Source organism: Pollicipes pollicipes, unplaced genomic scaffold (genome assembly GCF_011947565.3).
Source record: "Pollicipes pollicipes isolate AB1234 unplaced genomic scaffold, Ppol_2.1 Scaffold_4740;HRSCAF=5597_pilon_pilon_pilon, whole genome shotgun sequence".
Taxonomy (NCBI): Eukaryota; Metazoa; Arthropoda; class Thecostraca; order Pollicipedomorpha; family Pollicipedidae; genus Pollicipes; species Pollicipes pollicipes.
The window spans coordinates 41853745-41997444 of NW_023596545.1; the positions used below are offsets into that span (position 1 = coordinate 41853745).

A 143700-nucleotide genomic window follows, 5' to 3' on the forward strand; every position below is an offset into this window, starting at 1 on the left:
TTGCAGCAATATGTTACGCCCGGGTGCAACAAGATGTTACATCGTACGCAGAGTGCGTTTTTTTCCTCCAAGGCGCGTGGAAAGGCCTGTCACACATACCAACGATATTGTGCGTGAAGGAGTCCCGTACTATCATGGCATGATGGAAGTTCTCATGATGAGAACAGTTGGTTGCTATAAGACAGCCGTCAGGCTGCACCTGTTGCGTATTGCGCATTCAGCGATGAACCCGACGGAGCAAATGGCTGCGAATTAAACGACGTTGCATTGACGCATTAGACCCTGGTGCAGCAGCTATATGCGGCCACTAGTGCGGCCTAACGATTATTGGACGCTTGACTTGGACATTGCCACATAATGGACTGGTTCCAAGTGTTGATGCCATATCTAGCGCTTTTAGGTTGAGCTTAAGTCTTCTACGGAACTGCGAACAGGATAATCAACCTGCAGTTATGCGTCATTAGTCGTGACATTCCTTTTTTGCAAAGTGGCAGCTTCTGGGAAGTAAGGTACTTTCATATATGTGCCTCAATATTTGCAGATGCTAAATGTCACAACACAAAGCCAGCCGCTGTGATGCTTTGAACATTTACTGCAAGTATTTAAAGCTCGTGCTCAGGTAGAGGTCATGGATGTGGATAGTGCGGTGGTTAAACTGCGCGACTGGGAAAACAGACGTTCGGGGTTCGAATCCCTGCGGTTCCCGCCCTTCCTACCAGGACGAGAGGCAGGGGACTGCCGTGCAGCCTCAGCAGCTGAGTGCGTCGGAAACTCCCGATGACGACGACGACGACGACGACGACGACGACGACGAATGGTGTCAAACTGATCCCTCTCCAAGCGTTTACCCAAAACAAACTTTGAACGGTACTGTGTAGCCGCGTCAAACGTTGTTAGCGGTAGGCAATGGAATAGTCAATCTTTTCGTTTAAACAAATTATATATACCTTGTAAGATTGCTGATCTACGGCAGGTCAAAGTCGAACCATGCATGGCTGGCGGCGCAAACGATCCCTTGGGAATCGTCTGACTTGACCGCGACAGCAGAGTGTTAGACGAAGCCATGCATTTTTTAGACGGTTTCTCAGACAAACAGACGACTGAATTTAAGATTGTTACCAATTCCACTGACCTAGTGCCAAGAATAAAGATCAGACCGGGGTGTAAACTAAATCACATTGGTACTGGAAAATCTGCTGTCTAAATTAGTTTCTGACGTCAATTCTAAATGTCTTCATCTCAAGGACGTCATTAGCAAATGTCTTCTTTTGACTTCATAAAGGTCAGAAGGGTCAAATCTAAAATGATCCTGATCAATCTTTCTCTTTTAGGAACACAACGCTTGGCGTAGTTCTTTATTCTTATCTGAATTCAAATAACAGAACTATTTCGAGGGTTTTTGTTCCCCCTCACCTTTTGAGGGTTATTGACTTGGAATAAACATGAGTAACCTTTAGCTTGGGAGAGGCATCTAGGTGAAAGGTAGCTGCACGAGAAGGTTAAGGGCACTTCGGGCATTTTCAGAAATTTGACCTCGATTGACCTTATGTTATCCGAATGCCATGACCTACGGACCTGAAATTTTTACAAGTAAGGTTACATACAGGTCCACCTCTTCCTTAAACGTGGTATTTCTTGCTTATTTAGTCTTGAGATCTCTGTGGCTCAAATTGCCGCCAACCACCACCCCGAGTGCGTCACATTCAACCGACCACCCGGGCACGTGTGGACACCTCTGAACATTCACGCCAGACACGTCTCGTAATTCCAAGTATCACATCAACGATTCTGTTTCGTCGAAATTTCTCAAACTCGCCAAGCCATGGCAATGTAAACTGACCAGGATACGTACATGGCGGTTGATGTTCGGCCAACAAACTCAAAGCATGCTCAGTGACAGCATGGAAGTCAGTTCCTGACAGCATGGAAGTTAGTTAAAAAGGTCAGCAGTCAGGCAATGTCCGGTGATCTAGGGATCTGGCGACGGAAACCATACGCCTAGCACTCCAGAAGTGCTTCTGTCAGCAAGAAGTTAGCCAATGGTGCTTTGCGGTCAGCTCTGAGCACGTTCCACCGCGCGTGATGTCGTGTTTCCCGCTGCTGGCAGTTTCGAAGCACCAGAGTCTGACCCAGATGATGTGTCCAACGCTGGTCTGTATGACTATGAACTGCTCGTCTGAAGCTGCAGCCGCAGCTGCCGGCGGCGAGGTTGGCGCCCGGTGGTGCTCCGCTGGCGAGGGCGGGGGGGGGGGGTCGACCGGTCGCCGGTGGGTGTGGCCTCAGCACGTGGCGAGCGCCTGGTCGCATGACGCCATCGCGGCTCCTGGTGGTGCCTGCCTGGCGGCATGCGGGCTGGGCAGTCCTGAGCTGACACACCGCGGGCCGGGCAACCCTGAGCTGACACACCCCGGACCTGGCAGCCCTGACCTGACACACCACGGGCCGGGCAGCCCTGAGTGACAACACACGGTCGGGTTTCCTAAAAGCTCCGACACCACCCCGGGCGCGGGCTGGGCAACCCTGAGCTGACACACCCCGGGTCGGGTTTCCCTAAGCTGACACACCCCGGGCCTGGCACTCCTGGGCTGACACACCTTTTGCCGGGCGGCCCTGAGCTGACACACCGCGGGCCGGGCAACCCTGAGCTGACACACCCCGGACCTGGCAGCCCTGACCTGACACACCACGGGCCGGGCAGCCCTGAGCTGACACACCGCGGGCTGGGCAACCCTGAGCTGACACACCTCGGACCAGACAGCCCTGAGTTGACACACCGCGGGCCGGGCAGCCCTGAGCTGACACACCCCGGGCCTGCACCCCTAGCGTGGCCAATCAGCTAGGGCCTGGCTTACGGCTGTCCGCTTCAGTCCGCGTGTGAACACTTGAGGAGCTTGGCTCCAGAGCGTAAAGGCGCCGTCATGTGTTCTTGAACTGCTACGTCCGCGGCACGGCGTTGTCCAGTTAACTCATTTGTGTATATCTATGTCACGCTGGGTGTAACGCTGGATCTAAGGAGGGTGAGAACTTACCGTCTGACGCGTCCGTCTCGTAACTTAAGTTGTGCTGCTTTGATTGCATTTGCATTGCCCCTTTTATTGCCTTTTTTCGTCTTCAGCTCGGCAAAAGCTACAGCCAAACTACCCACTTTTCAACGTATTGATATTCTTTTGAATACTGCTACCAATGGCATGCCTCTTTACTGCTACCTTAGACGTTGATTATATTCGGCGGTCCTTCAGTTGTGTTCGTACGGAACCGAGAACTTTGTTTTCGATGGTGTTCTGGCAAAGGCGGCAATACAGTTGGGGTCCCGTCAAAACAAAACTTAATTTGAAGGCTTTAGATAAACGACACTCAATAACACGTGGCCGTCTCATGCCATGATTTTACTTTCTGCTGACATGACTGATGAAACAGCCTAACCAAATCGCTGAGTCTGAAAGGGACAGCCTTTAGTTCGGTTCATTATGACAGTTGGTGGCTGCGATCCCACGGTGATAAATGAAATCATGGATAGCATAAAGCACCATGAATGCAAGATAAATTGAAAACCTGTCAATGCATCAAAATTGTAATAAAAGATACAGCCGATAAACACAAAGCGATGAAGATAAAAAGTCAATGATAAAGCTGCCGTCATGGTGATTCTGCCACTCAAAAACGAAGGTTTTATTGGCCGCGGTTTCTGAGCCGTTCCAGATTAGCAGTTGGCAACCGTTTGTTTTCTTAATTCATTCTATTGATATGATCAGAACGTTAAGAGACCCTAGCTCAGTTGATCACGGTTCCAAAGGATGAGCGGGAAGGAGGCATGTTAAAGAAATTGTACGTGTGAAGCGTTAAGGTGATGTTCAGCTTCTTTTATCAGCACAAGTGTATTTTAATGCAATTACATTATGGGGTGGACAGTCACCACATTCACCCAAAAGCAATGAGGGGCTTTTACCTTATTAGGCAGTATTTTTTGTTTTTAGAAAGCTTGGAGATTAGGTATGATACCGTGTAAATCAAAACAATTGTTGAATGCGCGAAGGCCTCTTCAGAGGAATGCAGTGATTCGTCCGCGTAGATGAATGGATCAGGGTGATAAGAACAAACACAGAACGACCATGTGGTGGCGGTATTTTGCTGTGTTAGTAGACATCGATAAAATTACTTATAAGAGCACGTTGTTCTTATGCTATGAAAATATATTCACCCTGGTGAAAGTTTTTGTTGGTTAAGAAATATAAACATAAGTCGTTCTCGGCATTAGACATAAGTTCATGAAATGAGATATCCTTAAGAGTCAAAAATACATTATGCTGATTTTGATTTTTCACTAATATTCGGCGCGAAAAGAAGTGTAAGAATATATGTAGTCTGTTACAGTCACTTCAAGAAGTCTTTGAATAATATACCTACCATCGGGGGTGCGATGGGAGGAGGCAGGCCGTGTGTTTGCGAGAGCTTGCTCCCCATTTGTTGCTTGCAGATACCGCCCTTGCATATTTATGTTCTTAAAGCCACATCGTTAGCAAAAACAGAAACAAATCGTTCGAGGTCTTTTAGACAATTTTAGACACACTTTGAGATATTACTGGCCTGAAAATGTTTTGTATCATTGCTGACATCCGAGATTCGTATATGAACAGGGATGCACTCACTTAATCTCCCTTGCATGGAAGAGCTATATTCGAATGCCTTTTGCAGCCTTGAAGCATGCACGTAAATCACCGTTAGGCTCTGGACGACAATGACCGGAGAAACGTCACTATCTCGACCTGAGATTATTTTCGAGGTCGGATATGCCATCATAATGGAACTCGACACGAACATGAATGTACCTCCCACATGCATTATTCGCATGATCGTGACCAAAGGCGGAACGTCGTGACCATCTCGCCCCTGTGCCCTGCATGATTCCATGGTCAGTCATCCAGTTCTTCGATCTGGCTTTGCAAGAGTACCCCCCGTGACTACGTCATCGCTATCACCGTCGCCGCCGGATGTGCCTAAGCCATCCGACGACGGGGGCGAGGTCATGTCACGCCTGACGTCACAGTTTGACATCAGCCTGACACCCAGTGTCAGAACAATGATCCGCTCCCCAGCAGGACTCCCTGGATACTAGACACGATTGCTGCTAGTCTGCAGGAATTATGGCCGTGAGCTTTTCTTTTGCGTGAAGCTGCCGTCATTTCCAGATAATGACGTCACGGCAGGTGGAGACGTCATCGAAAGCTACAATCTCACACCAGCGTGGATGTGGCTATGTTCCCTTCCCATTATCTTTGCAGAACTTCTCGCTAGATTCTAGCCATCCTCAGACCATCAGAGCTTATTTTGAATCCCGAACCCAATCGGTGGCTTTGCCTTGCACGTGTGTGCCTCTCACACCGCCCATCGCTGTTGTACGCCGTTCGACTAACATCGAAACGTCCTTCGTGGCCCGCCACCCCTTTTCCCCATCCCCCGCGCGTGGAGTCGAGTTACCGTCAACACAGTGCCGCTGTTTCACACGTGAGACGCTGCGCCGTTCCCGGCTACAGCCACGGCGTTAGATGACGGAGAGGGAAGTGTTCTGTCCCCCGCGTGACCCGATGCCCCTCCCCGCTGTGACCATGAAGCCGGCTGACGAGCAACAAAGAGCTGCAGCCCTCCATCCGAGCGGCCCCATGCCCCTCCCGTCGGCGGCGCGGGACCGGCCGAATTATACAAGGCACAGGTGGCATTCTGCTGACAAATTGCAGTAAACCGTAGATGACGGCGGCCAAATCCGTATAAAACCCATGGCTGACGACCGCGGCTGAAGGGAGCGGTGGCGAACGCCTCCATTGCACTGCTGAAATGCCCAAGCGTCGCCGTAAACTTTGCATAATTCTTTTGATGGCTTCAGAAATGACCGTCATCAAATTCTGCACGGTGTTGTACGGAACATCAATATTGTATTGGGATCAAGTGGTCTGGAATGCGGCAATCGCGCACATTGACGCACCAGGCCGCATTTAGGTACTGACCAAGGACTATGCAACGGCTCATTTCGTGTCAGCTACAACGTTAAGCGCGCGACATTAATAAGTGCGAGGTGAAGGTGAATACCTACCGCTTACAGCAGTATGAGGTGTATACGCTGGAAGAACGGATATTGAGCTAATATCCATTATTCAGCGAATGGCTCCGGTAAGCTATTTCATGATTAAGCTTTTTGCAATGCCCTAAAGCCCCTGCCATTCTCGCCGGCAAGATGGCAGCCTATAGCACCGGGCAGAGGTCTGAGCCGAGCCTCAATCACTCATCGAGTCTTTATCTAAATCATGACATCGATGCTGAGTCCGAGTCCGAATTGACGTTTTCCAAATTACATGAATCCGAATCCAAGTAACGCCGTGGTGTACTGATTATGGGCCAAGTATAGGTCAACGAGTCTTGGATCACGTGGGCCCGAGTCACAGTTTGACTCCTGGCACCTTAAATGGGTGGTCAGCTAACCTGATTGATGGCTTGAAGGCACGATTTCTACATTCGATAACTGTCCCATCTTGTGCCAAGGTTCGGGCCTTGCAACCGCTAGCCGTGTTTATATCAAATTTATGAGTAAAACACTGGGTCTGGTGTTATCTCTCCAGGCTCTGTCGAAGATATCTCTCAAACTGTTGGGTGAATCGTTTCCACAATTTAGATAGAAGAATTGAAAACGTGCAAACACCTGGCCTTGAAATCGCATTTCTCTTACCTGAATTGCGACGTTGACGTTAAATGAACAAAACATCAATATCATGAAAAAAGTGTTTTATTATATGAACAAGATGAAGCTTTGGTTTTACTGAAGCATTTATGGCAGGATGAATCGGCTGCGGACAACAGGGTCAAAATAATGTAAAAGATGATCGTCGAAAATGTAAAACATCTTCTCGCTGCTGGACGTTTCCCGTTGGCTATGCAACGGTCCCATGTCATGGTTAGGCAGTTGCGATGACAACCCACAGTCCCCGCGCAACGTGGGGCTGGATGCATTGATCACCAAGTGCAAGCCCGGGTCATCACCAACGATTTTTGTTGTCGATTCTTGGCCCGAGTGCGATTCATTTGCGAAGTGAACATTGTCTTCTAAGGCCGAGTCACGAAAGGTCTGGGCTCGATTTGGAGTCGCAAAAGATCTGGACTCGTTTCGAGTAACACAAGGTCTGAGCTCGACTCCGAGCAACAACAGGTCTGGACTCGATTCCGGTTTACAACAGGTCTGGACTCGATTCCGACTCACAACAGATCTGGACCCGATTCCAAGTCACGACAGGTCTGGACTCGATTCCGACTCACAACAGGTCTGGACTCGATTCCGACTCACAACAGGTCTGGACTTGATTCCAAGTCGCAACAGGCCTGGACTCGATTCTAAGTCACAACAGGTCTGGACTCGATTCCAAGTCACAACAGGTCTGGACTCGACTCCGGGTTTGGCTGGGCTCGGATGCGCCGGCTGCAGAGCGGCGAGGTCGGCAGTGGCAGCCGGGGTCGGCGCAGCCGCCTGTTGAGCAAAGCCCCGGCGCCGGGATGGGTACATGGCGAGGCGGCGCCGGTCGGACAGCGGCCCCATTTGCGACCATTTGGAACGCCCCCGGCGGCGTACGACAGCCCGCCACGGCCGGAGGCCAGCGGCAGTTATCATGCCTGATGGCCGCATCCATCATCTCCGTTTTCACAGCCTGACAGTTTATATCTTCGCTATATATCTGAGATCCGACGTTCAGCAAAGAAGAGCCTGTTCTGACACAATTTATCGGGTATATTTATGGCATGTGTTTCTGAAATTTCCCAGTCGGCCCGGGCGGTAGCAGCTTGTTGAATCCGGCCCTCGCCTATGTGGTTATGACACCCGACAATGCTGAATCCGGCGCCAGCCTGTGGATATGAGACTCTCAGCTCTCATTATGGGTCTCGTCTCTGCCACTGTATTGTGAGACTCAGGCGCATCGATTCAGTCACTTATTAAGGAAGCAGGTCCACGTTATCTTATTTTAAAGACGTACAGCAATGATGCCTTTTTGTGATTTTACTGCCCCCGGAGGCGGTCAGATGGGTACAGAATTGTCCAAAAGGTACCGCCAGCTGCAAATGGAACCCAGCGGTCCAGAAAAATACGCAGAGATACGACGTCACGTTTAATTTCATCCCACAGCCAACAAGGATAGACAACCGGGGTGTAGTTGTACACATAGAAAACATGGAAAACGTTAGGGGTGTTTGAAATAGCGCACTGAACCACAACGAAGAACTGAGCGCCAGGGAACGAATGTTTTGTTTTTGACTGCTTGTGAAATTCGGGTTGAGCGCTTTACTTATAATGTCCAAATGCTGCGGTATCCGTGCGGCGGCCTCTGTTGCACCCTCGCTGAATGTGTTGCGAGTGTTCGGATGATCACGTGTAAATAAGCACAAGCATACATGTTCAGATGCGCTCAGCTGATTACAGATGTGCTTGAAAAGCATGCGCTCAACACGACTCCCGCTGAAGATCGATTACTTGTAAGGATGCTTGTGATATGGACCTGGATTAAATGCATGCTTAAAATTAGGTTGGCGTGCAACTTTGTTTGGATCGCTTTTGATGCAGCTAGACCTCCGCTATCACAGCTCGTGTGTTTTATGCGTCACACATTTACGGTGTAATGCTGTTTCAAATGGAATCGAAGCTGGCGTGGGTGTTTTGCTATTTTTAAAGCGTGGCATTGAGCACTTGATCAAGCAAATACACGTGTCAAACTTTTTGAGCAAAGTACGGTTTTCCCAGAATGTCTAATATTTACAGACGCGCGTCGGTCATGCATTTTTACATTTTAAAACATTGAGATATAGCCTCACAAATGGTTGGATATTGTGGAGAAACTTGCACTGCAATGATTACAGTTTGGACGAGTAACAGTATGAAGGCATGTTAGAGGTTTCTTCATAAATTGAAACATGAATAATCCAAAGTGTGAATTAAAGTACAAGCCTGGCTTTCAGCTTGATACGCTTCGGTAATACACTCAAAGGGCAGAGTAAAAGAACGCGCGACGTTTGCATTGGAAGTATTCGTTACTTTGCCTGATTTTGAACCAGCTTTTCCTTCGATGTACATTTGGATACACGGACAACTCGTCTCCTTTAGACGTAAGCAAAAGCGCTACAAAACTTCAGCCGCCGCTTAATCTCCCTTTTCCTCCACCAAAACTTATCTAGGGGCGCGCTAGTTCATCAGCAAGCAACGCCTGAATAAATAACTGCGACAGTGACGTCGCATTTATCGCATTCGCCGTCAGGGAAGCACTTGAATTTGTCTAGCTAGAAACTTGCGGCGACGATATTGATATGGTCGCCGTCTGGAGCCAAACGGATGTACATCGCGGCACCGGCCCTGGATAAACTTCAGCTCGTTAATTTTGTTTGTTCGTGGATGAATTACGAAAGGCTGACTGGCCGGCTGTTGTTCGATGATCAATGCAGAAGATGGTAGTCATCGCTGGAGATCTCCTAAGTGGAGTCTTTCTGGGGGCAAGTTTATTTACGAAGCGACGCACATTTGGCGCTAATATTTGAGAATATAGGGATGTTCGAACGCCGAACCTTTAACGCCTCGAGCACTGATCATATCAGGTGTTCCTAACTAAAAACTGGTCCTTTCTGGGCAATGCCCGGCTGTTAGCAAGCTCTAGCCTGATCATGTAGATGCCTTCACCACCAGAGACGCAGCAAGTGTGAGGAAGCAGAGGACTTCAAATTTGTTTTGATGTCACCTAAGAATATAAAAGTGGCGGTGTCTTAAGCCCGCTATCCATGCGCGGAAGCCTTATTTTAACAGCAATAGAAGCACAAATATTACAACTCCGTTTTCAGACGATGGAAAAGAGATGACAGGTATACAAGAGAGAAGGCTGAAAATTGTATTTCAGAATATGTTCATGTTAGAGGAGTTAATAAATCACAGGCGAAAATAGATGGCCCATGATGACCGAGGGTGATGGCTTTGGGTTCGCCTGTGGGGGCCCGGGTTTGGATCCGGTTGAACCATGGTCCCTGGGCCCTGACATCAATAACAAAGTCGTTGGTGCTCATGAGGAGGACGGCGATGACGAGCTCCGAAAACACTAACTAAGTTAAAAGTGGCATGTCCACGCTTGGCAAGTGACCGCCCTTTGTCCATCCCCCTGCTACATCACCCCCGCCGGTGCTCGTGCTGATTGAGACTTTATGCTGGCGAGGAGGTAGTCTGGTTCATGTAGAGCTATTACCTGGTTTTGCCGCTGGGACAAACCAGTCAACTACAAGCTTCCTGCCCTAGCCGTTATTTTTGGATGTTTAAGTCGCACAAAATCTTGTCGTCTCACCGGGCATTTAACGGAGCAATTTGCGCACATCTCCTGTTGAATATTTAGCGCCAATGTAATGTCGCCACATTTGCATCAGCATCTAAATAGTGCAGTATGCAAATCATCGACATGATGCCGGGCGACAGCAGCGCAGACGAAGCGGTGAAGAAAGCTCCGTTGTCTCCGCACCTTCCCGGCTAGCATGTCACGGCCTGGTACCCTCCAGGTCATCACCGTAATGGGCAAATGGCAGGCGGTTCTTCTGCACTGGAACTCTGATGAAATGGCGGCCCGACCATTTCCTGTTCGTGTCGTGAGCATGCACCTTTCAGCGCCTTTAAAGAGCAGTGGCTGCAAAACAGTCCATGGAGCTGATGTGTCGCAGCTTCAAAACAGCCCATGGAGTTGATGCGTCGCAGCTTCAAAACAATCCATGGAGTTGATGCGTCGCAGCTTCAAAACAATCCATGGAGTTGATGCGTCGCAGCTTCAAAACAGCCTATGGAGTTGATGCGTTGCAGCTTAAAAACAGCCTATGGAATTGATATGTCGAAGCTTCATTACTCGAGGGAAGGAATCGTTACAGCTGTGGGCTATGCGGATTTTCGATCAGTCAATCAGCCTTTGCCGTCTTTCAGCGATGTAGGGATTGTGTAGTTATCAAAATTATCAGCTTTGCTGTATACGCATACATGTAAGCATATCTCAGTTGAGCACGTTCTTCGTCAAAATGCACGTTCTCCCCAAATGATTGTGAATAGCCCGGTGTTTCCCATTGACAGCTCAGCAGATTATTTAACTCTGGCAATGCCTTTTGCACTCGGATTGTCACCAGTCTAATTTAGCAGCCATTGTTCAATTTCACCCATCACTTCGCTCTGCTATGCTCACTTCTTGCATTGTTTTGCCCGAGCTATGTAGATTGCCTACGAAACTTAGCAGCTCTGTTGTTGACAGAATAACTTCATATGAACTAAGAGGCTTTCCGTAGCAAACCACTTCCAAATGCTCTCTGATCCTGGATTTAGAGCTGAATAATTAAATTGCTTTCAAGTCACGCCTGAGTAAGGTTAATTTTTATTTGTCCGGATGTATGATTCACGTCCAAATATGCACATTAGCAACTTTAGAGGCACAAGCTACAAACTTACAGGTTTTTGTTTCAGTGCAATCTCGGCGATTAGCCATTGTGTAAGGCTGAGTGGCGGTGCAAGGCTGTGAGATTGAGGCCAGAAATGCCCTAAACATCCGTAGCTAATGAGGGTAGGGAGCTGCTTCGTAACTATAACGAACATTGCTAGAGGAAACGAAAAAAACAGTTTGCGGTTGAAACCTTCAGCCCCATGTGAGTTGAAGGTTTCGGAGACTCAAAAACGACTCAAAGACACAATTTCTGGCGTCGTCTTCGTCGGAAGATCGCTGCAGGAGACAAGAGTGATCCGGTCCCGGCGGCGACGCCGGCGCGCCTGTCCGCCTAACCCCGTCCCTAGTCGGTGTGCGTTTTGGGCTCCGTCCAGAGCTCATCCCAGTCCCCGTGCACGGAGGCGAGCGCCGAGAACATGGCCTTCTCCTGGCCATGCTGCTCATCCGACCGATACGTGACGGCGTACGACGTGAAAAAGTCCTCGGCGAACTGCGTCACGTCCTGTGGCTTCCACAGCAGCACCGCCTGCAGGAAGTCGGCCAGCAGACGGCGCACGTCCGGCTGCTCCCGCAGGTATCGCTCGAACAGCGCGCGCAGCTCCAGCTTGCGGTCGGTGAATGCGGAGACCAGCTGCAGGTCCAGCTCCCACTGCAGCGGCGGCCGCTCGCGCGTCAAGTGCAGCGCCTCCGTGCGCACCGGCCACGCATGCACGGCACGCGCTACCAGCCTGCCATCTCTCGTCAGGTGGATGAAGCTCTCGCTCGTCGCGCCGCCGCGAGAGAACGTCTTGACGAGGCGGACGCAGCGGTCGGCGCCGGTGGCTTCGTCGAGGGGCACCCAGCCGCGGCTTTGCAACGAAAACGGGTACAGCCGGCCGGTGATCTCGACTGCTGTACCGTGCACAACCAGCTGGTAGTCCAGCAGTGCAACCAGTCGCTCCAGCACGACCAGCGCGCCTTCTGAGTACAGGAAGCGCATCTTGACGCGGTTGAGCCGGTAGAGCCGCTCCAAGGGCTCGTGGCCGGCGGAACCCTGGCGCACCTGCAGTGCGAACTGATGCCGCTCGCGCACGAGGTGCAGGTGACGCCAGCGCTGGCCGCCGTCCGGCCAGCTGGCGGTCTGCTTCCAGTGCTGCTGCACCGTCTGCAGGTCGCGGTCGACGGTCGCCATGAGCTCGGTCTTGACTTCGGCCTCCTCCAGCCGATAGTTGCGGTGCACGAGCACGCAGAGCGTGGCCGCGCCGTCCGTTTCGGTCTCCTCGACGGAGGTCATCTGGAAGCCGAGCGGCGCGGTGCCCGGCGGCGGTCGGCAGAGGCCGTGTACCGCCAGTCGCTCCTGGAAGCAGACCCGACCCCAGTCGATCAGGTCGGGCCGCTCCAGAAAGCCTACTGGAGCCGCTGCCAGGTTCATGACGCCGCGACGAGCTGGCTCGATCTCGGAATCACGGCAGAGGCAGCGGTGGTGAGGCGGTGCTGGTGGAAGGAGACGCTAATGCTGGGCTGATGCCGCACAGATGGTCCCACGGATGAAGGTGCATTGCAGAGTTTTGCACAGGCTTAGGCAGAGGAGAAAGACACTTTGCTGTTTTCATTTGTGTCGATCAAGAGTGCATGTTACGTTAAACAAAGAACAGAAATTGGATTATTTATTTAGGGAAATCGTGATTTGTATACCTTGCCACCTCTGCCCTTCGGATACAAGACGAAACTGTTCTTAAATCGCTCTTCGTCTTAAAGGTTATATGGCTGCGTCTTCACATCTAGCGAAAATAGCATTAAAACTGTGATGGCAGCACTACTTAATGCTAATGAACATTTAAAGAATGTATCCACGTATCCGGACTTCAATAATGACCGCAACACTATTTTCTCCACGGCATATCGTAGAACCGTTCGTTATTGTAGCGACGTGCTGCCGTATTCGCCCCCGTGTCCGGTAACGCACCGTCTCCTCCGCAGACTACCTGCGCGGCCTGCTGATGCCGGAGCCGGCGGCCGACTCGTGCACCGAGGTGTGCGGCCACGATGGCGGCATCCCGATAGTGCGTGTGCGCAGCGCCGAGGAGACGGAGGCGGCGCACGACCTGCTCCAGCTGGCCATGTCGGCGCCGGCGCCGGCGCACAGTCCCCGCCGCGAGCAGACGTACGTCATCTACACCGGCGCGCCCGCCTTCTCCGACTACGGGTGCGGCGGCGAACCGGACTCTCGCGGCGAGGAGGACTCCGCCAGCAGCAGCGGCGACAGTGTGGGCGTCGGAGGCGGCGGCGGCGGTGGCGGCGGCGGGGCGGGCCGCTCGCGCCGGCCGCCCAGGCACACCTGCTGCGAATGCGGCAAGACGTACGCCACGTCGTCCAACCTGTCGCGGCACAAGCAGACGCACCGCAGCATCGACTCGCAGGGCGCCAAGAAGTGCCCCACCTGCGGCAAGGCGTACGTCAGCATGCCGGCGCTGGCGATGCACGTGTTGACGCACCAGCTGTCGCACAAGTGCCATGTCTGCGGCAAGACGTTCTCCCGGCCGTGGCTGCTGCAGGGCCACCTGCGCTCGCACACGGGCGAGAAGCCGTACGGCTGCGCGCACTGCGGCAAGTCCTTCGCCGACCGCTCCAACCTCAGGGCTCACGTCCAAACACACTCGTCCATGAAGACCTTCGTCTGTCGTCATTGCAATAAGTCGTTCGCGCTTAAGTCCTACCTAAACAAGCACTGCGAGTCCTCGTGCACTCGCCGGTAAGCGGTCGCCTGCCGGGCCACCAGGCTCAAACTGCGCTGACGGTGGCGTTATCGCATCCGCACCTTTGCTCCATCAACGACTCCGCGGGGAGCGAGAGAGTCGCGCGGCAAACAACACTCCTGCGAGAGCCATCGCTCCGAACTGCCGGCGGACCCGAGGGAGGGGACATCACAGCGTCAGTTCTTGGATGCCCGGCTCTTGACCACTTTCGGAACCCCGTGCGCGTGGAGCCAATACTCAAGCCGAGTCCAGGCACCAAAGCATCAAGTACTTAGTCTCCTAGGCTAGTGCTGAAGATGTAGGTTTGCCTTAGCACTGTCCGCGCTTTACTCTGGTCTCAAGTGAGTCGGAGCTTGCTTTTCTAGATTCAAAGTATTTTTCATATCTGCAACATTTTTAGAGTGTTCAAATAGCAAGTAAGCAATGCCCAGCTATATCTTTGTCCGTGTGTTTCCTTTGGGAAATCTTATCAGCTGACAGAACGTTATCGAAGTCTAGTCACTACGAACGCGCAATACTTAGCGCAAGCATTGCACGTCCGCGAGGCCCGCTAGAAGGTTCGGACCCGTTAGTTCCTGGTCGAGGCAAAACGGATGCTATAATAGTCAGCAATAATCAATGTGGAATCAACAGTGCGACTAGCTCAATTGATGTATAGATATAGGTATTTTTATATGGCAAGTTTTGTTCGGTGTATTTTGATGCTTTATCAATACTCGAAATTGATGTAATATGTGTCCTTATGAGTACCATAAGTTGTTATAGGCGGTTCATGTCATGCATGCTACATGCTACATGTGGTTTTCTAGAAACGATTGTCGTAAAATTGGTCGATTAAGAGCGGAACTGTGTTCTTCCTTTTGAATTTCAGCGTGGTCCATATGAACTTGACGACATTCTAGGCACGCTGTTCAAACTATCTACATTATGTGATAGCTACCAAAGGCTTCTGAGCTCTGCTTAGCACCAGCGATAACATTTGCATAGGTTAAAGGGGTTTCAGATAAAATAAGGAATCATTGTTTGCTGTCACTAAAATTTCAAAGTAGAGCAATGCATCATGTTGAATCAACCACAGATGCACGGGTGGTGCTCTCAATGATACGCCATTATGAATGGGAATGGCCCTTTTATTTATTAATTGCCGGTTAAGTAATGTCAACTTTGATGACACCACGTCATTGATGACGAATGGGTCTAGAAAGTAGAAAACTGTACAAACTCGGCCCAAATAAGCTCGGTTATCTATAGCTGGTTGTATTCTGCGAGGTTAAGGCAATGCATTTGCACGTGCAACCAGTTGTTGAAATTTTTGTCTGGCTGACCCCGTCGAGGCGCATGAGAGCCAAGTCCATGATTGTACATAACTCACCAGTTTCGAACACACGTCTAGCACTCATGAGATGCCGACTAAAGATTGATAAGATTTCCAGCATATAGCTTAAGAAATGAATACAAAAATCTTGCAAAAATTTAAGGGCTTTTTATCTAAAATTCATCATTGTATGTACCGTGAACATTATCGACCTGACATAGCGCTGAATGTTCTCATTTCTCTGCGTCCATAAACATGCATCACGAGCAACGAAATGCGGTGGTCAGAAGATAGCAATGAAACAAATCATCTAGTTTTGCAAACGTCCATTATCATCGTGCGGTTTTAAGGTATGCACGTTTTACTTTGCCGGCCGTACGGACAAGCGTTTTCTTTTGGCCAGGCTGATGAGTGCTCTGACATGCATCTTTGACTTTTATGTGATGATGTAATAGGTATGCGCTAACACAAGCTCTAAATCACGTTACCTTGCTTTCCTGAACGTTCATACGAAACGACCATTACTGTCCCAGGGGATTTCATATATCGCTTTCATTGTGTGTACCGTGTAGGTAAAGTACACTACATTCCGTGCCGGTTTTTGCTGTGTATATGAATGATCGAAAAACAAGCTGCCCTTTCTGCTTAAGGCGTTATCGTTGCTGATCTCTAAGATGCATGTTGTCTTTGCGTCTGTATTTGTGTGAAAATTAGTTATAAAACTTAACAAGCCTTTATGGAAGTTGTCTCGTAAAAATATTTGCCGGGGCATTCACACGACATTTCTGGCCATCTGGAATCAACCCATTGTTGATTTATATCGAATGAGTCATATCGAGTCACGCGTGTTCATTAACTTCATGCTTGGCATTGAGTCCGTTCTCAGTGGCAGGACGTGACACTGTGTTAGTGTTTAATATCGAAAGCTTTCTTTGGAGTAATCTCCTAGCTGTCCTTTTTCGCCGTGCCATGTTTTGCTGTCTTTTCTGCGTGCAAATGCAAGTCCATCTTTTGCCTGGTATGCTTTATTTCCAAATCAATGATGCATAAATGACTAACTAATGCATCGGTAAGTATACATGTGTCTCAGAGAATAACAGATTATACTACTGACTGAATTCCAACAGCATACTTGCAAGTATCACCTGACGGACAATTATAACAGCAGTTCGGACTTAAAAGATTATGGCTAACACCTTCAGTCATAGACATCAGTTCCAATTAGTTTTTTGTCTAATCATTATTGCTTGCAAGGTATATATTGCTACTTTTTATCTGCTGTTGAAAAGTTACGCTATTCTAAAAATACTGCTTGCACTGGTTCAGTACTGCCCCATTATAACTTGGGGCTTCGTGTGTCGTAACCAACCTCTATTCACTAAAAGCGGGTTCTAATTTTACACCGCAACTTATTCGCTCATGTTTTAAGCATAGTAAAGAGGATGTGTCTCTGGTCCAAGTGTGCATCCTACGCTGTGTTTTCTGAGTACTGCGAACGATGCATTTGTTCTGAATTGGGCAAACGTATATGATTCGCATAGGATACCGTGATTTCTTAAGAAACTGACTGACACCGGCGGGTTAAGTGCGGTTGATGCCTTAGAAAATGCTACGTCTTTTTCGATAGTCCATTGCAAATTCTAATGGTCTCTGCCCATTGCACTGTTCCATCTTTGTGTGAGACTGTACGTCACGACGTCACGTTTCATGAATGCGTTACTGGCGTGGCGCACATTCTAGTTTTGACATCCTGAAGTTGTTTGCGTCTCTTCGTATTCCGTGTGCCATCGAAATGAGAACTGAGGTGATACAATGTGCATTCTATGCGTTTGATTAACCGTATAATGGGAGCAGACTTCATTGGGCAAAGCTACACCCATCTGACAAGCGTGCCGTGTTTTCTTTGGTGACGTGACTTCGTGTTGGAATATGTCTCTCACAACGTTATGAATAAAAATTGTTTTTTGCCGTTTGCATCTCGCACAGAATCAGGAAAGAAAGGAGAGTGCAGACTCATGTTGTGCAACGGTACGAAGATATCGGCGAAGTGTGTGTCCGAAGCGTCTATGCCGTTAGGTCTGGCGTAACTCATAGCGAAGGGCTTATAACTCTATAGAGCAAAGATTACTGAAAAACAAATCAAACATTAAGACGCTGTGCTTTGGAAGCTTTTTTCAGAATGATGTTACGAAAAAAACGTAGTTTTCTCCAGAAGCGTGCAAGCAGCTTGATCTGTCTTTCTTCATTTTGTGGTTTTGGAAGGTGGTGGTTTTGTGGTTTTGGAAGGTGGTGGTTTTGTGGTTTTGGAAGGTGGTGGTTTTGTGGTTTTGGATGGTGGTGGTTTTGGAAGGTGGTGGTTTTGTGGTTTTGGAAGGTGGTGGTTTTGTGGGTCTTTCACGAGGAAACTCGCCGGAAAGCCGGAAATGATCCACTAGGTGGTCTTAAAACTCGCGAAGACGACTATACGTTTCATTTCATACGATACCGAGAAATCCCAAAACATGGTGTCATAACGTTACAAGTTCCTGTCTCAAGCAGTAAAAGATCACAAAACCAGGGGCGGATCTTGTGGGGGCCACAGGATCATGCCCCCTCCCCCGGGCCTCTAAGGGGCCAGGGGGGCATGGATTCGAAGGGGCTATAGGTTCCGAAGGAGCTCAAAGTCGGCCGAACAGGTGCAGTTTTTTAACACAAAGCGCAACAAAATTGGACGTCTTTAGGCTGGCAGGTGACCAAGAACAGCCGCAAGTGAAAGTGAAGGACCCACAAGAAGACAGATTGCTTCCAACGATCGAAGTTGTTAATTGGGAACTTAAAACCTCCTCACGCTATCCAGGGACCCTGTGCTGTTTCTGGGGGACCCATATACTCACATCCAGGGTCATTCCGATCGTTAAAGAGACCTCCTCGCTGCCCTTGACTTCTTTGCATTTGATCGGAAGGCCCCGCGCTGTTGCTGGGTCCTTCCTGCTGGCGTGCCGGGGCGCTCTTGTCAACCAGGAGCCTTCCGTGGATTCTTTACATTCGCCAGACAGGCTCTGTAAGCTACAGCCGGGGTCCCATATGTTAACCTGCCGGATATTCCCGGTTGCTTGGGGGCCCTTTATGTTGGTCTAAGTTCTCCTACCAACACACTCGCGATATGCTCATGGGCCCCCTACATTGGTCCTGGGCGCTTCCAATTTTCTATCGCTTGCTTAGGACCCTACGCTCTTGTCGGGGACCCATCTGCTAACCTGCTTGGGCACACCCAGTCATTCGGGGCCCTTCAAATTGGGTCTTGATATTTAAATGGAGGGCTCTTCACAGCTGTCGGGCCCCATCTGTTAACCTGCTCGGGCACACTGGATTGGCCCTACGGTCCTATCGAGGACCACCTGATTGCCTGCTCGGGTGCACTTGATCTTTCGGGGGCCGTCCACTGTGGGTCATAGGTATTTTATTTGAATCGGCCACTACGCTTTGCCGGGGGTCTGTCTGATAACCTGCTCGGGAACACTCGCTTGTTCGAGGGCCCTTTACATTGTGTCTTGGGTACTTCCTCTTTGAGTTGAAGGCCTTGAACACTTGTCGGAGCCCCTCTGCTCGCCTCTTTGGTCATGCTGGATTGTTCCGGGGCCCTGTGCATTGGGTGTTGGAGTTTGAATTTAAGGCCCAACGCTCCTGTCGGGAGCCATCTTGCGCTCTTGACGGGGCCTTACTTTTTCGCCTGCTCGGGCAAACTTGATTATTCCGGGCCCTCTATGCTGTGTCTTGGGTACCTCGTATTTGAATGGATGGCCCTATGTTCTTGGTGAGCCCCATCTATTAAGCTGCTCGGGCCGGTAGCGGATACAGAGGGGAAGGCGCAGGACCATGCCCTCATGGAACATGCCGAGGGGACCCATAGGCTCCTAAACGGCCCATAACCGACTGAACGGACGCAAATTTCTCCCACACCAAAGAAAAACAACATAAAATTGGACATTTTTGGGCCCACAGATTTCTAAGAACGGTTGCAAGCAAAAGAAAAGTTAATAACCAGACAAAGTTAATCCTTCTCTGACTGAGAGGGTGTTGATTGGAGGGAAAATTTGGGGCCCATCACGCTGTCCAGAGGCCCTGTGCTACTGCCTCGGCCCCATATGTTCACTTGCCGGGTAAATCTAATCGCTACCAACGCTGTTGTTGGGACACTATCTGCTGTTGGGACATTATCTGCTGTTGGGAAACCATCTGCTCACATGCCTGGTCACTCTCGATCGACCAGGTTTAACTCCACGCTTTCTTCTCATGCGCCCGAAAGGCTCTATACGCCTTTTCCGGGGCCCCATATTCCAGGGTACACTCAGTTGTGCAGGGGCCCTTCATATTAGTCTCGGGTTCTTTTCACTTGCTGGGGGGGCCTTGCGCCATTGCTAGGGCTCATATAAGGTAAGGCATCGAGACACTCGAGACTTTTCATTCCTACTGGGCTCTTTCTGTTAACCTGCCCGGGCACTCTGCATCGCGCAGGTGTATTAATTCACGGTCAATTCTTAATTCTTGGATAGTTCGTCTTTGCTCAGAGGATCCTATGCTCTGGCCAGAGCCTTATATGTCAGCCTGTCGGGGCGCCACCGGTGGTTCAGCGGCCCACCACGTCGGTCTTGGGTTCTTTGCGCCTGCTCTGGGGCCCTATGCTTGTTGACGGGATTCCCCTTGCTGGCCATATGCGGCACCCACGACCGCTCAGTTCACGTCCTTATTGGCCTTAGTGCCTTAGCCTCAGAGCAGCAGTCGGAAATGCACCGATGAATTTTTTACGCGTAACAGGCGAACGTAATTGTACGTGTCACCGGCGTCGTATGTGTCATTTCCTTGGCTATTGAGTGTGTGACACTTATTATGCTCGTGCATCACGTTGTTGATACATTTTTAATGTCAGCATATTTTGCACTCCTTTGCAACGAAGGAAAATTCTGCGTCACCAGCGATCGGCTGATTACTTTGTTCAGCCGGCTAGCCGCAAGCAAGCTAGGAACCAGGTTCCGGCTCGGTTTTGGTGGTAGTTAGCTGTCAACTCGAGTTAATTCTGCTGATTTTTCCGAGCCATTTAGCCTACAGATTCATAGGACTTAGCATGACATGGAGACAATGAATGAGCTCCATGTATGTGCATACATAGCACGCCTAGCTTTATAGGACTGGGCACAGTAACATGACCACCCGTATTTGCTATATATTTACACACTGTTAATCTCAAAATCCAATGGCCGGAATGCGGGCATATATTTTGTGGAGAGGCCCTAAACTCTAGAGGGTCCCACAATGTTGCATGCCCTCCTTGATGAAATCCTGAATCCGCCCCTGCACAAAATCCAACATGGTTTGACTGTCATTGCGCCGTTGCAATCAAACCCCGTGCCTCTGACTTCTCACGCGCGCAGCATAACCACTGCACCATTGGTACCTAGCATTGTCTGCTTTATGTAGGTGTGCAAGTGTGAAAACTTGACGCGTCGCGTGTTTGAGTAAAACGCATCTAACCCACACGGGTCAGCCCCCCCCCCCCCCCCCATAGGATTCCAGCCAGTGCTCTGCACTGCTGTCTGTTGCCCGCGCTGAAACCGCGATATGAGTCCTCCGGATGGTGATTATTGATGTTCAGCAGACATGTCATACAGCACAAACTGTCACATCATTTGCGAGCGGAACATTGGTAGCACATTTCTCATTGGTCTGAAATGCTGCCAAGTGGCTAAAAAGACGGTTTGAAATCCCCGATGCTTTTCTTCAAAATACGTCCCCCGACATGAACTTCACGAGGCATCACCCATGCTGGCAACCTGCCAGCGGTGTTGCGTGTTGAGCTCCCTGCGCCCTTCCCTGCCAAGGGCGCATCTCGCCCTCGCCGGGGTGGCCTCTCGTCGGCGCCGACGCCGCCCGGCCGCCGCCTCGCTGGAAGTCGACGCACCGTCGATGGCTCCCAGCACCGGAAGCGGGACGTCCCGGACCCGGCCGGCGGCTGCAACAGATCCGCGCCAGCGACGTCCGGGCCCCGCACAATGGCCGGCGGAAGGCTAGAGGCCCGTCAGATATCCGCCAGAGGCCCGCCAGATAACCACCAGAGGCTCGCTAGATTGCTGCCAGAAGCCCGCCAGATGTCCGCCAGAGGCCCGCCAGATAGTTTCCAGAGACCCGCCAGATTGCCGCCAGAGACCAGCCAGGTAGCCACTAGATACCCGCCAGTCACCAGAGACCCGCCAAATGGTTACCAGAGACCCGCCAGATAGTTACCAGAGATCCACCACACAGCCACCATAGACCCGCCAGATAGCCACCAGAGACCCGCCAATTAGCCACTAGATACCCACCAGATATCACCAGAGACCTGTCAGAAGTTACCAGAGGCCCGCCAGACATTGCCCAGGGGCCCACCAGATGGTCAGCAGAGGGCCGCCGGATAGTCACCAGAGGTCCGTCGGATGGTCACCAGATGCTCGCCAGATAGTTACCTGGGGCCCACCAGAAGCCACCAGAGACCCGCCCCATATCTGCGACACATCCACCAGATCGCAGATTACATTCCAGCCAGAATCCGGCGAGAGGGGTGCTAGAGGACGCAAGAGGTCAGCTCAGGGGCCTGCCAGAGCCCGGTAGGGATCTGTAGCAGGTTTTTTTGCTGTTAGAAGCAGCAGGCCCGATGAAGGTCCACTCTGGAGGTACGCTGGCCATCTGGTGTGGAGGCGGTCAGTCATCCCACCAGCGTCGGTGCGATTGGCGGGGCTTGATTGATTAGGTTTGATCTCCCCGTTCACACTCGAGCCGTACCCACACTCGTCGCTTTCGATCCGTGCTTTGGAGGAGAGGGTGGGACGTGACGTACTGCAGCTGCCAGCCCACGATAGTTAATAGCCAGCTCACGTTAGTTAGTAGCCTGCCCACGTTAGTTAGTAGCCTGCCCACGCTAGTTAGTAGCCAGACCACTTTAGTTATTGGCCAGCCGACGTTAGTAGCCATCGCATGTTAGTTAGAAGCTAGCCCACGTACGTTAGTAGCCAGCTCGCACTTTTAAGCAGTGAACCCACGTCAGTTATCGAACCCGGTGCTTGTTAGCGGGCTTGCATGATACCCCTGAGTCGTGCGGCACCACCAGTCGTGTTGCAGGGCCGGACCCATGCCTCACCCTGTGTGGGGTAGGCGCCTGAGGCTGTCCAGCGTTGTCTCTGACGGGTAGACTGGTGAAGTCCGGCTGGACCAACGGCACGCCTCTGTGTAGTGGCAAGCATGTGCTTATACCCGCGCCAGCGACGTAGAGTTCTTGAAGAAGAAGGTGCATGAAGAAGACCTCTACATAATGTAGAGGTCTTGCATGAGGAAGGCCTCTACATAACGTACAGGTCGTCTTCATGCACTGCTCGAGCACCAGGTGTGTTTTCTTCGAGCGTCAATATTCATGGCACAAGCTTCATGCACAGTAAAAAGCAGCACGGACGCTTGGGTCGAGGTCGAGCGACGATCAAGCAGCATCCATCTCATCCAACAGCATGCTGGCATCGGCGATCGGACGCGGCCGGGCGCCGACGCCAGCAGATCGCAGAGTCGGTTATGAGGAACGGACGCACGGCGTGAAGGTGAGCGCGGGTGGCGGTGGAGTAAGAGTGCGCGTCGCGTGGACGGACGCAATGTGTAGATATGAAACGGGTAGCCTAGATTGGACGGATGTACCGACTGATGGAGTGATGATAGGACGGGATAGGCTGTTTGCTACGACCAATCAACACTCAACATTGAAGGTTCAATTGATCCGAGGCTTTGACAACAGACGTGCAACAGGTCGTGGGGTCACGTCTTGTTTTGTGACTTTTACTCATGGCTGATTGGACATCAATCATATGTGTCATTTAAGCAGCCATGTTGATAAAGTTAAGTTGATGCAAAAGGGAGATAGAGAGAGAGAGAGAGAGAGAGAGAGAGAGAGAGAGAGAGAGAGAGAGAGAGAGAGAGAGAGAGAGAGAGAGAGAGAGAAGAGAGAGGAGAGAGAGAGAGAGAGAGAGAGAGGAGAGAGAGAGAGAGAGAGAGGAGAGAGAGAGAGAGAGAGAAGAGAGAGAGAGAGGAGAGAGGAGAGAAGGAGAGAGAGAGAAGAGAGAGAGAGAAGACGAGAGAGAGAGAGAGACAAGTTAGGGGTTGTAAATCTCGTGACGGTAATATCGGTTAAGAGGAGCAACGGTCACAGAAAGAGCCAGTGAAGAAGACTGATATGAGGGAGGCAAATGGGCGAGTGGACAAAGGCCAAAGAGAGCAGAGCTTGTAACAAATACCTGAACGAGATTCTCAGCACAACGCAAAGGAGTGCTACAATCCATAGGAGATCGCAACGTGAAGTCTGAACACGAAGCGGCGCCACATCACGCAGTCAGCGTCGGTCAGTCCACCGGGGCCCGTCCTGCCCCGCCCCGTCAGCCGATGACGTCAGTCTCCCCTCCCCCTCCGGATGACGCACGTCTGACGGTGGGGCGCCGACCCCGCCGCCGGCCCGACGCCGCAGCTGCAGCGGGGGCAGCGCCGGGGGGCCGGCCCCGAACGGCCGCAGTAAACCATCGGTTAAGGCGCCGTTGACGAAGCAACAGATCTCCACGGGAGCAGCGCTGCCGCCGGCCGCCGAACGAGGGGGCGGTGCCCGGAACAGGCGCCGCGGTCCCAGGAACGGCTGCCGCTGAGCGATGGCGTCATCCAGCCGGCGGAGTTCTGAGCCCCCCCCCCCCCCCTCCCCCCGGGCGCGACCGGACGCCAACGCCAGCAGACTGCAGAGTCAGCGAGCGGGCGCCATGGGCTGAGGAGGCGATGGTGCCGGAACTGGACAGATGCGTTGGGTTTGCTTTCTTATCTGCGCGTTTCGTATCTCGCTCTCTCATCTCGATCCCGCGCCTCGAGATGATCCTGACTGCGATATGACTGTTTAGGCACCTTACGCATGCTGGTGCGACGACAGCGTGCTTTAACTTTGAACAAAGTAAATAATGCGTTCACCAAACCTGATATAAGCATGCCTTTGAGTTATTCATTATTTCGTTGCGTCGCTCGCCCATAATAACGTAATAAGATACGTGGCAAAGACATCTGATTTCACATAAACACATGTATGCCAACGCGTTTCCATGCACTTGTTTCACGCGGACAACGCAAGATAAAAAATTGCATCGATGCCTTGCATACATGTGTCCAAGTTTCGCAAGCAGTTGGCAACGTCGACCAGCCATGGTCGTGCTCTTGGCTACGCCAAGGCCGACCGATGTGCGCCGCAATTGTCCTTCGATGCTGCGGCATGGTGTGCCACTGTCCTGGTGGCTAAACGAACCGTGGGTGAAACTGGGCGAATCCACAACACTTGGTATGCATTCAGCAGGCGTATCTGCTTCATCTAGGTTACGTATTCTGCAGATAAGTTCTGGGTTACAGGAGACGGGTTCGGCGACAAGGTGTTTTGGATTTCGCGGACATTGGCGCGTGTTTTGACTCCAATGCCGGGTCTCTTTCCATTCAATCCAAGCAGAACCTGTTGGGTGGCGTTTGTTACTTGAGCATGACATGAGCACTTGGCCCTATCAGCTTTGTCAGGCATTGTGTTTTCATGATGTGCTTTGTATTTTATTAAGTGTTTAGCCTTAATTGCCATTGGATGTACCATGGCAGATTTATTTATGAAAGAGTATGCCTGGCGCCTGGGAAACCTAAACATCAAATGTGCCGCTTCCTCGTTGCTGGCTTTTCAAGCCGGCATGTTGCGGGCCTGCGGACTCAAAAGTGGCACCTCTTTTGCGCGCGGGTGACGGGCACGACACATGTGACAGAAACATGCATGTAGGCATGCGGTACCTCAGATAAGCCATTTGTGATACACATATATACGGCAAAAAAATCGACGCTGATATAGTGGTCAGCAGCAGTTTAGCACGGCGGTGAGGGAAGCGATTTGATAATTCGTGATCAGTACAGAAGCCAGAATCATCTGTGCTGGTGCGCGATGTGCCCACAGCTCGGCTAGGGTCCGCGCCTCTGTGAAGACTAGGTCGCACGTGCAGACTCGGGGCACTGGGAGTAACCTGATATCACTGTGCCCCTACTGTGCGCTAGTGTGATGGCGTAGCTGCGTCAAAACTAGCGATGAACCTTCAGCAAGTTTTACTTTTTATTATTTGAGGTATATTTGAGGTCCTCTTCATGCACGGTTCGGGCACCAGATGTGCTTCATTTGAGTGTCAATATTTATGCAACAAACTTTTTTAAAGATTTAATCCGAACCCTTTGGATGCATGGATTTCGGGGATCTGAGCTCACGCTAAGCAATGCTTGTTGTGTGTAACCCCTACCACCCGATCGCTCAGTTGCATGTCAACGGCAGAATTTGGTGGCGAAAGCTCAGCGTGCCGCTATGCCCGGCACGGTCCGTCCTGCCTTCTGACATCAGCTGACCTTCAGCGCGACCGCTGCCACCGGCCGCAGGCCACACTCGTCAAGGGAGCCTGCGCCCTGAGCGGGCACGTTAAAGCGACTCGAACCCAACCCTCCACGGGTGGGTGGATCGGAAGGGAGGCGCTCTAACCAACTGAGCCACCGGGATGGGCATCAACAGCATCAACAACTTCATGCAAATCATGAAGCAACACGGACGCTTTTAGTCGAGGTCGAGCGACAATCAAACAGCATTGGTCTGCTAGATATTGCCTTTCTCCCTCCCTCCCCCCCCCCCCCCCAAAGTGAGACAAGTCCTAACAGGGTGTGTCAGTGGACTCGCGCTGCTGTTGTTGGTGGAGGGTGAGCAATGCGGGGTCAAGTGAAAATCAAATGTCACAATAAATGCCGTTCGACAATGTAGCACGTGAGGAGGTCCCGCTGTTCGAAAGGCTCAGAAACCGCACCGTTTCTGATCAGACTTGGACTCTGAACTGCGGCGGGCCGAACTTCGCCGTTAGCTTCACCTCCACCTTCACCGCTCCACCTCCACCCCCACCAAACTCCAACGTTAGCCCCACCCCCACCTCCAACGCTCCACCCCCACCGAATGCTACCGCTGGCTCAACCTCCACCTCCACCGCTCCACCTGCACCTCCACTCCCCCACCCCCGCCACCACCACCTCCATCGCTCCACCTCCACCTCCACCGCTCCACTTCCACCGAACTCCATCGCAGCCCACAGCGAGTGCCAGAAGTGATCCTAAGCCCGTGGGTGCCAGTGTTCATGTGAATTGGGTCTGGTTTCAGCTCCGGGCTCCCGCTGTCGAACCTAGTCTTTCGCTTCGGGACACACGCTCCAGTGACCGGCAAGCAGCGATGTTATGAACGTGCTTCAAGCCCTCCCTCCCCCCTCCCCATCTCAATCATGAGCCCAATCAACCCAGCTGTTTGACAATTCCTATCAGCTTTGGACATGAAATAACTCAAATCCGCAGCGCTGGGTTTCTATGTAACTTTTCTGGAAATCATTGAACATGGAACTCCTGCTCAGCCTCCTCGACTGATAAGCTAGTACTGCAGGCATGCGAACTTCGGCGACTGGGGCGGCCGGAACATGCTTCGTGATCACTAAATGACGACCGCACAAATAGTTCGTCGCAGGATTACCACACATCACAGTTCACCTGTTCACACATCACAGTCACATCACGCGTTCATCTCATCCTCAGAGGTTCTTCAGCCGCCTCCCACCAGTCGAGCCCCTCCAACTTTTGTATCGGAGCGACCACCCCCAGTGAGCGATCACCCGCTCCTCCCCCTCCCCTCTCAGGTCGATTGTCGGCAAACGTGGCGCTCGCCGAGCGCAGCACTTCCGCAGGCGAATAAACAATGCCCCGCATCGGGTGATGGGCTACCCATCGCGCCCGGCGGTGAATTTTTCATGCCGTGGCCGAGGCGGCCGTGGCAGCGGCGGCCGCCGCCGCTTCTTCCGCCGTCGGTCGCTGTTTTTCCAGCGACGGCGCCATTAATACGGTGGCGGCGCGGCATGTCATGCATACAGTTTTACTTTCCTCGATTTCACGAGCGACCAAGTGAAATGATTGTGTCGGCTGTTTACCGGCGCTGAGGGAGGCGCCGGTGCACGGAAGACGGCTGCCTCTCAGGGGCCGAAGGTGCCGACGGGGCTCAAGGGCCGACAGGGCTCCGGGGCATCCAGTCGCGACGGACGAGAACAGGCGTCGAGCGAAAAAGTACTTTGCGGTACCAACTAAAAATGCCTTGTCGCAAACGGCTCATCTAAAGCTGAAAAATGAACTCACATCTGATGGCATGCATCGGGCGGGCCGACCGCAGTCTGGGGTGCAGTTAGGAGCCGGACTGGTGTGACTGGCCGGCCGAGTGCAGTCTGGGGTGCGGTGAGAGGCCGGACCACAGTCTGGGGTGCGGTGAGGAGCCGGACCGCAGTCTGGGCTGCGGTTAGGAGTCAGACCGGTGTGAATGGCCGGCAGAGTGCAGTCTGGGGTGCGGTGAGGAGCCGGACCGGTGTGATTGGCCGGCCGACTGCAGTTTGGGGTGCGGTGAGGAGCCGGACCGCAGTCTGGGCTGCGGTTGGGAGCCGGACCGGTGTGACTGACCGGCCGAGTGCAGTCTGGGGTGCGATGAGGAGCCGGATCGCAGTCTGGGTTGTAGTTCGGAGCCGGACCGGTGTGACTGGCCGGCCGAGTGCAGTCTGGGTGCAGTGAGGATCCGGACCGGTGTGACTGCATGTGCATGGCAGGCCGAGTGTACTGCTCGCACTCGGAATCACCATCTCATTATTGTAATGACGGTTCAGCGGACACATTCTGCCTTGGCCTCTTGTCAAAATAGCACGAAAGGACCTTTACCTTGCCATGCATTGCACGAATCTCGGCAACCACGTGCCCTGGCTGACACAGTCAAGCCAGTGGCCAAGCGGCCCTCTTTGGCAAGCCATATGTGAACACTTGCTCTGGAAGGTGAAACTTCGACCACCCGTTTCGCTAGGTCACGAATGTGGTCTGTATAACTCAAGCGTTCTACCAAGGTTGGGGCTCAGCAATGACGGTTGGTGTGTCTTTGCAGCAATACAGTTTTTGCGAGCGTCGCGGCCAACGGGTTCGTAGAAATGCGATGTCTCTCAAGTACCACATGACAATGTTGTCCAAACATATCCCCTGTGACCTAGAAACCACCTATGCATATTGAAACTCGGCTAAATGCATGCTATCATTAATAATAACGTTGGTACTGCATAAACGCATATCTACACATGCACTTGCACTACATTTGTTGGGAAAAAATACGGGAAGAACGGAGTTTCATGTGGAATCTTGTGGCCATTATATTTCAACATGATGAGCCGTGTTCTCGTACCATTTCCTGGGAATTCGTCGATTCGGGCTTAAATCAAACATTTAGGCCGCATGGGAGAAGTGCATCGGCGTGTATACCAGAAAATGTTTCCATTTAACAATGCGCGGCCTTACTTATCTAAGTTAAACTTGATTTGCAGGCTAGATTGCCAATACATTGCGATGCCGAGATGAATGTACCCAACACGAAATTAAAATCGACACGCATATCAACAACCTATGCCCCGGAAGCGCAACAATTTATCACGCGCGCGGGTGGCCGGTGGAATGCAATGCACTCGGTGGGAAGGACAAATTCGACCCTTGAGCCTAAAAAAGAAGAAAACCGGAAGCAACAACTTCTCAATACGGCGTGGCCTGTGTGTGAATTAGCTTGGTTACAAATTTTAAAAAAACACCTTAACCATAGATACCTGTTCCAAGCCAAAGGTCACAGGTGACCATTTCCGGTCAGTGACCTCATTCTTTATACCGTTACCCAAGAACAGGTAACCACGAGTGCCTCTCCCTTTATCCCAGTGACGCAATGAACTTTACGTTGATACCAGAAAACCTGAAATAAAGTCGCGGCACTCGCAGCTAAGAAGAATAAACAAACATTAAGAGGCAAACAAAGAGGTGGTGCAGACCCGGCAGGAATCGTGCTTTGTAATAGGCAAGGGCAAATCATTCACGGAAAGGCTTAAAGCAGTAATAACCAAAGTCAGCTAATAACAGCCCGCTAGAACCACCCAACAAACGACTACCGCTTACTGACAGTGTTGGTAAGGATTATCAGTCTTACAGGTCGGAGGGCAATTACCTGGTTATTTTTATGCAGGTTTTGAGCAGGATCTGCAGAGAGTACACCCAGCTAAGCGGAGCTGGTTGCTGAGAAAACTCCTGAACAACCAGAATCAGTGCCATGAATTTCGGTATAAGTCTATGAATATCGCTATATCAGAATGTGATTATGGACCATGAAGGAGGTTGAGTATGGAGTGAGCTGCGTACCTACCGGACAAAAAATTGCGATGCCTTCAAAACATGTTGGTTACATGTAGGTGTGTTCCCAAATGCCTGCTGAAAAAATATGTTCCTAACGATGGTTCTGTGATCCAGGCATATCAGCTATTCTTGGGAAATATGAAGTAATTATATTGTTCCACGGCTTAGGGCCAAAGCAATGTGCTGTAAATAACCTATAATTGCGATCAGAGAATAGTTGATCTAAATGTTTTACTTGCCTCAAACGCATTTCATTGATTCGTCAAGTTTTATATTGCGTCAAATCACACGGGAAGCTGTGAAGTTAGACGTTTGTGCCCCACAATTACCAGTTGGGAAGTGACAATATCCGATAGTGGTAAAGAGCAGTTGTGCCGTTGTTTCATCAATGAAGCGTTTAATCATTATCCCAAAATTTTCATTTGGTATGGTTTAAACGAAATTAATGTGAGGCGTAAATCTAAGAGATTTGTCAACCAGCACACCAAGGCATTTGATTTTCTTTCCCTTGAATAGGTGAATCGTTAATTTGCACATTTAGCTGTAACTGCGACGAAAGGGTAACGTAATACTGTGTTAATGTTTTTGATACATAGAGTGAGCAAAATTGGCACTAAACCAGGAAGTCATTAGAAGCAAAGGTGCATTTATGTCTTAAAGATTCATAATATTTTCATTTTTTATAATAATTGCGGTGTCATCGGCGTACGCAAGGCGCATCATGTCGCTGCGTAATTTGGACAAGACATTTATGTGCGTTATGAACAGTATTTATCCCAGAATTGATAACTGGGGACCACTCATTGTTACGTTTTTTAACGATGATAGATAGTTCCTGATTTTGGGATATTGAGCTCGGCCAGAGAAATGGTAAAAAAGGATTTCATAAGATGTTTGTCGAATAACATATTTGTGAGTTTTACGTAAAAGGCTTATGTTAGCAATATCAAATGCTTTTTGCAAATCTAAATGCAAACTCAGCACATATTCTCCGTTTTCAAAAGCCTTACCGATACCACCCTGAGGAAGAAGAATTGGCACGTAGGTACTTTTGCTGTTCTGAAAACCAAACTGATTTCGGTGAATTGGGTGAACTGGGCTTAGATGAAAAATGAGTCTATTATATCTAAGTTTCTCGAGAATTTTGGAAATAGACGGCAGAACAGAAATGGGTCTATAATTATTTATAAGTCGAAAGTCCACAATTTTAAATACTGGTTTGATCACAGCTTTTTTGAAAAGTTCTGGAAATACTCCCGATAAGCAGCTGTAAGAAAGATCTATAATTCCTTGCAGCATTACCCAATAAAAGAACGTGAATATTTTTTTAAATATTCATATTGTTAAATCCAGCTCCGAACTTCTTTATGTGAGGAACTAATTCCCCTTCACTCGTAGGTGACAGATCCATTTCATTTTTCACATTTGGGATGAGCTAGAGTGAATGAAATGATGGTTAAAGAATCTTGTTTTTTTAAGTTTTCTCAAATATGCCCTCACTTTAAACGCATGCAGCCATGGTTAGGTACGAGTAGAAGCCATCGACAATACCGCTGCTGTGCTGCTGTAGGTACCGTCCGGATCTTTTAGACTAGCACGGCACTTGTTCTTAACCTGGCGATCAGGCTCCTCAGCGACACACCATTGACCGGAAGGTGCAGGTTTGCCCCCCCCCCCCCCCCAAAGCTTATCTCAAGAATGGCTGGGCTGAATATTTAAAAAATCCTATTGCAATCAATAGCGCCGTTTCGTGCGGTTTCAGGCCTCACGACAAACTTAGGTGTTGTGTGTCTTAAGGTCACAGGTCAAAAACAAATTACAAAAGCGCCTGATCAAGGGTGTTACAAGGGACGGTATCCACTGTGACGCGTGCTGTACCAGGCCTGGAGCCAAGGTCACGTGCCGTGCAAATGAGACCGAAGCCTTGGTGTATATGTCTTTTGTTCTATTAATGTATGTCTTATTTGAACCATCTAAACGAGAAGTGGAAGAGCTTAGCCATAATTACGGGTGCCAGACACGTGAGCAACAGCTGTCAATTGTTCATAGACCGTCTAAGGCTAAGGTCAGATGAATGGCCTCGGTCGCTAATAAGCGGTTGGATCGATTTTTGCGTTGTTTTCGACGGTTTAGTCCTGCCGACAACGCAAGCCGATACCCTTCAACACCGCCACCAGTCACGTGTTCGTCGGTTGGCGTGTTGAACTGATAAACGGCTTCCGCCACCCCGTCTCTGCGCCGCTGCGGCAGACCTGCGCCCCGCCGCCCGCTACCCGCCGCCGCGGGCTCGGGTCCATTTGAGCACGGGCAACATGCGCTGTGATACGTTTCAAGCCATAACTCAGTCATTGTTCCAGATAATTGCTTGAAACATGGTACAGGCATTTTCCAAATGTTAAGTTTACTTTTTATCTATATTTGTGTTATTTGGTATGCCCAGATTTCGTCGTGCAATATTGAAGCAACGTAGTGACAAGGCCTATGAATAATGGGCTAGTTGGCTCACATGTCCCGTGAACAGATATAAATTGCGTTCGTTCGTTCGGCTTCTGCGTCAATTTGTCTACGGCCATGCGCTCCCGCAAAAACTGCAAATATGGCAGCACTCTGACATTTATCACGCCTGATCTATCATGGTCTCACAGCTGCAATTTTAGCACAACGTGTACAACCTATGACGTGGCCGCTACTAAGAATTTCGCAGCGATTTTTAATTATCGTGACTTATGGACAGCGGGCAAATGTACCCCCCCCCCCCCCCGGTGAATGCCGTGTTTAAGGGCGCCTTATAGTATATTTCAAAACATACTCTAGTGAAACCTCGGGACTAGTTGCGTCCAATAAACCACTGGGTAGTGCCACTGCAGCATCGTTAAGACGTCGTGAGGATAGCAGTTGTACGTAGTTTCGAGCCTACGCTTGGTAACAGCACTACGCTTCTTACATGCAGTTGCCACCAACGTTTTCGTCACATTTAACGTGTGCGCCTCTATTAATGCAAATAAAACGACGTTTGCCATTGGCCCAGCGGCCAAGGGCCTGTTACCGAGAAGGTCATTGGCCGAAGTTTGAACCAGTGCGTCACGCGGACCTTGTGATAGTCCCATTTCTAAAGCCAAAGTGCGCCTCGAAAAAGGCAGTGTGGTACACGCCGTGTAGAAATGTACAGGGTACATGTACAGGGTAGAAATGAAAGCCATTTTTGTTGTTTGTTGAATGTTCCGTTGAATTCGTATGATAATAGCTCCACCTTTGCATGCGTTTTTGTCTGAACAGGTTGTTTTAAGCTTTCGTACCATTTTTTACATAAACGTTTTGACACATTACGGTGGTGCAAACACTGCAGAACACACACGTTTGAAAAGCAAGGAAATTAGGTGTATTACTTTCAAAGTGGTAAGCAGCGAGTCAAATGGGCTTTCTCCCGCAGGGTCGGCTACTCCAATTCGAAATTCTGAGCTTTTCAGCAGGATTTGGAGCAAACTGGTATTGTTGATCAAATTGTACGCGTCTGACGTACAAAAAGTGACAAGTACAAAATAAGGCGGGATTTTCCCTTGAACGCGATTGGCTCACTTCCACGCCCTACGGATATCTTACACATGTAAAGGGCGCAGCGATCTTTGATCTCAGGCAAACCTGTCTCCTGAGCCCGGCAAGCCTCTGGGGTCTGCTGGCCAGCGATTCATAGAGCCCTGGAAATTTTAAGCACCTTTTGCAGGCTATGTAACTTTTTCACTGTTTCGGGTTGAAGTCATCACTGACGGATACCAGCCTTTCTCCACCATGCTTGCAGCTCAGTATGCTGATTGTTTAATATGCCCCGTCAGGAAATTCTTCGGAAAGTATCCGATCAGCCTGTGCTGCCATCTATATACTGTGGTACGCACACGACCCCGCCGCCTGTGCAGTTCCCTAAGGTGTTTGATGGGCTGACCTCATTATGCTCGTTTTTGCTTCATAATTCGTTAGATAAGCTGCTACCTTGCTTTGATTGATAATTCAAACTGATTTTCAGATAAACGTAGTTAATTGCTAAAATCGCTTCGCATTGTGAAACGGCATGTCGTTCATGTTGTCCTATTCAGTGTTGATTTTCCTGCAGTGATGTTTGTGAAGGAGCGTTCAAACGCCAGCCATTGACATATTCGGTTCCCACCTCATGATCCACTGGATACTCTATGTCACTATTCCATTTTTTATATTTTTTTAATAACCTGCGTTAGCATTCTTCCATGCACCTAGAAGTTTAGTGCTTTTGGTACAGTGTTCTAGTTGGAGTGCAGACCAGGCTGGTCAAGGTACGTCGCGTTTGGCAGTGACTGCATGGAATGCACTGGACTAAAGCCAGCCTTTTTAATCTATCATTCCATCCGTTCACTGGCTCTGAGAGAGAGGCGTCAATACGCTGCAGTTGCACGCATGTCACCACATGCACACAGAAACGGCATCAGACAGCCCTATTGAACAAAGAATGACCTGGCAGCGCACTTTAAACTTGTCCGATCCAGTCGTCTCACATCCACCTGCAGCTGGTTCAGGACTCGGAAGACAGCCCGCTCGGTAAGCGAGGGACTGCCGTCCTGCCGCCGCGCACCACCAGGTGGCGCAGTTCTAACCCCCGCAGGCGGAACGGTGGCGGTTCCGCGCGTCGGCGTGTGTTTGAATAAACAGGCAATATCAGCAGCACCACCTCACTCACCGGCTTTATGTGCAGCGGCAGCCATTTGCGCTTCATTCGCTTGGCGAGGCGTGGTGACGTGCGGGTCAAACCGCGCGGGAGGCACGTGGCCACACTTTCGGAGACTAGCCACGGCTCTGGCGGTGGAGTGAACTAATTTCAGCCGTTTTGTCACTATCAGCAGACCCCTGGCCATGAACTGAGACGCAGTTTCTCATGCACGAGATGACTTGACCCTGCACAATAATCAGTACCACCCGTTGTGGAAGGAAATCGTAGCAGTGTTGCCGGTTGGTTGCTGGTTGCCTGCTGGCTCTTTAGTGGTCGTGCGCCTATGCGCGCAACCTGGGTGCTCGATAGGCTAACCCATGCGCAGTCAGCCCATCTGCCCCCGTATGGCACTGACATGAACGTACTTTGAATGTCTCGTTCACGTTGGGCGAAAAGTACGTTCCTAGCGCATATCTGCACAGTGTCCGCTGTGCCCACAATAGTGATACAGTAAAGCACATTTAGTATAACTAGCGATTGCACTGCTGGACACACGAGGCTTTCAGCTCCAGATGGCGGTGATGTAATAGCGCATCTAGAATCCCTTTGCGCTTATTTGCGATCGCGTGAATGTGAGATGGAGAATCTGGATCAAATGAACACAAACGGAGATTCTCCTTGGATGGTCATCGGAGAGGCGAGAGGCTAGAGGCTAGGCAGGAGATTCGGCGGACTCCTCAAATTGGCCTGAAGCTTTGCACACAAGTGCAGTTTAATCTCCTGAGCACAATGAGCACAAAACATCGGCCGGTGCGCCCTTTTACTGGAGATCAATATTTACTGGAGGTCAATAAGAAGGATCACAATACAAAAGGCGGACTGCTTCAATTATTTCTAAACTCCGTGTGCTGGTAGATGTTGACCTCCTGATAACAATAAACACAAAGTCTTGAACCGCTACGCTGTATCAAAAAACTTACAGCTTTTCAAATGCCAAGGCTGATAAGTTACAGTATATATGGGGCATGGATCACATTTTCTTCATCCTTGACTCGGCTTCATATTCGATACCCAGCGAGCTCTTTAGACTGAAATTTTCCAGACTCCCAGACTGAAACTTTCCGAATGCATGTAGCGTGTTTTCCTGAGCATAATGAGCATAAAATCTTGGACCGGTATGTCCTATTACCGGAGATAGACCAAAATGAAAAAAACAATAAAAATGGCGGAATTCTTCAATTATTTCCAAACTCCGCATACTAATATTGATCTCTCGATTACGATCAACACAAAAACTTGGACCAGCACGCTGTATCACACAAGTTACAGACCTTACCAACGTCGAGGTCGCCAGGACAAGATTTACGGTGTTTTCTTTAATGTTGAACGTTGGTTGAGGGCCACATTCATTCGGTTCGGCGTACTCTGTGGGTTATTATCGCTGGTATTACCGCGGTCGCTGTGGGTGCGATGTTCTGGGATATATCTTATTGCTGGGAACCCCCAGCTACATTAAGCTCACATTCCCTGTTCCCTGACAGGCTAGACCTATACCTTAATTGGTTGTTGCCTGGTGCGGTCTTGTGTTGCTTTGTTTTCCAGATGTAAAGGAGGCAGACCTGCGGACGTGCAGAGGTTTCCAAAGCTCCCGCTGTTTTCGGCAGGTTAATGATCTGTTACCTGTCTTGTTGTTATGATATACATACCTCAAATGCACCCCTGCCCTGGGACCTAGCACTTGGAATGTCTAGCCACTGCTATGTGAGATGCCTTGGTGGGACCTCAACTATAATCTTACCATGCCATCTGCCCTGTGATGTGGTTCATCACCATCCACCACTGGTAGCCCGACTTTGTGATGTGGGTTATGGGCATCAACATCCCCCAATGGTAGCCTGGCCTTGTGATGTGGTTTATGAGCGTCACCATCCGCCAGTGGTGGCCTCACCCTGTGACCTGTTATGTCATTGTGCCTTGAGTTTCAGCTGTCATCTACCGATGACCATACATGGTGCAATGTCATGTAGCAGAGGGTCCCCACCTCAAGCTGTGCTCTACTGGTGACCATGCTCCATCACCTATTCTGCTACTGTGCTATTGTGTACCGCGACCCAGAGTTTGGTGTGTTTTCCATCAGTTATGTGGCCAGTGACCTGTTTTGTGACTGTTTCGTCTTGAGCTTAGCCTGTCCTCCAAAAGTGGCATTACTCCATAACCTGGCCTGTTTTGTTGGGTACGAAGCTTGAGCTGTCCCCCAGAAGAGATCATACCTTCTACTTATTCTGACACCGGAGTGTCAGGAGCTCCAGCTGTCTCCCATCACTAACCTGACTGACATCCTGTCACTATGGTATCTGGACCATAGTGACAGTGTGTACAAGGGCAGGCCAGGGCATTAGAGAAATAGAGGAGGTTTAAAATACCCTTTACTACACCTAGCAAGCCATTTTCTGGAATATGAGGCCACCTTTGTGAGTATAGTAGCCCATGCTCTCATCAGAATGTGCAATGTTGTGTTAAGGAGGATTTTTGCTGACTCCTGAGGCCCTGTTATACACAAGGAGGCCCTTTGCTGGTTTGGGGTGCACCCTCTATGTTCAGTAGACACATTTTGTGAATGGAAGATCTCTTTCCTGCATCATATGGGATGCCCTGTTTTCTGAATCAAGATGCCCTGTTCTCTGGATCAAGATGCTGTGTTTAGCTATAACAAGACCTTTGACGTAGATTTGGAGGCCTCTTCTTGAATTAAACACATTCTGCTCTGGATAAGGAGGCCCCTTTAGGCATCAGGGGCCCAATTTGAGATAAGCAAAATCCTTTGCTGGATAGTGAGAAGGCCCCATCTCATTTTGATGAAGGAGTACATGCCCTCAGTACCCCTTTTCCTGCATATGCGGCTTAGAATGCTCTATAGAAATCCTATTTACCCTGAGACTTGTGGCACACCACTGTATGACTCCCCACTGCTTCCCCCAGAGGACTTGATCCCATGGTTTGCCTTTTTACTGTGGAAGCCCGAGCTCCAGCCAGTTGTTCTCAGTCGCCTTCACTAAGCGACTGCAGACGAACACGTTGGAGCACGCATCGGTCCCTTTTTGTGCATAGAGCAGTAGTTCCTCCTCCCTTACCCTCCCACCCTCCCACATATACACGCACAATGTGCTGCCTCGGGCTAGTCATTGTACCAACGGGTCGGAAGTCCCTGACGTCTGACTGAGAATGCCAACAAAATAGGACAATGGAACAGGTTTATTTTCAACATCGGACTTCGTCTATCACGGAACGTAACATTCAGAGATTGAGTAAACATCGTGTCGATGACGAGCGCATTCGCTATCGCATAACGGAAAAACTGCAGCGGCGATCCTCGCTGCTTCTATCGTCGCTTTAGTGGCTAGGGCATAGGTATCGCGGCAGTTGGCGTGCCGGTGCTCTGCCTTCTGAGAACGCAATTATTTCACGTTGACAACACCAGATAAATCTCAGGAGGCAAACCTTTGTCGTTTCCTACGTTGCATTATGACCATCATTAAGCATGCGGTAACAGACATTAAGCTACTAATCTGACGAAATTACTAATTAGTACAACACACTGCAGACAAATGCAAACAACGTGCACAGTGATATCAACGGAGATTAAATGTATCCGTAAGCACAACTACAGTCACGGGTGGTTTCATTGTCGGAGCTGTTTCCTCAGTAAAAAAAAAAAAAAAAAACATGCAAATTACTATCTCAGGCCAGTTGGCCAGCGAGTTATGGTCATCAGCAGAGGACAGCTGGACCTCCTGACACAACACTGGCGGGACAGGCACTGGTCAAAGCACCCGCCCAGGACAGATAGAATTTCAGGCGCGTTTGCAACATGCCAGGTTACAAGGCCGGGTTGCAGATCACGGTACGGGTGCAGACCACGAAGTTAAGATGCAGGCTGCTGGGTCAGGTTGCGCGTCAATGTGTTGATTGCAGGTCAATTAAATGGGTTGCCATAGGATCAGGTTGCAGGCTGCTGGGTCACAATGCAGGTCACTGCGTCAGATTACGTGCCACCAGATCATATTGCGGGACATGAGCACGGGTTGCAGGATTTCGAGGCAGGGTGCAAATCACGGGGCGAGGTCGAAGGTCACGGCGGCAAGTTACAGGTCATGAGGGGCAGGTTGCAAGTCAAGGGGCAAGGTTGCAGGTCACGGGGGTAGGTAACAGGCCACGGGGGCAGGCTGCAGGTCACGAGGCAGGTTGCAGGCAAGCGGGCATGTTTCAGGTCACGGAGGCAGGTTACATGTTAAGCGAGAAGGTTAGAAGACACGGGGGCAGGTTACAGGTTACAAGGCTGGTTGCCGGACGTGGGGACAGTTTGCAGGTCATGGGGGGAGGTTGAAGGTCACGAAGCAGACTGCAGATGAAGGACATCTGCAGCCCAGGAATAGGGCTGCAGATGTCCTTGGGATATAGGATATATGATATAGTTAATATGATACAATAATTGGTGGAGACAGCTTGAACTCTGGGTACTGCCGTAAAAGGCCAGGTCGCAGCGTAAGGTCACCAACGGAAGGCGATTCCGCTGTAGACACCGCAGAGACGGGGAATTCACGCGGTCAGATCAACAGTGGCCACGTAGGCTTTGTTATCAGACAGCTCGAGCTCCCGACGTCAGTGATAAGAGGCCACGGGCGAGGCCAGGTGCGTAGGAATAGAGGACACATGAAACTTCGGTCATTGCTGCAGCCCACACACAGTCAGAGGTGGGCAACAGCGGGAATTCCGGAAAAACGTGTGCCTGGGCAGATCAGGGCTAACAGACCATTGTTAGCAGACAGCTCGAGCTCCCGACGTCAGCGATAAGAGGCCACGGGCGAGGCCAGTTGTGTTGGAATGAAGGACACATGAAACTTCGGTCACTGTTGGAGGCCACGCACAGTCAGCGGTGGGTGACAGCGGGAATTCCGGAAAAACGTATGCCGGGGCAGGTCAGGGTTAGCGGACCATCGTTAGCAGACGGCTCGGGCTGCGGACGTCAGTGACAGCAGGCTGCGAGAGAAGCTAGTGATGGGGGACTGGAGGACAGTTGGAGCTCTGGTCATTGCTGCAACAAGGTGGGTCGCGCGGTCAGGTGGCTGGTGTACGGTAGCTTAAGCTCCGGACACCACTCCGACAAGACAGGCCATGCCGTTCAGCCACTTGTGGACACCTGGGGCTCCCAATATCCCAGCGACGGGGGGGGGGGGGGGGACAGGCGGCCAGTTTGGGCAGATGGGGCACCGAGTGCAACTGTCGCAGGTTGGGTCACGTGGTCAGGCCAACAGTGGGAGACGGGTGAAGCTCCGGAAACCAATGTAACAGGCATTTCATCACGTCCCTGGTGGAGGACACGTGGAACACCAGACACCGTAGTTACAGGTCACGCGGTCAGAAAAGTAACTGGAAGAGAGCGGTTAAGAACGCGGCAAGCAGCTGCACTCCAAAACCATGCCCGCCGGCATGTGGCCCCGCATGGACCACCCGACCACCGCGGAACGCAGCTGCTAGATTGCACACACTCTCCTCACACAGTAGCAGGCCCAGGCCCTCCGTGCGGCGGCGTCATTCACCCGGGCAGGTCTCAACCGGACAGGTCAGGGGTCAGACCACTCCTAACAGACAGCTCGAGCTCCAGACGCCAGTGATAGCAGATCACTGGACAAAGACAGTAGTGGAGCGCTGAAGGATAAGTAGAACTGCCGTCTTTGTTGCAAGAGAATGGGCAGTGCGGTCAGGCGACTGGAATTAATGGAAAACTAACTAATGGAAAACACACCAGACTCTGGATCATAATACATCATAACACAGTATCAGAATAGATGATGGAGCACGGTGACCAGTAGAGGACAGCTTGAGGTGGGGACACTACATGACATTGCACCATGTATGGTCCTTGGTAGGTGACAGCTGAAACTCAAGGCGCAATAACTAGCAGGTCACAGGGTGAGGCTACCATTGGTGGAGGTTGATGCTAATAACCCCCATCGCAAAGTCGGGCTACCAATGGTGGATGGTGATGAGCCACATCACAAGGCAGACGGCATGGTAAGATTATTAGTGGTGGTCCCATCAAGGCCTCTCACATAACAGTGGCCAGACATTCCAAGGGCTATATCCCAGGGCAGGGGTGCATTCGAGGTATGTACATCACAGCAACAAGACAGGTAACATCATAAACCGGCCGAAAACAGCGGGAGCTTTGGAAACCTGTGGACGTCCGCAGGTCTGGCTCCTTTACCTTTGGAAAACAAAGCAACACAATACCACACCAGGCAACAGCTAATTAAAATATAGGTCTAGCCTGTAAGGGAACGCAGAATGTGAGCTTAACGTAGCTGGCGGCTGCCCATAATAAGACATATCCCAGAACATCCCACCTCTCCAGCAGTCGTGGATGTGTCTTGAAATATCGGTAAAACATGTACAAAGAGTGAGAAGCATGGCGACATGAAAATACGTTACGGCGAGGTGCAAACAATATAAACTACCGCCTGCCACTATGGTTGGATTACGGATTACGTGCAGCACGGGCGTCGATATATATATATATATATATATATATATATATATATATATATATATTGTTTTTGGTGTGTCCCCATATGGTTCCCCATATCCAACTTACCCTCCTCCTCTCCAACGGAAAATTTGCCGCCACCAAACTCGGGAGCAAAAACGCATGCAGGCATTCCAAATCGGAAATCGAAGTTACGGGACTCATGGAAATGAAAACTGCGGTGTGTTCAGTTGACTGCAGGTGACTGAATTAGTCACGATATAGAAGCTTCATGTTCGTGCCGTGTTTGCTTGAGAATTTCCTGTCGTTTATTTTGCACGTTGCATGCTTTTAACTACACAACTGATGTCTTCTCGACTCAGATATAGTTGTGTGCTATTGTCTGAGCGTATTGGCATTATTCAGTGATGTTTCAAGATGTACAGGCTGCAGCAGGTTACGTTATTTTGCCGTGATACGAAACGATGTCTCATCGCAAATTGAAAACAAGCCTGTCCAATGTTGACTCTTAGAAAGCATGAGCAACTTGTAAATCCCAACGTCGCAAAGAACTTTTGAACTGTGTCGACCTCCAATCCGACGCGAGTGAATATTCCATAGAATAGTCAGGAACACTTGAACGGTTGACACCAGCCGACTAAACCGATTGAGGCAGTCGTCCGAAAATGGCCACCAAAACAGCCCTAGCCGTGCCGGACATGACACGCGAGTGCTGCGCTGCAGCCTGCAGCCCGCCTTCGGGATACCAGCGGGAGTCCCGCGCATCAAGTTACCTCTTCAATTCCGAAGCCGTACGCGTCTAACGACGTCGGAAGCCACATCACATCGACCCTGCGTCGGTCATCGAAACCGGGTCTCGACGATCGCCGCCAAACAAAATGATAATGATACCCAACGACATCGTCGGATGGCCGAGCCAGGGCGAGGAAACGTAGTAAAGCAGTGCTGTAGCTTGCTATTGTATTAAATGGGAATCCAACTCAATTACATTGAGAGGAAAGTGACCCAGATCCGGGAAAAAAACATTTCTGTGTATCTAAGGCTAGGGTTTGCCTTCTCAGCCTCCCTAGCTTGTCTCTCTCACTGGGACTTTACGACGCACTCAGCTGCTGAGGCTATATGGTGTCGCCCGCTTCTCACCCTGGCAGGAAGGGCGGGCACGGCGGCGAATCGAACCCCGTACCCCTGGCTCCCCAGACGCTCAGTGGTTTACGCGGACGCGTTAACCACTGCGTTAACCACTACACTACCGGCAGCCTCCCTAGCCTGTAGGCGCCGCCAGACATTCTACGTTCTGGGCATCCAATCACGTCCAAGGCGCAGACGCAACGCGAGCTGAAGGTGGCCTGAACTGCAGAGGCCAAAGAGGCGTTCGACCGCTGCAAGACGACGCCCGCAGACTCGGTGCTGTTCCTTCGCACAGTGCCTGACACGCCATCAGCCTCCAATTGGATACCTCGGATCAGGGCGTCGGTGCATTGCTGCAACAGCACGTCACTAGAGGCCGCTCAGCAGATGAACGACAAGCTCGTCCGGTTCTGCGTCTCCGACCGCGGCTTACAGCTGCGCAACATCCGCCTGCCCAGTAGTCGGACGCTCGTGGTGGATGGCTCCACCGCCATAACGAGCTCGCGGATCCCAGACCCGCAGCGCCGTGCCTACTTTCGGGACGTGCACAACCTGCCGCAACCGGGGAGCGAGCCACCGTCCAGCTCGTCACCAGCCGCCTCACCTGGCCCTCTCCCAGGGGGAGAGAGACGGGCGGAAGTGAATCCGAACCTGCCAGACATGCCAGCATGCGAAGGTGCAACGACACACACGCTCACCTGTGGGCTGGTACGCCCCGCCCGGCGACAGATTCGCCCACGTGTGCGTAGGCATCGTGGGATCTGTGGCGCCCAGCAACGGTCACGCCTTCCTGTTGGAAATCGTCGACCGGCTCACCCACCATCAGCTCACCCACCACTCCCACACTCAATAGAACGGGCTCGGCGAGCGGATGTGCAGGCAGCTCAAGACGGCCATGCTCTGCACGGCAACGCCCGGTGGATGGCCCCGCGGCTGGTGCTCCTCGTCATCCGGTCAGCGCTCAGGGCTGGCCTCCAGTGCAGCGCTGCCAACTACGTCCACGGCTCGTTGCTCTGCCTGCCGGAGGAGTTTTTGGACTCAGCAGGCACCAGCCCCGGCGTCGTGTGCTGCCCAGCTGCACTGCACCATACAGGCACTGCGGCCGACGGCGACCGAGCGAGCGACCGACGCGCGCAGTTACGCCCCACGCGTGCCCGCAAACGCATCGCACGTGTTCGTTCGGCACGACGTTGCTCGGCCGCCGCTGTCGTGCCCCTACGGCGGTCCGTTCCTGGTTGTGAGCCCCACGGAGAAGACCGTCACCGTCGACCGCGGCGCTCGCCAGAACACCGTGTCCGTCGACCGCGTGAAGCCGGCCTTCGTGGAAGATCGCCCTGCACCACTGGCCAACAGACGCCTCCAGTCTCTCGGTGTTAGCGCCGCGGCCGGCTCCCAATGACGGACCGCTGCTGGTGGCCGACCGCGCGAGCGCCCCACCGGCCTGCGAGTCCAACCGACTGCTCCCCGTCCCTGAGTGCGCGCGGCCGTCCCACATGCCAGCGCGCTTGCCACGTCGCCTTCCATCCTCTGCCCGCTCTCGGGACGCGCGGTTCACCCGCCAGCACGGTACCGCCACGTCCACTTCGTGGGCGTGTCTAGGGGAGCACTGTAGGTAGCGCCACCTCTAGGTGCTACCACTGTGGTGGCGCCTTCGGCATCACAGGCGGCGCCCGTGCGAATGCGTCTGCCTCTGGCTTGGCTAGGTGGCACCGTACTTTGTGCGGTGTATGATTTCATTACGAATTGATCATGTCAGCTTCGCCAGCTGTACCTGCAGTAAGTCCCCATTGTCTAATATATTTATTCACAACGAAAAAGTCACATAACATAACGCCCTTCATTTGGTGAATTCTTCCATGTCTTGCATGGCTTCCCTCGACGGTTGATGACCAGCTCTGCGCCCTTTCGCCGCAGCGCGCGCCCACGACAGCAAAACGACGCGCTGCTCAACGGCCAAGGTTCCACTATTACAGCCAATACATCTGCACAAGGAGACTTGTTTAGTGTTAGTGCCCTACGCACAGCATGTCGGGCCCCAGGAAACAACGTAAGGTCTCTGGACAGCATAATGAGCCTTAAAATGTTTTCATCCCCACCCTCTCAACGAATGACGAATCATGTTTATGTATTCGTAGGACCTTCACTTGCACTTGACTGTTCCTGGTTACTTTGAAGCCCAAAGACGCCCAATTTTGTTGCGTTTTGTGTCTCAAATATGCGTCTATTTGGCCGGCTATGGGCGCCTTCGGGGCCCGAGGTCAGGTTATGGCTCGGGCCCTCCCCCCCCCCCCTCTTCTGGATCCGCCCTCCCCCCCCCCCCCCGGCCATTGGCCGCAGATCATTTAAGTCGGAAGTCAAATAGCGGGCGCACATAAACGCAGCCAAGAAAGAAAACGCAGATGCCCCCCCCCCCCCCCCCCCACAAACATACCCTACGACCTGCGTGATGAATTTTCACTGAGTTGCACCCCGGCCCTCCCTAGTTTTGTTATCTTGGCTGTGCCCCTGTGAACGCGTACATAGCGACTTGCCCCCCCCCCCCCCCTCTCCCCACGCCATCACTGGCGCGCCGGGATTCTCAGGAGCAATTAAGCTAGAGGGCGACAACCTGTACTTTTAGTTTCCATTTCATTTATGTTGGTGATTGTTCATGCCCTTTCATTCCTAATCGGACGTTTTACCCCTGATTTATGGTTTGGCCATACATCATACCATATTCTGACAGGCACCATTGGTGATTTATTAGCCTTTCTGATGATAAACTAGTTGTTGCGGCTTGCAGATTCAGCTGGTGACCAGGATGTGTATCTTGTTGGTGGAAGTAGCCACTCTGGTCGCCCAATTTATTTTGACCCATTTTCAGCCGCCATAACTCAGCCGATGTGTCAATATGCGGGGCGGGAGTATCCGTCGATCACGTGCTTTGCACGGGCAAGGTGCAACCAAAACATAAAGCACAACTGGTTGCATGGATGTGGCCACGTCTCTGAGATTGGGGAGCTGGGTGATAAATCAGGAGTGAGGGGCAAACTGGAACCTGGGGAGGCGACGATTGAGCCTAACGTCATTGCGAATGACAGCTTGTGAGCAACGAACGTACATTTGACACGAAAAATCAGAGGGACTGCAATCCATTTTTGGCAAATTTGGGAGGCAGGGGAGGCGTCCACTTCCCATGCTCCTGCGGTGATTACACCCACGGCGGGATGTAGCTTCGGTCAGACGGAACAGATTATTAGAACGCCTCCCTTCTGACCCACCCACCCGTGGCGGGTATGCCCGATCCCCTTCAGGCGCTCACCAACACTTGGCCGGGGTAGCTGGCGCCTGTGGCAGCGGCTGCGCTGAAGGTCAGGCGACGGCAGAAGTAAGGGCCGTCCGTGGCAATAATCCCGGTACTCTGCCGTTGGCCCGGGATTTCCCGATCGGGTGGTGAGGTCAGGGCTCACGAAACAAACGCCTGCCCGTGAAGTGGTTTATGCGGCAACTAACTGAGCATCCGCATCCCGCCGGAGGATCCGCTGCTTCTTGCGAACGAGCGAAGAAACAATGCGTCAAAAACTCACCCCCGCAGCACGCTACGCAGGAATATATTGCGACGTATCAGTCAGCAAATGCGAGCAGAATGCTCACCAGCTGCTGCAGCCGGCTGGCATATACGAGTGGCTCCACCACACTCGTCAGCAGCCAGATTACATTGATGTGGCACGATCAAGTCCATCGCAAGGACTTTATATTGTGTAGAGAATGTTAAGCTGTAGAATCGTCCGCACGGAACGCCCGTCAACAGGACCGTCATCAGAGTCTACGTCACCAAAACAAAGCTTCCGTCTCGCTATGCCCGATCCACAGTCGTCCTCGGGTCACACACATCACAATGTCCAAATACATCCACATCTCACGAGCGCACGTCGGGTCCCCGCACCCTACTGCAGCAATGATCCTCACTGTCATCCGCACACTCCGCCCCTTCCCCGCGTACTCGTCCCGCTCCCGCGTGCTCCAGCCCGGCCAAACGGGCGTGCCCCTTCCAGTCAGCAGCAGCCAGGCCGGACGGCGGGCCCACACGGAAGCGCCTGCCGCGTGCCGGCGGTTTGTCGCCGGGGTACGGCACAAACCAGCGGATCCGCCGCAGCAAAGCTGCACCAGTGGCGCAGCTGGAGCAGCACGTCTCCGAAGGCCACGTCGGGCCAACACTCAACGCTGTCAGGTCGACCGGGTCACGTCAGGTCAGCAGTGGCGCAGCTCGAGCAGCACGTCTCCGTCGGCCGCGTCGGGGCACCACTCAACGCTGTCAGGTCGTCCAGGTCACGTCAGGTCAGCAATGGCGCAGCTGCAGCAGCACGTCTCTGACGGCCGCGTCGGGGCACCACTCAACGCCGTCAGGTCGCCCAGGTCACGTCGGGTCAGCAGTGGCGCAGCTGCAGCAGCACGTCCCCGACGGCCGCGTCCGGGAACCACTCAACGCTGTCAGGTCGCCCAGGTCACGTCGGGTCAGCAGTGACGTAGCTGCAGCAGCGCGTCTCCGTCGGCCGTGGTCGTGACGGCGGCGCGCTCTGCCCAGCGCTCCGTCCAGACGTCGCCTAGCGTCCGCAGTCTCTCCAGGCCGCCGGTGGGCAGCGTGAGCCGCTGCAGCGGCGCCGGGCCGGCCAGCGAGCGGCGCAGCGGCGTCAGCAGCGGCTCGGTCGGCAGGTCGGCGCCCGGCGGTCGACAGCCGGCCATCAGGAGCTGCGTCAGCGGGCAGGCGGCAGCCAGCGCGGCCGCCAGCAGTGCCGCCTGAGCCTCGGCCGACAGCTGGCCGTTGTGGGAGGCATCCAGCCGGGCTAGGTGGGGCGTGTGCGTGAACGCGCTGCCGGGCAGGGGTCGGGTTATGACAAGCAGTCCTGAGGTCACCGGTCAGGTCAAAACATGCCGCCGGGCAAAGGGAGCTAGGCCAGTATGGGATCAGGTCATACCATGGCAGCAGTAGGGGCCACGCCGCACCAGAGTTGTGCACACGTGCTGAGTGCAGACCAACACGCCACTTGCTAGACATGGCCGCCGCTGGGTGACGCAATGTTCATGACGTCACTCGGCGCGTCCCGACAAATCGCAGACAGCTGAGCGCGACACCGACCTGGCCAGCTGGTCGGCCTGCTCGTCGGTGAGCCCGCTGCGGCTCAGGTCGAGCTCCTGGAGGGAGCAGTCGCGGCCGCGGGCGACGAAGCGGCGCAGCGAGCCGGGCAGGCCGCGCCAGCCGGCCGCCGCCAGCCGCAGCAGCCAGTCGGGCCGCAGCCAGCGCAACAGCAGTTCGCCGCCGGCCGGCGACACGGCGTTGTGCGACAGCCGCAGCTCCGACAGGCTGCTCCCTGCAGGCGGGCAAGAGAAAGGGGCGTTAGATGCTGGCAAGCTGGACTGCTCCTCCCGTGGAGCGAGACGACTCCACTTCACCACTTGATGGCAAAATCCTGTATCATTACCTCGCATCGAGGTGTATTTACTCACCAGCCAGGGCGAGCGCCAACGTGTCCTGGTGGGCCGACAGGTGGTGCTCGGTCAGCTGACACGAGGTCAGGTCGAGGCAGGTCAGTCGGGTCAGGCCGGCCAGCAGCGTGGCCAGGTGGGCCCCAGACGAGCTGTCCGCCAGCAAGTTGTAGCCAAGACGCAGGGTCTTGCAGGCCTGGCAACACACGGCGGTAAGTGTTGGGCGCGATAAGAGCAGGGGACAGGTCATTCGACATGATTATGGTAATTATCGAGGATACCACGCGGTGTGTTGACATGTAACGACATCACGGGACGACTCAAGCCAGTTACAATGAAGGGAAGTCAAGCACGACCGTAGTAGTAAAGTTGCATCAACCTGCTAATGTACGATGAGATCATAATATACATCTTGTAACCGTAACAACACATTTTGTTACACGACGTGCATTTCATTTACAAGATGAATTTGTTAAATATGATATGACACCTTTTCGCTAATACTGAGCTTGTTACCCTATCTTCTCAACTGAATATGCTCAGGCCACCATACCGTTGCGCTGCTCGCAGTCAGGACAATTGGTGCCAATGGGGAAGGTCTGCGCGCCGCCGTGACAAGGCTCATCTGCGATTTGCCAGCCACAGAAAAACAATCGCCAGCAGCCTCCCATTGTCGCTGTTGGCGCAGGCACGGTACACACAAAGTGTTCCGTCCAGCTGACCATACCTGGAGAGCACCGACCCGGTGTTCCGTCCAGCTGACCGTACCTGAAGAGCACCGGCCCGGTGTTCCGTCCAGCTGACTGTACCCGAAGAGCACCGGCCCGGTGTTCCGTCCAGCTGACTGTACCTGAAGAACACCGGCCCGGTGTTCCGTCCAGCTGACTGTACCCGGAGAGCACCGGCCCGATGTTCCGTCCAGCTGACTGTACCTGAAGAACACCGGCCCAGTGTTTCGTCCAGCTGACCGTACTTCAAGAGTACCGGCCCGGTGTTCCGTCTAGCTGACTGTACCTGAAGAGCACCGGCCCAGTGTTTCGTCCAGCTGACTGTACCTGAAGAACACCGGCCCGGTGTTCCGTCCAGCTGACTGTACCTGAAGAGCAGCGGCCTCGCCGACCGCGGCCGCTACGTGACCGAGGCCGGCTGACGTCATCTTGACACAGGTCAGGTCAAGAGTGTCGAGACCGGTCAGGTGGGGCAGAGCTGAGCTGAGTTCCTGCGGCCGTGCAGAGAGCGCGTAGGTCAGGTGGGGGAATGGCGGCGAGCACACTGAACATGAAGGGAAGTGCAGAACTGAACTACTGTGGTCATGAAGAACTCACACCAGTGAAGTGAAGGGTGAGCATATCGAGCAACTGGACAAAACATCGCTCAGTCACCCAGCTGATGTCACGGTCACACCAAGGTTCATCAAAATGCCCTTCGAACAAAAAAGGACACATCAAATCCACCTGCATCCAGTGCAAAATGACGATTGCGCTGCAAAACATCGACAAGCACTTCCAATTCCCCCCTCGTGCCTCTGATTCTTTTGTCAAAGACTTCACCGAGCAGCGCCACCAGTGCCGCTACTCCACCCACCTGTACGCCCTCATCGCCGAGCGGATTGCCGGCGAGGTCGAGCTGCGTGATACAGTTGTAGCGCTGGGTGGCGCGTAGAACAGGCCGCAGCCTCGCCGGCGTCAGGCGGACGTCAGCCAAGTCCAGACGGCCAGAGCCCTGGCAGAGGGCGAGGCGAGAGGCCACAGTGCCGATGGCGCCTGTCCAGAGGTCATATAGAGGTTACACAGGGTCGAAAGAGGTCAGCCGGGCCCAGTTGGGAGTAGCCGACGTCCAGAGCAGACCTGTCCAGATGTCAGAAAAGGGTGAGGTCCAGATCCGGTAATCCGTTCCGGCTCTGGCGCCAGAACAACCTGTCACGATCCAGACAACGCGTCTGCAGAAGTCCAAGGAAGGTCAGACGGGTCATGATAATGGTCATGTGTAGCTCACGCCGGCCGCGACATGCTAACACGACCCCGAGTCAGCAGAAACCACACCAGCCAACACCTGCAACAACTACCACGCCTAACGATCCCGCTTCCCTCCCTCCGCCTGCCTCCCCACAGGCGCGGCTCACGTGCGTTCAGCAGCCCGCAGGCCGCACTGTAGCGCTCGGTCAGCGGCGGCCGCTCCCAGCTGATGACGCGGCTGCTGATGACGTCATCCTGGCCGCGGACCAGTCCGCTGACGGCGTCGTCCAGCGTGAGCAGAGCGCCGTCCTTCAGCAGCTCCAGAGAGGGACGCAGCAGAAACTGCCTGTGCGCGGATGTACGTCGGTCGCAGGCAGCGTGGCAGACACGGGAGGGCGGGAGCAGTGTCGTCGGACTCGATTGTGAAAGCGAGCGAACAGGGCGCGCATGCGAACGCCGTGCCGTGGCGATGAGCCGTGAAAGCCGGCAGTCAGAGGCGCACGAGGACACGACTCATTTGCAGGAAAATGGAACAGAAGCTAAGTGGCGCTGTTGATGGTGCATCCATCTAGCTAATCAACCAGTTCAAGTTACACAACTATTGTAAATAGGGCGACAGGCCTATCCCGGCGAGTCTTTGGAGTAGCCAGCGATGCACCACATACTATCTGCGTTATCACGTATCAGTTGACGACGCAGCGATTACTATCTTAAGACTAGAGCAGCATAGCCCCAGCCCTCCGCCTATCCTCAACAACAGAGCGGTGGCCAGTGTCACCCGAGGCGGACCTTGCTTCATGACTCGGCCGCGTCGGCGCGCGCGCCAGCCAACTCGCCTGTAGTATCTGTCGGCGGCCTGCCGGGCGAGCCAGGCGACGGTGGGCGGCGGCTCGTCGCCGACCGGCGCCGGCAAGGGCACCAGCAGACGGTCCCGCTCCACCTCCACGATTACACGCACGCTGGGCGTCGGCCACCCCTGCCGGCCGCCAACGGAGGCGGGTCAGATCACAGCGACAGACACGCAGCGGGGCGGGATTGACCGAAGCCGGGGGGGGGGGGGGGCACAAGTTACCATCAGCCGGCGGGGCAGGAGTGACCGCCGGCCGGAGGGACAGGAGTGACCGCCCGCCGGAGAGGCCACGGAGCAGCCCAGCCAGATCGAAGACCCGCAGGGTTGACCTGCGGACCTGCGGGATCTGCAGCGCTGGCCGTGGCAGCTGTGTGGGGCCACACGGAGCCAGGGGGTCAGCGGTCAGGGGCCAATGCGGGCGCGCTGGGTGCGACGGTGCGACGAGGGGAGCTGCACCGGAGCCAGGGGCGCCTGGCGTCTGTGACCGTCGTATGCCGTGCGCCGCATATGTCTCCTCGCGGCCCGCACCAATGTCCGCTGCCGGACTAGTCGCCCCGCGACCGGACCCAGCAGAAGACAGCGCTGCGCGTCCCGGCGGAGGAGCACGGAACAACATCAACCGCCCACAAAATTTACACTTGTTTATATGCATACATAACTTAGCTACACCTGGCCAGGCGGCAAAAACCTGAATGTTTACAGCACATTGAGCGTTTTGTCAAACTTCGGTAGCTTACGCGCGTCAAATAGTTCGACGAACTTTTGTGGCGCGCGGCGTATCTATTTGCCGCGGGAAACACGCTGTCTTCCCCAATGTGCGAGTATGGTTTTTGTTTGCTACGTTTGGCCCGGGCGCTCGTTCCGGACATCCGCGCAAGACGATAAGTAGAGGGCGGCCCATCACACACGCCAACCCCGTCGGAGTAAGGGCACATTCAGACAGTACAGTGACAGTAACAGTCGGCTGTCGGAGTGACAGTGAGGCGGACACGGTGTTGGGAAAGCATGTCGACGTGGCATGCCGACGGCCGGGCGCCCGGCGCCTTCACCTCGGCGAAGTGTAATCCCGGTGGAAGAATCGCCCACCCTTCAGCGATTATTCGAGATCCTCGGCCCTTTCTATGTTTGATGGCCTCGCGTTGTATAAATACACATTAAAGAAGGGAACGTTTTGTGATGATGAACTTACGTACTGGCACATTATTTCCGATCCGTTACATGTCGCGCAAGTCTTCCGTGCTTGCATGGTATCATAGTAATTAGCATATGTAACACAAATATGTCGCTAATGTGTTTCGTCAAATGGCGTCTGACCTGTGGGAATCTCGTGACTGCCATTTGGCGTCGGTGAGAAATCCGTCGGGTGAGCATGACGGTATCGCTGAGAAATGGGGAGCCGGTACTCCTAGTTACGCAGACGGCCTGTACGGCAGATGCCGCCTAAGCCGCCCGTAACACTCCTTTAAGGTAGTAGCTTATTATCACCCGCCACATGTCAGACGCCAACAACAGTCATGACCGCCCAGTCTCAACAGCCGACCTACACCTAGAGAGCAACACGCAGCTGACGCGAGAGGCGGGCCGGGCTGGACGCGCGCGCCTGACCTTGCCGCCGGCGCCGCCAGTGCGGTGCACCTTGGAGGGCAGGGTCGGCGACGGACTGCCGGACGGCGAGCGGTCCGGCGAGGGACCGGCCTCGGCCGGCCGCTGGCTGCGCTGCCGACACAGACAGAGGTCACCACAGGTCAGACGCAGTCGCAGTGCACCAGCCATAGCCTTGTGTTCTGGAGAACGAGCCACGAGTAGTGCGGGTGGGCATGCAACAAAGCAGGGCTTACACCACAGCAGCCCCAAGTACAACGCACGACACGGGACATACACGAACACAGTCAGTAGATTAACATAAGACAAGCTGGCAGATGTCGAACAACAGCGCCGCATTAAGCATGGTATTGCAACCCTTCAATGGCACACAAGTTGAGCACTGCACAGATATACTACCAAACGCCATGCAGATAAAACAGCGTGGCTGTGGGACGCGTTGACTTTCCGTGAATAAACATCACGATCATCAGACACACACGCACAATGTGTGAACTGCGAGTCTACATTACAAACTCTCCGCGACCGGTTGGCGGGGCCGTACCGTGCCAGCGGCCGCCACCGCCCACAGCCTGCCGGCTGCGTCCAAGCGGCGCCGGCCGTCGCTCACCATAACCAGTGGCGTTAGCCGGCTCTGTCGGGAGCGCCTCCGCTTTCGCGGCGGCCGCGGCGGCCGCGGCGCCGGCGGCACGTCGGCAGCGTCGTCGCTGGTCGGCTCCTCGATTACCACCTCCGGCTCGGGCGGCGGCGGTGAGTCGGGCCCGCTGCTGCCTGGGCGGCCGTCGACCGGTGGCGGCGGCAGCAGTGGCGACCGGGGCGCCGCCGCTGCGCCGCCGCCGGCCAGCAGCGGCGATACGGGTCGCGTGCGGCCGCGACCGGAGGAGAAAACAGGCGAGCGGCGGCGGCGGCGGCGACGGCGGTCAGACGTCGCCGCTACGTCCTCCTCCAGCCACTGGTAGGCAGCCTCGTCCACCAGGCTGGCGCGCGGCCCGGCGGGCCTCGAGCGCCGGCCGCCGCGCTGCCGACGGCGCCGGCCGTCAGGTGAAGATCGAGCAAGACCATCGTGCGCTGCACGATGCGCTAGAGGTCACTGGGTAAAGCCTGGTCACGGGGGAGACCGGCACAACAGACAGAAACCAGCCATGAAAATATCAGGGTGGTTACAATAACTCCGAAAATGGCAATGCGAGCACAATTAATGGGAATGCACCATGTTTTTTCAAGATATTTTTATCCGACAAATCAGGCGCACGTAAGAGACAGGCTGCTGCACTTGCCCACACGCATATATATTCACTTAGCCAAGCGAATTAGTCGAACCGAAACTTAAACCGAGTCACATTTGTTACAACGGTGACTGCAGAAACGGACCCACAACTGGTCAGCCATCCGGGCATCTCCCGCGGCCGGCACGGCGCACGCAGCCCGGCCGGCCGCGCCGAGGGCACGCGTGGGGCCTCACCCGGCCTGGTGAGGGAGCGGTGACGGCCGAGCGTCCGACACCGCGGATGGCGCGCCGGTAGGCGACCGTCGGGTCCTCCTCCTTCTCTTCCCCGTCCGAGACCACCACTGCTGCAGGGCTGCCCGGGGATGCTGGCGTGCAGCAGGCGAGGCGTCACTAAGCCGACAGCGACACGCCAGCACGGATCACGGCATCGGACATGGCAGCACGTCGGCACGGACCACGGCGTCTGCACAGTGGCGGGCACTGAGATGGCAGCGACGTGTCAGCACGGACCACGGCGTCCGCGCAGCGGCCGGGACTAAGCCGGCAGCGGGCGTGCACAGACGAAGAGATGGCAACAATCCATGCTGGCGCCGTCCGATGCTATAAAGTCACAAACCAAACGCGCACCCATCGCCGCGTCGTGAGAGATACAGACGGAGGCACGCGCACAAGCAAGGTACCGACGCTACACGCCTTATCGCTCACCTCACCTTACAAAACTGCCCCAGCAATGTTTCGCAGAGGCCGCTCCCATTCCCGAGGTCAGGCTACCCCCCCCCCCCCCCTACCTCCCCCAACAAAGTTCCCAGGTCTCCACATATGACGTGTGCTTAAAAAAAGAGCACGGAGCACGCCATCGCACACCCTTGTATGGAGCGCAAGCAACTGCACAGGCCATGTTGGCGTTCATGGGACGCAGCCCGTCACGCACCGGACCTACCGGGTCGTCGGTTGGGCCGGAGGTGCCGGACGTGCGCACCGACGGCGAGCTCTGCAGGCGGCGGCTGGGAGAGGTCGGCACCGGTTGACCCGCTGCGCGGCGGTACAGGCTTATCAGTCACAGCCACGCTCTCACCCGCGCCTCACTGACCAGGGTGGCGCGACAGGGGGACAAGGCATCAGGCCCCATGCTTCACACGGGAGGGACGCGCTGCTGGGAAGAACGAAGCACTGCACCGAAATGGCACTGAGTGGAACAGTAGATGCTGCAATGCAATTAGCTACGCCCGCGGTCCGTGGTGTCAGGCCACCGAACACCGACGGCAGCAACAGCTCGCTTGAGTGAATTGCATGAATCTCTTCAACGCCGTTTGAGTGCTGTGCCAGACAGGACACTGGGCGGCAGCTTACCCGTGTGTGTCATTGGGCTTTACAACGCACTCAGCTGCTGAGGCTATTGGCGTCGCCTGCCGCTCACCCTGGCAGGAAGGGCAGGCACCGCGGGGAATCGAACCCCGTACCTCTGGTTTCCCAGATGTGCGGTGGTTAACGCAGACGCGTTAACCGCTACACTACCGGCGCCCCCGGCAGCTTACCCTTTCTCAGAGCTTCCTTCATCTCGTCCTCCAGCTGTCTGATGTCCGCCAGTTCATCCGGCGTTAGCCTGACATCCAGGTTGGCACGGTAGGCCATGAGGTACTCCAGAGGCGTTTCGCCCTGTCATGACGATACACGACTTTGACCACATTTGAGAGGTGCGGGTAAGCGACGGAGACAGGACAAAGACCACCTCCAAGCACGAAGGGTGAACAGCCCTTTTGTACACTCCGGCAGACTGAACTACACGATGCGCGTAGATGTGCCAGCTGTAAGAAAAATTCCCTGTTTGAGTTGCATCCTTCAATAGCCACGAGATAAACTTCATACAGTGAGGCTATGGCAGTAGTCATGACCACAACAGTGCTGGATTACACATGCTGCGGCGTTGTTTTCCCACAAGTTGTTCACCTTTGATCAGTGTAAGAGTGGATAAGGGCATTGCGCGATGCGATTCCACAAAGGCTGAGTATCAGCTTGCCACTACTACTCCTTGCGCACTTCCTACCAGTAATGCTTCCGATTTTTTCCCGCGTCCCTCGGGCAGATAGCAACGCCATTGACCAACAGAACTAACCACACCAAAATAACCCGAACATGTTTCTGACGGATAATGTCAAGGCATGCCCTTCTTGGAGTCCGCATCCCAAACAAGCTGGAGCACGCCAAAACGCTGCCAAATAGGTTTCCTCCCGCCTTCCACCTTCCAAGCGCACGCGTCACGACGGTATCGCATTCACGGTGGCATTCACCAGCGTCAGAGACTGGACCCCAAACGACCCTGGCGACCGCCGCGCCATGACAGATACCCTGCAGCTGGCACGCCGCGCAGCCCACCTGCTGGTTGGTGGCCGCCGGGCTGGCGCCAGCTTCCATCAACAGGCGCGCCACCTCCAGGTGTCCGTTGCCAGCAGCGTCGTGCAGCGGAGTGGTGCCGCCGCAGTGCTGGCCGCCCGGGTCGCCGACGCGCGCGCCGTGCTGTAGCAGTAGGCGCACCACTTCCAGGTGGCCGAAGTTGGCCGCCTCGTGCAGCGGCAACCAGCCGGAGTGGTCCCGCGCGTTCACCGGGTGACCCTGGGGACGGGAGAGTCATCAGACCGACAGCAGGCCATCGGCCGGCCCTGACGACGGGGAGGGGGGGGGGGGGGAGGCGCTCAGGCCGGGTGTCGCAGGGAAGAGGATCGGGAGGATCGCAGGTAAACCTGAGGGGAGCACCAGACCTGATGATTTAAACAACAGAGGAAGACCGGGTGAGCCGCTGCAAACCAAGTACCGCCAACTGGAGCTTCAAGCGATCTTCAGCAGACACACATCACCAAACACAAGTCCCCAGTCAGCTCCTCCGGCGGCACGCCGACGTACGAATCGTGCGACGAACGAACCGCCAGCAGACTGGCGGCAGGACCTAGCTCTACCCGCAGGCCGGCGGGAGCCACCTACCAACTGCAGCAGCCAGGACACCCAAAGACTGAAGACTGAAGCAGCTGGGACACTCAGCAAATGCAGCGGCTCGGACACCCACAAACTGTGGCAGCCGGGACACCCACTGATTGCATCAGCCGGGACACCCAACGACTGTATCAGCCGGAATACCCACCGACTGCAGCGGCCGGAACACCCACAGACTGCAGCAGCCGGGATACCCACAGACTGAAACAGCCGGGACACTCACCAGCTGCAGCAGCCAGGACACCCAAAGACTGTAGCAGCCGGGACAATCACCAACTGTAGCAGTCGGGACACCTACCAGCTGCAGCAGCTGGGACACCCACCAGCTGCAGCAACCAGGACACCCACCGACTGCAGCAGCCAGGACACCCGCCGACTGCAGCAGCCGGGACACCCACCGACTGCAGCAGCCGGGACACCCACCAACTGCAGCAGCCGGGACACCCACCGACTGCAGCAGCCGGGACACCCACCGACTGCAGCAGCCGGGCCGCCTGCTTCAGCTTGCCCTGCATGCAGGCCACGTGCAGGTGCGTCTCGCCCTTGTTGTTGCGCCAGAGGTTGCGCGCCGGGCGTGCTCGCCGCGGTCGCTCCGGGTCCGCGTCCTCCGAGTCGGAGCTCAGGCCTGCCGTCAGATGGCGCCGTCAGAGGGCGCTGCGGCTCCAGGCGCCGCGTCACATGAGCGCCTGGCAGGTCAAAACTCCCAGGCCGCAGCTGCAGCACGTTGGCAATAACTCGCAGCACACGGGTGTCACACACCCGCAGGGTGGGCAGTTATTTGTCATCGCTATCATGGAACACCATATCATGGTTCGAAGCAATCACACAATGCAAAACGCTCAAAACTTGCTTTACGTGATGACAAACATGTCGGCGCATGTGAGCCTGCGATAAAGCGCCCTCTTCTGTTGCATGTCAGAAATGTCATGCAGGTCAACGGCAAGGAAAGCCCGGTTCACCTCATGCTATCCCTTTGGGGCCAGTTCTTTATCCGCGAGCTAGTTAGCTGAAGGCCACTACTTCTGACGTCACAGGCAGTTGCGTCACAAAAGGTCCTACACGGAGATCCCGTAGTTCGTGTGTGATGTGTGATTGGCGACCCCACCACAAATCAGTAGTGCGTAAAAAGCTATGGCCAAGGTAACCGGTGCAGGCCAGCAGAACCAACAGCCGAGGCCGCGCTCTAACCTTCCAGGTGGTCTAGGTCGATGGACTCGCCCTCGCTGCCCGAGCCGTCGTCCTCCGGCTCGGAGGAGTCCTCCTGACTGTCGTGCCTCCCGTCGAAGTCCTCGGGCAGGCGGTCACAGCGCAGCGCCAGCGCCAGGTCGCGGCGCACGCGCGCTGAGGGTCGGACGGGGAGCCGCGGTCAGGCGCCCGACCACGACGCCGCGTCCGCGGACACGCCGCTGTCGGCCGGCCACATGATAACGGCTGGACGGGCTGTGCACTGTTTATATGTTGGTTATGGTGGATGGGAGGGAAGGAGCGGCGAACACAGCGTCGTGGCTAACATGAGATGAACAACTGCGCAGCCGCGCTCTGCTATTTAGATCAGTCACAAGAGCATTACCAACAAGCTGAACGAATGTCAATGTCTCGCCAACATAAGGAGAGCGATAATTTTTTCGGGTTTCAAAGTTGCGTCGCCCACGTTATATGGATGGAACCCATATGGAGCAAGGGGTGTATTGTCAAGACCTGACTAAGCTAAGCGATCGCTCCCTCCACACGAAATGCTCCCTACTATTGGGGACAGACCTTCGTCCTCCAGCAGACCATGTTCGCGGTACGTCTCAGCCATGTCCTGCAGCGCAGACGCCCGTAGTCGGGGCAGGCCGGCCAGGCATGCCTCGTCCGCCGCCTGGCGGTAAAACTCGCAAATAGAGCCGACGTCGCCGCCCATAGAGAGCTCTAGGCTCGCCAGGTTCAACAGCGTCTTGCATACCTGCCGAGTCATGGGACTGTTAAATCAGAGCATGAAAGTTCATCCAATTACAACGCTTTTTCGTATCGCACACGATAAAGAACAGCGGTGAATGAATATAAGTAAGTTGGGGGGGGGGGGGGGGGAAGTCGGTATTCATTTTAGCTTTCTCCGTGAAATGTCACACCGTGTAAGGCAGTGTTCCACCCTGGGGTACATTTCAAAACCATACTCTAGTGAAACCTCAGGACTAGTTGCATCATCAATGGTACTGGGTAATGCCATTGCAGCGCCGAAAGGACCTCATTCTCACTCATAAGGATATTAATTTGAATTACTTTTGAGTCCAAATTACACTGTCAACGCTCTGTAACAGCACCACACTTCCTACAGTCGCGGCCACCGTTGCTATGACAACCACCGTGTGCACTTCTACTGGTGCGAATAAAAGGACGTTTGTGAGCGGCCCAGCAGGCAGCAAGGGTCTGCTACCGAGGAGAGCAGTGGTCGAAGTTTGAATCAGTACGTCACATGGATCATGTGATGCTCCCATTCCCAAAGTCAAAATGCGCCTTGAAGAGAGCCACTGTGGTAAACGTCACAGGGGAGAAATCAAAGCCATCTTTAAACGTTTCGTTAAATCCGCGGAATAATAGCTTCATGTTTGCATGTTTTTTGTTGTTTTTTTTTGTCTACGCAATACTTCCGGACCTCACAGCATATATTACACAAACATTTTGAAACATTTACGTGTTGTTAATATTCCAGCGCAAACACGTTGGAAAAAGTAAGGCAAATTAAATGATTATTTTCGCAGTGATGAGCGGGGAGTAAAGTGAGACTTCTCCCGCAGAGTTGGCCAATCTAAATCAAAATTCTGAGGTTTTCAGAAAAAATCAAGAAAGCTGACATTACTAAACAAATCGCACGCATCTAATGTGCCAACGAGTGAAAAACAGAAAAAATCAGATACTCCTTCAAGTGCCAAAAATTTATCACAGTTTGGTGTAGAGGCACTGCCCTCTTCACCCTGTCTGCTAAAGGCTGACTCCTAAGGCCGCAATATTTGCGAGGAGTTGAAATCCAGACATTTCAACAGCTCTGTTAAAAGGCATTTCAAGAGGCAAAACACGGTTTTGTTAGTAAAATGCCACCAAACTGTCGTGCCCCTTTTATAGCATAAATTTCGCACAACACGTATCACAAGTATGCTTGCACATAATAGTACCTACCAGCGTAGTGGAACAAACAGCAATTACGATGACAGACAACGTGAGTTTTTCTGGCCATCACGTGAGTATGCGCCGCATACACGGGGTACAGTAGACACCAGCTCCAAGACTGCACGCACGGCGGAGTGACAAGCACGCGGCGGGTGTCGTCCGACCCAGTGTCCCATGTCAGGGCCTCGTCTCAGCGGTGACCGCCAGTCAGTCTCACCTCCTTGCTGTTGCCCCGTCGGGCCTCCAGCTCGCGCAGAAACCACCGCTTGGCCTCAGCGTGCTGACGCAGGTCCTTGTGCGTCTCGGCCAGCGAGGCGTAGATGGCGGCCTTGACCGCCTCTGGGCGTCCCAGCGCCTCGGAACACTGCGCAGCCAACGGGCACCATACAGTTACCACCCAAGGCGAATGACAACAACGTGGGGCAGTTACTCGGACCGGTACACACAGATCGTCCATAAAAAACCTGTAAGTTCCAAACTTTCTGTACCGTCAGGACCTTTATACTGAACTATACACAAAGATACCAACGTGATATAATTTCAACACATTAATTGAGCATGACCGTGCAAACGCAAGCACCCATCGGACACGCTTCGTCCAATGCTCCGCCGACCAAAACTCGCCCACACAAACTAGACTGATCACAGTTTTTCGTGCAGACTGCTCGAACGACTTTGACGCGGCCCGACGTAAGGGAGGTGGAGCGGAGCACCTGCAGCTGCGCCCGATAGTGCTCCAGCGCCGACGCGTACGCCGACAACTGGCAGAACCAGTCGCCGAGCTTCTCGTGGCGATCGTGGCGCCCCTGGTGGTCGTCCCGGTCCAGCAGCATCAACTGGTCGTCGGCGCGGCAGATTCGCACCGCTGCCGGGCCGTCAGAAGGTCAGCCCTCAGGGTCAGGTCAAGCTCGGGTGACACTGCGCCAAAGCGGTTCGCGAAGTTGCGGTTAGCACGTACACGCTGAAACGCTGCGAGTATCAACGAGCAGCTGTTTGTCCCGGTCGTCTACTCCCTCTTCCGCCACCTAGCATGCCTATAAGTCGCAGACTGGTTATACAAGACACGCATCAATGGATAATCCGTAACAGCACACTCAAGACACAGAAAGCCTTCAATCTCGGGAACAATTAATGTCAGCACCAACAGTCAAACTGATTCGATGCTACCCTAAGAGAATTGTAAGGTGCCCTCCAGCCCCTCGTACCTCTCAGCTCTTCTCCCTCCTTGCCAGGCGGCACTTACGTTAACCTCATCAACGTTAGCATGACTACACTCGGCCCACTGCAAGGCCCGTTGCCTGTCACGTGATATTACTGATCGCTTCCTGTCCTAGTCCGCGAGAAGATTGGCACGAGTCGTCCCCATCATCAGGGCAGTCCCTGCGGGCGTTGCCGCCAAACGCTCAGCGCAGCGGTCACCGCCGGACGGACGCCGTTGGTGACGTACCTCCCATAGCACAGAGATACAAACACAGGGTCCCACCGCATCGCAGGCAGCGGGAGTGTCTCTCGTGTTCCGCCGGCTTTGGCGAGCGCAGCTTGTAGGCCTTGTACCAGGAGCGGCTGGCGGCCTCTGTGTCCCCCATCAGCAGGAGCACCTGACGCACACGGCATTACTGTCAGCGGCGTCAACGTCATCACCCGTCTGGCGTAAAACCGAGACCAGGGGAGTTCACACTCCTGAACTACGCACGAGGACCTGCGTCACAACACTAACAGCTCACTCGTAGTGTCGGGGGCTAGCTTTAGCTGGTACTGCATCGGTACCGTCGGTACACGAACAGTGACAGGGCTGGTATGTACTCGTGCCTTTCCGACATTTATCTGAATTCAGTGAAAGCTGGGAGCAGCCAAACAATACCAGCTCTCGACCGGTACCCAGACACCCAGTCCGGTGGTGGTGCCGCGCTCTAGACCACATCTGTACAGCCGGCGTCGGTCGTGTATCGGAGCTCGCACCGTGGCGCGGCTGTGGAGGACATCCGCGCGGCCGGCCCGATCCTGCAGTCGCTCGGCCAGCCGCAGTGACACCTGCAGGTGGTGCAGCGCCTGGCCGTACTCGGCCGTCGACTGCAGACTCAGGGCCAGGCTGTCGTGCACGCGGCGGCCGTCCTCCAGCAGGCCGTGCTGCTCCGTCACTGCCGCAGCCTGGGGCGGGGACCATGTCAGAATCACAGGACCTCAGCAGGCCGTGCTGCTCCGTCACGGCTGCCGCCCGGGGCGGGGACCATTTCAGACAGTGCACATCACAGTCCCTCAGCCGACTCCTGCTCCGTCATGGCCGTCGCCCGGGGCGGGGACCATTTCAGACAGTGCACATCACTGTCCCTCAGCCGACTCCTGCTCCGTCATGGCCGTCGCCCGGGGCGGGGACCATTTCAGACAGTGCACATCACTGTCCCTCAGCCGACTCCTGCTCCGTCACGGCCGTCGCCCGGGGCGGGGACCATTTCAGACAGTGCACATCACTGTCTCTCGGCCGACTCCTGCTCCGTCATGGCCGTCGCCCGGGGCGGGGACCATTTCAGACAGTGCACATCACCGTCTCTCGGCCGACTCCTGCTCCGTCATGGCCGTCGCCCGGGGCGGGGACCATTTCAGACAGTGCACATCACAGTCCCTCAGCCGACTCCTGCTCCGTCACGGCCGTCGCCCGGGGCGGGGACCATGTCAGACAGTGTACATCACTGTCCCTCAGCAGGCCGTGCTGCTCCGTCATTGCTGCCGCCTGGAGCGGGGACCATGTCAGACAGTGTACATCACAGTCCCTCAGCCGACTCCTGCTCCGTCATGGCCGTCGCCCGGGGCGGGGACCATTTCAGACAGTGCACATCACAGTCCCTCAGCCGACTCCTGCTCCGTCACGGCCGTCGCCCGGGGCGGGGACCATGTCAGACAGTGTACATCACTGTCCCTCAGCAGGCCGTGCTGCTCCGTCATTGCTGCCGCCTGGAGCGGGGACCATGTCAGACAGTGTACATCACAGTCCCTCAGCCGACTCCTGCTCCGTCATGGCCGTCGCCCGGGGCGGGGACCATTTCAGACAGTGCACATCACAGTCCCTCAGCCGACTCCTGCTCCGTCATGGCCGTCGCCCGGGGCGGGGACCATTTCAGACAGTGCACATCACTGTCCCTCAGCCGACTCCTGCTCCGTCATGGCCGTCGCCCGGGGCGGGGACCATGTCAGACAGTGTACATCACTGGCCCTCAGTAGGCCGTGCTGCTCCGCCACGGCCGTCGCCCAGGGCGGGGACCATGTCAGACAGTGCACATCACAGTCCCTCAACCGACTCCTGCTCCGTCATCGCCGCCGCCTGTGCGGGGGCGACTGACAGACCAATGAACCAGCCTGCAACGTCATACAGTGTACTCAAGTCCAGACTTCTAACAATGGGGGAAGGAAAATGAGCCGGCCCCCCATTTGACAATGCAAATGATGATAATACAACCCGGGCATATTACAACTGATCTGTGACACTCCTACTTCGTCGGAATGATTTAATACTGCGCAATACATACAGATGTTGTTCAAGGAAATGGGGACATTTTTCAGTCCGCTTTTTCCCGCGCCGACCTCGGCCTAGGCCGTACCTTCCTATACGCGACGCGGGCCTCCTCGGTCTTGCCGTTCGACTCGGCCACAATGCCCAGGTTCAGGTGAAGACGGGCAGTCATCTCAGCCCTCTCCCGGCCAGACACGCCCATAACACTGCAAAGGTCACAGACAAACAAAGGTCAGACCAGCAGGTCTCACTTCAGAGAGTCGCAGACAAGCACGGGTCAGCCGTGCAGGCCACAGAGCGACAAGCCCTGGCTACCTGGTGGCCAGGCGTGCCAGCCGCACTGCTTCAGGTCATACCACGATAAAATCCCTTCCGAGCGTTTCATAAAATATTTCACCGCACAAAACATTGTGTTGTTTTCAAGAAATTCCTTCAAAGCACAGGCTACGAATTTCCGTCTTGCTACCATAGCGTGAAAGGACCTAGAGTATCGCTCATTGCAAGTGTTCTGTGAGAACTGAGAATAATCTTGTATTGTAGCTTACCTCGGAACGACACGAAGGCTTTTTTGGAAATACTCCTGCGCCAGTTTCAGGTTGGCTTCTTTGGCTTCTTCCTGACTTGGGGTCAAATTATCCGCCTATGAAAAGGGCACATCCACCATTCACTCGCGATGTACGAACAAATGAAAAACCGCAATGAAACACCATGAGTTACAACCAAGAATTTTCCATAATATGCACAAACACATGCAACTGCTGCTCGGATGATTTCTCCTTCATACCACGCAACACACAGGCGTAACACGAACGTGCATGACATGACCGCCTCCTCGAACCTGCGGGTCCTTGCTCGTGTGATGTCGAGAGCGGACCGTCCCTGAACGCGCCCCATCGACGCAACGGCCTCGACGCGTCCACAATCGACAAGTGCGAACCACAGGACTCCACACCGCGGAGGGGGGGGGGGGGGGTTCCACTGCGGCCGTTTCCATTGCCGGGGTTTTCTTGATCCCCTGATGGAATTCTTTCGTTTTCTCGGTGACGTCTCAAAATGACCAGGCCTACCCGGCATCCGCGCCTGGGCCTCAGGCCGTCTGCTGACCCGGCGCGTCACACCCCAGCGACGCCCCGCCCTCACCATGAGCAGGTAGGTGCGGCCGAGGGTGGCGGCGGCGCGCTGGATCTCGAGTCGGTCCTGCTGACGCTCGGCCGCCTCCAGGAAGCGCGTGTGGTGCTGCAGCGCCTCCTCGTACCGCGCCAGCTCGCACAGCACTTCGCCCGTTTTACGATGAGCCACGGCCACACCTGCGGCCGCGCGCACAACTGAGCCGGCCGGCTGGCAGCGCGCTCAGCCCGCGAGGTGGGGCACCAGGCCGGCCACGTGCAACTGCATTCACTGTGTGTGTGATGATGGTGTGCTAAAAGTATGTGTTCAGCCAGATGACTGGTCTGGCTATTCATACCCTGTTGGGGTGAGGTTAGCTGGCTGGTCTGGCTATTCATACCCTGTTGGGGTGAGGCCAGCTGACTGGTCTCGCTGGTCATACACTGTCTGGATCAAACATGTAGTCACATGTTGCAAACAAATGAGCTTCCTTAATCAGCATGTCTAAATTCTACACAGTGGTGTGAATGCTAGGGACATGTCAGACTTCAGAAACACGCATGCACCTCCAGGGCTTTGCGAAAAAACACGGCACAAGCCTTGGAGATCCAGACCACACCAACAACATCCATACCCATACTGTCGCCCAGGGCTTCACAGAGCGCGAGCTCTTCCTGGTGCTCATCCAGGGCTTCATCAAACTGGCCGGCGTTGAAGAGCAGTGTTCCGATGGCATTGCAGTAGTCGGCCTGCTCCTTGCACTGGTTTTTGCTCTCTGCCACCCGCTTCTCTCGCCTCAGCTCTGAGGTGCGGCAATGGAATTTTGATGAATGGCTGGCCATTGTCAGTTCTAAACCTAAGATGGGCTACCTTTCAAACACGGACATGCTTTTTAACCTTGTCAGGTGATAGGGGCACAGGGACACTCCCAAATGATGCTTCAATGACAATGAAAACATCATGATAAACCTCATAGAATTTGATGCAGCATGATGTCTGATCAGTGCTGCTATCCTTCCAAAAATGGCAAAACTTAAGTCTGATAATAGCTTATGCCAGTGTATGAAAGTGTACAAAAAATCAGGTAAAATGTGCTGTTTGGCAGTTCAATGACAACAAACAGTACACTATGGCTAAAACAATTTAGAATCAGTATAACAGAATTCCTAAACTAACACATATGTTTAAAGCTGTGAATGACCCTTTCAAGGCTGTACAAGGTTGAAGCATTATCTTTAAATCTTTATGGACAATGCTATGGTCAGAAAGCATTACCTCTTTGATGGATATAGAAAAGGGTGAAGCTATCCAGAACTGCTTGTGGCCCTACCGCAATCAGGGGCAAAATGTAGGAGGGATAGATAGATAGATAGACATATAGATAGATAGATAGATAGATAGATATAGATGGGCATATAAAAGGGCATATATATATATATATATATATATATATATATATATATATATATATATGTATATATGTGTATATATATATGTATATATATATATATATACATATATATATATATATATGCATGTATATATGCCCTTTGTTCCTGACATATGAGCAACAAATGCAGTCTGGCAGCAGTTAAATACATTGGTAACAGCTATCAGCAACAAGTTGGGAACCATGATCAAAGACAAAATGGAATGACAAGTTATGCAACAACTTCCAGACCACAGGGGATGAGACTACAGAAGAAAATCCATATACATGATAGCATAATTTCAGCAATCGACTTACTTGAAAGTTCCTTGAAGTCTGCACCTTCCACCATATTGAATTTAGAATCAGGTCTGGAACAAGTCAAGTAGATAATGATGCATCCATCAGCGGAAATCAAGACATGGATTTGAATGGCATTCAGATGAATGCCAATTCCCACCTGTCTTCTAACCTTCAAGATATAGCAGAGTGTGCTTGTATAAGCAGCTGCATAACAATATGAAGACCTGAACATTGTCATGAACCTCAACACGCTGATATCCTGTAACCAGAGTTTGCACCAGGAGGACTGAGGGCCATGAACTGCTGCTTCCTGGCTGCCAATTACTACTTCAACATTTTTTAACAGCAAAGTTATGTGAATAGTAGGCAGAGAAAGGAAAGGTACATTGGTCTAAAAAAAATTACTAGCCCCTACTTTCATATTTTGCAAGACTGGAACCATGGAATACATCATTCAATGCTCTATTATCCATCAGGAGGCACCAGTTTCTCACAAACTGGTTGGCACTTGCAACAAGTATGTAAAGCAAAAGTTTAATGGAATCAGGTTAATCAAAAAACATTAGTTGCAGATCAAAATATTGATTCTGAAAAGAAGCAATCTTGCAAGACCATCAAATTTTGAATGTAAAAATATTGCCACTACTGGACTTTGCTTTCAGTCTGAATACTATATGCCAAAGTGCTGGTGCAATACAGGCACCCCTGGGATATGCTTACTTTCTTTTTGGCCTATTAGCACCAAGACTTTGCAAAATGATAGCATCATAAAGGAATTGTGCATGGGAAAAGGAAAACATCATGTACCTCCACAGAGCACAATATAGCATATGACATATGAAGAAGCATATAAAAAAGGTGTGCCAAAACCAATTAGAAGTTCATTTTTGCCCTGGATCCCAATGGGGCTAATGTTCAGCTTGTCAGAGTGGAAGTGTTATGGCAGCTTCCTAACCCACTGCAAAAGGACATGCATCAAATTCAAGTGCAATTTCCAAGTAGGCCTTTCTTGGCATAGCTGGCAGAAAAGAAGAGCTGGACTAATATACTGACTCAAGACTAGCATAAGACTGTGTGCTATGTGGTATTTACATAGCTGGCAGGACATGTGCTACAGGATGGTAAACTGATATAAAAATTATGTAACAAATTCTGTGCACATTTCAGCATACATCAAGACCTTTGCAGATTGTGTTGACATTTATAACAGATCAGTCTTGACATATCAAACAGTTAAAGCACAACATTAATTTGAAGACACCAAGCAATGGATAATTAGATGCTTTCCTAAAATATCTACAATTCAAAAACAGCAAGGCATACTAACAGGTGTATCTAATGCTGGTAGTCCCATTCTCAACCTATGACGATCTTAATCATCACCTTTTCCACAACTACCGCGTAATGCTCGGGGGCCACGAAACGTGCCCCTTCACGTACTAGACTGTAACAAAACTCCCGCGTTTGTCGCTACGATGTTTTTCTTTTATTCGAAATCCTCACAATGCCGAGACAACACATCTTCGAGAATATTTAGTACGAATTCTTGCCAAGAGGGAACGGTGTTTAGTACCGATTTGTACTAAAAGTGGCGGCTTTTGGTGCCTATAGATACTAAACAGAGCAGCCCGGTAACCCAAGGCCGACCAGGGACAATAAGGCTGTGTGGAGGTTAACGTCGTGAATGTCTTTCTGTACGATGGGAGTAGAAAACCTTCACCATTTTGGGATCCCAATTCCCATTTGAATGCGAGTTGCTCTTAGTGCGCGGTAAGGTCGGTCGGTTGGTGGTCAGTGGGCAGCATGGTGGAAGTGGGTGGGAAACGTGCCTGGAGAAACTCTTGCGCGTCATTTATAGAAGAGTATTATCTACCGGTTGAGTATGATAATGATATATAACACTATATATACCACATGCATTAACATATACATAGCCAGAGATACGTAACACAAAATGAATAGCACATACAGCCAGAGCCAGAGCCTGATATTTGATTTTGCAATCTGCATGAGTCATGGGTCAAGGGCTTCAATGTCCAATAGTCTGAACTTAGTCAAATGAAAAATTGAACAGCTGGGTCACAAGCTGAGTCATATTCCACAATCTGTGAGCCAGTCCGGAGCTGGTTCAAGACATTTGAGTCAAACCCAAGTCTGCTGAAATGCTAACCACATTTCGAGGTTAGTATCCCATTCCTTGCACTACCCAGATGACAATCTCTTTCTCAATGCCCTGTAGTCCAGGACGTATCATTATCATACTCAGCCGGTAGATGGCACTCTTCTGTAAATACGCGCAAGGGTTTCTCCAGGCACGTTTCCCAACCACTTCCACCATGCTCCCCACTGACCACCAACCGAGCGACCTTGTCGCGCACTAGGAGCAACGCGCATTCAAATGGGAATTGATATCCCAAAATGGTGAACGTTTTCTTATCCCAGAGATGAAAGAAAGAAAAGAAATGCACGACGAGAATATTCCTATCCCTATCCCTAATATTCTTATCCCAGAAAGAAAAGAAATGCACGACGTTCGCCTCTAGACAGCCTGATTTGGTCCGCCTTGGGTTACCGGGCTGTTCTGTTTAGTAGCTGTAGACACTAAATTTCGCCACTTTCGGTAAGAATCGGTACTAGACACATTTTCCCCTCTTAGTAAGAGTTCGTACTATATATTCTCAAGGATGTGTTGCTCGCGTTGTGTTTTCAAATTGTAATGCTACGTTCACAGCGCACTAGACGAGGTGGGCAGGCGAAGGGGGCGGTCGGTTCCGTGCCGGAAATTGGAGCAGATAAATACTTGGCGTCGGTTGATAGCTGACGAAATAGCATTTTATGAAAAGGCATAGAAACACACATAACCTAAGGTTCGTTGCCTGAAGTCGTTTCGGTTCTGTGTCTCAGCATAGGACAAAGGTGCATGTGTGGCTTTAGTCCAGTGGAATCGGTCGAAAAGTAGCATGGTTTGTGCACTAAAAAACGGTACGGTGGCAGGCGGGTTTGGTCATAGTCCCAATATGTACGTGCACACAAATGCACATTACAGTCATGGACAACATTGCAAAGTTGTTTGTTGTGGGACATTCATGATTATTGTTTTGATGTGTGCAAGATGGTTGCTGTGACTGGCATGCTTTTAAGCACCAATTAACAACACGTCTATTACTTTCCATAAGTTTTAAATACTGTCCACAATTGTGTACAAACTGCATGGGTCAAAGGAAAATACTTTGTGTTAATTGTCACCATGGGGCACCCTTTCTTTTTGGACTTGGCAAGTGCAGCAGTGCCACAAAGTTAATGCATGGAACGAATGAAATATTTTTAGCAAGTAGTTAAGAAGGATATGTTAATACCAGTTTCATGAATAATATTCATTTTATTGAATCATGATGATTGATTAGATTTATATGTGTTACATTTGCCTTGCACTGGGCACTTCAAAATGTGGCCTTGTACCAGGGCACTTAAGTGCCAATAGGGTAAATATGGTGACAGGTGCTCCATATAAGGAGCCTAGTGATATGTCTTGTGTGTTCCTTTCTTATAAATGATACCATGCCTGGAGGTGTTTATGCAGGATATGTGATGCAATACAAATGTTTGTCCATGTGACCACTGATCACATTTATGATAGTCAAACATACGCATAAGTGCTGGAGCCATGAACAAAAGTTTTTGATGCACAATTTCAGTGTGTTATTAGTTTGTATTATCCTGGGATGCTATCTGCATGGCTGCCTAGCATTAGAGAAATGCTAGCTTTGTAGTGCATGTGACATACTCCCATTTGTGATCTAGGAAGCTCAAAATTGAAATTCTGGCATGTGTTACATATGAACAGACAGCACCCAGAAAAATTGCATTGCTCTTGCTGCTAATGTACCTGCCATGTAATGGAAAATTTTCTTTCTTTGTGTATTGATAGGGAAAACAATCTGTTAAGCATTTGTATACTTATGTTATATGCCTGCATGGTGGCACAATTTATGATAAGAAATATGATTAGATGTGTTGTGTTTTGATGTCCTAATGTTATGTAAGTATTCCATTAATGTAGGCACTGAAAACAATAATAAATCAGCTAGGAAGATGAAGTACTGGAAGTATTGCCAAGTTGAGGAAGTTCTTATGAAACAGCCCGCATTTAAGGTCGGGCGATCCGGCCTCACTCTTGATTTTTGCTACATGTTGTTAAAACTTTGTTGGCAATGTTGTGGGTACTGTTTAAGATGTGAGCCTCTTGAAAGCATTTTTTGTTGGTGCTGGGTTGCTGAACCCACAGCCTTTCTGTTCAGTTGAGCTAAGACCAACTCTGCCTGCCCTTCAAAATAAGCTGAGCTAATGATGAAGGCAAGCATGTAAACATGTGTTATATAAAGCATGTGTTATAGCCTTTTTGGTACTTCAGATTGGTGTAAAGTTCTAAACTGCATTAATAATCATTGATCAGAACTTGGTGTGGAAGTCATGTGCTGATACAAAATGGACCAGCTTTTAGTCTCAGCTTGCTGATTGGTGAGGAACATTGAGGTTCTTTTATTCACTAGAGTGGATGTTGTATTTGCATATGACTATGCATGTGACTACGCATATGTCTGTCTACTATGGTACAAACAGCTCAGTCCACCCGTCATGTCTGTTGTAGACAGAGCAGTGTTAACTGGAGGTTTTCATACCATTACAGGTTTCTCTGCATGGTCTGAAGACCATGGAGTCGGCAATGGACACTGAGGATGCTGTCGGCGGCCATGCGCCATCTATTGATCCTGACAGTGCTGGTTGGGGTCGGATCGACCTGAACACACTCAGCCTGTCTCCAGCTGAGAGCCAGCCGCCGAGGCGCAGGTCGCGGCGTCTCTCGGGCGTCATGCCCTGGTCCGCGCACGGCATGACGCTGCGGCGCCGTGGCGCCCCGGCCGCCCTCTCGCCGGTGGAGCGTTCTCTCGGCGCGCTGCAGCTCGCCGCCGCCGCCGACCAGCCCGGCTCGCCGCGCTCGGCGGGATCACCAGCCAAGGAGGCCGCGGAGCTGCTGACTGCGCCCGCCTCCTCCCGCCACTCTCTGGCCCAGCTGAACACGCTCCCGGCGACGGCCGTCGCACCGCGGAAGTCGCGCCGCCGCTCCTTTGGCGGTGTGCCGGCCGCGGCCGTCTTCGACGCGGACCCGCCGCCGCAGCCGGGAAAGGAGAACAGCTGCGCTCCGGCCGTGGGCGTGAGCGCAGCGTTGGGCGGAGACGCCGCCGCCGAGCTTCCGCCCCCTGGTGCTCCCAGCTCGGACGCCACGCGCCGCACCGCCAGCAAGAGGGGCCGACGGAGGTCCGTCGGCGGTGCGGAGGTGGACGCCGGCCGCAGCGGCGCGTGCTCGGAGACGTCGGGCGACCCCTCGGACTCAGCACCGGACAAGACCCGCCGCAAAGGCAGCAACAAGTGCCGACGGCGGTCTGCCGGCGCCGGTGAGGCGCCGGCGAGTTGCGGCATCGCGCGCCTGGAAGACATCGCCCCCCTTGAGTCCAGCGCTCCCATGGAGTCCAGCGCTTTCGTTGAGTTCGGTGCGCCGCTGGAGTCCATCGCGTCCTCGGAGTCCAGCGTGCGCACTGGGTCGGCTGAGTGGTCACCACCGGACCGAGCGGTACCCGCCGAGCCCGTGCCGTGCGCCGAGAGCGCGCCGATGTGTCGCACTCCGGCCGTCCTGCCGCTAGAGCTGGTCGAGTACTACCGCAACCAGAACTACGTGGCGCCGTCGGATCGGCCGCTGACGACGATCGAGGAGGTGGCGTCGCACTTACCGCCGCCGCGCGGCCTGCGCCGACCCGGCAGGGGACGGGGCAAGGTGCGCCAGTGCGTGTTCGACGTGACGCCGGCCAAGGAACGGCTGCGGCACCTGAAGGCCTTGAGGGTCAATCGGCACATGAAGCGGCGCGCGCCGGCAGCGCGGCCCAAACAAGCCAGCAAGCTGCTGGACGCTAGACTGAAAGAGCTTGACTCGTTTCACCGGGACTGGGATGCACGGAATGCTTTCCATACGTCGTCTCCCGATGTATCTGCGCCTGCTGTAGCCGGCGTGACGCCTGCAGCCGGTGTGACGAGAACAAACACGTCACGTCCCACCTCAACTCCGCCGGCAGCGCCACCTGGCGCTGACGCTGACGCGCCATCCGCGCCATTTCCGTTTCACCTGCCGGCGTCGATGTCCGGTGCCAGCGCTGTGTCGTCCGCGTCGCTACTGCCGCCGGCCGAGTGCATGGAGGCCGAGGTGGCGGTGGCGGGCCCGGCGGCGGCCGCCTGGCTGCAGTGGGAGGGTGAGGCGCGCCCGTCGCCGCCACACTCGACGTGGCAGGGTCCGCCGGAGCCGAGCACGCCGGCGCGCGCCTTCCAGCCACCCGGCGACGAGCTGGACGTCAGCGTCAGCAGCGGCCTCTGGGCGCGGCTCGAGATGACCGAGACGAGCGTCGAGTCGCTCGACTCGAACGAGTCGGCGCCGCGAGACGAGTCGCCCGTCATCAGCGGCGGCGGCGCGCTGCCGCGGGCGGTGACGGACGAGGACGAGCCGGAAACGCCGCGGCTGAACGGTCCGCTCGACGACGCCCTGCTGGGTTCGCCCAGCGTGACGGACCTGGCGCTGCCCTGCGCTGATGTACAGCAGTGCGTGTGATTGGCGGGGTGGTCCGCTGCTGGCGTGTGGTGGTCCGCTGCTGGTGTGTGGTGGCCCGCTGCCTGTGTGGCGCCGAAGCCAGCGTCGGGGCGCGTGCAGCCCGCGGTGCGTGCGTATCGCGGCCCGCTACCCGAGCAGGGCGGACGCGCTCGAGACGAGACGCAATCTCGGGCTCTTTTGACAGTGCATCGGGAGACGGCGAACTGGTCTTCTTTATCTCTCGGTCGATGATGCGCAGGGATGTAGAGACTTGTAGCAAGTACGGGGTGTCATTGTGAGTGTGCAAAGGCAGATGTCGGCATACCGTATGCATGTTATTTGTGTTTTTCAGCTTTTACTTTCGCTCGTGGACACTCACTTTGCTGTCTGTTTGTACCTCCGTGGATATGAAGCCACGCGACATCTGGACATTATGTGGACGTTTTCCACGTGTTATGACTCGTCCACGAATTTGGCAAAGTTTTTCGCTGGCGGCACCCCACAGGCATTGGAATCGCTGGAAGTCGGCCATGTATTCCTTTGGTCTGCGATTCGGTGTCTGTTATGGTTCTCCAAGACAATGTCCATGCTGTATCATTATTTTGCATTTCTGCGGGGATCCTTCCCCAATGTGGGCTTAACATAACAGATACGTTTCTTTTCCCAGTGGGGCCGATAGGTGTGCGAACCAGACGCCAGCTATGGCTGCGTGTGCTTCAGTGACTTCTAGACCCTTGAACCCTAACATGTTCCGCGCTGTGAGAGTCGCGAATAAAGCAGTTTGTCTGCGTGAGAAGTCCCGCAATGCTATCCTTCACTTGGCTGGACTGTACAGGTCAGAGTGTGAATGGCTCTGCCAAGAACAAAAATTGCTGCTCCTGACAATACTGTGCCCATTTGCTATTTCGGGGGACCGATCTCAGTCCTGAGTCAGGGATGGGGGCTGTCGATAAAGGGCGTAGTGCATGATGGTTAGATGGGGAGTATTGATCGGGTGTGAATGGAGCGTGACAGTGTCCGGACAGGTAGACGCGCTCAGGTGTATATCGCGCTGCAGCACTGGGGGGATGCGGCATAACGAGGGGAGGGAGATAACCAGGCCAGCGCGAACTCGGAGGGCCAAAAATGCGTGACGTGATTTATGGACGGTCCCTGGTGGTTACAGCTGCCTGCAGATCCACAGATGAAGGGGGACTGGATAGGTTTTGTTGATCTCGAATGCATGCTCGGCGACTGTCAACGGGTGTTTCCTATCCGGTCTGGGGGAAGCAGCTCCTAAATGTGGGAAGAAAGCGAGCCAAACGAGGGGAGTTCCGTAGGTGGACTATTTTGCGGGTAGGTTTCGTCGTTTTTCACTTTTCATCTCCAACTTATTTTGCAAAACTATGCTCGTAGGCCGGTGTTAGAGGCGGGAACACAAAGTCGGTGAGTCGCACGTTGCCATTGCCATGAGATCAATTGTTTCTCAGCCAACAGTCTATCTGGCGTGTGCTGGCTTCTCGTCGTTGTCCGGCCACTGCGTTATCTTTGAACCTCTTCTCCAGGTACCTCCGCCTCTCTTTGGAGGCGGATAATCCCAAAAGCCCTCCTTGGGTACGCCACTGCTGGTGAAGCTAGCGGCTGAACGGATCCGTATAATCATAATTATGTGGATCCGTTTGTCACTAATTGTATTACATCATATGGATTCAATCAGGTTCCAGGTGGTCCCGGGGGCCCATAGGGCAGAAACCCTGGCGCTTTTTCGATGTTGAAGACGCCCGAAGCCCGTTGGGTTTCTGTCACAAAAAAAACGGCCTTTAAGGCATCGCAACAAAATCAAGCGTCTCCGAAAATAATAAAGGTACGCGAATATAACGGGACCCTATAGCGACGAAGGGGCCTCCCTGGCTGAAACGTTCTATGCCCAGAGCCTTCACGCAGGGTCTCGGAAATTAAGCAAACCATAGCCGAGGGTAACACGGCATTGGAATGCTCTCGCCATGCTGCATCAGATGGGGCCGAACATCGGTGAAGGTGGTATTTGACAGGTCGGTCAGGCCATAGGGGTCAAATTAGTGCATTATAGTTCCCTCAGCTCGTAACCTAACGCATAAGAGGGCGTCTTATGAGTTTGGGAAAGGTTTACTAGGTGAACAAAAGTGAACATCAGATGGCACCCGTGATGTCATCGTCATCACTGCCCCTTTACAACGTACTCTGATGTTGAGACCATGGCGTCGCCTGCCTCCCATCCTTGCAGGAAGGCCGACTAGCGCAGGTTATCCAACCCCGTACCTCCGCTTTCCTACAGGCGCAAATCTACACTATTGGTACCCCTACGATATGGCATGCCAGGTCAAAACGGTGAAGGTTTTTGTTGCATTGGCCCGCCCAGCGATATAAGGAAACTTTCAGAGATGTAAGACCATTTAAGCTTACATCGTAAGGCCCTTAAAAAGCAAATGTGTTCACCAAGATCACAGTCCGACCAGAATTGACCCAGGATGGCCATAAATAACAAAAGAAACCAGAACGACATAAATGCACCTTGGCGATATTCATTGCTCTGCAAGGATCATAGGTCATTTCAAGGACAACAAGCTTGACACCCGCACCAGCACACAGGCAGTGTCACCTAGCTCGCTGGCTATTCAGCCCCTTAAAAATTACCGTTTACATGGGTGTTCGAAGGTACTTCCAATTTAGGCTGGAAGGATAATCCGACCGTGGACCCCTCATCAAGGTGTTAACATTGAGAAAATCAGCCTTACGTCGACTGATCAGCCTTACGAATCAGAATCAGCCTTACGCCTGGCCCGCACTTGGATAATTCGAATCGAGGTACATGTTATGTGAATGAAGCGCGTTATGAGACGAACAGTCGCAGTGCTGCAGCTACCCAGCAGACGACAGCTGGGGAGCGTCAGGGTTTGTGCGAGAATTGTGGCCAGAGAAATAAGTGAAAGGGAATGTAAAATAAGGAGCAATATGGACCTCATCGAATTACCGGCCAAGCGGTATCGAATTGTATATGCTTTGTGTCGATTGGCCCCATAGGATTGGAGCATGGGACTAACTGAAAACGTGCTGCTGGCGGCCTCAGGGGTTTTGAAGGTCTTTGATCTGATATGTCATCGTGCTCTGGAAAGATTAGGTCGTCGGCTATGGCACACCAATTGATAATGGTCTTCCGCCGATCAGTCCCATAGCCTTGGGGTAAAGCTAACATGTCTGCAGGCTAACTTTTCATGGCTTTGGGGCATTTTTGGAAATCTTCTACCTGACCCAAGGCCACCATCTTCCAGGGAAAACATGCTATTGAATCAACGGCATCAAATGGTGAATGATGTCTTCCGGTCCCATAGGCTCGGAACATGGGGTTACTTGTGTGACGTGCGGCGTATTTATCCGCCGCGAGCCACATGCTGGTTTTCAGTGCAATTAGGATATTCTTGCTGCGTGTGTATTTTTGCAATTCCGGAGACGGGATGGAATAGCTTGGCTTCAAATATGGCGCGCGGTGCGTTTATCGGTTTTTTCCATGTGCGAGTGCGGTTTTTGTTTACTGCGTTTGGCCCGAGTGCTCGATCCGGACATGCACGACAGGGAGATCAATAGGGAGTGGTCCCTGAAAAACACCGGCCTCGTCAGAGTATGGGGGCACGTTGCAACAGTACATGGGAACGTTCAGACGCTGAGACGGGCAAGGTGTGGGAGCCCTATCGACCTGGCGCGGCGACGGCTGGACGCTTGGCGCCTCCACCTCTCCACCACGTGAGCCCGGCGGAGGAATCGCCGACCCTTGGGCGACGCTGAGATCCCGGCCTTTTTCTCTTTTTAGATAATTAAGAATACGCGTTCTGTAGGTCTTGAGATTTTGTGCTCTCACATTTATTCTGATCTGTAATATGGCATGCACTCTTTTCGTGCTTACATCGTTTCGCAGTAATTAACATTTCTTACACAGAAACACGTCACTACTGTGTGTTGTTTTTTGGTGTACTGACCCCTGCCGGTATTTTCTTTGCGCTTCAATGAACAGTCTGTAAGAAAGTAGCGGATCGATGAATAACGTGCGATCTTAATTTTGTGCCATGAGAGAGGACACGTCTTGTTCAGGTCCATGTTTATAAGTCAAATCAATTATCTTGCATAGCTTGTATGCTGTGCATACCTTGAGGTGGCTGTGCGTTTTCCACGAGTGTAATGAAAGGATTGCTGTCACCCGTCACAGATGCTTTGCGTTATGACTCCTCGCGAGGAGTGATGGAGGACATCCTACACAGTACGTAGGTAGGTGTTTAGCCGTGGGTTGAAAGGTTCCTCTCCCCGGATAAATTAGTGAATTGGCTGTTGGTCGATCTCCCCGCGACTCACAGATGAGGTGGAACGTTTTGCGCGTCGCTGGCCGCTCGTGTAAGTAGCAGCTGCACGTGTAGGGCACCGTTGATGGATTCGCGACTCGCAGAACGTGAGACTCGCTTTTCATCTGCCTCCTTGCAACTCTCAGAAGGTGGAAATCGAGAAGGCAGAAGGTGGAAGTGGGCGATGGACTGTCGAAAAAGTTGGCTGATTTTTTCCGTTGGTGGATTGGCACGCAGTCACAGAAAGAGGTTTGCTGGCAGTGGATTCGGCTACTGAAGGCACCTTTGTCAGAATAATTACAGCGACTCCAGAAAGCAAGGTTCGCATAAATAAGCCGATGAGGGATTCCGGCGTGCCGAACTGTGATTACGGTGACAGAATATTAGCAGCGGATGAGGGGTTCCGGCGTGCCGATGAGGATTCCGGCGACTGAGGATAGTGAGCCGATGTGGGATTCCAGCGTGCCGATGACGTATTCCGGCATTACTCTGTGACGAGAGAAGGTGGGGGCTACGTGGTGATGCCACGGTGAGCCTTACAGCAAGTGCCTGCTATTTACTGTGGATACACTCCGAGGTAGGCGTGGTGTATGGCTGTATGGCTCCGCTCGTAATTGAGGGGGTCTGACCGTTGCACATAACCTGCACAGACTGTGTGTAGCGATTACACTATAGACCTTGCTTTATCATGACCGGTGACAAGCATGCACCAGATGGTGTGAATGTATGAATGCTAGCTGCGGAATTTCAGTGTTTTGTCACGTTTGCTGCCCATTTTAGGACGAAAGCATCTGTTTCGTAAAAGCCCATGTAATGTCGGTGCGCCAATGTTTTCACCACCACATGCAGTCGCCCCAGTTAGTTGGCTTATTACGGGGAATTGCCTCCACGATAATTACCTGTGGATCATTGCAATAGGTAATGTAGTCAACAGCCGTCATTAGCAGTGAGATGCTTAACCGATCTAAGCAAATATGATTATTACGCGTAGACGTATTACTCCCACGGGGCCTTTTTCCTTTCGTGAGGTTGATAATTAGTAAGTACAAACACTATCTTTAGGAAGGTATTGATAACATTATGTATTAGACAACGTTATGTGCGAGCACGTAACTCCAAAAACTAAACAGGAACTTCATCTAAATCAGACACGGCGCTTGTTGTTTTTAAGCAAGCTGGGCTTTGGAGTCACGTGACTGCCGTATGGTGTCGGTGCAAAATCCGTCGGGTGAGCATGACAATATTTGCTGGACCAAAAATGAGGAGCCAGTACTCCTAGTTACGCGGATGCTAAAAAAAGGAATCAAGTTGAGGAAACCTAACGACGACATAGCATGAAAAACCCGCATGACACTTGCAAACTTACTTTTCGTGGTTTAGGGCATTCCTGGTGACCTTTGACCTGACCCAGGGTCACAATCTTTTAAACAGGATAGGTTATCGTCCATGGTGCATCTGTTTGTAAAGGGTGTGCCGATCGGTCCCATGGGCTCGGGACGTAGAGTTATCTACAGCCAAGCTCGGTGGTTGGGGCGTTTTTGGTGACATTTGACCTCGCTCACGGTCACCGTCTTCTTAAAAGGACATGGCGGACAGGAAGGGCTGACGTACAGAAAAAGCAGGTAGAAGGGAGAGCGCAGGGGGCACGAGCACACCGTTCCCTTCCCTTCTAAGGTTCCGAGGGACCAGGAGGGCCCACCGGGCCGACCGTCAAGGACCCGATTGGAGGGCCCAAGGGTACGAAGGGCTGGTCGGAGTCTTCCTCCTCTGCTGCCCGACCTGCGGAGACGGACCTTGAGATGACAGCCAGAGGGTCCTTTGCGCCGTTCAGGGACCCCTGGGTCGATAAGGGCCTGCATGTCGGTCAGGCACCACCAGTACCGTACAGTCGACTCTGTGCTGATATGGGTCTGAGGGCTCACTTCCGCAACAACGACCAAGCTGGGGCCAGCGATTTACACCAGTCGGGGCCCCGCATCTGCCAGGGGCCCACAGTGCCTACTGCAGGGTCCTGTGTTGGCAAGGGGTCCCGGGTCGACCAAGAGCAGTGTTCAGTGAGGCCCGAAGAACAGCCCACGGACTCACCGCAACCGACGATCAAGAACCTGATTGAAGGGCAAAAGTGCCCGAAGGGCTAACTGTGCGTCACACGAGGGATTTCGGCCCGCAGGGCCGTGACCTGAAATATCACACGGAGAGTCCCTTCCACTGATTGAGGACCCCCAATATAGGTATCTATGCTGGCAAGAGACCGCCAACAAATTATCCAAACAGTTATCTCCGTGTCGATCTGAACCCTGCGATCCCATTTTCCGAGCAAGGGCAATGCCGGAGCCTACCATTTGGGTCTGGCCTGGGTCTCTGAAACAGTGACTGTCGATCACGGGCCCATGGCACCTAACAGGGGGTCATGGGTCGGCAAGTGGCCCCGATTCCATTACGGGCTGTGTTTGAGGAGGCCCGAAGAAGAGCCAAAGGACCCCTCGGAACCAAAGATCATGGGCCCGATTGGAAGGCTGAAGAGGCGGAATGGTCTGAGGGACTGGTTGCAGGTCACCATAAGGACGCCTCCTACCCGTTGGACCGTGACCTCAAAGGTCAGTTAGAGGGCTTCTTGCATCGATTGGGGCTCCGTTGGACAGTGAGGGCCTCTATTTCGGCCAGAGACCATCAACACCGAACAGTCAGCTCCGTGTCGTTTTTAGCCCAAGCACACCTTGTCGTTCTTAGCCCAAGCACACGCAGGGCCGGGCCCGCGATTTGCATCGGTCGGGGTCTCTGTAATGGAGTACCTGTCAACGGTCCACAGTTCCGAACAGTGTGTCTTGTGTCGGCAAGGAACCCCGAGTCGGCCAGGGGAGCATTTCCTGAGCAGGGAGAGAGGCGGGAGCCCGAATGCCAGAGGGTCTTTGCGTTGGTTGAGGCAACAACATAACATTTCTTCGGCTTCCACTTAGTCTTATTTTGGGTCACCTCAGTAAGCCCAGATGTTTTTGAATTTTCACTCCAATCTATGGTAGTTCAGTTCTCAAGTAAACAGTGTGGCTGGAGGAGTCCACATTGGAAGGGAATGGGCTTGACTACCCTTCTGGCGCAAGTGCTGGGTATTTGACAAATACGTTGGTGGAAACAGGTATACACTGTTCGGGTCACTAACTGCCAGACATCACGTGCCGTGCGTTTTTCACTGCTGAGGCCTTCGTCATCCTCAGGCCTGAATTTATCACCGGCATGCGAGCAAGCCCGTCCGACTTTCGGCGATTGAAGTCGCATACCCAGCACCGAATTAAGCGTCTAAACTGGCGTCGAGGATCGCCGATCGTCGCTCGCTGCGCCAGGTGTGCCAGCTCCTGTGGAATGCTCGGAACGTGCAGTACGTGCAGACTGAGGGCATCTTCAGCCAACAGCAACTCAGTCACTCAACTTAGCAACTAAGCTAGCATTGACTGGCCAAAGGTCGATGGAGCGATGAGATGTCGCCAATACTGTCGCACTACGCCTCATCAGCCGGAAGGCTAGTATGTATTCATATGCATTTTTTTATTATATTTTTCATGCATTCATATGTACAGCCACTCCATCAGTGTGTATTCGTCCAGCATGTCATGGACGTCCCCCGCCTCCAAGTCGCACGCTGGCAAGGTGGATGCGTGGTTTCCAAGTTCCAGCTGGATGCTGGTATAATCCACGCGGCACTCCGAATGTTGAGGCTGGCGGTGAAGACCTTGGACCTGCTGAGCGCATCTGATCCTGCTTCTGCTTTGACGAGATGACATTGCATGGCCTACAGTCGTATAACTAAAGCCCTTGTCAAACAAAGAATACCGCTGTTAATTGATCCGCTGCATTTCATATGAACAACCGAAAGCTCATGGACGTGGATTGTGGTGCACTCTTAGACCCCATTTGGTTCAAGGCTCGAGGAAGTGTCGCGCGCAGCGTATCCATCCGCCGCGGGCCACATGCTGTGCGAGTACGGTTTTTGTTTCGCACGTTTGGCTCGGGCGCTCGGTCCGGCCTAGTGCGCCGGGACGATCAATAAAGAGCGGCCCGCTAAAACATCAAACTCGTCAGAGGCAAAAACAGTATAAAAACAGTCACAGAAGCAATGGTGGGGGAGTCACAATCATGGAGACAGTCGACTGTCGGAGGGACAGTGAGACAGACAACAGAGATGGGGGTCTTATCGTTCTGGCGCGTCGACGGCTGGGCGCACGGCACCGATGCCTCTACCAAATGTAAGCCCGGCGGGGTAATCGCTCACCCTTTGGCGGCTCCCAGAGATCCCCGGCCCCTTTACGTTTTATAACCTGATGTGACATTAATGCATATATATATATATATATATATATATATATATATATATATATATATATAGCTACGCTATATATACGCTCTGTAGGAATGTCGAGGTTACGTACTCGCACATTACTTATGATTCTTTATGTGTCGTGCACTCCTTTCGTGTTTGTATGGTATCCTAGTAAATAGCATATCTAACATATAAATATGTCACGAGCCTGTGGTGTTAAATCCCGTGCTGACCCCTGCCCTGTATTGCTCTACGCGTTTCAATTAACAGTCTGCAGGGAAATAGCCGATCGAGGGATACTGTGCAGCCTGAATGTTGTTACAAGAGGCAGGACGCGCCATAGCTAGGCCCATGTTCGACGCCAGTGCCTCTTCCCTGCATAGTTCATGTATTTCGTAAAGCTCGGGGGTGGCCGCCAATTTTTCGCGAGTTCAATCGAATGTTCTTTTGACATGACGGGTTAAATGGGTCGCGGAAGCTTGCCTCAATGACTCATCGCAGGTAACGACGGAGGGCTCCTCGCAAGTAGCGAGGAGTGTCGTGAGCTCATGAGAAATTCAGCGGGCCGACAGGTGATATCGGCACAGCTCACCAGCGACAGAGGTTGGGAGCTGCGGGTTAATGTTGCGGTGAACCTTAGACCAGGTGGGGACGGGGGAGAAATTTCGATTTCCCAAAGAGCTTTTTCTTTCGTGGGGTTGACTATTAGTGAGCAAAGTAACTATCTTTTGACTGTTGTGGGCCTGCAGTGGCCGCCATTGGTGCTAGGATGATAGGCAGGCGATCCCATATAGTCTGAGCAGCTGATCGTGTCGCGAATCCCCAATGACAGGATCATTTCGATACATAGCCGGGGGTGAAGTGCCACCGATAATCTTCACACACGCGGCTAGCTAAAACAGCTAAATTAACACATTTGATAAACGTGGTTCTTCCGATGAAGCGGTCCTAGTACCTCGGTGACTGGTATTTGTAAATGTATTAAAAACATTATGCACTACACAACGCCACGTGCGAGTGCGTAACTTCAAAAACCATTCAGGAACTCCATCTAAATTATTGATTCAGCCACGGCGCTTGTTGCTTTTATGCAAGCTGGGGTTTGGGAGTATCGTGATTGCAGTTTTGTGTCGGTGAGAAATCCGTCGGGTCATCGCGACAATATTGCTTAAAAATGAGGAGCACCGACTAGTAGTTACGCATGGGCGATACCGCCCAATACTTAAGCAATGGAGATCATCAAGAATCTGAACCTAATACACTCTCGAAAAATCTGAGTAGCATGGTGGTGGCTAGTATGGAATAGGCCGCCTAAAAGTTCAGCAAAAGAGATTGTGGTATGATTGTGCGGGGTGTGCACCCTCGCCTTCGCTGTCTTCCGAGTTCTACATCTGACTGGGTGCCGGGGGGCGTCACGTGACCGCGGGTCTCCCGATTCGCCGGGGGTCAAGGGTCGGCCGCTGAGGCGGCGCCAGGGACCCGACGCTCACAGGTGCCAGTTGGTTGTCGGACCAGTCCTGGCGAAAACACGCTACGTTCTCTTACAGAAATCATGAACAATCTCAAGTGAAAATGGGAGCTCAAGGGAGCTCAAGGGAGCTCGTAGTGTGGGCTGACGCGAGCGCCATCGCGAACGTGGTAGTCCTGGAGGATACGGAGGGCTGCGTTCTCGAGGGTGCCGCGTGGCTCCGGTCAGAGTCCAAGGCGGCGGACCACATCAACATGGCCGAGTTGGACGCGGCGATGGGTGGCGTGAACATGGCCCTGGAATGGGGCGTTAAGCGCTTCAGCTTACGCACGGACTCGGCCACCAGTGTTCAAGTGTTGAGTAGCACCTTGAGCGGACGCTCTTGTCTTAGAACAAAGGCGCGGGGGGACATGCTGATCCGACGCAGGATTGGATTCATGTGGCAGTTGGTCGACGAGCTCCAGCTCTTGGTGACCGTCCAGCTGGTGCGGTCACAAGACAATCCTGCCGACGCGCTCACCCGAGTTCCCTAGACCTGGCTGCGAGCAGAGCCTCGAGATGCGACTTCAGCCGCAGCAGCCACCGCGCCAAAATGTTTCGCGGCACCCCCGCGAGATGCGACTTTGGTCTCCACGACTGTCGGGCCGGAAGAAGTCGCGGCGCCCCCGGCGGACCAAGAAGCCGCTCACGAGCCCGCGGCAAGCGACGTTCGTGCCCGGATTAAAAGCATACACGGACGGACGGGGCACCAGGGGATCCGCCGGTTCCTGTGGTACGCCAGACGGGACCTCGGCGGAGACGTCGCACTGGCCGACGTGCGAGCCGTCGTCAGCCAGTGCGATGTGTGCCGTTCGACTGACCCGGTGCCGAGTCGCTGGCGGTCCGGCTCACTCGGCGTCCTGACACCATGGCCCCGACTCGCGATCAACGTGACCCATTGCCAAGGCCGCCTCTACCTCACGATTGTAGACTTCGGTCCGTCCCGGTACAGCATATGGAGCGTACCGCGACGGTCTGACGCGGCAGAAGTGACGGATCATCTGCATCGAGTGTTCCTAGAACGCGGCGCGCCGGCTGAGCTTCTGCTGAACAATGCCACTGAATTCAGGAGCCGGCGAATGACTGCATTCGCCGCGAAGTGGCGGGTTCGGCTGAGGTTTTACGCGACGCACGAGGCCGGCGGCAACGGAATCGTGGAGCGCCACCACCGAACTATAAAGGTGATGGTGGCCCGCCAACGGTGCTCCGTCAGTGAAGCGGTGCATCGGTACAGTGCGACTCCGCGGACTCGCTCAGCGCGCCGATGGCGCAGGTATTCCGCGCAGCCGGGACCGACCTGTCGACCGGCCAGCGCGCAGCCGAGCCCGCATCGCCGCTGATGCAAGAACCAGTTTCATCTTCGTTTTGCGTCAGCGATGCGGTGTGGATGCGGCGCCAGGGGCCCGCCACGCGGTGTACCGATGTGTCGCGCCAGGGCGTAGTTACGCGGGTCGTGTCGGACTAGGTGGTTGAGGTCGGCGGCGCGCCCTGGCACGTGCGGTGCCTGTGGCGCCGGAACCTGTAGAGAGGCTCAGACGGGAGCCGAATGCCCAACGCGAGTGAGGAGTTTGGGGACGACACAGGTACGCTGCCGATGACGAACATTGTGTCGAATTATGAGTCCACGAGGGGCGGTTCAGATCCGCCTGCCGTGCCATCAAGCCCGTTGGTCGCGGACCCTGCTGAGAGCCCATCGCTATCACGGAACGATCGCGATGAAGTGTCGAGCACCAGTACGAATTCTCAGTCATTGTGCTTTGGTGAGCATGCAGTGGACGAGTGCGGTGTGCGTAAAGATGACTCGTTCGTGTCCAGCAACGGTGCGGCGCTACCACCGCCTTGGCCGGATCCTCCACAGGGAGAGAGACAGAGTCGCGGGAACCGCGGACGAGCGGTCGCGCTCGCCGGCAACCAGTCGAGTTGTACGGATTCAGTGTCCCCACCGATCCCATTGACGATTATGAGTGTTTGTAGATTGGTAGAGTGGCATGATTGCTTACAGCAAGGTAGAGGTGTGGCGTGATTATGCGGAGTGTGCACCCTCGCCCTCGCTGTCTTCCGAGCTCTACATCTGACTGGGTGCCGGGGGCGTCACGTGACCGTGGGTCTCCCGATCCGCCGGGTGTCAAGGCTCGGCCGCTGAGGCGGCGGCAGGGACCCGACGCTCACAGGTGCCAGTTGGTTGCCGGACCAGTCCTGGTGAAAACACGCTACGTTCTCTTACGGAAATCATGAACAATCTCAAGTGAAAATCTACCTAACACGTCTTTTCCGATATTTGTTGGGCGAAGGTGGAACATACCAGCGGTGCCCTTTACATCATGATACTAGCAGTCGTCAGGGCCCAGCTCAGGTGGATGTCTAGGCTTCGGTGAGCATTGACTGGGCCGTTTCCGTTAATGTGTTGGAATTGCTTCCAGTACCGTTCCCCTGTCCGTAAAGCCTTTTCCTTACCCTTAAGCTGTGGGTGGTTTGACGCGCAGCGGGTTTCTGGTAAAAGCGTTGGTACACGACGTAGGTATTTTTATAGCAGCAAGGACTGTTGAAAAGGATTGGTAGCGCATCCACAAAAGGGGCAAAACGTGGCACTCACAAACGCCCATACTATAAAACCAACACCTGAACAGTGGCGTTCGTACAGGGAGAGCGAGCAGTCACTACCTAACACTGTCCCTCGGGAGCTACATTGCATCCCGGCTAGTCCGCGATGAAATGCGTAAGTCCTTACATGTTTGAAACACGCGGTTGTCACTTCAGCAGCACGGGCAGCGAGTCGCGTCTTCAGTCCCGGCGAGAGAGTACGAGATAATTCCTAAGAACTAGGCCTTTTACACCACCGGAAAAGTGGTCGGAAGTGGGTAAGGTAAGCCGGCCCGATGCTGACAAATCGCTAGGTCCCTGCATTTCCTCCGAAGTCGACGTGGAGCCGATGATCGTTCGCCAGGCGTGCCACAACGCGGTTGCCACGCCGGGCTACCGGTTTCGCGGCGACGCCTGGCTCCTGCACCCGCGGTCGCGTGGCCTCGGACGCTGTTCCATTCAGGAGCGTGGAGATACGCCCGCACTTTAGGCCGTCCTAGGTCACATCGATGTGACTATTTTATCCTGTCGGTTATCTGCCAGACTTAGCTCCAATCTAAATGCCAACTGAGGCCCAGAATTTCCATGGATTTACTCGGGGTACGTTCCCCGGAGGGCGGCAATTGTGCCGCTAAAAAACAACTGGTAACTCGGGATGCAGTTCTGAGTACATCTGGTACTTCCGAAGTCATGATGCGACGGATCGTCCTCGTATGTCTTGCTTCCTGGGTCCTTTGGACAGGGGCGGATCCAGGATTTTGTCAAGGGGGCACGCAACATTGTGGGGCCCCCTAGAGTTTGGCGCCCCCCTCCGAAAAACATCCTTGCCTTTCGGTCATTACGTTTTAAGGAAGTCGTATGATACATATATATATATATATATATATATATATATATATATATATATACATATATGTACACATACTAGATCTAGATATATGTATATATGTGTACATATACATGCACATATATATATATAATACAGATATATGCATGTATGTATAAATGGGTACATCTATATTTGTATATGCATATTTACTTATTCTGTATTTGTATACGTACATTTATTTATTCATTTATCTAATAAATACGGAAACCCATCTTACTGCGCACAGTCTTATAAAGCTAGGCGTGCTACGCATACATACACATAAAGCTCACTCATTTTCTACAGGTCATTTTGAATGCTGTGATTTTGAGGCTGAGTGTTTCGGAACAACAAGCAAAATAAACTTGAGTTGCCTGCTAACAACCATCAAAACCAAGCATGGGCTTAATTCCTAGTTTATGTATTTACGGCCAGCCGGCTGTGCGATGTAGTCAGCTGATGGCTGATGACTAATGCATAGTTTTTCCTTTGCTATAAAAGAGTTCAACATATGCTAACATTCAAAATATGTTAAGAGCATGATGCACGAGAACATGATGCACTAGTATAGTAAGTGTAACACACCCAATAACCAATGGATATGACACATATGAAGCCGGAGACACGCAAGGTTACGTTCGGCAAATGCGCGTAAAATTTATCAGCGCATATTCGACTGCTGTTCTAAGGCGAAAGCACCAAGGCGAGAAGGGACGGAACATGAACAATTATGGGTGCCACAGGAGGGCAAAAAAGTGGCTCTCGTCAACAAGTATCGGGTCCTTAGAGCAAGCAAAAAGAACCCAAGACCAACATGGTAGGCCCCTAAACGACCGGTAGTGCCTCGACAGGCTGACATATATGGCCCCGGCCATAGCACAGGATCCGCTGAGCAAATGGGAATATCCCAGACCATGAATTAATACCCCCGTGCGACCAAGAGTGCACGGGCTGGTTAACAACATTAGCCACGATTGGAGTGAAGAGTCCTCCGCAAATGAGACCAAAGCGAGAGAGACCTCCATCAAAGTAGCGGGCCCCTGAGCATCGAGTGTCTCCGTACGTCAACTTATAAGAGCCTTAGCCACAGCACAAGGTCCTCCAAGTAAGTAGAAAGAATCCGGGACTTTTATGAAGGGCCCCTGAGCAACTGAGTGTGCCCTGGCATATGGGGCCCTCAAAAAAGTGTATGGAGCCTTTCGGGCGAATGGGAAGAATTCGCGAAGGAAAACCTGATCAGTGAACGGTGCTCAGACATGGAGGCGGATAGTGCCCCAACAGCCCATGGGGCTCTACAAGAAAATGCAGAGATCAAGGGCAACGTGGAAAGCTCCTCAGCGATCAGATTGACCCGGCAAGTGGACATATAGGGCCAGGCAACCAAAAGCGCAATGTCTCTAGGCAGCGTAATGAGCCCCAAATTCCCCCCCCCCCCCACACAACACTGTTCAACCAGCGAAGAATACACTTTCTTTGCTTGTGAACTCTTTAGTTTTGCTAACAATAATTCTTGGTCGTCTGTAGGCTCAAAGGCATCCAATTTTGTTGTTTTTGTTGTAAGAAAACTGCGTCCGTCCGTCCGGTTATGGGCCCCTTCGGAGCCTTTGAGCCATCTCGGCATGGTCCATGGGGAATGGTCCCGTGCCTCCCCCCCCCCCCCCCCCCCCAGACCCTATGCATCCGCCGCCGGCCCGAGCAACTGAATAGATGGGGCTCCTCGCCAAAAACATAGCGCCATCCATTCATATAAGAAATACTCACGACGCAATGTGTAGGGCTCTGAACGGTCGAGTGCGTCCGAGCAGGTTGACATATAGGGCCCCCGTCAAAAACGTAGGGCCTCCATTCAAATAGAAAGTACCCAAGACCGAATGTAGAGGGCTCCCGAATGATCGAGCGCGCCCGAACAGGTTAACAGATAAGGTTCCCAAAGAGTGTGGGGCCCTCCATCCAAATAGGAAGTATTCAGTGTCTAATGCAAAGGACAACCGAATGATTCAGTGCGTCAGAGCAGGTTAACATATAGCGTCCCCGTCAAGAGCGCAGTGCCCTCCATTCAGAGAGGAAGTACCCGAGACCCAGTGTAGAGGGCCCCCCAGTGATCGAGTGAGCCCGAGCAGGTTGAGAAATAGGGCTACCAACAAGAGTGTAGAGCTCTCCATTCGAATGGGAAGCACCGAAGACCCTATGCAGATGGCCCCAGAATGATGGAATGTCCCCGAGCAGGTTTTCGGAAATGGCCTGGCAAGAGCGTAGGGCTCTCCATTGAAATCAGAAGTACCCAAAACCCGGTGCAGAGGGCCCCCGAAAAATGGTTTATACCCGAGCAGATTATCAGGTGGCCCAAACAGGAGTGTAGGGCCCCAAATTAAAATGCCCAAACCCAAAATATAGGGCCCCCGAACAATCCAGTGTGGCCGAAGCGGTGAACAGATAGGGTCCCGACAAGTGCGTAAGGCCCTCCATTGAGATGGGAAGTAACCAAGACACAATGTGGAGGGCCCCGGGATATTCGAGTGGGCCCGAGCAGGTTAACTGTTGGGGCCCCGGCAAGAGCGTGGGGCCTTGCGTTCAAATATGAAATACTCACGACACGATGTGGAGGGCCCCAAATAATCAAGTGCCCCAGAGCAGGTTGACAGATAGGGCCCCGAAAAGAGCGGAGGGCCATCCATCCAAAAAGGACGTATCCAAAACCAGATGTAGAGGTCCCTCGAAATCGAGTGAGCCCGAGGATCTTATAAGAAGGGGCCTGGACAGGAACGTAAGGCCCTCCATTCAAACAAGAGGCACCCAAAACACGGTGCGGAGAGCCCCCGAAAGATGGAGTGTACCCGAACGGGCTATCAGATGACCCCGACAGGAACAAAGGGCCCTAAATTCAAACACCAATAACCAATGTGCAGCCCCCCCCCCCCCCACCCCCCACCCCGAGTAATCCAGTGTCACCGATGAGGCGAACAGAAGGGGGCCCCCGACAAGAGCGCAGGGCCCCATTCAAATAGCAAGTGCCCAATGCAAGATATAGAGGACCCCCGAACAATCAAATGTGTCCGAGCAGGTTATGAGATAGGCCCATAGAACAGCGTAGGGCCCCCTATTCAGAAAAAAAGTACCCAAGACCCAGTGTGGAGGTCCCCGAACGACTGGGTGTGCCCAAGCAGGCCATCAGATGGACCCCCGACGAGAGTGTAGGGCCCTAAGCAAGCAAGTGCCAGAGAATTGGAAACCCCCTACCAATGTGGAGGGCTCGTGAGCATATTGCAAGTGTGTCGGTAGGTAAACCGAGACCTACGTAGAGCCCCCTTGAGCAACAGAGAATATTCCAGTAGGTTAAGATATGGCACTCCAGCTACAGCTCACAGAGCCTTTCTGGCGAATGGTAAGAATCTGTGGAAGGGCCCGTGATTGACAAGAGTGCCCCGGCACGCTAACAGGACGGGCCCCAACAACAGCGCAAGGCCCTCGGAGCAAATGCAAAGAAATAAAGGGCGGCGTGGAATGCTCCTTAATATCAAATTAATCCTGCAAGTGAGCGCATAAGTCCCCCGGAAACAGCATTGGGTCCATAGACAGTGTAATGAGGCTTAAAATCTCCAGCTCACAACTTTTCCAATCATCGAATGATTTTTTGTGACTTCTCATAAGCCCTTCACTTTTGCTTACAACTGTTTTTGGTCGCCTGGAAGTCCAGAGATACCCAGTTTTGTTGCGTTTTGTGTTTAAAAAAGCTGCACCTGTTCGGCCGATGTCATGGGGCCCCCTCGGAGCCAATGGGTCCCTTCGGGGCCCAAGGAGGGGGAGGCATGGCCCGTGCCCCCCCCTCTATATCCGCCCCTGCCTATGACAGCATTTTTCCCAGTGCCACTTACAGTTCCGCTGAATGCCTGAGCCGTCCCCTTGATTTTGGTGTAACCAAACACTGTGACGCGCTTAAGGCCAGCTCCGCTGGGTCCCCTCCGCTCGGACCGCTCCGCAGCCTCCGGGGCGAATTGTTCCCACACTCACATTGACGCCTGGATTCTTGAATAACCTTTAAGATTCGACAAAACTGCAAATTTGGTACATTCACTGTTCCCGCCCACCAAATGTCTTGTTATGCATGTGATCTCTCATGTCAGGCATGAAGGGCCGTCCCCCGCTAAAGGTTTACGTCTGGTGACGTCAAATAGGAATCCTCGATGAAATGTGTGCAGATAGCATTCATTACTCTGGGTACCCCCGATACATATCACCTTGATATCGCATTGCATAACTTGGACGACCGTGGTCGCGGTGGGGGGTGAGTGCTGTGCGAGGTGCTGTGTACTCCACTCCACTCCATTCCATCTCTCTAAGTTCTACTAAAGACTCTTCTTAGTGGTGAGGGGGAACGCGTGCACCGCGATGCCTATGTCTGTGACTTTTTGTTTGGGTGTCCTGGCCTCCAGTAGTTGTGTGACCTTATCTCTATGTTCACCAGTTTGGACAAATCCACACCAGTTTTGTTTCTGCCATCTATTTGTGAAGTGGGCTATCAGACCGCACAGGTCTCTGAAAGGTACCCGGCCTGGCAAAGTTTTTGTTAGGTATCAAGTTATGCATGGAACCTGAGTTTCAATTCCAAAACTACACCTTGATTTAGATACTATGATCAAAATTCTAATATATTTGGTGCAAAGTTTGTGGATGCCACAGATGTAGTAATAATGTAGAAAATGAATTCCCACAGATATCATAGCTGATGTGTGAATGGTGTCAAAGCTGCAGATAGCATTTTTGGTATCAGTTTTTGGGAAGAGTGTATCCATGTTTGGAATGGTTATTCCAATGTCAAGAATGTATATTTCTGAATCAGAAAAAGTTGTCACAGTATGCCCAGGTCTTATTGTTACATACCTGGGGCTGTAATTCTGGATTGGGATAGTTAAGAGTTCAGCTGGGAACAATCACACATTACTCACATTACCAAACTTCATGGAATAGCAGTGGTGAAATAAGAACCTGAGCAAAAGAGTTACAACATAATATGGTCAATGCACCTTGCTACACATTTATCAAACTGCAAACAAATTGGGATACCTAGATCCTGATGTGGCTATATCAACAACATTGTGATGGCTGGATGAAGAGTCTGTTTTTCAAGAAAGGTGCTTAAATTATTAGATTATTTCCCTCAGGCTAGGGAGAGTGTGTGGGGGAGATAATTACTGAGCATGCTGGCCAGCACTACCATGTACACCAGGCTCATTTTAGGTTTGTTGGGTAGGTGGGATTTTAAAGGGATTGTCACATTTTTATGAGATTTTGGGCTGAGATAGCCATGTCGAATATGATTTGGTTGCATTTCACAGCCATGCCCTTTCAAAACCTAAACCCCCTTAGTTTTTTAGCTACACACCTGCAGAGATGTACAGACAATTTTGTACAGACTAGTTCAAGATCATTTAGGTATCCATGGCCCCAACATAACACCATGCAAACCTGGCATTCCATTAGCAATGTGGTGATGGAGGCCAAGAAATATATAATTGTCAAGTCATTCACATGGGATGTTCATGAGCATGATTTCCAGGTGCATGAACCGTCACTTGGCTCTTGCAAGGCGTAATGACACAATTAAACAATATGATTTATTGAGGAGCATGTTTACTTAATGGAGAAAAGATGGTGTCCGAAGCATTGTTTTCTGCCCAAAATTATACCAACTGGTGTAAAGTAAGGGAGGTGATTTCATCATATCTTATGCTTCCTTCACTGTCTAAAAATGTGTAACATTCTGTTTCAGACAGGCTGAATTTGTTCTCATAGACATGTTCCCTTAGACATGAAATCCTGGTCATGGCTCTGTTACCCACCATATCCTTGTCTGGTGTCCATAGATAGAGCACACAAAGGGCAGCAAAGTTAGGTGTCATTCCCAAAGGATGGTGTTCATGCCTATGGATTCCATGCAAACATGGGGACTGTGATTCTGGGTTATTTAAGAATTGATGTGAAAAATTGCAAGTATGTTGCTGGGTATGTGAACTTGCCGAGTCATTTTCATGTCACCGTGTCGGGTTTAGACAAAATTGTGTGTGCAGGGCCTTTCTCTGCGCGACTTTGTCTCTCAACACGATGCTGAGAAAATTAGTCATTAGAGCTACCATTCTGGAGTTATAATAGTTTGTCTTTTTCATCTTTGGAAAGGGGAATTTTTAACCAATGGCATCCGGGGAAATATTTATCACAGGCCCAAAATTTAAAGGGAGTGTTGCACACGTGCAGGGGGTTTTCAGCGTTAACAGCGTTTTTGAAAATCATTCAGTGCAGTTAACAGCCATGTCTTTTTAAAGTCCTAAAACCTAGTTTCTACGGTATACGCCCGCGGGGATGTGCAGACTATTTCACTTAGACTACTCCAAGGTCATTTAGGCATACTTGACGCTATAGCAACGTCATTCGAATCCTACGACGTCGCAGATCAGACAGCGTTCAAGGCCAGGAAGAATGATATCTTCGAGTCGTTCAGATTTTGCGTCCTTGAGCGCAACTTCCAAACATCGTGGACTTAAAATGACCCTCAAACAATGTTGAGGAAGCTGTACAAGCCCCAGCCATCGAGCACATTTCCTGCTACACAATAAAATAAGTTTGGCATGGCTTCTTCACTTGCTAGTCGTTACTGAATGGACTTGTAATCGAATAACTGATGAATGACCCCCTAACCGAGCATGTCGAAGCAAGTAACATTTAACACATGTTCGCATGGGTTCAATCTGACCCCCAAAGGTTTTCCGGAATGGTTGCCGAACGACGCGGCGTAGTGGCGCCAAATTGTGCGTAGCTCTAGACAATTAAATAACGGATCACTTGATATCAAGAATTAAGATGTGCCTTTTACAGTCGCTGACCTACGGCAGGTCGCAGTCAGGCCATGGGTGGAGGGAAGTTGATTTATAGGGAAGCGTTTAATTTGATGCAACAGCAAAGTGTTGGAAGAAGTTATGCATCTGTGAAATATTTTCCTAGATAACTCAACAATTGAATGAACACATTACATTGACCTAGGGTCAGGTATGAAGGCCAGACCAAGTTCAAAATAAACCTGCTTTATTACTTTAGGGCCTGCTGTGTAGGTAGTTTTTGGTTCTCATTTCGGATTTACTGATCACGGGAACCACGCTCTATATTTTCCATGGGCTTCTTAAAGGTCACAATAGGTCACTGACCTGGAATGATCCAAATCAGCATTTTGTTTTTAGGAGCATACTGCCTAGCGTGATCTTTGTCGCTTATTCAAATGAAAAACTCAGAGCAGTCTTTATGATTTTGGTCACCATAACCTTTGAAAGATCAAACAAGTTCACTGGCTGTAAATGAGCTTGAAACCGTTTGCTTTAAAGAGGTATCTGGGTTCTGGGAGCTCTCATAGTACCTAGCATCTCAGAGGGAGGTCAAATTGACCCCCACCCCACCCGAGCGAAGGTCATTCAACCGGCCATCTGGACGCGTGTTAAAACTCACGGATAACTGTACAATAACACCACGATAAAGGGCCAAGACACGAGGACATCACCAAATTTAGCCCAGCCAACACTTTCATTCTTCGCTCTCACCCCCGGGCGAGCCTAATTTGAAGTGCTGCGGGTGATAATTTCGCAGCGCTAGTTTGGCAGCGCCTCAACGACGTACAAACGTCTCATGACGCAATCAAGTTGTGGCGTATTGAGGAGGAGCAAAGTTGGCACTTATAGAGTCTTTTCCACTTTAAAAGTACACCAAACTACACAAAAGTACAGCTAAAGGGAATGTCTCACATTTAAAGATATTGAAGCGGGCTTTAGATGTTATCGCACAAGCTCACTCACAACTAATGGCATACTTTTAAGTGTCATACAGTCCTCTGTATAGTGAATATGTTCTTCAATGCATCATGGTTTGATTACGTCATCGTACCTTGCACAACATTGATTGAGAGCCAGTTCACGGCTGTAACGGCTGTTGTTCACGGGAGAGGCGATCGCAAACACCAGATATGAATGCCTCGACGTTTTTTAAATACTTTTTTTGCCTTGATCGCCGCGTGGCCTGTGGAATGTCAGGATCTGAATGACGCGGTTGTGACGCCATAAATGCCAAGGTGACTGAAATGCTCTCCCCGATATACCTTTCCCCACTTTCGCGGGCGTTTAGCTTAGAAACTAGAAGGCTTGGGTCTTACGAAGGGCAGGATTGCAAACAGCACCGAAAGATCTCCAAGATGGCTATTTCAGTTCAAAGCCCCATATAAATGTGGGACACGCCCCGTAAAAGTACAAAAGTTTGAGTTCACACAACAGCTATAGGTGAGTTTATTTTATCATGGCTCGTGCTTGCTTCAATATCTTCGCACGCGGAGCATTCCCTTTAAAGGGATCTTAGGCAAAGGCATCTTACCCGTTTTGTGCTTTTCGCTCATTATTACATCAGACGCGTACGATTTCATCAGCAATACCAGTTTTATCGGAATACCTCTGAACAGCTCAAAGCGTATATTTGGAGTAACGGCCTGCGGAAAAATCTCGTTTGGCTCCCTGCTCACTACTATGAAAGCAATACATTTCATTTGCCTTGTTTTTTTCCAACGTGTGTGCTCTCTTACGTCCGTAACACACTGATGTGTCAAAAGGTCAATATGTGCTACGAAACCCTACAGCACTCTATTTTGACAAAACAACGTGAACATCAACCTATTTAGTTACCTATATATTACCTACCTATAGATTTACGCACGGTTGTTCTCGTGCCGACGGTCGTTGCGACTGTAGGAAAGAAACGTAGTGCTGTAATACCGGAAACAAGTGCAGTGTTTAGGTCAAGTTTAAGGTAAATTCAGTAAGAATGCTGACATGGAAAATGTGTAGCATTACTACATATTGTTGGGTTTTAGGGGACTATCGTAAATCCAGAGCACGTAAAAAAACTAGGTCCACCGAAATGAACTCAGCGATGGCCGTAGACGAATAACGACAGGCAATAATTCTGCTGCCCCTTCCGGCAACCGAAAAATTAAAGATCGGCAAACACAATGGCAATTCCTCTCCTCGCTACCGGGCAGGCCAGGTTTTGGCGTGGCTTGCACACAGGCAAGAGACTGCACAAATTCTAGACCCATGATGAAGTGACTAAAATCCTGGTTCTGTCCAGTTGGGGCGTTTGGGCGGGGGGGGGGGGGCGAGGGGTTTGAACGGTGGTCAATGCTTTACTATATTCCTGAAGCTGCCAGGTGGGGTCTCGCCGGGATACAGAAGTCGGGCATGTTCCTTGGGCTGATGATTTGACTAGCCATCGGTGTTTGGAGACTGGGTCGCGCGGTAGATGCCTTTACGTTTCCCCCTCCTTCACCTCGGGCTTTTCCGTGGCATTTTGCGGAGAAATGTAAGGCTCAGTCCATCTGAAATTGACTTTGGCGAACGCACACGTTCCGAAAGATATTCAGTTAGCATTAGGTAGCCGATCCATCGATATGGTGATCGATATTTCGGAGTAAGCTGTTTCACTATCCCAGCAATTTGCCCTCTTCTGGAATGGGAATCCCGCCTCAGTCCGATGCCGTGTACAGTCGCTTGATACACAGAATAAACTTTGTGCTGTCATTTCCTCGCTATTTCTCATGCCCATATTCTCCACGGAGGGACGCACTGTTGCTTGCGCTTTATCCCATTTAAATCCTTCGATGGCATCTTAAACTCAAAGTATGAGATTTTCCGAAATATCGCCGCACAAAAACTCTCCCTCAAGCATGCAAATAAGCCTCTCAGGTACGCGCCTTGCGCTTTTGCGATGAGTGGCTGATTGCCGTGTCGATTTTCACAACGCATTCCCCAATAGTATGTCGCATTGTTGTTATGTTGTGTAGTCTATGTGAGCTATTAGGTATGCTCCATTTCATCGACCGGGGTATATGTGGCAAGTCCTTAAGAAATGACTTGAGGACACATGCTCCCGGACAATCTTTAGTAGTGACAGGGTGGACTGGGGTGTCAAGTGATCATGCGAAGCATCTCCGTGTTGGAGAGCAGTGTCGACTGGGTGGACAACAGTCCATATGTGTGGAGGACAATATCAGCCTTTTGGAGGCCAGTATCAGCATTGTGGAGGGTAGTGTCAACCTCGTGGAGGGGAGGGCGGTGTCAACCTTGTGGAGGGTAGTGCCAGCCTTGTGGAGGGCAGTGGCAGCCATGTGGAGGGCATTGTCAGCCTTGTGGAGGGCGTTCTCAGCCTTGTGGAGGCTAGTATCAGCCTTGTGGAGGGCAGTGACAGTCTTTTGGAGGGCAGTGTCAGCCTGGTGGAGGGCGGTGACAGTCTTATGCAGGGCAGTGTCGGTGGCGCGGGTGGCGTCAGTGACAGCGGCAGTCGCCGGCCTCGAGGTCGCCGGCGCGCCGCCGCCACTGATTACCGGCGCCGCTGCGAGTCACGAGCTGCGTTGTCGCCTTGACAACGATTGGCGGACGGTCGGCCATCGCTGCTGCTCCGCCGGCGCGGGCTGGCGGACGCGTGTGGGTGTGACTGTGTGGCCGACGCGTGACCCAGCGTCTCCGCCAGACTGCGCAGCAGCTGCCATGAGCTCCAAAAAGGTGTTCTCGCTGAAGGAAGTGGAGCAGCACGTTGGCGAGCAGAAAAAGGACGTCTGGATCGTCATCCACGACCGAGTATACAATGTTACCGGGTTCCTGGATGAGGTCAGTACTGGACGCTAACGTGCACGATGTACTTCATGTCTTAGGAACCACAAAACCGTCGCCCATGTTTCTGCACCATCTCAAAAGTAGATCCGTCGGCCGTTTTTCCCTTTCTAGATGAACGCCGTTATATTTTGTTTATACGTTTGTTCTCTGTGACATGTAAACCAGTAAAGAATAAAGTCCCCCTTACAGTAACCAAAGTTCACCGGACTGAATAATGGTTAGTTCTCAACATACAAGGGAGACAGTGTGAGTGGGCTGATCGTTATAGAATAAACAAGATAATGGAGTTGTAGATTTGATGTTTCGGCTACATGAATATATCAGAATGACTATTAGTAGGAAATTATTCTCCCTCATCTATGTGCATAACGCTCCTCGCAAATGCACGTAATGACTTAGATGATTCTCAACTTTTCATTTTTGAAATTTGCAAAGCACGAGGAGCGAACAACAAGATCACGAGTCACGATGCCATCTCGGCACTGGAGGCTTGGAGCGACTCGGCAGCGACGTGTTTTGATAAAGGATTGAACCGGTTGCCAAATGTTTTAGTCTGGTGAAGATATTTGGTGACACGTGCCACCTATCACGGCGTACGTGTGAGGTAAAATGGAATTTGCTATTTCCAACGGATTTACACGTTTTGCGGTATCGCTGCACCCATGGCACGGGACGACTCGAGAGCGGCATACTTCGATAGGCAATCTTACAAGTAATCATGTGGTGCAACATTTGATGTCGCACGTGTCGCATGGCACGCGCACACTAGCTGTAAAGATGCACATTGCCGATTTCCCGAGTTTTTTACGTTGCATGCTACGTTTACGCACTCGGCATACCTCGATAAGGAATTAAACGGCCGGTCGTGCGTTTTCATGTGTGCGTAAGCACGGTTTGTGTGTCACCAACACGCCCCGAAAAGTTATAATTTATTATTTTTCAAAGATTTGCCAATTTTGTGCTATGTATCGGTACTTACGGCACGGACACACTCGGGAGTGCCAGGCATTGATAGGGAATCGAACAGACAATCACGTGGTATAAATTGGCATGTTGCGCGTGCTGTGTGTCGCGCGCGCACGAGCCAGCGCAATGGCTCTGGCCATTTCCGACAGTTTTTCATGCTTTGTGCCATATCTGGGAACCAGGGCAGCCAGAGCCGTGAATCAACCTTCAGAGCATGGATAATTGAAAATTACACGTACCTAACTTATCGCGGAGAAGCGAGGGTGCAAACACTTCTAAAACAACTTCTAAAACAATAAATCCGACAGTTGTGATGACTGAGTGGCCTATTGTCAGTTGCCCAGCTGGCCCATTGATAGTAGACACACATTGGCCCAGTGCCAATGCGGCAACGAATGACTGCCGTTCTGATCTGGTATGATCAGACGGAATCCGCCATTAGAGTCAGCTGCTAGGTCCTGATTTATTTTCGCACAGCTCAAGCAAGAGGAACGGCCAGTTTTGCACCGTGTCTCGTGGGTCTCTAATGCAGCGTCTTGTTCTCAATAAGTATTAAATATTGGCAGAAGTCATTACTCTGGATAGAAGTAGCACCCATCCTCCTTTTCTCATTTTCGCTTCGTCTTGCATCGTTGCGACGAATTTATCCGCGGCAAGCGCCATGTGCCAGCCATGGGGGTTTCAGCGCCCCTTGTGTGGAGCACCGAGCCCGTGTCCCGTCCGACGCCTAGGACGTACAGGCGAACGATCAGATTGGTCAGACGAGCAAAGTCGAACGCAAGTGGTCGAATTGTCCAACAGTCGGCAGGGACGAGGGTCGAAGGACAAGTTGAAAAGGATAAAAGTCGAATCGGAAGTAGTCCAAGACGATAAAAGTCGACTGGGATAGAGGTCAAATTGGAACACGACCCCGAGGACAAAGGGCCGACATGAATACTAGGCTGAATGGGGGTGAATAGAAGCGAACAGGATGCCCCTTGGTTCCAATTGGTCTGGCTACCTCGCGAGTCCGGGGCAGATATGTGCCTGGGTCTCAAGATTTGCTCCTGGGAACCGGTTCCTGGTTCTGAAAACAGGAATATCGTAGGAACCAGTCTGATATTTGGCCGAGAGGAGCCGGCACAGACCGGGATCCAGCCTCATATTTGGTTGAGGATTCAGCAAGGGCCAGGATCCAGCCTGCCAGTAAGCTGAAATGTCCAGCAAAAACCAATATTCGCTCAGATACTAAACTAAGAGAGCCAGCAAGAACTAAAATCCGGCCTGAAATTATGTCGGAAGATCCAGCAAGAGCTCAGATCCAGCCTAACACGTCAGGAGATCCAGTAAGAACCACGATCCAGCCTAGGACATGTTGAAATCCAGCGAGAACCAAGATATAGCTCAGAACTAAGCTGAAATCCAGCAAGAACCAGGCTCTAGTCTGGGTCGATGCCAGGGTAGGCAGCACAGAACAGAATCTTGTCCGAAGTCCCTGTCAGCCTTGATTTTCAATGTTCGGCAATGTGCCACTCAGGGGCACATTTTTCAAAGTAGTTAACAGGGCTAAACAGAGAAAGCGGCTAAACCTGTTCCCTTTTTTTTGCCGTAGAGTTGGGTGGGCTGAGGTGACCCAACAGTATGAAGCCCCGCCCCTGGCGTTCCTTTAAGTTGTCGCAAATGAATGGAACGAGGTACATTAACCGGTCCAGAAAGCTGTCCGAATTTCATTTGTTTGATGCGGCCCTGCGACAATGAGATCTTACAAACACCTGCCACACTTTGCAGAATGGATCATAGAAAATGTGGTTCCGTGAATTTGGCCATTCCATTCTTCTGGATGCATGTAGTCTTGCATATATGACGCAAACGTCCGCTTTTGGTACTTGCAACATAATATTTCCTCCAGGGCTACTGTATAAAAGGTCCGCAGCCATGAAAAATTGCTCCTTCACCACATTAACGACAGATGCACTGAAATCATTGGTTGTTTGCCTCACATCGCGCTTGTCGGCAAGTCCTTCCTTACCCGTCGCACTCATGGAAGTTCCTTTTCAACCAAATAAGCCCTCAGCAGCCACGAACACCGGTGACCACAAACTCCTTTTGTTCATATGGTCCTGGCTGAGATAGAAATAGGAGGGGATCGACAAAATAAATTAGACAACCAAAATTGCACTTCCGACACCAATTCCGCGTCGAGATCACCACCTGAATCAGCATGCCGAAACGGACGGCAAACGTGCGGGGCATGACACGTAATCGGCCAGCCTGTGTGCCTGGGCCGTGTGAAAATAAATGGAAGTCCGTCGGCTGACATTGGTGGCGCGATTGCATCTTTGCAGACTGTGGAACCAAATACAGGCAAGTTGGCCACTAATTGTGGTCATGTACTCTGCCCTGTCAAAAGTGCTGGATGGCTATTGCTTGGTCAGCTGTATTTTCATCAAACTGGGAACCGCAGGGGCTGCTGCGTATGCATATTTTCACCATCGCGCATTAACATATTAACGCTGTACACAGATGCAGGATGATCCCAAAAACATGTTTCACCTAAATCTGAGGGCTGATAGTGCTAGACGCCAGGCGATCTGTCGTGGAATGATCCCATCAAAAAAATCGAACTCGAATAATCGCAGGCATGGAATGTTGTTGACGTGTCAACATTTGCTAGTTTCGCTTCACAATGCTGCTAATCAATTATTTTCGTTGTTCTGTATAGCTGACCCAAACGCCTTTCAGCTGAACATTTTAAGCTTCGATGATTTTTACGTTATGTGGTGGTTGACGCCTCCGCATGTTCCATTTTCATCGGGGAACTTTGCTACCATCTACTGCCACAACCTGCGTAAGTTTACGTTTTCCGATAGCATTCACTGTCCAGGTCCGCTGCGTGTGTGCTGCAGCGTTTCTGATTGGACACCAGGCTGTGGTTGAGAGAGCCGACCAGCCGCCGACAGCTGCCGCCGCTGCAGTGGAGGGACCGCCGGCCCGCTGGCTGCGGGGTCAGCCCCGCCGCACCCGGCGGAGGCGGCGCGACCTTGGGGAGACGAGCCGCACTGCCGGGCGGCGCGCGGCCGTCACCGTGACGCAGCGTGTTTGCTCAAGTGGTGATGAGCGGCGCCGAGCAGACAGCCGGACCCGCTAAACTCGCTGCGCCGGCCAAGCTGCCTCGCCCATGCCAGGGATGGGCGGACCAACGGGTGTTGGGATAGCCGTACCGACGGCATACCCGCGTGTGGGTGGATAGATGCAGGGGTGGCTGGGCAGAACTGTGAATAGGTGGATAGATCAGGCTGGTGGGTAGTTTGGCAAGCAGATACGATACGATAAAAAAACAATCCCGAAAATCGAAGTCGTAGCTGAAAGCTAGTTCATGGATCTGTCTGTCGTGGTGTTCACCGCCCTCATTCGACGTCTACATCGCCGTAAACGGCGAAAATGCCGAAATGCGTTTTGTTGGAACACGGCTTTTCACTCAGTCGCTGACCTGTTCCCGGGTAGACGCGAGCAGGGCTGTGGCCTGCCATTGTGTGCCGGGCTCGACAGCATCGCTGTAGTGACCAGTAGCCATGTGCTAAGCAAACGCGGACAGAAGCTTACCTGGTCTCGGCATAACTCGGTGGTAGCCTGGTCTCAAGAAAACTCGACACGGTATGACGTGATGTCGGGGCAGAACCCGGCTTAGTGCTGGACCTGGCAGCATTCCGAAGTCGGCTTCGCCCGGAGCGAACAGCTTCGGAATGATCGGGGACCAGCTTAACAACAGGCCCCCGAGCGAATCCTCACGGGACCTGAGCTGACCCTGCGTGTCTGGCTCGGCAGCTCCTGAGCTGACCCTGCGTGTCTGGCTCGCCAACTCCTGAGCTGACACTGCGTGTCTGGCTCGCCAACTCCTGAGCTGACCCTGCGAGTCTGGCTCGGCAGCTCCTGAGCTGACCCTGCGTGTCTGGCTCGGCAGCACCTGAGCTGACCCTGCGTGTCTGGCTCGCCAACTCCTGAGCTGACCCTGCGTGTCTGGCTCGGCAGCTCCTGAGCTGACCCTGCGTGTCTGGCTCGGCAGCACCTGAGCTGACCCTGCGTGTCTGGCTCGCCAACTCCTGAGCTGACCCTGCGAGTCTGGCTCGGCAGCTCCTGAGCTGACCCTGCGTGTCTGGCTCGGCAGCTCCTGAGCTGACCCTGCGTGTTTGGCTCGGCAGCACCTGAGCTGACCCTGCGTGTCTGGCTCGCCAACTCCTGAGCTGACCCTGCGTGTCTGGCTCGGCAGCTCCTGAGCTGACCCTGCGTGTTTGGCTCGGCAGCACCTGAGCTGACCCTGCGAGTCTGGCTCGGCAGCTCCTGAGCTGACCCTGCGTGTTTGGCTCAGCAGCACCTGAGCTGACCCTGCGTGCCTGGCTCGTCCTGACCCTGCGTGTCTGGCTCAGCAGCACCCGAGCTGACCCTGCGTGCCTGGCTCGTCCTGACCCTGCGTGTCTGGCTCAGCAGCACCCGAGCTGACCCTGCGTGCCTGGCTCGGCAGCACCTGAGCTGACCCTGCGTGCCTGGCTCGTCCTGACCCTGCGAGTCTGGCTCGGCAGCACCCGAGCTGACCCTGCGTGTTTGGCTCAGCAGCACCTGAGCTGACCCTGCGTGCCTGGCTCGTCCTGACCCTGCGAGTCTGGCTCGGCAGCACCCGAGCTGACCCTGCGTGCCTGGCTCGTCCTGACCCTGCGTGCCTGGCTCGTCCTGACCCTGCGTGCCTGGCTCGTCCTGACCCTGCGTGTCTGGCCTGGCAGCACCCGGGCGGTGAGGAGGTGCTCAAGGACATGGCCGGCAAGGTGGCCACCGAGAACTTCGAGGACGTCGGCCACTCAACAGACGCCCGCGAGCTGATGAGGAAATACGAGATCGGCGAGCTGACCGAGGTGGGTCGCACGCCCCCCCCCCCCCCCCCGTCCCAGCAGGCGGGCGCAGACGCGGCACTGGCGGCCGGATCAGCCGTATCAGCCTGCCTGAGGCTCGCCTGGTCACGGAGGGTGGTGGTTAGGCGATCGGATGGGCCGCCGATGCTTCCGTTTAGCTGCTGCCCCCTCCTCCCTGCCGGTGGTAAAGGGACTAGTTCTCCGTCATGCAGGATTTCTCTAGCGGTGTTGTGATGCCTGCCCCGCGACAGTTGTGATCGTCTGGTCTGGTGGTGCTTGCGGTTCAACCTTACTGGGCTCGGGCACACAAATGACCGCACTGTTTGGTTCGAAATGCTCAAGAGCTTCAGTCGACAGTACGATGGAGTTGTAGGCGTGGTCCGACGGTGTCTGAGCATTATACGCCGGAAACCGCAACCTTCTGCACTTCTGTCTGTATGCCATGGCCGGACAAATACCCAATATGAGATTGTTCATGGAGTACTAGTTCTTGTCATATTCGAGCACTATCGTGGTAAGTGCGTGGCGTTCACCTGGATGCCTGCTTGTGCGTGTGGTTTGGGCTCAAAGACACCTGTACAAACCACAAACAGAACGTTCCTCATCGTTAAGAAGAACAGTGTGAAAGTTTCGGTGTGTGTTGTGCGAGGTATTCTAATCAGCCTCCTGCATCGGAAGTGAACACTCACGTCTGTGACTACTGTTTTGCAGGAGGACAAACTTCACACCAAGGAGAAGAAGTTTACTTGGGCGGCTCCCCAGGAGACGAGTTCGTCGGGGTGAGACTGACCATTAACATGCTTTTTGAACTGAACAAAGTGGACAACATTTTAGAGCGCGCGGCTCATCCGTAACCTTATTCTGAGCAGGCATCAGCTGTGACAGGTATGGGTGTGTGGAAGTCGGTGAACAGGTCGTCACGCCGCACGTTATCAGCTGGTTATCGTCTGTCGAGCAGTGCGAGTGCGGACTGTGCCCTCTGGCCGGTGAGAGGGCTCGCCTCGGCGCGGCGCGTCAGCCGCTGCGCCGCTGCCGCCGTCGATGTGGCCGGGGTGAGGGTTGACGGCCGCTGGTCGGCCAGAGGGGGAGCGGGAGGGGCGGGGGGGGGGGGGAGAGCACACCGGTCACGTCCCTTTGGCCAGACTCGGGGCGGCCGCCTGGCAGCCTGGGCTATGTGCCAGCCAGCCGCGCGGATTAACCCGAGTGTCCGCAGCCCAGCGGTCCAGACTGGGTCGACCAGCGGCGGCCCTAGCTGGTACTGAGCGGCGGCTGTATGTGTGTGTCATCAGCTGGAGCTGGATGGTGCCGGTGCTGGCCGCGCTGCTGTTCTCCCTGCTGTACCGGTACCTGGCGGCATGAGGCGTCGGGACTGCACGCGGCCGCCGACAGGCCGGACACACTCAGCGCGTGCGCCAGCTCAGCACCGATGCCGCCCGCGAGCTGCACGCGCTCAACGCACCCGCAGTGCCCTCCTGCGTCGTGTCGCGCGCCGGCAACTAATTTTCAGAGTAATTATTATGCCATTTACTGGTGGGTCACAATGATGAATCGTTCCCAAGTATAGTTGGTGGCTGCATATATTTTTGTATGGCCACTTCTCTACTAGATTGGCACGAATTGCATATCGAACCGGCTGACTACGGAGCTGGTTTAGAGTTTCTTTGCCGAGTGGGTACGGACCGTCGGGTGTCTTCGCTTTTCCTTAAACAATGTGTATAGGTGCCGCCAAATATATGCTGCTGTAAACGAGGCAAGGTTTTGCGCTTCACGACCATGGTGCGGTTTACCGAAGATCACTGGTCCTTCTGGGAGGAAGCTCCTCAAAAATTTATCTCCCTCCGGTAGTCATCTGATGATTCCGATTCCGGCAGTGTGGAGATGTTGATATGTATATATATATATATATATATATATATATATATATATATATATATTTTAGTGTGGGTGTGTGGGCTGTGATGCCTTATTGCTCGTAGGAAAACCTGCTTTTCCGACTAATGAGATGCCTTAGGACCAAGGTTGCAAGCCCCATTTTTATTATCTCAATTGGAGGATTGCTTGAAACGGTCTGAGGTAATGTCCGCCTCAGATCGGGCGAGAGAGAGACGTGGAGGATGTAGCTGGGGCATGCCATGACAAATCTACAGTTGCCTTACACCACATCCCTTGGATTATAATAAAACTGGTAAAACTGGGTCAGAGTGGTTCTCATCAGCGCTGAAGTCACTGGTGACAATTTTAAATCTCAGTTGCACCTCTTCGGAGTTATGACCTTCGGCAGTTTCGAGTTGCGCGGTTGCGAGGTTACCTCCGGTGACAGCTTTTTCCACTTGCTTAAAGGATATTTTAACAAACCTGTAATGTTAAAGTGGCCAGAAAGTGTGTCTGGATATCTGTATGCCGCTCTTAAAATCGTCATTGGGCGAGCAATTATAACGGCGTGATGAACTGTTGCAAGGCACTAAGAACAATGTCCTGTAGTATTTTTTCACATTCATCCCGTGTGATATCCTACATAGACATTCTTCTCATCAGCATGCAAAGGAGCGTGGTTCATGCACCAAAACTGGCATGTATGAAAGGTGATAATCCACTTGGAAATATATGGTCCATGCATAAACGAGTCGTGTGTAGCGCATATAGGCTGGGCGCATGGCGTGGCAGCAGGCTGCCCCCCCCCCCCCCCCCTCCTTCCGCTCCCCCTATTTGTGCCATCGGGCCGGGGTAATTGGAGCACGGGGAGGGGAGGTGAATGCGTGCTGTGAAGGTGGTGTGGGTTTTTTCATGTGGGGCGACTTAGACGAGGACTAGGTGATTGGGCCTTGGGCCATTGTCTGTTGTGGAGGTGGAGCGCGTGGTTGTATTAACAGTTTCTCGCGACGTTGAAACGCTCAAACAAACCCGTTGAACTGATCCATTTGGAAAGCACAAAACAAGCGCACGGCGAGGTTTAAAGGGAGTATGCCGCCTTTTATTGTGCTCACTTATTCAGATTAGGTCGCCATTGCCAGTGAACAGCCTGCTTGTGAATAGCTTGATGCTGATAGTTTTCAAATCAGCCGGCAATTTGTGAGTGATATCGGGTTCTCCGTCCTTTGAGCTTGTGGTTCACCTTGAAGAGTGACATTGAGAGGTCAGGACTTTTTGACGGACGCTACTTCTGTCTGTGAGGAATATTTTGACATTTGCGAGTTGAAAATCGGTAGGTAATTTTTGGGTGGTATCGAGTTCCCCGTCCTTTGACCCAGCTTTTGATCTTGAAGGTCACATGATGTTCCAAAATAAGGGTCATTTTTGGTGTTTTCATGCGTCAGTTGACCCTCACACCTTTTTTCAGAGAAATTGCGACTAGTCGCTGAATAAATCGCTGAATAAATCGCTAACTTTACGGACATGAACTTGAGAAGGGTTGCGCCCAGTACCAGCCTGTGGCGCCTCCATTCCGATCATATTTGCTTTGCTGACAAGTTATGCCAGTTCTTGTAGTGCAAGGCTAGTGTGCAGACGGTATTTTCCCCCTTCCTAGAAGGTGAAGTACTTCGGGCAAAGGATTATCTTAGCATCAGCTTCGCTACGATCAAGACTGTCTAAAGGGCACTGAAGGCTCACAGAATAATCACAGTGAGTGTTCGGATTGTCATTGTCCATGTGTTAGACTCGACGTCGGGAGGAAAGTAGCGGTCGCTTGATTTAAAGACATTTGATGAATTAAGGGTGAGTTAGACTGAGTCACTGGCGCACTGGGCTGACTTCCACGTGTCTGCGAGCTATCGTGTTGTTAAACTTACTGTTTTTTCACAGTGCGCTCATTTTCCGCCACCAGTGCGGAGAGACGCATGGAAGATGCTGTGCCGGTAGCTGACGGCCGATGGCGCGAATGAAGCGTAGTCCCCTGCTGTGACATTGTTCCCAAACCTTTCCAAGTCGATAACTGCCTTTTTATTTTTACATTGTGATGTTCAGCTACGCTATTTTGCATGCCAACGAGGAGAGGCCCAAGATCACAGAGAACAACGGTTCTGCATGCATTGCAAATGTTCATAATAATGCCGCAGTCAGTATTTATTGTGCAATGATGATTCCAACTACGAGGCACACGTAGTCTGGAAGGTTTCCGCATCATTTTGACTTGTAGTTTTGTACGGTTTTCTTTCATCGTAGTGAAGAAATCGCAGCCGAACGCAGCCCCTCAGCCACACAACACGAAAGCACCGGAGTCTGCAACTCCGATTCCGCTCAACTAGGAGACCTCAAATTGTCACAGGCGTCTTCAGCGCCGCTAACAGCCGCCGTGACCCATTTTTATCCAAATCCGAGAAATGAGGGTGTATGACTGACCACTCCCCCTGTCGATTGGTCAGGGAATGCCCCAGCTTCAGTCAGCGTTGTTTGATGAAAATTCTCTGTGGAGAAAGTACACGCCTGTGGTTTGTGTTTAAGACAATCATGAAAGTATTACTAGCCAGAGCTCTTAGGAAAATATTGTCATCTATAAATAAGGTTATATCTAGGCGTACATTTCTATACAGCGTTTTCCCACACCGTCGAGGATCGGTGAAGCTTCCCGACGGGGCATGGGACAGAGAGCAAGCTGGCCGTGGCCAGGAATTCTCCCTCCGAACGAAACAAGATGATCAGGACGGAGGGAACTGTTACGCGCAGATTTTGCAATGATATAACGTCGTTGTTTCCTTCAACTTGAATTTTCTCGCTTGACTCTGAGGCGGCATACCATACTGGCCACCATTATGTTTTCCCTCAACTTTTCTTTCTTCTTCATTCTCAGGCGGCATCTGCCGATACTGGCCACCTCTTATGTTACGCGGGAGTTTTCCATTATATCATTGCTAGGTTTCCCTCGACTTTTCTTTCTCCTTCATTCTTAGGCGGTATCTGCTCATACTGGCCACCATTTGCGTTACACGAGGTATTTTCGATTATATTGTATCATCGTCGTTTCCTTCATCTCGGTTTTGTCGTCCGCGTAGCTAGAAGCACTGACTCATTTTTTCCCGCAATATTGTCACGCTCATCCGACAGATTTCTCGCTGACACCGTACGGCAATTAAGGGATTCCCCCGCCCCCCCCCCCCCCCCTCTGAGGGGAGCCATAAAAAAGCCCAGGATCGTAGCGTCCAGTGTTCATTTCGTCCAGGACCGCAGCATCCAGTGTTCATGACGTCTAGAAAATGCCCAATCCCGTGGCCGTTGGGAGCGTTCATAAGGTCCACGGACGCAAGGTCCAGAGTCGCGAAGTCCAGAGTCTAAGTCCAGTGTTCAAAACGTCCAGTATCCATGACAACCAGGCTAGCTTGGATTCCTGCCGCTTGATAACACTACAGAACAGCATTTTTGAGTCCTGCCGCTATTTCCCTCTTTTGTCAGCAGATGGCACAATCGGCCTGGCGTTCCACCGATGATCACGTGGTGCATGCAGTCAAGCATGGTTACTATGAATTGCCAAGACGCCTGGCGGCCGTGTCTGGCCTGGGTGCGGCCGCGCCCCGGGGCTCACCGACTGACTGGACGCAGACAATCCGGGCGGCGGCGCGGCCGGGGACGTGGAGGGCGGCGCGGGCTCGGCAAGGACCGCTGCGCCCGCACGCGGTATATATATATATATATATATATATATATATATATATATATATATATACACCTTTATTGTGGTTGCATTTCCCTTGGCCTCATGCGAAGTCTGGTTCACTGACTTCTGACTTACGCGGTTACGGGCATCGGTTACCTTGGCCGATCAACTGATTGTTCTCGCCATTTTCATTCGCGCCAGCCTGCCTGTTGTCAAGCGCACGAAGTTTGGCGCGTGGATGAAAATGTTCTAATGGCATTCATAATTGGTCGGACGGGGACGCTTCCCGCTTCGAGTTTCTCAAGGGCCCTGGTCGTCTGGCACCGGACCCCAGACAGATCGCGAATTGTCGCGTGGGAGTTCGTTTTCGGAGGCGGGCTCAGTGTGAGATGAAACAAGGAGCAAGTAAATATGGAAGTAGGCAAACATTTTCGCCTCACATGGCTGCAATTGTCGACAAAATAAGGATTATCTTTTCACGAAACGTCATTGCCGATATCCAACGCAGCAATAAAATAATGTGTAAGACAGCGAGAGTGGGTAGTTCTTCATGCGTACGACAAAACGCATGCAGGGATATGTAGGGAAGGGATATTACCATCAACCGCATATTTTTAAGCATTACATGATGTGAATTCACACATTTGCACTCTAATTCTGGCGACACATACCTCCCATTATCTAACCCCGTTCACAACCAGGCAAGATATTACTGAGACTAGAAAAAAATGTGGGAAGAAACACAAACGCGCGGCATCCTGTTATCTTAACCGACACATTATTCAGAGAAAACCTGCCTCCGCCTGAAATGATGGGAAAATCCAATTAAATGCCAGTACCTGCCGCCACCCTACTGCCTACCGGCCACGTACCCGCTAAATACCGACAATAACACAATGTTTTGACATTTGTCTCGGTATTGTCATATGCGATCGTCTACTTGTCGCCTAACGCCCGCACTATTGCATCTCCCGTTTCGAGAGCATTTGTAGCATGCCCCACACCCTGGGCTTGCCGTAAACACACTGTGCTCCCACACCCATTATCAAAGGCCAAGCGAAACGATGAAAGGAGGTGAACGTATTGCAAACTATTATGATCATATTCAATTTCCCGTATCTTCGTTTATACCCGTATATGTCAATATATCCGCATATATCCTTGTATATTCCCGTATATATCAATGCCTGTATCTTTGTCATATTTTCTTCGATCCTATGCGTTCACTGCAGTTCGTCTTACGCGATAACAGCGATCGGTTGCCTTGGTCGATCATCTCATCTTAACTATCACCATCTCATCTTAAACGCCATTTTCATTCGCGCCAAGCTGCCAGTCACCAAGCGCGTGCGAACAGTCTGGTACGTCAATGAAGATGTTCTCGTTGTTTGGACAGGGAAAGTTTCGCGAGCAGCGGAACCTTTCGGCGCCAGCCCATCGACAGAGCACAACTTGCTGCGAGAGACCTGGTCTTTTGGGACGGGGTCAGCGTGAGGTCAAGCTAGGAGCAAGCGAAAATGGAAGGAAGTTCTCGTAATAAGGCACTGTTTTTCCTGTGGCCCGCTATGGCTTCAGTTGCTAGCAAAATGAGGAATATCGTTTCACGAGAAATCGTTGCCGATACCCAACGCGGCAATAGCATGACGTTTAACCCTCGCCATGACAGGCGGTGATTATGGCACGTGTTTTGATACCAAAGCGTGTTCCTTGATTTCCTCGTTTCGGAGCAGCGGCAGTATGTGATGAGCACGCGACGGCGATCTATGGTTGGCTTAGGCGGAGGGCGGCAAGAGAATTGCACTACAGAATGCACCCAGAATTGAACAAGACACACGCCAATTTAAGGTTCGTGTCACCGCAAAGGTTGTTCTCGTAAACACAAAGTAAAGCTACAAAGGGCGGTTTTCTGTTAAGTTCGCCCTTTGACCTGTCAACAACATAAAAACTAATAGCAATCGTGAGATCGTGTTCGGAACAATATACCGGTGTTCTCGGCGAGCTCTATCTTTACAAGCTTGGAAACGCCGGAAAGGGTCGCATCAACCCCGTCTCCCACTAGCAGTCCGAGTTATGCAAAACGGCGAATTAGGGCGGCAGTTAAGACATACAGCTGCCATGGGTACTTCAGCATACGTACAAAGCACATGCAGAAGGGATGATACTATCAGCCGCATATTTCCTGAGAATAACAGTACATGAATCCACACTTTTGCACTCCGATTTGTGGGTGTCAAAGTTGTCCCGTTATGTCACTTTGGTTGTAATTCGGCCAGATATTCCGGAGGCTAGATCATCTTCACAAGAAACACAAAATTGCACGATATGCTGTCATTTTCAACGAAAGAGGCATCTAAATAACTTGTCACCGACCATTTCGAAAACATATATGATGCGCGTGAGTATTTGGCGTGGCGGCGTTTTTAAGACATAAGTATTTTTCAGGGTGTCTTCGTATTACCCTGCCATGAGACTGTCGTTAGTGATCGGGGGCACGAAATGAAGCTAATTTTCGATAACAAATCCGATCGACTCAACATACAATGGCCCTTTGTCTTGGTCGATTCTGAACCACTACCTGGCGCGGAAGATATATACCTATATATCTATATCTATATATATATATATATATATATATATATACATATCATCGTTTCGCTTATACATATATATATATGTATATATATATATATATATATATATAATATCAATAAACCTATGTAAAGCAGATTGTTCTTTATGCATGTTTTGTTAAACACCACAGCGGTCTTAGCACTGATGAACTTTTCGGATACTTTCTGGATAAATCTGATGGCAGCCTTCGCTTTTTCTCGCTGGTCGCTGAAGATGTCACCACAGCTCATGGTGCAAAGATGATATGAATTGTCATATTGCATGGCTTCGTATTACTTATAGCTTCCAACGTTCCATTCTTCATTGGACATTTTCTGTACTGACAATTTTGGACAAAACCGATATCGCAGTACGTTCGTAAACAAGTCTCAGCATTACTGCATTCTGGGTAGTGATGCTGCAACGTTATCATGGGACTTAGTAATATGGCAACGCTAGGGCGACGTGAAAACGCCTTTTTTACCGGCTGATTTAAACATAAATATTTCCAAAAGGCGATTTTTTCGATCTAGCACATTCCATGACGCATTTTCAACTGGGAAATGGCGTTGGTTTACACCAGAGCCACAAAATTATCGCTGAAACTCGCTTCCAGCCTGCCCCCGACAGACAGATGGGGCTACCCATTCGCCAGTGATTTATCCCGAAAAACTGAAGCCCGAAGTGCTTAGAAAGAGTGTGTTAAAGAGTACAACATGCAGCAACAGCAACAACATTGGATGGAAATCAGATACGGCGGGCTAGACGGGCTGGCAGCATCCTAGGACGCGCGTTGAGAAGTCGGAACACACATCCTGAAGCCTTAGGGAGAGCATTGTCAGTGTGGATGCAGCGTTGGCCTGTCCTTATGGGGGTAGTGAGTAGTTAACCCCGGGGGCTTAAATACAGCGCGTGCCATTTTCGCTCAATATAGCGGAATTTTCCTGTGAAATGGGCCGATTTCTGGCAAGTTTTGTCATTTCTGCCAGTCAAAAGGTCGAACGCCATATCTCAGCTCCGAAATGGCCTAATAGAGATATTTTAGGGCGCTGGAAATATTATTCTCTGTGCACCACTTTTATCTAGCCCATCTAACATTGTAGATCTGTATGGTAACCAACACCCAGGAGGATCGTGGCATAGCAACAGCGAATTTTTTTGCACCTGCCCTTCCCACATGACGTTATTTTCATATTTCACTTCATATAGGTACAGCAGTACGAAGATCCGCAATCAGAGCCCATTAGTTTAACGTTAACATTACATGTGATATTAATTAATTAACATATACATGTTTCTTTTACAAAAACGCATTACATATAGATCTTCCCGTGCGTTTGCCTCGACGAATATAGCGCGTGTGCTGGAACTAGAAAACGTGGCTTAGTAGGATTTATCTTTGGAATCAGATCCTAGTATTGAGTTGCCTTCAGGAGTTTTGAACTGCAAAATTACGGTATCTATTCACGTAGCTTTAAAATGAAGATGTAGAACAGGGTTGTTATCCAGTTTAATGGCGAAATCTCCGTTTTTAATCACCTGACTAGTATCTAACATCCTTTTCGCATTATCAACCAAAACCATACTGCGGGCTACCAGATTTTGGTTCTATGATGACATCTTATCCGCGTAGTCTTCTCTGGTAGCGTCGGTTTGCAAACTTGCAATTATCTTGTGCTTATATAAGAGGTAGCAATAGCCTTATTCCTCGGTGAAAAAACAGGAGAATGGAGATATAGTTGGGTTGAAAGTTCGGTAACACGCCTTTATCGGAACAATAGCAGAAGTAAATCCAAAATTTAACAGCAAGCCACAGTTGTTACAGGAAAACAAAATTCAGGGGACTAAACAAAGAGCGATTGCCAACCATTACCACGATACAGTGCATTTCTAAGAATCGGATTGCGCGAACTTGTGTGTGTATGAAAACGAATTCAAGCAAATGGGCATCACGCATCACGCTTCATCCAAACATGCAAGCAAGTTGAAATAAACAGACATCACACATCGCCCATCAATTATTCATGCCAACGATTTCAATCGGACATGCATCGCACATCACGCGTCAGGCGTCACATACGCATAAAGACGACTTTAAGCTAGCACACGTCACACATTAAGGCACATATTACGTGCGCATAATCGGCCGTGATGAGCCCTGTATGTTAAGATTTTCTCGCCGACTTTTTGAAAAATGGATTCACTTATTTTCCTGTCTGGGTGGTTCTGTGCTCTGTAGATGGATGTGTTCTGTAGTCATCTACAGAGCACAGGACCACCCAGACAGGAAAATAAGTGAATCCGCTCTTATAAAAAGTCGACGACAAAATCTCAACATACAGGGCTAATAATGGTTAGCTATGGGAACGTGATTTGTGCCTTTATGTGTGATCTGTGCTAGTTTAAAATCGTTTACACGTGTAAGTGATACCTGACGCGTGATGTGCGATGTCTGTTCAATCGAAATTGTTTGCGTGTATAACTGATGGGCGATGCTGGATGCCTGTTTACCTCAACTTGATTGCATGTTTAAATGAAGCGTGATGCGTGATGCCCATTTGCTGAAGTTCGTTTCCATGCACACGCATGTTTGAGCATTCTAATTTTTAGATGACAATGTATCATGGTAATGGCTGACAATCGCTCTTTGTTTAATCCCTTGAATGTTGGCGTCCTGTAGAAACCGTGGCTTGCTGTTAAAAAACCTTAAAAATCGAATAGGATCATCAGCATGCAATTCTGCATTCACTTCTGCTATTGTTTAGATAAAGATATGTTGCCGAAATATCAACCCAACTTTATCTCCATTCTCCCTTTTTCTCCGAGGAATAAGGCTAATGCTACTGCTGTCCTATGTATGTGAATGATGTTCCTCGCTAACGCACTGAACAACTTACGTAATTTATCTCGTGCTTGTTCTTACATGGATCTTATGCCTACACACACCAGTCTTTGTAATACCAGCTATGCGCAAATAGTACCGGTTATGCGGACCCGGACCACAGGGTCGGGATTCCTAACACAATCTCCACCGAGCCCTTCACGCCCTTCGGAGCCACGAATCGGGTCTTTGATCGTCTGTCCCCAGAGCCCTTGGGCGGGAGGGGGCGGGGCAGGGGCCTCTGTGCATCTCTTGTGAGCGCTACTGGCGGTACCTGAGCGATGAATGCGACCCCTGAGGGACCAGGGTATCCTAGTAGTTTTCCAGTTCCCTTAGTGGCCATAGTTTGGTGGGCAAGAGAGGTCTAAACAGTTGTAAGGGCCCTTAAATACCAGTGTACCCTTGGCGACCAGGAAGTCCCGACTGAGCGTCCAGAGGAGGTCCACGAGTTTACCAGAGAGGGCTTCTTGGGCCGCTAGACGCTGCTACGGTATTGTCAGAATTTTTATTTGGCAATATTTTTTACTCTTCTCACTCAGCATGGCCATTTTTTGGACTTCACGGTTCCGAATAGAGCCCCTCCAAAAGGGTTCCTGGACCCCTCGCCCTTCTCCCCCCCCCCCCCCCCCCCTCCTTCAACAGCCAGACCCCAATAGAGTTTTCAGCCAAGACTTGAGGCCCCATGCGTTTCTCGATTGGGGCTGAAGGACTTTTCCGTTCCCTTTCAGATTTCCAATCGGTTGCTATTACTACACATGATACATTGGTCCTCTCTCTCTGACGCCGAAGGCCCTCTGACCGGGATGGTTGACCCGGGATCAACGCGGGGCCACTTACCGTTTCAAAAAGGTCCCAAGAGTAGCGGGTTTAATAAATAGCACAGGGAGCCCAGTTCGATCCATTGGGGCCCTTGAGAAAACGAGCAGGGGGACCCTGTCCGGTGCTGGTTCCTGACTGACACGAGGCTCTTCCATTAAGGCACCCGTCAAGGAGGAGGGGGGGGGGGGGACGCCGGTCCAGCATGAGCGAGATCCCGTGATATCCGACACGTCCAGATGTGCGGTCCGCCGGGATGTGTACCGCGGCGAACTGAACGGAACCAAGTCGGAGGCCTCAGGCTCTGACGCGAAGATGGCGGCGTGCCCGACCGAGCTGGCAGCGTTTCGACCGCGGACGGGCTGCCCCACGCACAGGCCTCGCGCGTGTGTGACGGGGTTCCGCTCTCGGGCGAGGGACGGCGCGCGCGTGAATGCGTTCTTTATTTGGCGGCCGGGCTCCCTCGTCCGCCGGCCCGCCGCTGGCGTAGCTGCTGGCCGGACCGTCGAGCTGGGCAGTCTCTGGGCTGGCCTGCGCGTCCGAGCTCCGCGTTCAACAGATTGCACATGATTATTCCCACATATATACAGTGATTGAATGGAAGCATTGTCTGCAAATTTAGGGAGCGGCGGCTTATTTGTCGGGACGGGCTGTAATACCGATTGGGGCTTTACGTCTCACCGACTGCCATGGCTATTTCGAGGCGGAACGCCTCTGTTACGCATTTATCAGGCATTAGGTATGTGGGATGCGGTAGTGGTGTGGCCAGGACTCCACCCCAGGATCGAAAAGTCCAGAGATGAGCACCGTAACCACTAACCACCATGCCACCATCGCCCCTCTGCGGCAAGAACTGCATCCGTCCCGATAAACTCCAGACTCGTGTCGCTGGACCCCAAATTCTATACTTAGGAGGTGCCGAAGAGTAAAAGGAAGAAGGCGTGTCAAGCTTGATGAAGTAGATGGTGAATACAAGCTCACGATTCTCCCAACAATGTGTTTAGCTTATCTATCGCAGACCAGCTCAGTGACATACACTCGGCTTCGCTGTTCAGATGGTGAATCAACAGCGCCTTTAAGCGCGGCACATGTGTAGTGTTTTGCGGGACGTTTGGCAGGCAGTTGAATAAATTCGCTGTCAATGTTTGCCTTTTTGCTTTCTATTTGCTTGAAACCTGGAGTGCGGTGTCCTATTCAGTTGCAGGGGATTCACCCCCGTCGTAACTTGGGTTGCAGTCTGCAGATTTGTGAAAAGGTGAGCCAAATTTGGAGGGAAACCAATTTGTTGGCATACTGTTACGGACTCTTCGTTCCATTTTCATCACTCAGCCAGCCAAGTTATTTTGGTAAACCACGCCCGTTTAAGGAACGAATTGTTTGTAGGCTGGGCCAATGAACGTGTCTCACCAGAGAGTAGGACCCGGATTCAGCTGGTGAGGCAGCCCCCACCCCCTCTCTTTGAGAGTAAAGGCATGTCAAATTCAGAGTAAGTCACGTTTGCAGAAGCGTGTGAAAGAATTTGCAATTGCAGGAGGAAGTGGAATCAGTCAACTAAAATCACTAACAATATAGATTAGCGTGCCAGGAGTTGGAGATCTATATGCGCGCCTACCTGGAGCAGACACCAAATCAGTCAGCCCTACGCATCAGTCACCTATTCCTTCAAAATATGAGGAACATCACCAACGCATGCAGTAAATAACGGAACAAAATACCGCGGAGAATCTTATCCATAGCTCACAATACAAAACAGCAGGCAACCCGACAAGTGCTTTCCACGATTAACGTGCAGCTACTGCTGAATAACCAGCTATTTCCGATGCCACGAGCCAGGGATCAAAGTTTCAAATTCTTTAATGTACCTGCCGCCAAGCGCGTGCTGACGCGGCAAAGTTTGTGCGCTCAAACAAAACGCTGTCCATATCCATGCACAGTGGTTTAACTGGGCTGCACTTCGCCGCATGACGTCACTCGTCGGCTAAGGGGGGGGGGGGCGAAATCGGCTCCGGTAGCCCTCTATCGGGCGATATCCGAACCTTAGGTAAGGAGTTGCGAGGAAGCGGGACAGTATTCCAACCCGAGGATCTCACGCACGCTGGACTTTATGAACACTGGACGCTGCGAGCCTGGACTTTATGATTCTCCCCTGTCCAAGTGTTTTGGACGATTTCTGTATGTTATGAACGCTGAATGCTGCGATTATGAACTTTTAGACCAGTGAACTTTACGAACTCTGGGCATTTCAACACGCATCCGATTCCCAAAGCCTAGCTTGCGTAAAAGCAACGAGCGCCGTGATTGACTCAATTAAGATGAAGTTCCTGTATGGTTTTTAAAGTTACGTATTCGCACATGACGTTGTGCAGCGTACAATGTTGTGAATTCCTTTCTAGAGATAGTGGCTGCACTCACGAGTAGTGAGCCACACGAGAGAAAAAAGTCGCCTTGGGAGTAATGTGTCTACGGACAATACTCATATTTCCTTAGATGAATTATACATATCATTAATGACGGTTATTGTTTAATCGCTGACATAAACCAACTAGCAGGGGCATGTATAAATGGTGGCGAAAACATTGGCACACCGACATCACATAGGCTTTTACGAAACACACACTTTCGCTCTAGCACGGGCAGCAAACGTCACTGCTGGGATTTCGCGACTAGCATTCAAGCGTTTAAGCCATCTCATGCATGTTTGTCAGCAGTCATAATAAAGGGAGACCTACAGTGTGATCACTAGGTACTGCCTGCAGTTTATGCGCAGCGACCAGACCCCCTCAATATGAGCGTAACCGTGCAGCCATACACCACGCATTCCTCGGAACTTATTCCCAGTAAATAGCAGCCACCTGGTACGAGGCTCACCGCGGCATGACCACGCAGCCCCCACCTTTTCTTGTCACAGAATAATGCTGGAATTCCTCATCGGCATGATATCCTCAGTCACCGAGTCATACCCTGGTGCATTTAGCCCCTGGTGATAAAAATCCTTTCATCTCACTCGTAGAAAATTATCAGTGGCCCCGAGCTGCACGCAGCATGTGAGATATGAAAGATATTTAACTTGACGTATGAACATGAACCTGCACACGACGCGCCCTCTCTCATCACACAAAATTCCGGCCGCACATTATTTATCGATCTGCTATTTTCCTGCAGGCTGTTCATTGAAGCGCATAGATAAATACTAGGCAGGGGTTGACACCCTATATAACAACACGCATTAGCGACATATTTGTATATTAGACGTGCAGAATTTAGGTGCGAGCACGTCATCTCAAAAAGACCTACAGAACGCCTATTCTAAAATCGAAAAATAGAAAAAGGCCGGGATTTCAGAGTCGCCCAAGGTTCAGCGATTCCTCCGCCAGGCATACATGGTGGAGAGGTGGAGGCGCCGAGTGTCCAGCTGTCGACGCGCCAGGCCGAAAGGGCTTCCCATACCGTGCCCGTCTCACCGTCTGAACGTTCCCATGTACTGTTAAGTACATGGTTACAAGTAAACCTTTCAAGTACATAGTTACAAGTAAGCTTTTCCCATCATATCTGATACCTACCTCAATATCTTCAAATGTGGAACATTCCCTTTAACTATCTAAAAAGAGAAAAAATGCCGAAGATCTTAGAATCGCCGAAGGGTCAGCGATTCCTCCGCCAGGCTTACGTGGTGGAGGGGTGGAGGCGCCGAGTGTCCAGCCGTCGACGCACCAGGCCGATAGGGCTCCTCACACCGTGCCCGTCTCACTGTCTGAACGTTCCCATGTACTGTTGCAGCGCGCCCCTGTACTCCGACGAGGCCGGTGTTTTTAAAGGACCGCCCCCTATTGATCCCTCTGGTGCGCATGCCCGTAACGAGCACTCGGGCCAGGCGTAACAGACAAACACCGCACTCGCGCATTGAAAAAGCGGATAAATATACCGCGCGCCACATTTGAAGCTAACCTATCCCATCTCGTACCCGGGATTACAAAAATACGCACGTCGCAAGAATAGCCTAATTGCACTAAAAAAAAAAAAAACACCATGTGGCCGCGGCGGACAGATGTGCCGTGACAGGTGTGCCGCGTGCGTGAACGACCGTAAATACAGGTGATGGGCTGTGTTTTAAGTGTTTAATGTTAGAGCGAAAGGTGATTTGGTCGGGCGGCGACTGGGCGCTCGCGACCAGGGCAGTTGGATACGGTGACCGAGGCCGGTGACGCGCGCTTCGGAGCGGCGGCTCGTTCAATAGCCTACACCAGAGCTATCTTGATACAGCCGTTGGAAGCGACCATAAAGATCCAGGTCGTTTCATAATGACCCTTGCCGGTGCTGCGTCGCGGCCGGGTGCGGCGCACGGCCGCGTCCGCATATCCACGACAGTTTTCTCCGCCTGGAACGTTAGTGATTTTGTCAGCTCGTGGGCTTGCCTATTCCTCGCTTCCTTAATTTTACCCCTGATGAGGAACGGCAGAACTCTCAGCTAAGGCCCGTCCAGCTCAACTCTCAGCTAAACCACGTTCAGCTCACTTGTGCTGGTTTTCTTTACAACTAAGCTTCTTTCCCTTTTTGTTTGTGGCTTGATCCAGATCGCAAAGCTTCGGCCAGACTGACAGATTTCTCTGTCGCTTCGCAGCCGGCTGCCCCCTCAACGAGGGACGAGGCGCGCAGTGACGGCAATGGCCGCGAAGAGTGATGAGCGTGGAACGCAACCGAGCAGAACGGCTCAATTATGATCAGGATTGAGAAGTCACGCAACCGCAGTCCCGTTCTTCCACTGATAAATTATTGATGGGCAGCGTGACTCGAAGGCACGGCTTCGTTCGTTTCTTTGGACCAGGAGACGGTCGACTCATTTCGCCGTCTCATTTGACCTCAGGCGTGACGGCATGAGGATGCGCAGGTCATAGTATGACCAGGGACCAGTAAGACCTCCCGGGATGCAGGGTTTTGCGCGCCGTTAACTGGATCTGTCCACTGGTGCGCAACGCCTCGAGAGGGAACAGGACATAGCCTGCTCTCTTCCGACGTGACATGCGCCAAGCCTGATAGTCAGCCCTCGATGGCCGAATGTTGGGTACGGATAGAGATTCCGCCATCGATGCTGATCGGAAGAAACAACAAAAAAAAAGGGGCGACAAAGAACCAAATCGTCGGGCAGGCTGGTCAGGCCGAGTCACCCAGAGTGCGCCGGCCGTGGAGACCATATGGCGTAAAGGCAGGTCACACCGGACGCCCGTCTGCCGAGGGACTCCACCGCTCGCTCTGGCGCGTTGTCTACCTCCAGGCCTCTAAGGGACATCCCGTGGAGGGATACCTTGCGGAGGTCATTCCGGCAGGTGGGAGGCGAAGGCGCAAAAGCGCCGGGGCGACGTCTCCGTTCTGGAGCGGGCGCTGCCTAAGGGATTTGTGCAGCAGGAGGAAGCTGCGAGCGACGGGCGTGGTCGAAGGAAGAGGGGGGGGGGGGGGGGGAGGGGCATCGTAGACGAGACGCGAGGGAGCGTCATCCAAACAGGCAGCCGTCACCCTAGAAATCAGACGAGAAGACAAGTCGTCGTCCAACTTTGCTGCACCGGATGCTGGCCATTGGCCGTGTCGGTGCTGAGCTAAAAAATCGACCTGATATGTTTTGAACAGGGCATGGACGTGGTTGCACTGAGTTTTGAAGTGTTTGAATTGCATTTAATCTATCCGAAGGAGCGCTCTGCGAACGTGTCAACTATACTGTCAAGGCGCTGGTTGATGCGGGGGGCTGCCACCCACGCGCCAGCCAAGAATGAATGGGGTGACGTGGGCGCCAGCGGATGCGTATGCTTGAGGTGTGTGTGTGGTGGTGGGGCGCTGAATGTATGAAGTCTGTGTGGATTAGTGGCATGATTGCGTGGGATCCCGGCCAATTTCAGCGTACCGTGGAATTCAGGGCGTTTATTTTTTGCAATGCACCGTTTTGTTTGGTTTAAATGTTGTTACCAACTATGTGGTGGAGGTGAAATAACGTGGTTAAAGGTGCACAACCATATGCGGGGAGACAGCCGTTCATGGTACCCGACCGGACCTACCATCCCGCCAATACCCCGGTCACCCGCTTCATCCTAGCCCTATGGCTTACACGTGTGTGTTGATGTCGGGTGTACCGGGGTCATAACGTGCCGAGTAGTGCTCTAACATCGTCTGGTTCGAATACTGGCCAATGGGCTCCTCATGATAAATTTGTCCTTGTGTGGAGGCGTGACAACGACAGCTGGGCAGCTGTGGAGCGCACGCATTCCACCACCGACCCCCCCCCCCCCCCTCCCCCCCCCCCCACACACATGTACTCCAGGCCCAATTTCGCGTCATGGCTATAACACTATAACTTCACAGATTGTTATCAGCGTTATGTTACTGATCCCTTTGCCTGTGAACGCCGAAGCTGATCCATATTGCGATTACTGATACAGTCACACGAATTGCAGCTGTAAGCTGGCTCCAGTAGAAGCCGCCTTGAGTCGCAATGACCTTGACGTCATCGCGTGGCGAAGGTCGTGTCAACGTCCCCAGCCGTGTGACGCACGCCTCCGAAGCCTGTGGAGCCGTGCCGTGTACCTCCGTAGGCCCTTCGATGGTAACGTTTGGACCGCGCGGTGACTTCGCAGAAGCTGTGCCGCCCCCTGTGGCCATGCTGGTGTCTGAGAGCTTGCGGGAGCCAATCGGAAACGCACTCACTAACGTGAGGCAGTTTGTTGTCATGGCTAGGCGCGGGGCTGGATTCCCAGCGGAGCCCGGCCTTCCTGCCAGGATGAGAGGCAGGCGACGCCACATAGCCTCAGCGGCAGAGTGCATCGCAAAGTCCCAGTGATGACGACGTCGGTGTGATGGCAGCGTTGAGTGGGCGCGCTGGTGACCTGATGAAGGTGATGCGAGGCCGCGTTGGTGCAGTGCGTGCTGGACCGCTGGGGTCCCGTGCGGTGAAGGGATCTTGTCTCTGCCCGGACACTGATCCTTCGGGTGGGCATTGAAACAGTCCCCGACAGGGCTCGTCCTGAGGCGCTCGTGGGCAGCATTGCAGGGATGTTTTCAGACTGCACAAGGTGCCTCGGGTACCCCAATCCCAAATGGCTTCAAAACCGTACGCGTTATTGTGTCTTGGACGGCGAGGCGTTTAGAGCCCTCCTGCTTTTCTCGTGGTACGTGTCGCGGCCGTACGGGCCTCAGCGCTGCGCAAGCGTCATTACTTTTTCCAGCATTAGGGAGCTATAAGAGCTCTCTCATTGGCTGTAGGACTCAGCCATTGATGTCATGATCGCTTGGACGAATCCATTTCAGTCATACACCACGCATACCTCGACATTGTCCCCAGTAACTAGCAGCCACCTGATGTGAGCCTCGCCGCGGCATCAGCAGATAGCCTCAGTCTCTATCGCCAGCGACTGTGCCGACAGCACCCGTCGTCCTGCAGTAATTCTCATCGTCTCACAACACCCAGTCGCTAACTGCGAGGAGCCTTAAGCTATGTGACGTGTTGGCCTATCTCCATCGCTAACCACGAGAAGTTATGGAGTCAAGCATCTGTGACGCAGCTCTTCGTGACAAAAATCCGACTGAACTCATGGAAGGTTCAAAGTCGCCCCAAGCTGTACGCAATATATGAACTATGCGAGATAGAGGTATTAACGTCAAAACATGAACCTGACTACGATTCTGCCTGTCTCATGACACAAAATTCAAGCCGCACATTATTCATCCGTCTGATATCTTTCCACAGACTGTTCCATTAAACGCACAGAGCACCATGGCAAAAGTTAACAAGCGACTTAACAACATTACAACACTAGGGACATATTTGTATATTAGGCATATTTATTATTACGATACAATGCAAGGGCAAAAAAGTATACGACACATAACGGATCAGAATTAATGTGCGAGTACGTAATGTGAAAAATCCCCAGAACGCGTCGTCTTACTTGCCTAAAAATAGGAAAAAAGGGACGGATATCTCAGTGAATCGCCAAAGGGTTGGGCGATCCCTCCCCCGGGCTCTCATTTTGCGGAGGTGTAGGCACCGAGCGCACAGCCGTCGGCGCGCCAAGTCGATATGGTCTCCCAACGCCGTGTCCGTCCCAGTGTCCCTCCGACGGCAGACTGTGCCCGCGATTGTGACTGTACCGTACTCTGGTTTTTTGCCTCCGACGGGGCCAGCGTTTTTAAGGCTCCCTCTTTTTATCGTTCTGGCGCGCATGTGCGGAATGAGCGCCTGGGACAAACATAACGAACACAAATCATACTGACACCTTGGAAAAAACAGCATGTGACCTGCGGCGGATAGATACGCCGCGCGCCACAAACCTCGTTAGAAGACCCTGGCTCGAATGCCAGTACTGACAAGGAAACAAGTCGGGCTGCGACGCGAACATGATGAAGATTGAAGATTTTTTAAACAACACAAAATCTATAGTATAAAATATGTAGTATCATTGTATGATTATGCAGGTCATTTAGACTGTGACACGTACATACTTCGAAGCCAAGCGTCATCCACAGAAATCAACAACACCCGCCCGCGACCAGAGAAATAACTGGCCGAAACGTTGCGTAGACACAAAGACACCAGGCAAGGACGATAGCACGAGCGATAACCAACCCTGTGGTACTAATATCTCGCCTCGATCTTTTCGTAAAAGACTGTGATTGTTGCTGGAATCCTAAAATTCCCTGATTCCAAATCCCCCTCCGTCTCCAATCCTGGCTGTGCCCCTTGCGTGAATGGATGACAAGATGCTTCCAATGTCTGCATCCTTATCTTATCTTTGTAGTCCGTGTTGCAATGTGGTCGCAATTGCACCTGATCGGCATTGGACCTATGAGAAGCGAGATGTGCGATTATGCCCATGCCGACTGTGCTAAATACAAGGTACTTACACGTGAAGTTCCACGCAAGGTTAGTTCCTACCAAAAGCGTCGGTTTAATATGACTCCCACCGGCCTGAACAAGGCACGCATTAAAACGATGAGTGTTGGTGCACCGAGGCTTGGAATACCTTCCCGGGGGTTTCATTCCAAACATTTAAGAATAAAAGTTCCGGTAGTGCCAGGTTATCAACCAGATATTTTCAATTTCTGTGCGAAATATTGTACTCGAAATGGTGATGAGTCGAAGATTTACGAAAGCACATAACACTTAACAGCACGTGACTGAAAATCATGAGCGAGTTTGTATTGTTTCACGCAGGGTTTGCTGAGACCCTTGAGATGCTCGACGCCAGCTTAAGAAGGGCGCCAACGGCTTCCCGTCAACGAAGGAAAACGTCAAAGGGCTGCCGAAAGCCGACAGGATAATAACTTCAAAACTTCCCACGCATGCGAAAGACTTGTCCAAGCTATCATGACGTCAGTAGTTGAGCCGTACAGCCAATGAGCGAGCTTTCAAAGCTTTCCGATGCTGCGAACGAAATAATCACGCCCAGCGCAATGCTCCAGTATTGGGGTTCTTTACTTTAAATCCTCTCATCCATTCGACTTTCATTTATGCTTTTCATTATGAAATGTGACCAGACACCGTTCATGCCTTAAAAAACGAAAAAGGATTGCAAAATATCCAAGTGCACATTTAATAACGAGCTGTTGTGCGCTATTTGTACAACTCACACAGCTCTTCGAACACTTCAGCGTGGTCTCAGGGTGAGATTGTGGCGGTTATGACGCACATGCGTCATAGTTCTAAAAACGTTTGGCGCTACGGCGATTTTCACGCGCCCCACCGAATCAAATTGGTAGCACAAGCGCTCTAAGGGGTATCTACTAGTCCGAAGGTTTCATGTGTTGTAGACCTGCCTTTCACAGAGCTGTGAATGAAATTTTATCTGGCCAATTTCGATTAGCCAGGCATCAAAACATCTTTGAATTGCCTCGAGCCGATTCGTTGGTCATTTTTTTAAAGAAGCCTAACTCCCACGGCGTGCCAAGTCAAAGTTTTGTGCACGGCACGTCGTAAATTTACCGATTTCCGTGGTATGTGCAGTTGCAGTGTAAGCTTGATCAATGACGTGCTGGATCTATAGTAGAAATGCTATGTTCGAAGCCGGGCGCTCTAGAACTTTTCGGTCAGTTCCCTGTGGAATATGCTAAATTGTTTGCCTATAGCAGGCACATGCTATCAGTGTAATGTAGCGTCCAACTCCTGGAGAGTTTCTTGCGTAAGTTCTGGGCACAAGATTAAATGTTAAGCAAATTCTATTTTGCCACCTTCGCCACGCGGCCTTCGGTTAGCGGCTACCAAAGTTTTAGGATAAACTTGAAATCTAGTATGTATCGCGCCTTTAGTGTACTTTTAGTTCAGTGGTGCAGATTTTCATACTGAATTTCGTTGTACCAGGGATCTATCAAACTGACTTCATATGGTTTTCGGCGCAGCCTTGTACGGTTTTGCGCCGTTGGGTGGTGGTGGCATCGGATAGTGGCGCTGTAGCGTAATCCCACACCAAAATTACTTTGCCTGTTTCAAGGTATTCATATCACCGTAAAAACCTGCATTGATATTGTCAAACCATCTTTTGATACTTGAATATTCAAGATGAGCAAGGCACATCCGCCGGAATTGAAGAAGTAAGCTTTTATTTTTGTGATATGTTACCATGCGATTTCGACGTTTTGTGTAGCAAATCCAATCGTTAAAAGTTCAGTGTATGGTCGCCACTGGTCTTTGTATGGAAAGGCAACATTGTATGTAATTGCAGGTTTTTATGATGCTGTTTGGGATCACTCAAAAAATGTTTCAAGGTGGCAAAATGTTTATCCAAATAAAAATTGTTCAGAAATTCAGCCCGGTTGATCCTGAACATAGCTCAGGACATATATGCGCCGTCTCTGCAAATTCACTGTGTCTAATTGAAGAATCCCCCTGGAGAACTCTGAATGTGTTCATGTGTTCATGATGTGATTGCACAGAACCTAGGGCATGCTTCATGCAGACTCAGGTGAGGAAAATTTGTGCTCAATTTTCAAAAATAGAGATGTGGTTTTGTAGCAAACTACCATAGCTATATCATAATTTCTTTGAAAAAACTGATGTTACATGAACAGAAATTGCTGGTGATTGCTGAACTCAAGCCCTTTTATTTTATAAGATGTGTAAGCTGGAGTTGAAGCAGGGATTTTGATGGTTTGCTGAACATGTATGACATAGTATTATTTTGAGGTCTTCGACTCAGACAGAGCTTATAAATATCATTGGTGACCAGGGTAAAATAGGAAGACAAGCAAGGAAGCATCTTAAGTCAAGAAGCTTCATGATCACAGAAAGTCAGATGGAAATGTTTCTGGAAATTGTAATTGTGGAGCAAGAGAGATGTGAGATCTTTCAGAACCCCAGGCTGGATACTAGCAAATATACCATGTTTGGAAATGATGTGGTGAGCTTCACAGGATGTGGCTGTCCATTGGTTTGCAGAGATAGAATCGAAGATGTTCACAAAGTAGGTTCAAAAAAGGTCAAAGTATTTACTCTATCTATTTGTTTTAGATTGATATATAATGTCAATAAGTATATATTGATATAGTAGATTGAGATATTATATGATGTGTAATATCATATATTAAAATAGTATGTATATATATATATATACATATATAATGCCATTTTAAAAAGCATGTACCCAGCCTGCTAGCATACATTGGGTAATCTCTTGCCATCAAGCAGGAAGATGCACAAATGTTTGTGAACATGTGAAGTGTGGTCAGCATGTACCTGAGGGCAAATGTGTGCCACAGGGGTACACATGTCTTGTCACACGAGTGGCCACTGTGGCCAAAAGAAAAATACATGTATACCCTGAACATTGAGTTGATCTCCTGTCTCTGAGGTCAGGAGACTGTAATGATGATCACAGACCCCCAACCCCTGCTCATGTGTCCCTACAGTGGGCCATTCAAGACCTAATAGTGCTGATTTGCAAATCATTTGGTGTGGAATATGTTTTCAGACTATTTTGCTTGACTTTTGCAACATAGCTTCCTAAAACACCAGCTCCACACTGAAATTGGTGGCAACCACGCACTGGGCCCAGGGTGCTCAGCTTCACTGCATACAGACTCCAAAATGGTTGCTCAATATGACTTGTAGCATACATATTTAGTGCAAGATGCATTTATGTGTTCCCTGAAGTGAGTGTTTTGTTTTTAACTGGGGTTCACAGTATGCTGTTGACCATGCTTTTTGTGTATTTTGTCTGCAAGGGATATTTGTGCAGGTAGATAGCAATTTTTATTTCAGCAATCTGTCACTTAAGCATGCTATTTTATCACTACACCTATGATGAAAATTAACAGCCATGCCAAAGCTGAAAGGCTGTGAAGGTGGAGAGGGGGTGCCAGTGGTGCAGTGGTCATGTTCAGCATCTGAGAAATCAGTTTGCTGGTGCATTTTTTGACTGTCCTCATTTTCTGCCCTTCCTGTGTGGTTGACATGTAGGTTATGTGACCTGGCCTCAGTTGCTGAGTGCATCCAAAGTCCCAGAGGGACCACTGGGTTACAGCACAGACTGACACATAAGCCCAGATCAGCCTTACAGCCTCCAGGAACACTTATATGTGATTGTGATTCTATATATGGAGCTTAACAAACATTTCAGGGTTATGTGATCACTGAGTACATTATCCATACAATGGTATTGAATCTTCATAATGTAGGTGATTGTATTGGAGCATGTCTTCAGTTTTCTTGTAGTTAAAGAAGCCTAGCAATCTGTTCATGCCATACCTTTTGGATCATGCTGGCCTGGTGTAAAATACTCACAATTTTATCTGTTTTCAGATTTATGGACAAGCACATGACATGTAAGTACTCAACACTACTGGGGAAAAGTCTGGAAGACTGCATGCTTTAATAAAATCTGAATCGCGTTTTTATTTAAGCTCTTCAGAATGCATCACGTTAGCCTATGATATGTGATGGCTTGATTGTGAATGGGCATTTGCCACTATATCAATGTGTTTTGCTGTTTATATGTCTTTTGTCAGAAACTGTCTACACATGGAGCCCCAACCAGTGGCAGATTTTGTCCAGTTTTCCTCACATGCATGCAAGAATGTGATGCCCAAAATATTCAGCTAAAGTATCACTATGAGAGCACTGTACTAAGGTACTGCATATATACTAATGTAACCTAATAACATTTCTTTTTCTAGACATGTTATGCAATAGTAATAAATAAATAATGGCCTGTCAACTTGCAAATCCTGCTCTGTCGAGTCTGCAGTAGGCCCCAGTGATCTAATGCCTTGAAATTGATTCTTCAGGATATGCAGGATGTGAATACAAATTCATGCTACCATAATCCTGGCTATCTAGGAGTCTCCGCGCGCAATTCTTGGACGCTAATCTGTTGCTATTTGACCCCAAACCCAGACATCTGAGTTTTATTCTTCATAAGCCAATGGAAGCCCACTCCCCACTTCAAGCTCCCTCACAGCTTAATGCACTTCCGTACACAGAAAATCCTGTCAGGTCTTCTTGCCTGTATATATTGCTTGCTGCAATGCTTAGATTAATGTAAAACTATGTCAGTTGTCACTCAGTGACACCACTGTGACGTGGACAGTTGACGTTAACGCCATTAACGGATTGGCTGTGGTCCCCGAGCATGCGCGGAGCAGATATCCGTCGTGTCAGGTCCCCGGCACGCCAACGCCCTCTGTTGGTCAACTGTGGCTGTTGGTCGACTGTGGTCATTGGTCACCACGCCATCTGCCGGTAGAGTGCCCCTGTCATTCACTTGGCGCGGCACTACCGCCGCCGCACCGGTCATCGCGAGAGGGTGCCTGCGCAGTGACCGGTGTGCCCCCCTTCCCCCTCCATTGACCTGACTCCATCCTGTGCCCCGCAGTGAAGCTGAACGGAGGCCGCCAGATCGAGGGCGTGCTGCGCGGCTTCGATCCGTTCATGAACCTCGTGCTGGACGAGAGCCTGGAGGTCACCAAGAGCGGACAGCGCACCAAGATCGGCATGGTGGTCAGTGGCGGCGGGCGGTCGGGGGGGGGGGGGGGGGGGGGGGGGGGGAGGGGCGGCGGTGGCGATGTGAGGTTCGCCTGTCGCCGCCCGCTGGCCTGTTGAGTCAACGACAGGCTGGCATTACGCCGCCCGCCACTGGGCTGCACCTTTCTGTCTCGCCTTCCGTGCGCCTGCTTCCCTGTGTGTGGTGTTTTTAGCTTTGGTGGTTGTTATTGTCACTTGCTGTGGGTGGTGATTGGCTACATTACACATACCAGCTGTCAACTGGTACAGTTGTCCTAAGTCGCGATACGTGTGGTTATTTTTCACTGCATTTTAAAATAATGTGTTCTGTCCTTGAGTTGCCGTGAAGGGTGAAAAATAGCCATTTGGATAGTAATGTCTTTCCAACATGTTTTTCCTCATTGAGTGCAACTTAGTATCATGGACATCGTAATTCAGTACAATATCGGCGATAAAAGTCAAGGTGTCTTCCCCGTCCATACAGCTTTGCATTCCTCGTCGGGCCAGACGATGACCAATCTTGGGGGAGGGCTCGTTATCTTCGCCGGAGAGAGGGAGACTCACGGGCTTCCAGTGCTTAACACTGAATGCTTTCCGTGTGACGTGCTTGAACCAGGCACAGAGTGGCATCGTACAGCAAGTGCGAAATTGAGTCAAATTGGTGTCATTTAACACCAATTCATGTGGCTTATTCGGGCAAGATAAGTCATTGCGTTACATATATCCTATTAAGGCACCATTATCCTTATCTGTGCTATGACACTGAAAAACATATTGCTGGTATTGCATTGCTCGTAAGAGCGGCACGTGACTGACTCCATCACACAGCGACAGTCTGTCGCTGGTTTCTGTGAGGCCAGGCGCCGCCGCAGCCCTGGTGCGCTACCGTCTGACGGGCTCCGTGCCGTTGCAGGTGGTGCGGGGGTAACAGTATCATCATGCTGGAGAGCCTGGAGAGGATCTGACGCTGCTGCTGGTGCGCGAGCTCGAGCCTCGTTTCTGTCGCCCTCATGTCTGTCATCTTGTCGAACGTCCGCATCGTACATCTTGAGCCAATAAATGCGTAGCGCGTCGTGCGCCTCTTTGTTAAGCTGACGACGTGCGGAACGCGGCATGTGAAGCACGGATTCTTTTCTTCTCATGTCAGTCTCTTTCTTGAGACATTCGACGTTAGCGAGTCATGTAGCGTTTCAGCATCTGGTTGCAAGCCACCTGGACTTCCCAATCGCCGTCTGCGGCCTGTTTTGGTTTTGTCATGGAGCAGGTGACAAACGGTAGCGCGGGAGTGCCGACGGTGTGGTAGTTAACGGGGGTGCCGGCAGTGTGGTAGTTAACGGGGGTGCCGGCAGTGTGGTAGTTAACGGGGGTGCCGGCAGTGTGGTAGTTAACGGGGGGGGGCCGGCAGTGTGGTAGTTAACGGGGGTGCCGGCAGTGTGGTAGTTAACGGGGGTGCCGGCAGTGTGGTAGTTAACGGGGGTGCCGGCAGTGTGCTAGTTAACGCGTCTGCGTTAACCACTACGCGTCTGGGAAGCCAGAGGTACGGGGTTTCGATTTTCCGCGGTGCCCGCCCTTCCTGCCAGGGTTGAGAGGCAGGCGACGTTCATATATGGCCTCAGCAATCTGAGTGCGTGGTAAAGCCCCAATGACATGATATAGCACACGAAAAGTAGCGCAAGCTCAACTTTTATTGACGTCAATGGAAACCGTTTTGGGGCGGAAAGTGGAGGATGCGAGCACTATGATTTCAGCGGAATGCAGCACCCTGGACGGGAATGTCACATCTGATCAAAAGTTCGGGAAAGTTCGGACATCTTCCACAGCAGAACGCCTTGTTCATCTCACATGCTGAACCAGACGCCTTTCGCAGGCCTGTGTCAGCCGTTCGGATCATCGCATTGGCAAGGTCGCCGGTCATAGGAATTAGGCAAGTGTGCGTAGATGTGGCGATCGTGCCAGTTTGCAGAGGACTGTTGCAAATTGCCTCTCAGTTAGTCTACCTTGTACAGGTCCGGCACCGGCAGGCGATAAAAATAGGTGAGATGTTCGCTCGTTCCGCCCGTAGTGCTGATAGGCATCATACTGTGGATACCGATCAGAACTTGACTGGGCTACAATGCTGAAAACCGGACAAGACGCGCTAAATTTGGTTGGTCCGTTCTGTCCGTTCAAGCCAGGACACGCTCTGTTGGAGACCGGGTTCGGAAAACGTGGCGCTGGCCGCTTCTCGTCAATTGACAGTGCATCCATATAGATAGATCGGTGTGATTGCCCAGTGATTGATAGAATGTGGACACACTCGTATTTACCGTACGGTTGGCCTCATCTTTCCAGGGTCACAGACTAGTTGGCTAGAACACTGGCACTTGGGGAAAAAGTTGAACATTGGCCCCATGGGCGTTAACTGGAAAGTGGTAAACCAACAATTGGTTCCACCGCCCCCTTCCCCGCCATCTTGGGGGAACTCTTATTGTCTCCGCATGTATCTTCTCTGGTGGGTGGAATATGACTCCATTTCTTAGAAAACGACCCGCAGCTCTGAGAACTCGTGATTTGCGTCATGGCGTGCGCGCGGATTACTACGCACAATCGACACACACTGCTGCGGTTTCTCGTTCTGACCCGGCGTGACTCCATCCTGTTCCGCTGTGATGTTATTGTCGGGATCCGGCCGGTTTCGATCCCCGTTGTCCAGCTTTTTGGCGGTCGGCGGGCGTCACATTTTCAATGTTGCGTTTCAAGTGCTCAATGTCAGCAAATGAGACTTCACGTCGTGATGCAGGAAATCCACGCATGAACATACACATTTCCGCAAATAGTATGCTGTGGAATTTACGTTTCACAACTTTTGAAGAATTGCCCTCGGTGCCGAACACCACGTGAAGATGCAATCAATGGTTGCGAAAACACTTCAGAATGCGTCCTCGGCCCTTCCTCATGGCCGCGTTATCCTGCATCCTCGCGGCGCCCGGTTTGGCCTGGCCCTCCTGTGGGGGCTTCGTCGAACGGTGAGCACTCACGCCGTATACGGGCCATTGCGCGGGCTGAGCCAGTGGATGGTACCCCAGTTGCAGGTAACTGCATTACTAAGTTATCATTATTGGCATAACTGGTCGTTACTGACCGGAAGGGCTGTAATTCGAACCAAACCGAACACGAACGCGTGACGGATTGTCCGATACGGCTCACTCAAGCTGAAAACATCACTTTGTGATCACGTAGAAAACATCACAGTGAGTCGATCGACCAGTGGCCTCGCTCGTAATAACAAGTCTGATGTCAATGAGAGCAATCCTCATGGGACGCAAACGTTAGTTGTTGACAAGTAATATAAGTTGCTGGTAAGGACGGCGCGAATACCGGCGGAGTTCATAAAAGGCAGCAAAGAGATGATGATACGTCTGCTGGTTTTTATTGCCCGTCAAATTTCACCAAGATGGTGACATGCAGGCACAGTGGTGGAGTCACGCAACGCAAAAGGCCGTTTTGGGGCCGTGCAGTACAAACCGGGTGCAGAAGACCAGTCAGTGATTTAAACGTTTTGAACTACAGCAAAATAAACATTTCCAGGGTCCGTGACCGTGAACCTAACAGCATAACACCAAAGCGTTCATTCATTCCACTCGCAAACCTGTTTGTTCGCCCTTCATCGACCAAACAAACGAGGCAGACGACTACAGGGTTCGTATATGCGATCCATCTGATAATGCAATGCTATATCGTTCCTCCGTAGCTCACGGCCAACCTACGGCGTTAACCTGCATCAAATCTACAGATAAAGCAAGCCATGGGGACAGCTTTGACCATAAAGCGCTCACTCGACGCGTTTGAATGATTTCCCACATCGCGACGCCTACCTACAACGCCTAGCTACAACGCGCCTTCAGACGATGGTACGTCATGCAAGGCTGGACCCGGCCATCCGTGCCGACGTCCGGTCCCTCCGCGCTCGCTCCGTGACAGCACCGTTCATCTTCCCGTGGACGTCACTGTCACCCGCCGGCTGACAACAGTCCCGAGCGTCTGTCGACCGCGACAATCGCCCCCGGACGCATGCTACGCCGCAGCTACACGTTCGGAAGCCAGCACTCGTCTCACTCCTGCCGCCTGGTGCCCTGCCAGCTGCCGCGCCCGTCGCCCTCCGTCGCTACCCGTGCCAATACCACCTGATCAGGTCTCACCAATGCCGCTAAAAGCGGCCCTTCTACCATCCCCAGCACCTGTCACATGGGGCGATATTCGCGGCATCTCTGTTCGCCGACGGCCGTCACACTGATCAGCTGAGCACCGACACACTATCGGTGGCTGGTACCCGTTACAGCATCGTCTCTTAGTACCACCATGGACACTGCCTTCAGTCGCCACTTCTATCGCAGTGTCTCCTGATGGGACCCGGCACGCCAGTTCCACTGCTAAGCGTCGCATCGTTTGCTGTTATACCCATCCAACGATTACCTGACGCTAAACGTTATTCGACCACCTACTTATAGTCACATTTCATCACTAATTTGTAGTTCACATCACTTTATGATACTCGTCATACGTTCCCACGAAATCGCACGCGGTGCGTTAGAATTTAAATGGGGCTAAACTTCAGTAACAAACGAACGAGCATGCATTCCAAGTGAACCGAACTCGATAAAACACAGTACACACTGGCAGAAACAGTCTATCGTGTCTCCCATTCTTACAACTTGCAACAACCTCCATCCGTCTCTTCCACACGTTATCCCCTCACCGCCCACTCCGACGCGTCAGCACAGCATGGGATCTTCCGTTTGTGCTCATCCCACGAAGGCACTCCACCGCGACCCAGCGAGCGCCCCCTCCCCCCCCCCATCCCCACAAGGCAGCGCGCTCGATGAGCACGTTCCCCGGCGTCCGTGACGGCCCCCAGGCGCAGTGCCTGGCGTAGCCGCTGGCGCCACCTCCGAGTCCCCGGCCTGGTCTTCATCACTGGGACCTGCTACGCCCCGCGCCAACGGCCGGGTCGGCCACGATCACAGCGCCCCTGGCGGCGCTGCGAGCAACCAGCAGGACGTTGCCATCAGCCGACATCTGCAGGCTGAAGTCGGCCGGCGAGTACGGCCGGCCATCCGCGTCCCTCAGCGACTGCGGACAGGCACGGTCGTCAGTCCGGCAGGGGCACGACGTCAGTCAAGCAGGGACACAGGCTCACCCCAGCAGAGATATCGAGGCTGTTCGACAGGAACACGTGGTGAGTCTCATAGGGATACAGTGCCAATGCAGCAGGGAACAGGATCAATGGAGCTGTCACATCGACAGGGACGCAGTCTTACTGGCAGGGGCGTAGCGTCAATCCAGTCGGAGACGGGGACGACATGTCGAGGTGGTCAGGTCTCAAAACGCACATCAATATAGTCAACAATCGCAAGTCCAAAGAGACAGAGACAAAGACTCGCTGATGCCTGATGTGAATTCAGAGAATGTATAATGACCTCTGCGTCTGTGCTTGCATCAACATCTCTCTCTCTCTCTCTCTCTCTCTCTCTCTCTCTCTCTCTCTCTCTCTCTCTCTCTCTCTCTCTCTTCTCTCTCTCTCTCTCTCTCTCTTCTCTCTCTCTCTTCTCCTCTCTCTTCTCTCTCTCTCCTCTCTCTCTCTCTCTCTCTCTCTCTCCTCTCTCTCTCTCTCTCTCTCTCTCTCTCTCTCTCTCTCCTCTCTCCTCTCTCTCTCTCTCCTCTCTCTCTCTCTCTCTCTCTCTCTCTCCCTCTCCTCTCCTCCCTCTCCCTCTCCTTCTCCCCTCTCCTCTCCCTCTCCCTTCTCCCTCTCTCTCCCTCTCCCTCTCCTCTCCTCCTCTCCCTCCCTCCCTCTCCCTCTCCCTCTCCTCTCCCTCCCCTCTCCTCTCCCTCTCCCCTCCTCTCCCTCCCTCCTCTCTCTCTCTCTCTCTCTCTCTCTCTCTCTCTCTCTCTCTCTCTCTCTCTCTCTCTCTCTCTCTCTCTCTCTCTCTCCATTCTGCACACATACAACAGTTCCGTTTAATAGCTTGTTTGGGGGAAACATTAGATATACATTCACAAAGCGTGGCAACCATTGTCAAACAAGGTATTGTAGTTAATAGCGTTTAATATCTGCCTTTAATCACCGTATTTTTTTTCCTCGGAAGAGTCAGCTGGCAATTTCCACCAGCGAATTAGCGGAGTCGTACCTGGAAGACGTGGCGGTGCATCCGTGCATACTTGTCGCGAATACGAGAGCGCTCCTCGGTCAGGAACTGATGCTCGGACAGCGTGCGCTGCCTCTGGTCGCGCACCTTCTTCAGGTCCTCCGTCAGCGCGGCGATCTGGTCCAGCTTGCGCTTGCGGCAGTTCTGCGCGGCGAGCTGTGCGAAGAAACACCCCCTCTTCGTTCAGCTTTTAAACAGGCCAAGTTTCGAGAACATGGCTGCTGTTAAAATCTACAAAAACTGGTAAACCTTCCAAGACATAAGAAAAACAAAGTAGCTTTCATCATGCATCGGATCCGCACACATTCCTGCCGCTTCAGAATATTGGCCGGCACGGTAAGGAGCCCGACCACCGCCCGGGGGCGGAAGTAGCAGGGCTGCGCGCCGAGTATCGCCTCACCTTGTTCTTGCCGCGCCGGCGCACGTCGCGCACCAGGCTCAGCTGAGCCTCGGTCAGCTGGTGCCTGGCCAGCCGCTCGTTGAACTCGTCCATGGGCAGGTGCACGATGTCCTCGGCCGACAGCGGGATGTTCATGGCGCGTGTCCTCCTGTCGTCGCGCGACAGCCGCTCCCCCTTGTGCTCGCCACCTACCGGCCGGCGGCGGTCAGCCACGTCACAGTGTCGACGCGCCGGCACCGCGCGCGGCCCGGCGGCGGGTAAGACACATTGATCAACAGTATTCCCAGCTGGGAACAGATACGCCAATGACGGGTTTTGGCCAAAATGGTCGCTAACGCACCGCGGCGAAGGCAGTGACTACGCAAAAGGAGACCTATCGGGCGTATCTCCTCTGAAAATTATTCACGAGTAGTGGACCACGGCATTACTGTTGTGCCCACTTAACTGGATGCGAGTCGTCGCTGAGGGTTTGTAAAAAGTCGATACACCCCAGGTAGAAATCCAGGCTAATGAACAAATGTCGCTTGCATATTTGGCGTGCATTTGTTGTGACCACCGCTTATACCGACCCCTCTCCGCACTGCCACTGGCGCGTCCGTGGACACACACCCCGGCGCCACACAACACCCATCCGGCACCGCAGGCGCCTCCGGACGGGGCGTGCCCGTCCTAAGTCTCCCCCACCGCCGGCCGGGGTGTGTGCTCGGCGCGCGGCCTGTCAGCTCACTTTTGTCGCGGGCGATGGGTCGCTGCGCCTCGCTCGGCCCCTCGGCCAGCGCAGGCTGCTGGTAGCTGTGGTTGTGCGCCACCGGGCCGAGCCGCTCCGCAGGGGACTGGCGCCGGGCACACAGGCGGTCAGGTCAGCACACAGCACCCGCCCGCGCTCGGTGTGCGCGGCGGCACGAGGGGCTCATCGCCACACGGTTACGCGGAGGTGCAGGACGACGTGCCGGGGAATGTATGGGTTTAACATGGGCGCGCCACCGTGAGGTGCACCGCTGAATGATCATAATGATCGAAGTTAATCCAGATCGACACGTGCTTTCACTGTCGATGACACTTTGCCATTTTTTGCACCTACATCTTCGGCAATATTCAAATTCATTCAACCATTCTCCTCTTTTCCAAATGTCCTGACGTTTGACGTACACCGCGAAAAGGGCTATTTGTCGGTTGACAGCGAATTTTGCAAACACAGCACACATCATTAGACACAAATATCATCCGCTGGGCTTTTCGGGTCTGACACAGCTGAAAGCCAAGTTCGTCCGATCGACGATCCAGCACATCGTCACCAACCCACTCCTCCCTCCACCCCATCGTCACCAACCCACTCCTCCTCCCACCCCATCGTCACCAACCCGCTCCTCCCACCACCCCATCGTCACCAACCCACTCCTCCCTCCACCCAATCGTCACCAACCCACCCCTCCCTTCACTCCATCGTGACCAACCCACTCCTCTCACGGCCATACCGAGACGCACCCCCCCCCCCTCCCACCCCAGGCCCGGCTCTTGCGGCCCACCTTAGTGAATTGAGCGCTGCGGCTGAACTTGATCTCGTCCGGCTCACAGTCGGTGGCCGCCTCGCCCGGCGTCGGCGTGTTGGCCGGCGGGTACGCGGCCTGCAGGCCCCCCTCGGCGGCGTAGCGGCCGGGACTGGCCGGCGCCGACGAGACCGGGGCCGGGGAGACGCTGGTAGTGCTGGCTGGGCTGGGGCCGCGGTACAAGCCTGCGGATAGAGGCCAGCGTTACACGCCCGCCGACAGAAAAGGACTTACAGGTTACAATTTCTAGAGATTTAAAGACTGAACAAATGTGTGGCTGCTGGGAGCAAGAGACTTTGGACATGGGGCTTATTAACAGGAATATCCATTACAAGAGTAGGAACGCTATCAAAAAGTTGTAGTAAGCTTATGTCAGATCACACCTAGAGTATTGTGTAGAGGCTTGGCCTCCATGCTTCCAGAAAGATACAGATGAACTGGAAAGAGTGCCGCGAAAAGCACCTAGGTTGACATATGGGATTGACGACTTAGAATAAAAGGAGAGGCTCAGGGCCTTGGATTTGTGTTCGCTGAAATATCGCAGACTTAGATGGGATCTGGTAGAGGTATACAAGATCATGGAAGGGAAAAACATGGTAGATCTACAAGGAGCACTGCAAATTAGGCCGAGACATAGAGAAAACAAGTTTCATTTAGCAAAAGCTAGGAGTAGAACAATGAGGAGGCAGATTTCATTTAGTCAAAGAGTAGTGAACCACTGGAATCGGTTGACAAACGGAATTGAAAAAGTCCCTCCCTAGCAACATTCAAAACCCGTTTGGACAAGATCTATCGGTCTTAAGATCTCATTTACAGCTGAATTCATGCAGGTCAAGTGGTAAGATCAGTTTCGAGGATGTGTCCGGAACCTGAGGTAGGCCAGCCACGATGGGCCCTTGTGCATCTTTGTTGGCCAGATGTCTTTATGTCTTTACGACACGGGCCGGCGTCACAGGCCGGCGGACACAGGCCAGCGGGCACAGACGGGCGGGCACAGGCCAGCAGACACAGGCAAACGGATACAGGCCGGCGGACACAGGCCAGCGGACACAGACGGGCGGGCACAGGCCAGCAGACACAGGCAAACGAATACAGGCCGGCGGACACAGGCCAGCGGACACAGACGGGCGGGCACAGGCCAGCAGACACAGGCAAACGGATACAGGCCGGCGGACACAGGCCAGCGGACACAAACGAGCGGGCACAGGCCAGCAGACACAGGCAAGCGGACACAGGCCGGCGGACACAGGCCAGCGGACACAGACCAGCGGGCACAGGCCAGCAGACACAGGCAAGCGGATACAGGCCGGCGGACACAGGCCAGCGGACACAGACGAGCGGACACATGCAAGCGGATACGGCCCGGCGGACACAGGCCGGCCCTGGATGCGTGGTGTTAGTAGACGTGTTGCAATACCATCCGAAGCATACATACGAGCTCCCTGATAAAACAGACCGCTTCCGGTAAGCACCGACCTCCGTCAAACCATGAACATTTGTTAATTCGGTTTCCAGTAAGCACCGACCTCCGTCAAACCATGAACAGATGTTAATTCGGTTTCCGGTAAGCACCGACCTCCGTCAAACCATGAACATTTGTTAATTCGGTTTCAGGTAAGCACCGACCTCCGTCAAGCCATGAACCGATGTTAATTCGGTTTCCGGCAAGCACCGACCTCCGTCAAACCATGAACCGATGTTAATTCGGTCTCCGGTAAGCACCGACCTCCGTCAAACCATGAACCGATGTTAATTCGGTTTCCGGTAAGCACCGACCTCCGTCAAACCATGAACCGCTGTTAATGCTGCATCAGCGCGAACCGCACGTCCACAGAGCCGCCCAGCTCGCGTGCGTACCGTCATTTCCGGTGAAAACACGTCTGCCGTACATCTGGTGTTTCTTCTGGGCCACAGGCAGGCCGGGACTACGGCCGTGGCTGGGCGGGTCGGAGCCCGAGCCGGCGCCGACCGGGGCCGGACACCGACTGAACGAGCCGAGCCCGTTCAGTCCGCTCCCGGAAGACCTGGGTGCGCACGGACGAACAAGGTCACGGCAGGTTGGGGGTCACGGACCAGCAACGGCCGAGTTCGATTGACCCGGCCATCATCCCAACGACAGCTGGACAAGTACGGCACTCCCTGTCGAATGTGACGTAACAGAGTGACGTTTAATCCAAACATAATTACGCTACAGCCTGCCCTGAACTTATTGTCAGCAACACCTTGATAGCAGCACAAATATCGCTGTCACAACCTTTAACTCAGGGATTTTTACAGGATGCACGACGTGACTTGCCAAGAACCGGCAGAGTTAATGCGCACCGGGTACGCGGCGTGTGTATGTCAAATACAAGCCAAATGTCAACTGAATGAATGTCAGATGTAGATCACTATCAACCTCCCCAACGGTGCCGGTCACGGTGCCAGTGACGCTGACGATCACAGTGATGGTCAGGGAGACAGTCACGCTGACGGTCACGATGAAGGTCACGCTGACTGTCACGCTGACGGTCACGGTGATGGTCAGGGTGCAGGTCACTCACTGCGGGTGGTCGGGCAGGGAGACGGGCCGCTGGACATCTCCCCCAGTCTGACTGCCGACCCAGTCCTCAGCAGCTGCCCGACCAATACAGTGTCAGGTGAAAGGTGATCGGACCAGTTCAATGCAGACCAGACCGCATCAGATCACATCAAGTCAGACCGGGCCGAACTTCTGCTGAACTCTGCTCTGCATGTATCACTGCGCATAATCGCGCGGCATGACCGCGCTGTGTCCACGGAAGGCTGCACATGTGCGCATCTTTTCCACCGCCTAGCACCGCCTTACACCGCTGCACACACACGTACGCACGCATGTGCGCACGCACGCAGCCGTCTGTATCGACCCCACACGACATGCGGGTCACTTCCAAGCGGGCCGCCAGCAGCCGCGACCCGACGGCGATGCGCAGCGCGGCCGTCTGACGTCCCCTACCGAGCGTGATGGGCGCACTGTCCAGGTCCAGGTCGTCCGCGTCCAGCAGGTGCGAGAGGAAAGCCTCCTCCCGGTCCAGCGGCAGCGCAGGCGCTGGCTCGGCCATCGGTGTCACCGGTGACAGCTGGTAGTATAGGAGATCGCCGCCGGTGGCGCCACCGGACGGCGCGGACGCCGGAGGGCTGGTCTGGCCCAAGGCGCCTGTGACAGTGCGTGAGATCGTCAGCCAGGGGTGGGGGCAGCCCTCCAGCCCGTCCCAGCCGGGCATCCCCGAACACATCACGTGCCGAGAACACCTGCGACGGTGTGGGGTCGTCAGACAGGGGTGGGGGCAGCCCTGCAGTCCTTCCCAACCGGGCATCCCCGAACACGTCACATGACGACAGCGTGTCGTGACTGACCGTGGCTGTCGTGGAAGTCGGCCTGTTGCGTCAGCGGGCCGCTGGGCGGCGCTAGCGTCGCCGTCGGCGGCACCGCCGGCGGCTGCTGGCCAGGCAGCAGCAGAACGCTGGCCAGATCTTGCCAGCGTTGTTCCATGCTCACCATCCGCACCAGCGGCTGACGGGGCTGAGGACAGAAGGCGAGCGTACGTCAGCGCCAGCACCCAGCGACGGAAGAAGGCCGGTACGCGCAGAGAGGGACAGCGTACCCTCACACGGCCTTCAGCCGACGGGAAAGCTCGAGCTTGCAGCTCTTGGGTCGATCCGGCACGTGGTTGTGGTTCGCATAGAGTGACAACAGATGCCATATTTTGAGCATGACGTCACAAAAGGTGGGGACGGACACGCCTGGCAAGCCGGAGAAAGGCACATGAAAGTGCAACACAACGGCGGCATCAGAGAGCAAACAAGCAAAATATTTGGAATTTGGAATTCACTGGAATTTTCGGATGCGCCGACTGCAGTGCTACTTGGCGCCCAGAACAGTAAGGATGACGTCTGTCTGCTCGCTGGTCATCCGTTACCTGGCTGGCAATCGTGTGGTTCTGAGCGGCCTCGATCATCTGGTCAAGCAGAGCTATCTGCTCGGCGCTGCAGTCGGCGTCGCCCAGACTGCCCTGGCCCGAGTCGCAGGAGGCGAGGCGTCTCTGCAGCGGCACCTGAGGCGCGCGACGGCCGGCGGTCAGCGGGTCCGCCTAGCTCCACACACAGCCGCCAGTGGAGAGGCTCGCCATCAACAGAGGGCCCGCCCAGCTCGACACACAGCCGTCAGTGGAGAGGCTCGCCACCGACAGAGGGCCCACCCAGCTCGACACACAGCCGCCAGTGGAGAGGCTCGCCATCAACAGAGGGCCCGCCCAGCTCGACACACAGCCGCCAGTGGAGAGGCTCGCCATCAACAGAGGGCCCGCCCAGCTCGACACACAGCCGTCAGTGGAGAGGCTCGCCACCGACAGAGGGCCCGCCCAGCTCGACACACAGCCGCCAGTGGAGAGGCTCGCCATCAACAGAGGGCTCGCTCAGCTCGACACACAGCCATCAGTGGAGAGGCTCGCCATCAACAGCAGGCCCGCCCAGCTCGACACACAGCCGTCAGTGGAGAGGCTCGCCACCGACAGAGGGCCCGCCCAGCTCGACACACAGCCGCCAGTGGAGAGGCTCGCCATCAACAGAGGGCTCGCTCAGCTCGACACACAGCCATCAGTGGAGAGGCTCGCCATCAACAGCAGGCCCGCCCAGCTCGACACACAGCCGTCAGGGGAGAGACTCGCCATCAACAGCGGGTCCGACCAGCTCGACACACAGCCGTCGGTGGAGAGGCTCGCCATCAACAGCAGGCCCGCCCAGCTCGACACACAGCCGTCAGTGGAGAGGCTCGCCATCAACAGGCAGTACCGAGAACAGGCGACGCCTGAGAAACGTGTCTACATTAAAAGAACAAATGCTGATGCAAAGAAACGCCTGAGACAGGCGACTGGCTGGGCGCTATGCCTCTGTCGAACAAACAGCGACCGGTCCATCAAGTGGAGGCCAGCTGAGGGAGCCATCGCACCCCTACCAGCAGTATGTGGGTGCCTATCACTTTGAGTACAGGTAAGACGAATGCAAGTACAGGTACAGCATAGGTGGGGCGAGTGCGATTACAGGTACAGTACAGGAGGGGTGAGTAAGAGTACCGGTACTGTATAGGAGTAGTACAAGAGGGCCTGGTACGAGTACAGGTACAGTACAAGAGCGGTGAATACGAGTACAGCTACAGTATGGTTGGGGCGAGTACGAGTTTAGGTACAATACAGGAATGACGAGTACGAGTGCAGGTACAGCACAGGTGTGGTGAGTACGAGTACAGATATAGCACAGGTGAAGCGAATACGGGTACATGTATGGTAGAGGTAGGGCGGGCCTCTGTCGCGAACTATGTCCGGGTTTTAATCCTGATCTGATTATGCTGAGGCAAGCCAGTCAGAAGCTCGTAATGATGGGGGGGGGGGGGGGGGGGAGACCGCAGGCCTGTTGCCAACAGCGGTTGAGTCTGGGAGTGCACGAGTTCGCACGGACGGGTCTACGGCACGGACGGTGTGGACCCGTCGTGCGGACGAACCAGCGTGCGGACGGGTGCGGGTCTCGTCCGGAGGGGTTCGTGTGGGAGCTGGACCGCACCTCCGTTGTCGGCATGGGCCGGCTCTGGGCGCTGATGAGGTCGTCGATGGTGGTCGGAATGGGTCCGCACAGGGCCGGCTCGTCCAGCGCGTCGACCGCCGAGTTCAGCTGATCGACGGAGGAGGGCACCTGCTGCGCGCTCTCCGCCGGCGACACGGCCGGCAGGCACAGCACGTACTCGCCTGCGGGCGCCGCCACCGCTCAGACGTCGGCCGTCTCGTGCCGCCAGAGGTCCCACGGAGAGAGTGCAACATGGCACGCTCGGGCGATAACGGGGCCCACAGCATGACAACACCCTCCGACGCACGCCAGAGAACGCCCGACGTCCCGCGCATCCCGGGTATCACAAAGATGTCACACCGAATGCGCCCTCAAAAAGGCACGGGAAATATCTCCATTTCAAATGGAAGCAAAAAGACGCGTGGAAAGAACTTCACACCACATCCTCGTTTTCTTAGAATAGCGAGAAATACCACAAAATCTTCACGACGGATACTACTGTAGGGCATGCAAACTGGACACCTGCAACGCGTGCGTTTTCATGCAGCTGGCCACATCGGCATCTTCAACGTAACGACTTAACACGTGTACTAGAAGGGTATATTTCTGAGAGCGACGACATGCTGCTGTCCTCGTCTGTTCTTTTCTGCTCACCACGAGTGTATTGCCACAGAGCCGATGGTGTGCCGGGAAACCCCGACCAGTTGCCTGCCTCAGAGTCGCTCCCTGTCTGGTGTAACCGAGGCGCTCGTGCCAGCTATCTGCCTCCAAGTCAAACGTCTCCGAACCGACGGCGTGGCCGAGGCAATCCAGATACTGGTCTATCTATGACTACCATGCGATTCGATACGCATCCCGCTAGGGCTCATATTACCGTGTCGTGTTTTTTTTTTTCGTTACGTGTTTTGGCTGCGTGTGGACTTATATGCCACTTCATGCACTTTTGTGTTCTGTTCCATGATGGGCTCATGTGCCTCCTTGCTCGGGAGAATACATCTAAGCGTTCAGTGCAGACGAACCAATCAGCCAGTTGTCTGCCTCCTAGCCGACCGTGTGACAGAGATATTCGGACCAGTTAGCTGTCTACCGGTACATAGTGCAGCCCCAGCACTCGCAGACATGCGACCCGTCTCAGAGTCGATGGTGCACACGGCACTGGCCAGTTGCCTACCTAACTCAATAGCGTAATCACGGCACTCAGGCCAATGACCTGTGTCCGAGTGAATGGTGCAGTCTAGAAACCCAGGCCAATTATCTGCCTCCGAATTACATGTGTGGTCGAGACACTCAGAACAATAATCTGTCTCCAAGTCGACGGTGCAGGCGGCGCGTTGAGACCATTTACCCGTCTCCGAGTCAATCGAGTAGTCGACGCACTCGGACCAGTTACCTGTCTCAGAGTCGATGCTGTAATCGAGACCAGCCCAAATGTCGTCGAGCGAGTCATCCACGGCCGCGGCGCCACTTGACGCCGCTGCAGGCGCGCCGGCCGGCTGCCACTGCGGAACGGTCACCCAGTGTCACCGCGGGCCCCTCCCAACAGAGGGCAGCATCACTCGGTCAGCACCGGGGCGGAGCAGACGAGCGCTGGCGCGGAGCCGCCGGCGGCAGCG

At 52.4% G+C, this 143700-nt stretch overlaps 4 protein-coding genes across 9 annotated transcripts in view; 2 read left to right on the forward strand and 2 right to left on the reverse strand.

Annotated features, from left to right (window-relative positions):
• The window catches only part of LOC119099270 (transcriptional repressor scratch 2), a 22551-nt gene extending 5088 nt beyond the window's left edge, over positions 1-17463 (forward strand). The window contains exon 2 of the mRNA XM_037222395.1: positions 13431-17463. Coding sequence (XP_037078290.1) covers positions 13431-14206 — 776 coding nt within the window. The 3' untranslated portion in view covers positions 14207-17463. The remainder of the gene's footprint in view (positions 1-13430) is intronic.
• A 28930-nt stretch (positions 17464-46393) lies between these two features.
• Positions 46394-67167, reverse strand: LOC119098406 (tonsoku-like protein). The gene is made up of 24 exons (XM_037221322.1): positions 67121-67167; positions 65753-65805; positions 64640-64807; positions 64039-64205; positions 63444-63538; positions 62987-63104; positions 61353-61541; positions 60877-60991; positions 60107-60258; positions 59611-59757; positions 58005-58191; positions 57435-57587; positions 56720-56871; positions 55635-55871; positions 54797-54917; positions 54202-54293; positions 53562-53626; positions 49749-49927; positions 49211-49389; positions 48723-48845; positions 47648-47822; positions 47465-47511; positions 47280-47335; positions 46394-46454 (listed from the first exon to the last, which is right to left on the reverse strand). Exons 2-24 carry the CDS (start codon positions 65784-65786, stop codon positions 46394-46396), a joined length of 3012 nt encoding a protein of 1003 aa, XP_037077217.1. The 5' UTR covers positions 65787-65805; positions 67121-67167.
• A 16803-nt stretch (positions 67168-83970) lies between these two features.
• Positions 83971-104268, forward strand: LOC119098703 (cytochrome b5). Of its 6 annotated transcripts, none has more exons than XM_037221702.1 (5): positions 83971-84116; positions 96530-96666; positions 102393-102521; positions 103230-103297; positions 103808-104268. In XM_037221702.1, the coding sequence occupies exons 1-5, from the start codon at positions 84080-84082 to the stop codon at positions 103875-103877; spliced, it is 441 nt and encodes a 146-aa protein (XP_037077597.1). In that variant the 5' UTR covers positions 83971-84079; the 3' UTR covers positions 103878-104268. The 6 variants fall into 6 exon arrangements, with proteins under 6 accessions (XP_037077597.1, XP_037077598.1, XP_037077600.1 ...); XM_037221703.1 differs by having other exon boundaries at positions 83973-84116; positions 96539-96666; XM_037221705.1 differs by lacking the exon at positions 83971-84116 and adding an exon at positions 90212-90263.
• A 29056-nt stretch (positions 104269-133324) lies between these two features.
• Positions 133325-143700, reverse strand: part of LOC119099030 (segmentation protein cap'n'collar) — an 11419-nt gene continuing 1043 nt past the window's right edge. Inside the window, exons 2-13 of the mRNA XM_037222077.1 lie at positions 143478-143586; positions 142088-142269; positions 140452-140586; positions 139889-140054; positions 139488-139688; positions 139057-139129; positions 138371-138537; positions 136493-136698; positions 135694-135799; positions 134967-135154; positions 134549-134722; positions 133325-133493 (exon numbers count right to left, since the gene is read on the reverse strand). Of these exons, the coding sequence (XP_037077972.1) occupies positions 133335-133493; positions 134549-134722; positions 134967-135154; positions 135694-135799; positions 136493-136698; positions 138371-138537; positions 139057-139129; positions 139488-139688; positions 139889-140054; positions 140452-140586; positions 142088-142102 (1590 nt within the window). The 5' untranslated portion in view covers positions 142103-142269; positions 143478-143586 and the 3' untranslated portion in view covers positions 133325-133334. The remainder of the gene's footprint in view (positions 133494-134548; positions 134723-134966; positions 135155-135693; positions 135800-136492; positions 136699-138370; positions 138538-139056; positions 139130-139487; positions 139689-139888; positions 140055-140451; positions 140587-142087; positions 142270-143477; positions 143587-143700) is intronic.

Coding starts and splice junctions, on each gene's coding strand:
- LOC119098703 (XM_037221702.1), top strand. CDS start 84,080: ATGCCCAACGCGAGTGAGGAGTTTGGGGACGACACAG. Junction 96,667..102,392: donor TTACCGGGTTCCTGGATGAG/GTCAGTACTGGA, acceptor CTGGCCTGGCAG/CACCCGGGCGGTGAGGAGGT. Junction 103,298..103,807: donor CAGGAGACGAGTTCGTCGGG/GTGAGACTGACC, acceptor GTGTGTCATCAG/CTGGAGCTGGATGGTGCCGG.
- LOC119098406 (XM_037221322.1), bottom strand. CDS start 65,786: ATGGTGGAAGGTGCAGACTTCAAGGAACTTTCAA. Junction 64,808..65,752: donor AGACTTCAAGGAACTTTCAA/GTAAGTCGATTG, acceptor GCCGCACCTCAG/AGCTGAGGCGAGAGAAGCGG. Junction 47,336..47,464: donor CGCACAACGCCGTGTCGCCG/GCCGGCGGCGAA, acceptor TGCTCCCTCCAG/GAGCTCGACCTGAGCCGCAG.